A 139,355-nucleotide genomic window follows, 5' to 3' on the forward strand; every position below is an offset into this window, starting at 1 on the left:
GAAATCATCTTGGACATTTGCCTCAAAATTAAACCTTTTTCTAAAGAACGGTTATGTATATATTTTTGGTTTCGTGTCGTTATGTACAGTGGCAGAGTTGTGCAAAATTTTCCCAGAGGTTGGGTAATTCAAATGTACAGTTATGCAGGGACACTATTTTACAACCATATTTTCTTTAATATACATCCTCAGACATTTCAATCAAAGTTGGATTTGTTTTAATATGAACATAAGTATAACAAAAAATCACAATAAATATTATTTTGAAAATGTTCATGTACATATTATTTATTTAATTATTAATTTTTTTTAAAGATTAATTTTTGACATTTTTATTTCAATGTCAACATCGCTTTGTATTACATTCTAAAACAAGTAGGATTTGAAACTTTGCATGGTGGAAATACGATATTGAAAGGCTTGCAGTAACACCATGCACTGACTATCTACTGAATGAGTTGGGGTGGTTCTGAAAAGTAGGTTGAAGTAGGTTTCAAATTGACGTTTCGATCCAGTATGCTCTGATCGTCTTCTGGAGAAAGCTTCTCAAACAACTTCATTTCATTTATTCTGATTGTGAAGTCAAGGACTCTCTGAAAAGTAAACTAACTAACTGTACTGGCCATAAACCAAATGGAGCAGACGGGGAAGGAAGTGTCAGTTTTAGATGTGGGAGGAAAACCCCAACGAATTAGTCCAGGGGAAAACCCAGATGATCAGGTAGGAGCTGAAAACCCAATCCACAAGTGCCTCAGTGTGATTCAACCATGGTCCTAGAGGTGTTAGACGAGGAAAGATACCCCTATACTAACACCACCACCAATTAATATGATAACCCATCGCAGTTGATCAAAACCCAAGATATACAGGAGAACAGGACCAATTTTCATATAGCTTAGCACAATAACATTTTGCTTACCAGAATAAGGTTACCAGTCAAACTACTATGTCACATGTAACATTTGTGACCGGTAGCCTGGATGTTTCTGCTTAGCAGAAAATTGTTAGGACATTTTTTTTCTGCTTAAACAGCTCTATGAAATTGGCCCAAGGTGAGAGGAAAGTGAGGTAGGAGTGACGAGGTTGGAATAAATTAAGAGTTCAATTAAACTTTCCAGACTCAAAACTGTAAAGTAATGACAAGATGACGCAAGAGTGTTTGTGAGTTGTTGTTCACTTGGCATTATTCATTCACTTCAACCCACATGGACACAAGCCAACGCTATCATGAGTTGCTAAATAACAACATTACATCAACATAGTTGCTACTATCCAACCCTTGTTTTTCAAGCCAACAGACTCTCAGCATTTGACGTCATCATCTACCACTGCACCATTGGGGGTGTGGGGGAGGGGGTGGGGAGTTACTTCAGTGTCCTTCTGCATGCATTACATGCAATGCAGACACAGTTCAAGCCACTCAAGTACATACACACTCAATTAGTGTACTAAAAGGTTGAGGCCCAACCCCACTCTCCAATTCGAAAACATAATTTGCATAATTTGAGCCCCAACCATGCTCTTCTCCACTCCCTCCCCGCAAAAAAATAAAATAAAAAGAATGACAATCAAAATTAAAATGGTACACAGGGTTCATGTGATGTGTCTACAAGTGGTCGACATCTAAGCAGGTAATCCTGACTGACCAAAAACCCTTCCCAGTCAGTGTGCAAGTACAAAACTCTCAAACTCATCAAGCTTGATTCATACACGTGTGACGTTTCTTGCTGCATTTTCCTCTTTGAGTTTTCCTCTTTTTCTTGTTTTTTTAGTTGGGGGTTGAGTGATCAGGGTAGCCAGTGTGAGTTATGACGATGTCACGTCTGGTCGCATGGAGGTCCTGACATTGGCCATTATCTGATCCAACTCCTTCTCATAATCATCTACTGATGAAGACGACGTTGCTATAGCAACCAAAAAGAGAAAACAAAATATTACAATTAACATTCATTGTGGGCATAAATTAATAAAATTCTTATATTTCTTATCTGCTGTGGAATAACACAAGATCTCTGAGATGTTTATAAATTAAAACCTTACAGGTTAAATAACATGTGTCAGTAAAACATAAAAGCTGCTGAGTTTGTGCAATCAGCTTTTAATCGATTTCAGCTTTAATCAAGCTTTATCATAAAATAAAAAAAACACAACAATACTTCTTGCGGGCAATGCAGCATTTTTAATCTGTTGCCATGCCAACCTAATAATGGCTCAATGGCCACAACGACAATCAAAACATGCGGCCAATGACTACAAAAGAGAAATTATAGACATATCCTGACAATATGCAATGAGTTGGACATTTTGATCTGTTGTAGACAGTGTATGGTAATAGCAGTCAACAACTGTGTCCCCATCATATTGAACTGGTAAGCATGAATACCATGTCTTCTGCTAAATTTTGCATCGCATAAACAGGTTACCAGCGGTTACTATAGGCCGTTTGTGTTTTGTTTGTGTGACTGGTTCTCTGCTAAATCATGCTTAGAAAAACAGTTATGCTTAGTAAGAATTAGTACTATTTGTTCAAGTTTAGTTCCGCCTTAACACAGAAATTGTAAAGCATTCTCTGCAAATGCTTCTGAATCACATGACACAAGCAAACCTTGACCAAACTTCATGGAGATGCTTAAGCAGAAAATATTGCTTAACAATTTTCTACTAAGCAGAATAAGCAGAATACCAGTCACAAACGGTGTATGTGACATGGTGTTTCGAATGATAACCTTATTCTGGTAAGCAAATTTTGTTGGTGCTTAGCTACTTGTTGTGCTTAGGCAGTTACGCAAAATTGGGCCCTGAATGCAAACTTACTTTAACTGATATTCAAAATATGTGAAAATTTAAGAAAACTGTTTTAAAACTCTTCATTTTGTGATAAATTATTCTAGTTGTTCATATACATACCATCTTTTTCACTAACAGGTTCGGACAACACTTCACTCTCTGTGTTTGTCTGGTGCCCTGGCTCTACAGAGCCATTGAATAAGCCGGCAGTCTGACTGTCACCACTCCCAAGCACATTGAGTGGATCTGTGAGAAAACTTGCCTTCTCATTGGTGGATATTGTTGGTGGACTGAAGTCAGATTTCGTTGCGGTCGAGTCAACATCGAGACTCGACGATTCTGCCAGGGGTTCGTTATTTACACTTGGGATGTCAAGAGACTGCTCTGCAGCAGAGTTCAAGTCCGAGTCTACATTGGTTAATGGTGTGTTACTTGGGAAATCGGCAAAAGGTCCGTGTCCCATGACCATGGTGGCATGAGAGAGGATGAGAGGAGAGGCGGGCGCCATTGCAGCGTGCAAGGGATGAGTCAGAAGATGAATGCTGTTAGCTACAGGCAGGTCAGACGGGGAGTCAAGGTCATCCTTGTAGTCTCTCCTCAAGAAGTTATCGTTGCTTAAAGGATGAGGAGGGTGTTGCATAGCCTCCGTCTTTGTGCTGCTATCAGTATCATTCCTGGAAGACATTTGGGAGGTGGTTCTCACCGAGACATCCCCATCGAAACTCACCAAGTTCAGAGGGTCATTGTTTGCGGTAGTCGCCTCCGTCTCCACAGGCAGGGACGACGGATCAGCGACATATTTCACATTGAGAGTTCTAGGGTTCAATCTCGTTGTCGGACTCTGAGGTCCGTTATCTGGTACCTCAGACTCTTGAATGATGTCAGCGTCACCTTTCATTGTCCCATTGGTTTGCTGAGTGTTCGACGACTCGTCGCCCTCTTGCGGCGAGGAGTTGGTCGGCCGAGGTTTCAGCGGCTCACCTAAGCGATTGAGTTCTCGGTTCCGTTGAATATGTCCGCTGAGTTCACTGTGGAGGCTTTTCTGAAGATCCTCATACCCTCGCATCTAACAAAAAATTAATTGTCGGAGGAAAAAAAATTAGAATGATACCAGAGAAAATGTTTCTTATTTTATCGACAGTATTTTTTTAACAATCAAGTAAGGAAACTGACTGGGTAAATTTGTAAATAATCTTAGATTGACCAAACATTTTTTTTGGAGAACATAATAATGTAAGAGAGGTTTCAGCATGTTATACAGTCCAACCCAAACCCAAACCATAACCCAAACTCTAAGCCTAACCCTAACTCTGATCCAATCCCCAATCTTACCCGTAACCATCACTTTAACCCTACCCAGCATAATATATGTTAAACCCATACTAAAGAGGCAACCAACCAAAAGCAAGTTAACTCAAGTACAGAACATCAGCACTACAACCTCAACGTTGTGGCTTTTGAAATATGCATCAGTCAATGCGTTTACCACAAATTTGTTTTAAAAACTTAAACAACTCTTGAATGAGTTACTTTAAAATAACCTGAAACAAAAATACAGTGAACATGGAAAAATGTTATCACACACATCCCCCGGCAGTTCAGACATTCCGAACATATACAGGGGAAAAAACCCAAATCTGGTTATGCCCCACTCTCAGTCGGTTGGCAAAGGCTTCATGTGGAGTATGTAATCCACTCACTAGTGACATTCTAAATCTAATCGCATCATTTTTATCAAGCATCGGGGACGAGAAATGCAGCGCAGTAAAACAGAGCGAGAGCACAAGGGACCTTGAAACATTCAAGAATCAATTCCTTTTTTCCAACTCATTTTGTTGGTATACGTGTGGTTGTTGGATTCTGAATACACTTGTAGTATGATCCCTGCATTCACTAGTCATAGGTCTGTTTCCACAAGGTGTGTGGTCAGTGCTCACTCCATATGCATTCATTCAGCAGCTTCAACCCTTCATTTTTAACAGTATTCACTATTTACGTTAAGACGGTGTTAAAGATACTTATCTGAAAGCAATGTTCAAAAACAAATAGATTCACAATAGTTACTAAGTGGTCAACTAAATACAAAAAAGATCAAATTATAAATGAGATGTGACAAGAGAGGAGAGAAAATATATTTCAAGACAAATGTATTGTAAGGCCAAAGTTCATTGAGCTGCTTTAGCACAAAGTCAAGTTTAATAGATAGATTGAACAAAAGTTGTTATAAATCCTTCACTGGGGAAATAAAATGCATATGACAAAGAAACGTACTTATACAATACGGATCAGTAACGAAATTATACGCATTAAAAAAATGCACAATAATAAAATATCATTCAAATAACAGTTTACATCACACACACATTAAGTAAAATTAGCTAAATATTTGTTACAATTAATAAAATAACACATTACACTTTTGGTTTCCAGAACAATAAGGTTCACAGCCAAAATACTAGCTCATACCATTTGTTACTCATTTCCTGCAAAATTGTTGCTTCATTGAGAAATTTTCAGCAGTATTTCTGCTCAAGCAGCTTTATTGAAACTGAGTAAAATTTCTCACACATAAAAATACTACAAACCAGGTTTCTGCTAATTGGAATAAAATAACTACCCTGGAAAAAGTGATTTCTTTATTATGTTTAGATAATATTTGGTGCTTTAAATCAGCTCTTTGAATTGGGCTACAATTTCAAAGGAAATCCTCAAATTTCATCAAAATTGAAGCCCAATTTGGAAGTAATTGGAGCCCAACACGAACAAAAGACCAAGGGAAACCATTTGAGAACCATTTTTTAATTTGATTAGAAACAACATGAGTATGAGGATGTCCACTGTGACAACCAATTGGTTGTTGCCAGCTTGATATTTATATCCCCTTGTGGGAGTTTGCCGAGTTCCCTTGTTGGGAAGATCATCTAAACAAACAGACAGACAAACAAACCTGTTCTCGTTTGACCTCTCTATCCAGGTCAAGACGTAGCAGTACTTTATTGACCTTCATGGCGTAGGACAGCGCCATCAGACCGCCGGTTCGCACTTCATTCTCCCGCAGATCTAGCCTGACTAACTGCCAGTTGTCTGCGACGAATTCTGCCAGTGCGACTGTGCCTGAGTTAACAGAAAACATACAATTTCGGTTTCAATGTTTGACCTGTTTTGTGTGTTTTTTTTTGTTTTTAATTCTGGGAACAATGGGAGACAAATTTATTATTGGCCACAAAGCCCAAACAAGAAATAAACAAACCAATGTGAGATAGTTTCTATGTTGATACAAAAATGTTTGGCTCTCACAACATTCACAGCCACTGGATGTCGTCACAAGTGCCACAGCGCCCCCAATGAGGTAAACATAATTTACATCATTGGCTGACAATTGCGTTTCAACCCAAATAAACTTCCACCAGGGGCAAGTTGCCACCTACTTCTTGGGCTGAAACAGGGTTACCCCCTTCACAGTCTGTAAGAAAGCAGGCATGGGTATCGTCCACTAGGACCCTCGCTGGTCACTAGAGCAGAATTCTCTGCCTTCCCAACTTGTTATCAAGCCATTATGGTTAAGTGCCTTGCTATAGGGCTTAAGTGTCATGACCGGGTATTGAACCCACACTCTGCTGCTGACAACATCAGAGCTTGGGTTCAGTGAACTAGATCGCTCAGCTAAGACAGCCATTGATATGACACAATTTAAGTGAGTGAATTATTGAATATTGTATTCCCAAAGCGAAGAGTGGGGTGTACAGTTTCTTGTAAAGTAGCAGCTTCAGTGATCTGCAAATCTTGTTGATGATGATGATGATGATGACTCTCATTGAACAAATTACCTGTGGGATTATTGCTATGGTTATGAGTGAGAAGCAATCAAAGCAAGATCTCCCTTGATGCTTGGTATTATAAACACATTCTCACTGATTAAAAACCACAATTTTTGTTTTTCCCCCACTTTTTTTTTTTTATCTAATAAAATTGTTTAGAGAAAACCAACTTTCAAGGTGCATACTAGAACCATTTTTTTTCTGTGAAATATTTCCCTCTGAAATGCAATCATATTCAAGAAAACTGTATCTGAAATCCTAAAAAAAAATGCATCTGCTGATTTAAGTTCTTACAATCAAAACTAAGGACAGTGCATTTACAAGCTGAAAATTGAGCATGGTTTTTCACTATTTTCTGCTGGCTGGCGCAATGGCTTAAACACACATTCATAAATACCTCAGACAGTTTCGCTATTCCTATTGGTGGTGAGCGCGTCTTGTGGGTGTGTATAAACCTTTGTTTATGACCGGTAAAAAGTGTTAATTTATGGGCGTGACACGCGACCTTGCACCTGTTCTTATAAGACAGTTTTGTTCATTCCTATTGGTCGAGAGCAACGGCTGAAACAGTTGTGCCACATCACGCGATACGCGCGACGCGCATAGCATTCCCTTATAAGGAGTTGTTAACCCGAGGGCCTTGACTGGGCCTTACCATTTCATAGCTGGAGGGGTGTTGTGTTTAAAGAAATCATTTAACACTTATAATTTTTGCATTTATTTTACTTTTTGACCAAAAAGTGATGATGTTTTTGACCGAAAAGGTATTTATGAATGGGAATCAAAGTGTGTTGAATCGGTTTTCAACTAGTGGTTTACACCCGCCAAGGCCTGGTTCTTTATAATTTCGTCTCGGTAAAATTATCAAGAACCAGGCCTCGTTGGAATTAAACCACTAGTTGAAAACCTCTTCACCACACATTGATTCCCTTATTTTCAAAGGTTTGTCATTTCATGTCTACAGTTTTACACACAACTCCTGAACACTGTCTGCGACTATTTTGTAAGCTCTACCAATTCTGCATAATACATTCAGTATATACAGTAATCCATTAGCTAATGTAACATGGACTTATGCGACACATTTCAAGTTAACTTGACACCCCCCCGAGTGTCTCTACTTGCGTCAAACAATTATAAGTACGTCTTTCAGCTGAATGTAAGTCTAAACCAGCCAAGTTGATTTGAGTGGCTGTATGGATGGAAATCTGTGAATCCAATAAAAGAGTTAATGTTTTCCCGGATGGCGTCAACTGATGAATCCAGCCGCATGGTAACTGGAATCTTTTTAATTCATGTTTACTTTACCAGAGGTCTTCGTCACCATGTAGAATGGCAACAGACTACTCTCCCATTAAATTGTAGACTTACGTCTTGATTTAGTAGGATTCCCCACTGTATCAGAATGTCCAGATTAACACTGACATTCTACTGAATCTGGATAACGGGATTTTCAGTTTTTAAAAATTGTCGGGTGCACGCCAAAAAGGGCATGACAAATTGGGCATAAAACAAAATACTTAGAATTATATTCAACATAACAGGGGAAAACGGTTTTCATAGTCAGAGAGATTTCCAAATTTGTTCATCAGAATATGGAAGATTTGTTTATTTTAATAGAACTTTCTGTTGAATCAAGAAGAGTTTACAGCTGTGCAGGTCATTGCCTTGGTGCCCTTTGAAATATTTCTCTCCATCATAGAAGTGCCATTTGACAAAGGTAAAAAGATCAAAGTATTAGGAATTGCATGGTCTTATAATGAACTGCGTATGGCTGCATCTTACCTTGATCTCCAAATCTACATGCATACAGCCCCAGTCTGAGCAGCGAGCGGTTCTTCATCAGGGCATCTTTGAGGATGTGCACTCCATCATTGCCAAGATTATTTTGACCCAGATTTAATGTCTCCAGATTGTTTAGGATAGGCTGTGGAGGAGATAAACAAATTAAAATAAGGGCTTGAAGAAAGATCAAATAAAGAATAAGGAGGTAACAGAGATAAGGCAAGGTCGAAAATGGCAGGTATAGCTACAGCTACGACTACGGCTAGATTTCCCCGTCATCATGTGTTGAGGCATAGGACGTCCTTAGCAACAGCCGCAGCCGTAGCTGTAGCCGCCAATTCGGACTTGGCCTCAAAATAGATAGTTCCCACTTTACGCCTAACAGTGTTAAAGGAACACGTTGCCTTGGATCGAACGAATTGGTCTTTGAAAAGTGTTTGTAACCATTTGTTATAAAATGCATATGGGTAGAAAGATGTTTTAAAAGTAAAAAAATGATCCACACACATTTGGCTCAAAATTGCATGGTTTTCCTTTTACTTTGCGAACTAACACGGTCGGCCATTTATGGGAGTCAAAAATTTGACTCCCATAAATGGCCGATCGTGTTTGTAGACGAGGTAAAAGGAAAACCAGGTAATTTCGAGTGATACTTGTGTGGATCATTATATTATACTTTTAAAATATCTTTCTAATCATATGCATTTTATAACAAACGGTTACAAACGCTTTTCAAAGACCAACTCGACCGATCCAAGGCATTGTGTTCCTTTAAGTCTGCCATCAATACGAGCAATAATAAATAATTTGTTTCATACTCACAACTATGTGTTATGTATAAAATAAATATCTCCTGGGGTTTTAATTTCCATGAATTGGCTCTTTAATGTGAACAGCTGTCGATTTCACAAAACTCTTCCTAACTTAAGATTTATCTTAGGACTTAGGACGAGTCCCAACCCTGCACTGTAGCATGCAGACCTTAAGATTAATCCTAAGTTAGGGCGAGTTACTCGTCCTAACTCGAGATAAGACGAGTCCTAACTCTTTGTGAAATCGACGGCAGGGCTTTTGATAACGAAATCCAATTCACTTGCAAGATTCCTTATTCTCAGGATTCATCACCAATATATCCCCCCCCCCCCCAACGGTGACACTTATCTTTCAAGTCCAACGTAGGACACTTACTGCAAATCTCAGACAGATACAAATCTTTACTTACTTGACTTGGTTTTTAGCCAACCGGTATATTGGTTCAGGGAAGACTTACTTTAAAGGCAGTGGACACTATTGATAATTACTCAAAATAATTATCATCATAAAACCTTTCTTGATTACGAGTAATGTGGAGAGGTTGATAGTATAAAACAATGTGAGAAACAGCTCACTCTGAAGTGACATAGTTTTCGAGAAAGAAGTAATTTTCCACGAATTTGATTTCGAGACCTCAAGTTTAGAATTTGAGGTCTCGAAATCAAGCATTAGAAAGCACACAACTTCGTATGACATGGGTGTTTTTTCTTTCATTATTATCTCGCAGCTTCGACGACCGATTGAGCTCAAATTTTCACAGGTTAGTTATTTTATGCATATGTTGAGATACACTAACTGTGAAGACTAGTCTGTGACAATTACCAATAGTGTCCACTGCCTTTATAAAGGGTGGTAACACGATCATCACAATGTATGTTGACCATAGAAATAGAACCCGGAGAACGCATAGCTCGGCCACCCTCTGTGTCGTCTGTAGACGCAGCATATCGATACCGTGCGATACGCGCGTATGGCAAAGTTATCATCGCATGAGACGCGTGTATGGCAAGATGTCAGCGCACATAGACCGATTCTAGTGTGTTCATTGGTCAATGATGATGTCATTGTACGGCAAAATTGTATGGCAAAATATTTTGCCATACACGCGCAACAAAAATGGCGTATGTGTGTCCATAAAAATGATCTCACAACGAAACCGCACGCACAATGAGACACTCAGCGTTCTCCAGGTTCTATTTCTATGATGTTGACATATAGTGTGATAAAGCTCACTTTTGTTTTACTTGATCACAAGAGTATTTCACATTTTTTATAAAAAGTACTTATTACATGTTTGGGAATATTTTATGTCATTTTCATTGAATACAGCTGCAAGTTGTCAACTTATATCAAAACCAAAACAAAATCAAAATTGGAATAAGAATTATAATTAGAATCAGAATCAGAATCAGAATCAGAATCAGAATCAGAATCAAAACAAAAACAAAAAGGGCCATCGGAACAAAATCAAAACCATATTAAAATAAAAACTAATGAGTCAAGTAAAATTGGTCTCAGTCTTATCTTATCAAATCAAATGAACAAATTATTTTACGTATTTCTTTTTAAAATAAATTAAAATAAGGTTTGACATCCAACTTTCATGTGGGACTTTGGGCAGAATATTTTTTGAAAAAAAAAAAAAAAAGTGACATTGTTTGCTTCATTTTTTACTACATATTGACTTTATGTACTTGTACATTCATTTTCAGTAAATCAAATAGTGTGATATGTATTGATTAATTATTTGCGTTTTCTACAATGTATGTATCTCTTATTGCTGAGTCAGTATGAAATAAATGTTTCCTGTCTGTGATGACAGGGAGATATTTCCATTCAGAAAACTGTGAAAAAGCTTCTACCTCTGTGCAGTGGTTTTTTACTTGAACTTTTACAAATTCAACAAGAAGTCGTAACCTGTATAAACAGGGTCCAGCAAATTCATTTGCTGAGCAAAATGTGCAGGCAACCACCACAGACAATATCAATCCCATGGTATATTAGTTGGTAATCTGATTCCATTAAATTCTCAGCAACACAAATAACCATTCGTGACAATCATGAGTCGAACTCCGAACTACTTCCCGTTACTCTCCTGTGAGATTTCAAGACTTATTTACATCAAATAAAAGAAAACTAATCAAGATTGAACAGAGATGTGTTAAAGTTGTGTATGTTATTTGTTTTATTTTTCTTAAATTTTACTTTATAACCTTCATTGCACAAATACATAAAAACTGACATCATTGCAAAAGGGAAACCCTGAGCAGGTACACAGGCCCACTAAATGGGAACCCTTGATCACACACCAAAACTGAAAGACAAGGGACAAACACAGCTACAGGTAAACAGCCGAAGAAAACAAAGAAATACTATAAAAATTATATACCAAAGCTCTAGCAAGATGTGTCATTCCATTCTGGGTGAGTTGATTATTCCACAGTACCAGCGTCATTAACTGCCCTTCCATTTGATCAAGTAAACCGTCGCATAAATGGGACAATCCAGCATCCTGCAAAAAAAACAAAAAAAAAAAAAAACCATAAAAACCACTGTCCATAACAGTGATATCTGATCTGGTGGGTTATACCTCAGACATAATACCATCATGCTTGTGTAGTCAAAGACAAAGGAACATTACAGAATTGGCAAGAAAAACAAACTGTGAAGATCAAAGATTTACATAAAACTTACACCATCTAATGATGATGACAGTAGAAAACATCCCTTGAAATATTTCTGTCTGAAATGTCATATTTGATTTGGGGGGGGGGGGGGGGGGGGGGGATATATGGAAACTAAATGGCATCCGAATTAAACCAGCGGTAGGGCAAGGACAGTTGATAGATTTGTTAAAGGAGTATTTGACACTAGGTTAGACAGGATAGTTTATTTAATTGAAGCAAGGAGGGAGGGTCAGTTCCATGCTGAATTGACTGAGTGGAGAGTTCAATGTGAGTAGATTGTACAGAATTCTTCAGGGATGGGACTGAAGAAATGAAATTGCATACATCAAATGTTCTGTGATTCTCTTCTGAATAAGCCATCTACGAATTAGATTTGAATAATGCCTGGTACAATGACTTGCTCAGTCACAAGCTACTGCTTAATTTGAATTCCTGATAAGATTTGAATTCCTCAGACTACAGTAGCATGTCAAATGGTTTGGAGCAAGCCTTTGAATAGTTATCATAACAGACGGTGAACACCCATACACACAAATCTGAATGAGTGTGTAACGCACAATGGTACTAGGGTTTGCTCATCCGGAGGTTGCTATAAAAAAGCTTGCCCTAAACCATTTATCAACTGTCTCTACATAGTCTTTAAATTTATGCTGTTACTTATGACAGGCCTGATACTTTGTTCTTGTGAGGGGCAAGACAATTTATCCTTAAGCCCGGTTCATACTTCCTGCGAATGCGAAGCGAATTTGACGTAAATTTGATGTCACAACCCTCCATTCGCAGCGATATTCTCAAGTGAGTTGAGCAAAGTTGAACTGCTGCGAATTATTGGTTGTGAATTTGTGACGTCGACCTTCGTATCATCTTCGCATTCGCAGGAAGTATGAACCGGGCTTTAGCAAAGGAAACCTCTATGAAAACTTGTACTGGAACAATTCATAGGGCACCAAGGCAATGACCAGGGATCATGGAAGACAGTTACCCCTATTTAATGCCTTCATGTGTGTGTGTGTGTGTGTGTGTGTGTGAAATATAAGGCCTGAAGGGGGTCTATTCATATCTGATATCAGTATCCATTTGATGTCTTTCCTGTAAACCAGACTAATCTGATTCTGATAACATCACTGCCTGAATGCATATTAAGCTTATTGAGAAATAGAAACATGAAAAGGCAAATCACAACATATTTGATTGTTACATGTAGATGAAGCCATGCTTTTACTGACACTGCATATGTCATGATTTGTTTTGTTGTTGTTAGTTAAGTACAAACGCAGGAATTAAGTGACGTCTTTAACAAGCAAAAACAAGACAACACAAAAAAACAGAAACTCCTGAACTGGAAAGAACAAGTGTTATTGTTAATAATTTAGCCTGTAGGCTGAATCAATAACAACTTGGTGTAAATAGATTAGAACTTAATTTGATTTGAACATAACAACAAGCATGCCCATAAGCAGCACATCCTAAAGCTTCCTTTCAACCCATCACCCTCTGACTGTTCAGAATAGTTTGCACAGTTCATTTCCAGTTTCAGGTAAAATGTAAACTTAGAGAACGAGGTACAGACAAAAGACAAAAGGTTGTGGGCAGCAATTTGTTGTCTCAACAATACTAAAAACCACTGTCAACTTTAACAATAGGGTTTGGTGCAGAGATACTTTTTGGTGTCAACTCATCACAATTGTTTATCCTTTTCACACACTTCAAGTACGGAAATCCTTTCTACAATTAAATTCATAAAACTATGGACAATTAGAGTCTGCAAGATGTCTTTACCGCTATTTTAGGGCCTTGTCACACGAGGTAACTTCTACAGGCAACCTGGAGGCAACCTGGAGGCAACCAACTGCAGTGCATGCTACAGAACAACTTTGGTAGCACATGAGTCATTATTCAAACAATGTCTTTACGATCCCCAAAGAAAAATATGTGTGAACATTAAAAGGTGAATGCCTTCTCTTCTTTTAGATTGCCTGGACCTGTAAATTGCCTCATGTGACACAGCCCTTAGACATCTCTATTTACAGTCAAGATATAAATTTCACATTTACCTGTATGTGGTTATTTCTAAGGTCTAGCAGCTTGACACCTCTGTTGTGTTTGAGCATACTGCCAAGGTGTATTGCATCTGAGGGCACCAGTCTGTTCTCAGCAAGATAGAGGTCTCGTATAGAGGTATTCTGTTTCAATGCCATTACTGGGTAGAAACGAAAAATTCATCCGAAAAATTTAAACGAACAAATTCATGAAACTAAAAAAAATAAGTTCCACTGAGCATTGACTTAGTATTTCTGTATACATTTTTTAATCAATATTATGGCATTTGGAATTTTAAAAGCCATTTACATGGGAGAAATTAATAAGATAATTGCAAAGATAAATGATTCATTAAAGAGGGGCTCACAGGTCAAATTGAGTTTTGAGATGCATTATTTCCAAAAGATTAAATCCTCATGGAAATGAAGAAAAAGTAACAAGTCCCTGACCTCACATTACGATTGAGTACAACATCATTTTATTCAATACTTTTTCAGAGTGGTATAAAAGCATTCTGTCATCGGACAGCAATAACAAATGTCTCTGTACAACGATCAATCCAAAGAGGAATTTCTGCACCAGTCATCAGCTCAAATTCAATGCCGTTTTAATTGAATGTCATCATAATTCAAATTTGAATTGAAAGTTCTCTGTACATAAATGAACAGACCATGAAATGTGACACCATGAAAGTAAAAAAAAAAAAAAAAAAAAAAAATGGGAAAAAATGCACTTGAAGGGTTTAATATACAATTAGCATCAATGTAACGTTAGAGACCCAAGTACTTATTTCCCATTTTCATGAGTAGGAGAACGAGTTAATCATTTCGAATTTAACCTTGGATTCCCTCTTTAAAGGATTACCCAGTAATAGAATTCAGTCTGGAGGGATTTCATCTTTGATAGAAAAACAGAAATCATGAAACCTTTCCTAATACGGGCGAAGTGCACCAGCTAGAAATAGATGAATCATTTTCACATTCATGTCAGGCACTTCAAGGTCCCAAACTGCTCATGAGGCGGGTATGATTTGGTTTTTTTGGCAACGACGTTTGAAAAAATCAATAGGAAGCTGTATATTATAAATCACTAACATCAAAAATATACTAAAATTTGTCTTTGTATTCACATGGGTTTTACAGATCATTTTCTCAAGTTTTCTCATTTTTCTCAAATATTCACAGTACCCTTTACTCTCATTTTGTAGGGATTAACTCTTATCTTTTGTAAGGGTTGTCTTTAAGCTTAATATTGCCACATATTGTTGCAATCAAATTTTCACAGTACCCTCTACTCCCACACTGCAGGGATTAACTCTTTTCTGTTATAAAAATTGTCTTTCACCTAGTGTGTTTACTGAGTTAGAGAGAGTGGAAATGAATTTGCCCTTTCCAAAAAAAAACCAATGACCTCCCTTAAAAAGGGTATCAAAGGAGAAAGAATCAAAATTGAATGTAAAGGCATGTAAATCTTTCTTTTCCACTCCAACAACCAAGGCTGATACTCACATAGCAAGAAAAGAGGTCGCCCTGAAATATTGCACCCTTCCATGTGTAGTGCCGATAACGTGATGTCGGCACGTAGCGCCCTCGCTAGCATGGGCATGCTGTACTCGGTCCAATTGGTGTTGCGTATATCGAGACATTCTAATGACGAGACCTGACAAGAGGGAAGACGAATTGAGAGATTGGCGATAAGAAGATAGAGACTGAGATTAAGATTAGTTTTCAATTTCAATCAATTGTTATCATGTTGAAACCATCTTGTTTACCTCCCTTCCAGAAATAAACATTTGTTAATAAAACCGCGGTTTCGGCTGGGTCTAAATTGCAGCCTTAAAGGCAGTGGACACTATTGGTAATTACTCAAAATAATTATTAGCATAAAACCTTTCTTGGTGACGAGTAATGGGGAGAGGTTGATGGTATAAAACATTGTGGGAAACAGCTCCCTCTGAAGTGCCATAGTTTTCGAGAAAGAAGTAATTTGCCACGAATTTGATTTCGAGACCTCAGGTTTAGAACTTGAGGTCCCGAAATCAACCATCTAAATGCGCACAACTTCATGTGACAAGGGTGTTTTCTTCTTTCATTATTATCTCGCAACTTTGATGACAGATTGAGCTCAAATTTTCACAGGTTAGTTATTTTATGCATATGTTGAGATACACCAACTGTGAAGGCTAGTCTTTGACAATTACCAATAGTGTCCACTGCCTTTAAAGGCTACTACTGTGGCTGTTAGGGGACGTTGCTATGAAAATCCTATGCTTTAAACGCATTACAAAATGGTGACCCAAGCTGCAGTTGTTAATTCGGACATGGGTTAGAGGTCAACATGGACAGCACATGTTTTGGGCTAAATGAGTATTTCTTAAGATAACAAGCTAACCTTTTAGTCAATTCTAGACTCAAGGTATTGTGACAACTATATATTTCTTGACTTATTAAAGTAGAAAGAAGAAACGAAAAAGCCAGTTCCCAGAAGGTGCCAATATATTATGTTTAATCCTGATTATTATCATACAATTTATGGTGTGTCATGGCTGAGCGGATATTAACGTCAGATTCAAGCTATGGCGTTTCTGTTCACCAGAGTGTGGGTTCGATTTCCGCTCCTGACACTTGTGTCTTTAAGCAAGACACTTAACCATTATTGCTGCTCCCTTGGGATGGGACGTAAAGGTGTTGGTCCTGCGTGTTGTGTAATGCCTGGTCTGATCGGCAGCATGTTGCGCCACAGCACCTTGTAAACCATTACATGGTGTTATGTAAAGGAATAGGTCCCATACTTCAAAGCATAGCTCCACATACCTTCAAGGAAAAAATACTTAGTGCTTTAATACGCCCATCGGGTGTGATAAAGCACTATATAAGAACTCAGTACTATGAAGTGCCCATCCGGCCTTGTGATGTTAAATGATTTCTCATATAATTTTTTTTATTTTCTTATGAGATCATTCGATGAGAATTGTAAACGTGACCGGGTAGTACCTAGCGATTCCTCCAGATAGGTCTACAAGGTTGGTTGGGAATGTTTGTCACGACAGAACAGGGCCCAATTTCATATCGCTGCTTAACGGTATGCAAATTTGCATGCTTACTGTAGCAGACAAATTTGCTTAAGCCTCAGCGTATTTCACAGGTTAGCAGAAAAATTGGGCGGCCATATTGCGTGTTTACCATGGATTTGCATTGTTGTGATGTCATTTATTTTCGTGCGGTAAGCACTGGAAGGTTAGCATGCCTTTTCGTGTGCTTACGGTTAGCAGCGCTATGAAATAGAAATTGCACAGTAAGCACAAAATTGGCCGCTAAGCGGCGCTATGAAATTGGGCCCAGATGACAAGTGAGCCCCAAACATGTACAAAACCAGTCTGCTATGTTCATCACGATGAACACAGTGAACGACATTACAAGGTGCAGAGCTACTACTACAGATGGCTACAAATGCTTGGGGTTATTACAATCTGATTACAAACAAATATAATTTCATCATGGCAGCCGCACACACTTTAGCATGTATTGAACGTGGGGGGAAAATCGCAGTTTGAACACATACACGTACACAGAACTGTTACATTTCAAGGAACGTAACAGAATTGGTAAGAAAATAAATCATCTAAGATCGCAGATTTACATTGAACTTTCCTGGTCTAATGATGATGACACTAGAAAACATCCCTTGAAATATTTCGGTCTGAAATGTCATATTTGATGAGAAATAAATAAAACTAATTTCCTGTTCGGAGTCATGCAAAATGTTTTAAAGCGTTTTTCACTATTTTCTCGTGACCCAGATGGCCGATTGATCTCAAACTTCTTTAGGTTTGTCAGTTCATGTAAGTGGTGGATTACATAAAGTGCTTACACTGCCAGCAACTGTTACAGTGTTATTAAAAACAAAATCTGTAATGTTCCTTTAACTTTCTACTCTGCGGTTCTTATTAAATAATAATTAATTTCTGTGCATCTTAGGCACAACTTGCGTGATCGATTATTGGGTGTGAATATTTATGTGCAAACATGGCGCAACACGAATAGTGGACGGCCCGGTACAGAGTTACTGCTTAAATGTATTGATTTTTTGTGTGTATAATCTTGTTGCTATGTGACATCATGACTGTGCGTGCCCATTAACAATGTCATCGTAGACAATTATAGCACCAACCTCCTTGGCTTCAATGATAATAAAAAGCTAAATCATACCATGCCACCAGGGCCTAATTTCATAGAGCTGCTTAGCATAAACATTTGCTTAGCATGAAATTTCTTCCTTGATAAAAACAGGATTACAAACCAAATTTCCACATGATTTTCGGGATAAGCAAACAACAGCTGAATACAAGTAACAAGCAATATGCAAAAATGGAAATTTGGTTGGTAATCCTGTTTTTATCAAGGAAGAAATTTCATGCTATGGAAATTTTTGTGCTTAGCAACTCTATGAAATTTGGCCCAAAGTCGGGGAATCCATGACATTTCATGCGAAAAAAATATAAAAATCTGACTTTAAGATAAGTGTCAACAATGGAAAAAACGAACCATTTACATAAACTCCTGATTTGCGGCAAATAAATATTTTATTTATAGTATAATGGAAGGAGTCTAATAAATATTTTGTTTAGTATGTTTTTTTTTTTTTTAAGGAGTCATTATCAGGGCTGTTAACGGATACATCGTAAAAGGTTTGACATTTTGAAAAAGGGTAATCTGAGTAATATTTTTCTTGAAAGACAAAACCGCCAAGTGGTGACTCTGATATTGTGTTGAAAGCATATTAGGGAGTATCAAATGAAAATTAATATTGTGTCATTGTATCTTGGAAACCCTATTTCAGTCTGACCTAACCTTTCTGAATATAAACTGATCAAAATATCAGATATTGACAAGGCATGAAATTTTAGCCAACTGTTCATTATTTCGCTCGGTGTTCGGTACAGCAGCCATTCTACTGTAATTTAAAGCTTGAAATGATAAATAAAATAGTGAATGAAGATTACCATGACAGCCCTGCATCTTTTCTTATCTTTAATTCTTTACTCTGTCTGGATTAAATTCCAAGTAACTTTATTCATCGCAATGGTTCTGTGCAATCCTACAGGGACGGCAGTATTTAATCAAATATTCATCACTTCACATGTTGTGCATTAGGGGGTGGTTAAACTTTCATGTACGCTATGTCAAGTCAAGCTTTTCCATACATTAGAAAATAAATAAATAAATAAATAAATAAATGAATGAAACCCCCTAAGTAGCATCTAGGCAACTGTGCATCCCAAATGATGCAGGGTATGTTGTAATTTAAACAGCCAATAAAGGATGATCTTAAATATATAGATATTACAGTTTTCTAATACCTGCAGTCCATAGGAAACATTAAAAAAGTATAACGAGTCTCTTACCTCACGTTAAAACATGGTAAAAATGGGGTTTTCTCCAGAGCGCTCCAAGCCAAATTTAAAGCGGGGTCAAACAAACCCCCGCGACAAAGGAATCGTGACATCAGTGGCAGCTATTTGATGTGGAAAATAGCGCCCTCAGTTTGCAATAGCTGGAGAACTGTGTTCAAACCCAATTAGGGGAAAATCTTCACTGGCGTCAAGGGGTCATTATAATAGTTAAGCCGTTTTTGACTCTCGGCTGAAAAAGCCGCACGGCCGGGTGCATTTTTGACTTGATTTATTTATTACTAAATGCACATTTTTAGAGTAAAATGGTTATTAACCGGTATCTATGTACGATGTCTATTTGGCCATAAAAAGGTAATAGTTAAAATAATGAGATCATCCTTTATTGGCCGTTTAAAAGGATTTTACAAAAAGCTTTAGGGACCTGTACAGAAGTTATCTGTTGGTAACAGAGACTTTCGATGTCATTTCGAAAAGTATGTTTTTTCCTTTGAGAAGACAGTACAGTTGAAAACACTTGTGTGCACAGCTTTCAACAAAACAATTGTTTAATTCAATTTAAGCAAACAATATTTTCAAACATGCCCCCAGGGAGAAACAAGTAAAAACAAAATTCCCCTTTATTTAAAACTGCTCACGAACCTTCAGCAGTCAAAAGCATATTATTTTAATATAATAATTTGAACAAGAAATGTACCAGTAAATGGCCAAAATATTAGCCGAAACACGATCGAGCAGCATGAGACAACTATACAGAAGAATGAGCAATGGTTGTTGACGACCCTGCTCTATTGACTCAGGTCTGCTCCACACAGGATGTGAAGTAATAGAGACTAAGCCCAGCACCAAAGACTCGTCAAATAGCGAGTTGCAGTAAAGCCCTCATCGTTTTTCAACGCTCGTGCGAAGGGATCTGCCTCAAAAAAAAAACCCTGTAGACACGTAATCTTGCCGTAAGTATGCTCTGTAACAGGAGCGAGCCGGCAATTTATGAGATTAGTTTAGGAGATAGAGTGTGGGCTTAGGAGTAACTGGTTGTGTTTACATGAGAAATTTACCCACAGTCAAAATGAGTTCCAACAGTGAACTCATTTTCCACTGCTCCTACAGTAGTTCTTTTATATGTTTGCGTTAAAAACATGCCATTTCTTTATGCATTTATAAACATAAATGACTTATTAAGGAGAAAGTATGGAGAAATGACAACAAATCTAAGAACTTGTTGATGAAGTCCAACATACTTTCTTCATAATAATAACAGTGGCTTCTGATACAGCACGCATATATGTCACTCAGTGACGCTCAAGCCGCTTAAACATACAGTATTTTGCTGCAAGGTATTTGGGACTACGTTTGAATATAGCACTCCTTTTATATAGCATCATCAATGGTTTACAAGGTGCTGTGGCACAATATGCTGCAGTGGTGAGAGGAGATGGGGTGGGGAGTAAGGGACCAAGTCTTTGATTGAGGACAACACTCAACCAATCCACCAATTTTCTATTTTTAGAAGCCAAGTATCTCAAGAAGTATATCCGCTTCTTTCGAAAACAGACATCTCTTTTTGTTTTATTTTATCAGTACTCCTGACATACATAAAGGCTACAACAACAACCTATTTTGCAAAAACTACACAAAGTCAGCTCACGATACATACTAATGTGCCTGATATGCATTCATTGTACAGGATGTGTTACAAGTGATGCTTTCCAACCCTCAAACTGTAATGAAGGCTTAAAGTCTAGATCCCACACGATTACTCCTTGATTCCCATCTCAAGATTTCAGGTGTCAGATCGGTGGCACTAGAGTCTTTACTTTAATACTTCTGCTAACTCCTTATCGCAGTGGAGTACTATGTCTTACATCAGGATCAGCATGTCAAGGATGCCTCCCTTGTTACACCCTCTCAAGACCAGTCCTCACCGAGAAGCAGTCGCTAGAGAGAGGCTAGCATTAATTGTCCCTGATCCAAACACAATGTGTGCTGAAAACCGTAGAGCATGTTCAGACTTGTGCGGAGACTACATGTACGTGTCACTTTAATACATGTAAGTGTGCCAAGCAAACTGGGTGGAAAATACAGCGGAGTGCTTGTCTAACCACTGTTTGCACGACTATATGTCTTGTGAGGCTCATTTTTGGACAGTGCAAACAAGTTGATAAATGTCACTCGGAAGTGAAGACAAATGGGACTTTTGAAAGATGAGAGCAAAGGAAATATACTGTGAAAGTACACATGGGCCCGGGTCATACTTTATGTGAAAGCTAATACAAGGCAAAATTTTGTAACGCAGATAATCAGAACATCCAAAATACAATGTTTTGTGTGGTTTCATGAGTAGGATTCAGGTTTTTTTTTATTACAAAAACAAGGTGTTCATGAATGATGTAAACAAATATTGATTAAATGAAGTTGGTGACAAGATTTTTTTCAACCTTAAATTATGGCTTTTGAAAAGTTTTTCTTTTTTACTTCCAGTTTGCACCAAAGGTAAGGGGTTTGTTTGTGAGGGGATGTCTGCCAGGGGTGTCTTTTTTTAGGGTGTGGTATGGGTGTGTTTAGTGACAGAATAAAGGGTTAGGGATGTAATAGGGGGTGTATTTAATAGGGGTGTGTCTGTCAATAGTGGTGTCTTACAGGTGACCTAGGTAGGAGTGTGTCTCTGGTTATTTATTTTTTTTTTTTTACAGGGTTGTGTCCTACAGGAGTCAGTTATTTACCCTTTTGAGTAGCCGGGATGCAGCTTGCCAGCCCCTGGCACCGATGGACCTGTTGGATGCAATCACCAACCTGATGGCCGATTCATAGAATTCCATCATGTCAAATAGTGCAGCAGCAGCCTGCAAAACAGATAAAAAGATGGAACAATGTTGTCATTAGTATATTCCCAAACCAATAGCTTTAAACTGAACAATGGGTGCATTTCAGTAGCTTCACTGACACTTGTAAAGTGACAAATATGATGGGGGAGGGGTCGAAGGAGACCATGTCTGACTTTAAAAAAGATATGTTAAATGGTGTGACTTAAATAGTGTGCATCAACTATGAAAAACAAAGCATTCATAACAAGTACTACTTTGGGGTGAGAGGAGGTCTTCAAAAGCAGTACTCTCTCTACGACCAACAACTTTTTGAAAACCTTGAACAGTCTTCGAGATGCTACTTGAAACCTTAACATGACCCCAAACTCAAATCAAACAGTAAAGAGAGAACAATTTCTCAGGCACTAGGCCAGCGTGGGATGGACTAAAAGCCTAGTTGATGTCTAACCGTGAAGAGAGGGGATCAGTTGCAGGACAGGAGATTTCCTCCTTGTGACAAGCTCTCGATGTCTGAGTGAAGGAGGGGATTTCACACAGGTGGGGATGTCGTTTAAAGCTGCCGAGGGATACAAATCAAATCGAAGAAACAAATCTTTGCACAAGGTGAACAAGATAAAAATGCATTATGTATACAAAATTTTTAAAAAACTATTAATCAAATGTCAAACTCATTTCTTGTTGTAGAGGACAGACAGTAGTACGACTAGTTTCTAATTTATATCATAACCGATATAGTATTTAACAACTTGTGTTGAAACTAGTTCCCAGTGCAGTTCTTTTGTTGTAGTGTGCAGACAGTGTTATGACTAATTTCTAATTACATTAACCGCTACTCATTGTCATAACCGCCAAAAAAACTCTGTGCCAAAAAAATAATGATTCTGGTGTAGTTCTATTGTTGTAGTGTACAGACAGTGGTGCGACTGATTACTTGTTACCATTAACGCCATAAATGAGTGATGGGGGATTATCTGACATTATGTATGTTATTGATTGATAATGTACCATATCATACATTAGTTACTGAATGCAGTCAAATGTACTTGAAGTTAATGTACCTGAACCAGCTAGTTGTTGTATGGTTCACAGGGAGTTGAGAATGTTTGAGGAATTGTCTAAGCATGCCAGACAAACAGGGATAATGTTGTACCAAAACAGCTACTATGTACAGTGTGGGCTCGTATAAGAACCCGGTATTATTACTAAACACATAGGCCTACATGTACTCGTTACAAGCATCGAGAAGTCTCAATAGCAGTCTCAACAAGAACTGTATATAATATAAACACTTACATCAAGAAAGCCAAATCAATGAGAGTCTCGGTACAGAATGGATTGCAAGACCAAAATTGAATGGAAGAATTTAATCAAAGTGACACTTAGTGTCGGGGTTTGATTACTAAGCTGTCTGGAAGACAAAGTACCACCCTCATCTAGACACCAATGGCTGACTGCTATCCAGAGGCTTCCTGTTAAATGACGTTGGTTATGAACCAATCAATTCATTAATACAGGTGCAAATCAGCCAGACGACTCCACTGATACAAGAACTTCATTAACTCCGATCGTGGGAAATCTTGAGCCATTCATCTCTACATTATGAGGAAAAATGACAAGGTGGATTTGTGTAGGTTTTTACAAGCGTAGTTCTGAAAGAAATTTGAGTGATTGAGACTTTAAGTAGCTACGAACCTGAGACCCCACCCCCAATCGGATTATAAGCTTGTTAGGGTTTGATGAAAACTTACATGAATTAGGAAAGAAGCATCTTAAAGTAAAGTGCCTGTGCCAAGAGTTTATAATATTATATGTACACAATGATTTGGGATTGAACAAAGAAACAGATCATAATTATAACATTAACTTGATATTATTTATTTATAACGCTGATCAATAAGCCCTGAGTCAGAAAAAATATGCCATTTAAGCTGGTCGATTACAACTTATCAATAATAAATTAAATATTTTAATATTTCCAATAATAGTGTCATCGTAACAAAAATGTGTAGGCCCTACCCATGATGAGAACCATACACAGATGTTATTATTATTATTGGTTTATTAAAAAACATTCAAACTTGGCAGCCAAAGGCTGAATTGCGTTTAAAATTACATAGCATAAGAAAATATATATAATATTTTTAACATTACAGAAAAACATTATATAGACCCATTGCAATGGTGTCACAAGCATCTACTATCTGCCAATGGTCTACCATTTTGGGACCGACATTTTTTGTTCATTAATTTCTTACCCAAGAGCATGCCCGAACAGATATAATTGGTTCCCATTAGGCCCCTGCATACATTACTTTATATAAATAAAGAGTGTGTCGCTGAGCAAAAGTGGCATGTATTCACCTAGGTCACTGTCACTGGCTAGAGTATCCCTTGAACATTTATAATAGTATGGCCGATAGGCGATGTATTTGTGCATTTGAAGATAAAAGCATGGAAATTGGCACTCAGAGCTTGTCATGAGAACGAAATTTGCCTGTAGGGGACATCGTAGATTTGTCCATTGAAAAATTATAGGTAAAATAACGAGGTACATTGACAGCCATTTTTAAAATTTGAAAAGTGCTTGTGAGGTTAAGGCTGTATCCGAAACTTCGGCAACAGCTACATGTACGGCTAGATCAGGATGTCTGCCAGTGTTGAAGAATAGCCAGACCCGCGCAATCTAGCTGTAGCTCTAGTAGAAGTTGCAGTTTCGGACCTGGCCTAACTGCATTTTTTTCAATGGAGAATCATCTGCGATGGCCCAACAGCCAAATATTTGTCATGCTCTGACATGCTCTGTGTGCCAAATTCAATGGTTGCATTGTCAAAGAAACAATTATCATTAAATGTGTCTTAATACAAGGGCTCTAATTTTGCACAGATAATACCATGTAACATCTTGAACCCAAAATAATAAGTTTAAAAGTTGACTTTGAGTCCGATAAAATTCTTTTATATTCTACTGAGTATCGACAGAATGATTTATACTTAATACCCATAAAGACATGTTCTAGGTTTAGTCGCAGTGATGTTTGAGTTATAAAATCTCAATGTTGCGTGTCCGACCCTATGGTAATTTGAAATAGTCGGTCAGCTCATAACGCTTTAGTGGTTGACTTGTAAATTACGCACACATTTTGGATTGTTCTTGATATGACAACGAGACCGATCCCTCATGAAGAAATACCTACTTTAATTTGATTCGAGTATTACACAAGCCTGTGGGACCTTAAGATAACGTTGATTTCAATTATCATTCCTTCATGATTTTTCATTTAATAATAGTCGAGCAACATCACAAAGTAGCCTTGAAATTGTGCTTTTATAATATAAGGAGAATCTACACCACATGCATACTGGCAGGAGCATTAGATATTTAAAATTAAATATCAAAATACAATAAAATCATGCTCAATGGTCATATACGAATTACAAAATAATAGCCAATATTGGTCTATAACAACCCAAAAAGACCTATAGGTATAAATGCAAAAAAAATGTGTATAAATAATTTAACGCCTGACGTTTCGACCCTACATGTAAGCAGAGTCTTTTATGAACATACAATTATCTTTAAATCATATTTCTATCATGAAAACAGGGCAACTGCATCAATATTACGGAGAAAATCTTTGGATAAATATAGTGAAAATGCTTGAGTCTTCGATTGATTCAATGGATGAGCAAGCTGTCGTAAGGTAATGGGGAGAATGCACATTAAAGGCAGTGGACACTATTGGTAATTACTCAAAATAATTATCAGCATAAAACCTTACTTGGTAACGAGTAATGGGGAGAGGTTGATAGTATAGAACATTGTGAGAAACGGCTCCCTCTAAAGTGACGTAGTTTACGAGAAAGAAGTAATTTTCCACGAATTTGATTTCGAGACCTCAGATTTAGAATTTGAGGTCTCGAAATCAAGCATCTGAAAGCACACAACTTCGTGTGACAAGGGTGAATTTCCTTTAATTATTATCTCACAACTCTGACGGCCAATCGAGCTCAAATTTTCACAGGTTTGTTATTTTACGCATATGTTGAGATACACCAAGTGAAAAGACTGGTCATTGACAATTACCAATAGTGTCCAGTGTCTTTAACCATGACAGATAATCAGATAGACAGGGTTGAATTCCTAGAGGAGGTGTAGCATACATAAAGGAATGCAGAAGAATTCGATCAAGGCAATAATAAGAAGAGGCATCCTCCTTAATATACGGCTGATCAACATGTAGTCAGATACTGCGGGCATTGAAGTAATTACATGTATGTACAAAACCCACCGGTACACAGCACCAAGGAGTACTGAAAGCTCTCCCTAAGCGATCAATGCGCCGATGGGAATCCTTTTGTACTCGCCACACACTCGGGTCAGGAGAAATGATGAGATGTTTAAATAAGCGTAAACACCCCCAGAAAAGCTACATGTATACACCCAAAAATATACGTCTGGGCAGAGATGATAATGATTAAGAAACAGTTTGAAACTCATCTTGAATTTTGCATTATAGATGAACATTTTTGTTCCCATGAAATATTATCAAAAAAAATCAAAAAGGGAATTAGTGATTCATTGTTGTGTACTGCTTTTTTTTTTTTAATGAAGAGAAGGCATTTGATGTTATCAATAGTACGTCTTATTATCTGTACACGAACAGTACAGGTGTGTTAGGCGTGGAATGAGCTGCATGCTGGTCTAGCTAGCGATCAAGTTGATCGCCAGCTAGACCAGCCTGCACCTCATTCAACAGTTAGCACTTGCGCAATGGGTATTTGCGAAAAGTTCTATAGTATACTCTACATGTACATGTTGTTATGCCTAGTGCATACACCACATGTGCATGACATGTGATGGAAATGAAAATCAGTGTTTGACAAAATGCCTTGCAAATGTCACCCAATCCCAACAGATGTTTTATCATTAATTTAACTCATGTTGAGATCAACAGAGGTAGCCTTTTAGAATGTTCAATTCTGAATCTCAAATTGGCAATTCGGCGAATTGCCAATTTGTTCGCAGTATTTTCTGACCCCATGATGAGGGCGTGTGTGATCAAAATTGAACGCGATGAAAAACAACATTTATTTATTTTACACCATTGGTATTTTTTTTTATTATTGGTAATTGATGCAAGAAAACAACAAATAGACAGTCAAAATAAGATATAATACTGTAATTGTGATATAAGGAAATTTTCCATTGAAAGCGCCCTCATGTGGTCAAAATTCGGTCAATTATCAGGTCATGTTGTTGTAGCCTGAACGTCTGACGTCATTCTTCGAGGCTCGTGAACAACGCCAGAGAGCGGCCAAAAACCGACATGTAGTTTGACCTCTGACCTCTGTCGTTTCACATATAGATACGCAGTCAAATTCCATTGTGGACTTGAAAGCAGTGACTATTTGGGCATCTATGTCACTGCACGTGTATTGTATCCAACGGGAATCACTGGATCTAGCGGCAGCGACCTGTCTTGATTCTTGCGGATGAAGACAGGGGCCCAGTCTAATGTTGTTGGTGCCATTTAAAATTCTACACCGAGCTCTTCAAAATTTCTCAAGGAAGAGCTTTTCTCTGATGGTTTACAAGAGCTATTTACTGCCATTTCCTGCATATAGGGCACTTGGCATATATAAGGCGCAGAAAACAAACCTTGATTCAACTTTAATTTCGTCCGGGCAACTTTGGCTTGGAATCCTGCATAATCACACCATCAATTCTATTTCTCGTTCTTTTAATAATAATAATAATAATAATAATAATAATAATAACAACTGCATTTCTATAGCGCCTAACACCTCCAAAAGAAAGTCTCTAAGCGCTCAAATAGCGCTTTAATAGGAACCAGGCTTGTTTCTCTCCATCCAATCTCACTTTGGTAACATTGAGCTAAAGGGAAGGTATACTACGTTTTAGTAATCATTCTTAAAATTAGTGGCAATAAAAAACTTTTGGTTATAAGCCTACACTACAGCAGCTTTCTTTTAAAAAAATGTCTCAGTTTTTATGCCCCAAAATTTGAATCTGAGAAGCATTCACTGCCAGTTATAGCTCCATCCTGCCAGTAAAAAAAATTCCCAGAAAGTGTGGTCCTATTAGGGACTGTTTTTCCTGCATGGGCATATTTGCTAAGGATTTTTGGGCGATACATGTATCTCAAAAACATTTCACAGGTTACTTTGATGTATCTACATTTATATAGAAATAAAGCAATCAAACGGTTCCAAAAACTAGAGAGTATACTTTGCCTTTAACTACAATAACTGCACTGCAGTAATTCATCCTAGTACTATATCTAACGTGTCACAGGAGAGCTAGACAGTTCCACAACACCGTATTATGATGGGAATACAGTCTGCCTCACCTCCAGGGATGCATCTAGAGAAATATTTGGTTTGGATAACAAGAACAACAATGTTCTCAATGAGGTGGTTGATGGCGCTGCTGTGTGAGAAACGCTAGAACTAGAAGCGTCGTAATGAAAGAGACAACGTTTTAAGTAGAAATACGAAGACTTGCCCACCAAAAGGCAGATGACCGAAAGAAGAAATGGATACACAACAAGGGAGTGATTGAAATTGCTACTGGAGAGAGATGGCACCGTGAATGGGAAAAGACAGCATTTCGATCAATCGACACTGTATATAGTTCCTTAGAAGCACTTCAAAAATGGTGTTTTGAATGAAGTTTTTTTTTAGCACTGAAGTTGTAGGTCGTTCTTCATTTCAATTAAATGTCCTACTTGGGAGCATCTAATGAAAATGCACTTTACCATGTTCCTACATACATGCAGGTAAACAGTCATCTGTATAGATTACATTGAATGAGGTTGTATCAACGTTACTGTCATCGGGTTAAAGGCATGGCATACTTTTGGTAATTGTCACGGTTGGTTTATTCTTAGGGCCTTGTCACACGAGGCAACTTTTGCAGGCAACCAACTGCAGTGCATGCTACGGTACCACTTTGGTAGCACATGAGTCAATTTTAAAGTATTGTCTTACGATCTACAAAAGAATTTTTTTACAATCAAATGGTAATGCCTTTTCTTCTTGGAGATTGCCTGGAACTGGTTGCCCGTAAATTGGCTCCGACCTGTGACATGGCCCAAAATTGACCAACCTGTGAAAATGTTGGCTTCAACTTCAACTTCAATCAAACATTGGGTCTTCGAAATTGGAAGGAAAAAAATGAAGAAAAAACACCCTTGTTGCATAGAATTGTGTGCCTTAGGTGTGCCTGTGGTAAACAATTGTATGTGTACAGTGAAAGCCAGTCTGATGACAGTGTCAAATTTTGACCTACACGAGTGTAGGTCTTAATACTATAGCCTTTTCAGGCCTTTTAATTACCGTCACAAATCTCTGATTCTCTGATTTTCACCCAAGTAAAAACAAATTGGAAATCAGACTACAAAAAGAACAATATCATCTGTATAATTTCTTGAATCTATACAAATTGGCGAAAAATCGGACCTAGCATCTCTAAACAATCAGTGTCTTGGATGATGAGAAATGTCAATATTCATGACCCTGTTTGATGTGACCCACATCTTAAAGACAAGTATACCTTCCTATCAAACTTAATATAACACATTAATCATCTCCTCTCCGGCCAAACCAATTCCTAAAATCTACTTCTCCCTCCATCCCTCGCAGACAAGCCACGAAGACGAAATAAATATCGACAAAGCATCTGAGCGTATCAAGCTCTCTCATACAAACACTTAAAAGCTAGCCCAGGAGTCCAGACTCTGTCCTGTGGGTAATCCATGAGATGTACTTAAAACAAGCGTCTCCTTAGCTATGGATGCGACTCTGTATCTAACGCTGAGTGACCTAAGTTATAATGAGATATCATTAGGTCTCCAAGCTCAATTGAAAAATGGCGGATGGCACAGGTTAATTCTAATGTTCTTCTTTACTTTTTAATCATGCTAATACTTCATCACCCATTAGGTTTCAATTCATTTAGATGCATAATTTGGTGTTTGGATGGACATGCATCGACACTCGATAAGCAAAATAGATAAACCTTGGGATATAATGTTGAATACACGGTGAGCTCAAAGTATTATAAGGTCACCTTCAAACTTGTAAAACTATTTTAGGTCTCTGCTGTCATTTTGCTTTGTTGGTTTGTCCATTGCTCAATGTCCTGTCTATTATAAAAGGAAAAAGACAAAGCATCGTGCTTCTTTCTTTTTCCTACTTGCTGACATCATTAAAGTAATAACCACAAGGGAAAATGACTGAATAAATTTGTAACAAATTTTGTGCTGAACAAAGCAAAAGTTTACTCTAGTGGAATTTTAACCTGCGACACCACCTACATTACATGTATGATAAAATCAGGAAGACAAGGTTCAAATTCCGCTCCAATCACATCATGTTTGTCATGGTAAAAAGTTTGTACAGCATACAAATAGCATAAAATAGTCACGAGGTAGTTATAAAAGTAACATCCCCCTCCCAACCCACAGGACATGAAATGAAGACTGGGCTAATTCCATACAGCATCTTATTGAGTCAGTACATGTACTTCACTGTAAAATGAAACAGAACTATCAAGAAACTGTTAACTTCTTGTATAGTAAATAAAACATTAACAAACTTTACCAAACACCCCTTAAAATAAAATCAATTAGTATTAAAAACAATTATATGGTTTTACATTAACTGTCTCCACCCGGTACATAAATTATGATTGAAGTCACTGTGGCATGAGCATTTGGTCCAAATGCCAAGTAAAGCCCGGCAGCCTGAAGCCCGGTTCATACTTCCTGCAAATGCGATACAAATTTTGACGTCACAAATCGCAATGAATAATTCGCAACAGTACAGTTCAACTTCTGCGAAACATTTGTTTGAAACACCCCGTGCCACGTCAAAATTTGCTTCTCATTCACAGGAAGTATAGACCGGACTTAACAGGGGATTCCCCCTGGGTAACAAAACGAAGACGAGACGATTGGGGACACAAGTTTCCCCCCAAAACACCTGCCTTTTAAAATGTCTCCGCCATCCTTTATTTTCACTGGATGTATCTTATTTTATTTAGGTGGCTTTATCTTGCAAAATCAGGCATTTCAACCACCTGTTCTTAATCTAAAGAATGTTTTGAAAAATGCTAATAAAACCATGCATTATTCATGAAGTATGTCATCTAAAGTGTTGTTCCCTGAATGCAAAGGCTAAGATATGCCTTCAACCTCGTTGGTGCGTGGGACGCATAATTTCTTCAGTGAAGAGTGTGCGTGTGCACCCAATTATTGTGGATTTGGTTCTCAGTCCCTACCTATACTTAGTATGAGCATCTTGACGTTGACGTAAGCGCATATTTTTTGCTTAGGGTAAGCAAAGCCATGAAGTTGGGCTCAGATCAACTTGCCCCACTGGCTAGTTAAAGGCAGCGAACACTATTGGTATTCACTCAAAATAATTGTAAGCATAAGAATTTACTAATTTTTGGTAAGAAGCAATAGAGAGCTGTTGATAGTATAAAACATTGTGAGAAACAGCTCCCTCTGAAGTAACGTAGTTTTCGAGAAAGAAGTAATTTTTCCACAAATTTTATTTTGAGACCTCAGAATTAGATTTTGAGGTCCCGAAATCAAGCATCTGAAAGCACACAACTTTGTGAGACAAGCGTGTTTTTTCTTCCATTATTATCTCGCAACTTCGACGACCAATTGAGTTCAATTTTTCAAAGGTTTGTTATTTTGTGCATACAATCATGTATGTGGAGACATCAAGTGAGCAGACTGGTCTTTGACAATTACCAATAGTGGACACTGCCTTTAAAGGGCAAACCCTGATAAGGTAAACAATTAAACATTTATCTTGCCATCCTGATAATAGTACAATGTAACCCGATTCACCTCATTGAACCCTGATGCATGGCGGCTGGCACATGACTAGACAGTTTGCAATTGCTACTATACGCCTCTCGTAATATTTATGCATGAGGTACGTCACAATGCTAACTCAAAAAACGAGGTGATGGGCGCAGCCACTGCAAGTGATGGGAAACGTGCGCCCATAGCCTCATTTTGGGTAAGAATTATGACGTCATGCATAAGTATTAAGAGAGGCGTATGTAGATTAATCCCTTGTTGGTGTGCTATTTTTATCACTTTTAGAGACAAACACAACTATTTCAATCCCAAAAGCCATTGCACCACAGTTGTTTCCCTTTAGAAGAGTCCTTTTGAAGTTTGAGATAAATTGTGGTACATGAACATGTACTATCAATTTTTAAACGTACAATTTTTATTGTACATTGTATTATTCTAGTAGTTTGACCTGTGTGCCACGAGTGGAATAGGAATAAACCAATGGGCCCTTTTCATGAAACAAATTGCACATAGCCCATGTGCACTAACACTTTGGTTGGCAAAAATGAGGGAACATCGTGCTGTTTTGTACATGGATAACGGGTGCATGACGCAGACGCGATTGTGTGTCTGCTTAGTGCACAACTCTATGGTGTTTGCCAACCAATAGGGTCTGTATGCATGCGTGAATGTAATTAGGATATTTTATGAAAAGGGTTCATTCCAATACCAGTACAGTCGCATACGCACTTGGTACAACCATAGAGCAAAGACAGCCAATAAAGACAAGCATATAATCACCCTTACATTATGACCTGCATATTTATCAACACATTGACGAAACCTACAGGGATTTACAGTGTATACAGTATTGGGAGACTTTGACGTTTAATTATTTTCACCTTCAGTGACAACATAATGTTTGCAAAAGAGCAACAGCTGTTGAGACTTCATGCGGGCACAAATTGTACTATAATGATCTTCCATATGTGCATTTTATGGAGACTTTAACAAATCATGTAAAACAATCTTTGTTTTGCAAAATAAAAATAAAATGGACTGATGTTTTGACCCTTGCACAGTTTTTCTAAGAGGATGTTGTTTTAAATTTTCATTTAATAAAGAAAAGGAAAAGAAGAAAAAAAGGTAAGCACATCAATGCATTCCCGTAACACCTCCATGTACAAGGGGACGGGGTACTAGACGAAGGAGACATGACTTGTAATTAATGATACACCTGTTCATGCCCAAGGACTCCTGGAAAGGGCGCAAATTGTCTCATCTCTAAACCTGCAGTAATTGCCCCGCAGATATTCTGTATGTAGATGCTTCTGTGTCTCTGTGTAATCTATGGCTGTATCGGGTTGCCGTTTTTGAGGGGAATTTTATTTGTAATTACACAGTATGGGTGCCTGTAATTCAGGGAGAGATTGCAAAGGGTCGTGCTGTGTGATTGCCGCTTCTTCTTCGGCTTTACATCTTCAAGATTCACAATGTGAGAATTGTTATTTGCATGGGGCCTATTTGCAGGTGGAACTATGTTAGATGCTCAATAGAGAACAATTACTTCATCACCAAGATGTTGAGGCTTTTTCTTTAGTAGATTTTCTACAATGCAAATGAAATTCAACTCATATTTTTTCCATATTTTTACCTGATTTAAGAAGCTGAAATTTCATGTATAAAATAATTCTTCATGTCTTTATACACTTTTGATGGGTCCAGCAAGATCAAATATATCCATGGCGGGTGACATTGTTCCACAAAATAAATCACAGACCCGCATTTCAGTAATTAAGATTGATATATATGCACTTTAAGATCAATCTTAGAGCCCTTTGTGCATTTCAGCCCCTGGGCTCTGTTGCGATGCATGCAATGAAGGAGTCCAATCTGGGCTGGCTGGAAATAGATATTGCTGTAATTATTTTGTGTGCGCCACGTTTTTAATCCTTTGCATAAAGAAGCATTAGATTTGAAAAGAGACAGGTTGTTTTTTATGCCCCCTCAAGGTTTCAACAAGTGTGCTCTACATGTACATGTAGGTCACCAGTTTCCCGATGACAACAATTAGTGCACCAAGCTTCTGTAGCATGAAATTATATGTAATCAAGAAATGTTAACGAACTACAGTGCAAGGAGTGGAGGAAGACTGTTGAAGATGATCATGATAGTGTTGTGATGATGTTATTGATGATGTTATTGATTGAGCAATAAACCAGTCGGGCGTGACCGGTGGCTGGGCAGCACCCCGTGGCCTGGCCATCGGCAGTCCGTTGCCCACCAGTCATCCTGTGTAGTAGTCTATATTCTAGCTCTCCAGTATAACGACAGGCCCAACGGGACTCGGCCTGAGATTTAGGTAAGATCCAATACTACCGACCTTACAACAATAATAATAATTACGGCACTGGTGATGGTACCAGTGATGGGGAGCATATGCTGCACACCGCAGGGCAAGAGGGAGGTCTGACATTACATTGGGGGTCACGGAGGCCAGTCTGTTGCCCCTGGTCTTGGCCTTGGTACCCCCCTTAAAAATGTGTTCACATAGACTTGAAGACTTTCCAACGTAAGTGCCCTTTGGAAAATGGAAATGTCCTTGCCCTCTCATAGATGAAATACCGGCCTGTAAAGATGCAAATGAAGAAAGCACTGCCATGGCCTCTGTTGCCCCATGGCTTGGTACTCCTTAAAAAAAGTTTGTAAATAGACTCAACAATTTTCCAACGGAAGTGCCCTTTGGAAAATAAAAATTGCCCTTGCCCTCTCAAAGATGAAACTCCATGCCTGTAAAAGATGCCGATGAAGAAATCACTGCAGTTGAAACCGCAGTTATCTATTAGTATCACTAATCACAAGTATGCTGCGCAGGTTTTCCAACACACACATATCACTGTAACCCACGCCAAATACAACCAGTTAACATTTCAGCAGAACAAGAAAAGGAATTCTGCTGAACGTAAGTGAAGGATAACAGATTCAACTACATATGCGAACTTCCACGTGGATGGATGGAATTCCAGCTTTCCCACACCACCCACACAACCAATATTGAAGAAAACGGGTCAAGAATCATGGTTTTATGATGTAATCCTAACTTCTCTAGCCAGATAACAGTTTCATTCATCTCAAAAAGATCCTAATAACTCGTCCCTGCAAGAAATACTTGAAATCCTTTCCAATTTAAGCCGAGAATTTCCCAGACATGTTTTTCCACACTTAAAAATTATCCACTGGCACTCGGCGAGCCTGGTGTAATTCTAGACACGGAACCTTTAAAGAGACCAAGTAAAGGATTGCTACATTTTGCAAAAGGTTATTCTGTGGATTTGTTTGTTCGGTAAAGAGATCATATAGGACTGGCAATTACATGAATTGTTGGTTCCAATGCATGCAGATCATCATGCAGTGATTAATAAACAAAAATATATGTGCTTTCTTTCAGTTGGGCGGGTTCTGAAATGAACCGGTAAAGAAGAACCATTTTATGTTTTTTCTGCAAATATTACTAGATTGTATTTTCACAATGGAAAGTTTCAATTTTTTCATTAATATTTACTTTTGAATCCAGTCTCACTTAATTATTTGTCAAGGGAATTAAAACAGATCAATGTAGCATGCACGGTTGGCCATTGTATGGAGTCAAAATTTTGTTTTGTAACTCCACAAATGGCCAACCGTGTTTGTTCACAACGTCAAAGGAAAACCGTGCAATTTTGAGGCAATTTTGTGTGGATCATTGTTTTCTACTTTTAAATTGTCTATCTAACCATATACATTTCGTAACAAATGGTTTCAAACGATTTTCAAAGACCAACTCGACCGATCCAAGGCAACGTGTTCCCTTAAGACTTAACCCATTTACTCTCAAAATGTGAACACACATTTGAATCAAGTTTCACATCACGTATCATCGGACATCAAAAACAAATACGTCAGTATATTTCAAAGAAGAATGTTTGCCCCAGTCAAAAGGTCAAACTCATTGCTGCATGAGAAGAAAATGTTTTGCATCGATTCTCCAAAGATGCCGAAATCAATGCAAAGCTTATTTGTCTCACAAACGAACCAAGAGAGTCTTTCATGTCCCTACAAACAGCTTCAACCATCCCTTTTAAAGGCACTGGACACCATTGGTAATTACTCCAAATCAGTTTAAGCATGAAAACTTACTTGGTAACAAGCAATGGAGATCTATTGACAGTATATAAAACACTGTGAGAAACAGCTCTCTGAAATAGCGTAGTTTTTGAGAAAGAGGTTATTTCTCACTCAAATATTTAAAAGACTTCAGGCCTGAAGCCTTTTTAAAAATCCTGAAAGAACACAAATTTGTGCAACAAGGGTGTATTTTCTGTCATCATTCTCTTGCAATTTCAATGACCAATCGAGTCAGATTTTATGCATGTTGGGATACACCAACTAGTGAGAATACTGGTCTACAAAAGGTGTCCAGTGCCTTTAAGTCTGGTCCAAAGTACTGCTCATCCTAGTGGAACTTACAGCACACATCATCATGCATGCAGAATGACTGCATCGTTTTGTGACCTGTATGATGTAAGGGAGTGATTATGTTACCTCATCGTCTAAGCTCGCTGCCTCCATGTCCACGGTGTTGAACTGGACTCGCTTGAACACTTCCTCCAGGGTTTCTACAACTCGAATATCCACTTTGTCACCTGGAGGAATAACCGGGAAAATCGGGAACGTTTATGACATGGCATTAAATGAAGATTAATAATTGTCTGCAAGTAGAGGGGAACTCATCATCAGGGCCAAAAAGAACTGCTTATAAAAGCAACAACAAGTAGCTAAGCACAACAAAATTATGCTCACCAGCCAAAATACCACCTCACATGTACTGTATGTGGTTGGTAACCTGTCATCTTTGCTTTAATTTCTTTTTGCTTAAGCAGCTCTATGAAATGGGGCCCATGTATCTAAGTATACCTCAGTTTTTAAGTTACAAATTGCAGCAATCTGTCAAATTGCAGGTAAACTTCAGCTAAAAAAGGGTTTCTATTATAAATGATGTCAAATCCTCTAATTAAAAAACTCACTTTGGGAGTAATAAAATAAATGAGTAAGTCATCTGATGATTAAATTAATTTATAATGACAGACAGTTGTTGATATTTATGGTGAAAATTATACTTCAAATATACTTTAAGTATCAGGTTATAAACCACAAGGGAAACTGGTTGAATAAAGAAAAACGCGATCTTTATTCAACCCCAAATTACAACAAATTATACCTTTTTATACAGCTACAATCCCTTGAAAAAGTGGGGGAAAACAAACACACGGTGAAAATTAGATTGACATGTTCTGTACATTTTTTTCAGTGCTGTGAGGCTATTAGCCAGCCAGAGTCTATTGACAGGTCTAATTTGGAGTGGAAATAAAATGAATAAAGTCTTCAAATTCCCCCTTCAATTTGACACGCGCGCACTGTATTTACAGAGGTCCACTACACTTCCGATTGTCTGTCAATTTATCTGATATGTTGGAAGATAAATTGATAAGAGCGTGTGTCGCCCATTAAGCGCTGTGCTTTTTGTTTTCGCCTGACTCATGTTTTCCCATGGGTCCTTTCAGGCAGTCCTACAGGAAACATATCAGGAACATTGAGCAGCATTGAGCTGATACTGGCAGTAAGAAATTACACAATATTTTGTTGTGTGCGTAGAAAAAGGACGTAACGAAAAGCTACCAGACAATGGGGCTAAGAAATTAATATGCAAAACTGCGTTTCCTGAAAACTAGAAGTGAAAGTTTGAAAGTCATCATAAGAAAGTAAAATTCTGCATGGGAATGGGAAAACATTTCTTTGGGGCAATTCTAGCAACAGAAATGTAACAGCAATGCCACATTTTTTTTTTTTCAGGAGCCATTTTATTACTCCTTTATTACTGGATAAAAGGGTACTTTTTGTGCCTGTAAGGGTGTAGTGCCTCCACGCTCGTCTTTTGGGCACACAAGGATGTGTTTGTTTGTACACCAAGATAAGCTATCACTTATGAGTATAATTTTCTAAAGTGCTCCTTTGAGTAGAAAAAAAGATAATCAACCCATGAGGTATGATATGTTTTTGTAGTACAGACAGTTCACACTTGATTGACATCACACAGTGCAACGTCAGCCATCTTTACAGACAGTGATGGGTATATTTGTGAACGCACAAATGCACAGCGCAACCAAGTCCAAAATGTTTTGTTTTTTTTCTTTTCTTTTTTTCTTATCAGAGTTTAATCAAATTCCTTATATAAATGGTCCGGAAAACATTATTTTTTTTGGTGGTAAATTTCTTATCAAATTCCTTGTATAAATGGTCGGTAAAACGTTGTTTTTTTTATTATTATTTATTATCAGAGTTTTTAAATCAAATTCCTTGCATAAATAGTGGGTGAAGAACTTGGATGCCCACACAAAATTTGAACGCTTAATGTAGCTCAAAGCAAAAACCCATGTTGCCCGTAAAAAATTGCCACTATGGGAACTACACGCATATCTAGTGAACACTATGATTGTGTCCTCGATCCAGTGATTTATTTTTGACACATGTATCAATTGGGAATATGCAACTTGTGGTGTACATGTACATCATTTCTGAAGGCCAAATAAAATCCATTAAAGTCACCTGGAAATAGAATTTGTTTTCTTTCAAACATAAGAGTATATGCTTACGAACAATAAAACAATTTTTTTAGTAATTGTTTGTCACGATTTATATGTTAAAAAAATATGTAAAGTTGTTTGGGGGGCTGACTCCGCCTACCCCTTTTGTGACGTCAATTTTTTTTTGAAACGTACAAACTCACGACTTGGTCCGTTCATGTACTATGCAATTGTGTTTACTCTACGCATTACAGGCAAAGTCTGCCTCGATTGACATCACGAACAGCGCCCTCTCGGGTAGGGGTCTACTCTTAAATTTGTAAATAACACAAGAACTGATTTTTTAAAACGTTAGTTAACTGTTTATTCACATTCCCCTCATCAAAACACATATTAGTGACAAAAGCTTTATTTTGAAAAAATACCACTTCCAGGTGACTTTAATCAATCTATGTAATTACAGTTGCACACCCATGTTCCGACACCCCTAGTTCTCACACCCATAAGTTCTGACACCCCTATGTTCCATCACCCCAATGTTCCGACACCCAAATGTTCTGTCACCCGAATGTGCCGACGCCCCAATGTTCCGAAGCCCCAATGTTCCGAAGCCCCAATGTTCCGGATATGTTTTGACACAATGAGTGAAGCAATTTTCAATATTGAACATATTGAACACGCACACCGGTTGTCAATCAATCTTTCGTTTCTGACTTTTAATTACACACAAATTTGTCTTTCAATGCAAGTATAACATTTTTATACCTGCACACAAGCTGTAAAATCTTCTTCATCATTTACACAAAACAATTCGCTTGCACACAATTCTTTCTGCAAAAGCAGGCACAAAAGTTTTCTCAGCAGTTAACAGCTTCATGAATTCAACTTAACTTCCTAAGCCGCAGGCTAGTAACTTCCAAGCAAGCCAGCATTAAATATTGCCTCATTTACCAAATTTCATCTGCACAGCAATCATTTAGAGAGAGCTTTACCATACAGACATGTGCATTGAATGTCCGAATGCATTTGGATTTACACATGGCAGACCAATTATTACACACATGGCAACCACAGCACCAAGTATCTATCATTCATGACAACATGTACCTTATGGTTGGGGACATCAGTATATAATAACTTGCCTAGCAATGGCTTCGCATGGAAAAGATCGCCCAAGTCTCGTACCGTGTTCAAAACATTTTGGGAACCTTGGTGGTCCACTGTAACAGTGTTGCTTTAAACAGGTAAAAATAACAAAATCATGGGTCCCAATTTTGGAATGTCTGCGAGACTCGAACATTGCCATTTTGTGGTGAACCCTTGCTCTATGGCTGATCTAATGAGTAGTTATGAATGCATGAGTTGAGGTTTGATTTCACAAAACAGTAAGTTTCATCTTTAAAGATGAGTTGTCAATATTATCATGGTGCTTTGTGTTGTGACATCACACTTTGTTTTGAAATTAAGACAGAAAAAACATCATAAAATTAATCTTAGGTCTTTTGTGACATTGAGCCCTAGATTGTTAAATGGGTTTTAAAATAACAGAAGGAACACTATCTGAGCATGTTATCTCTAATTATCAAGTTTCCCCTATTCTATTTTTCTTCAAGGTTTAATTTAATGACAGTATAATGAATCAAATCAGAACCACAGTTCTCAATACTGATGAATGCCAGGGGACCATCAAAAATATCATTCAATAAACCATAAAGACATTTAAAGGAACACGTTGCCTTGGAGCGGTCGAGTTGGTCTTTGAAAAGCGTTTGGAACTATTTGTTATAAAATGCATATGGGTAGAAAGATGCTGTAAAAGTAGAATACAATGATCCACACAAACTTGCCACGAAATTGCACAGTTTTCCTTTTACCTCGTCGACTAACACGGTCGGCCATTTATGGGAGTAAACTTTTTGACTCCCATAAATGGCCGACCATGTTAGTTCGCAAAGTAAAAGGAAAACCACGCAAATTCGAGGCAAACTGGTGTGGATCAATGTATTCTACTTTTAAAACATCTTTTCAACCATACACCTTTTATAAAAAACAGTTACAAACGTTTTTTATAGACCAACTCGCCCGATCCAAGGCAACGTGTTTCTTTTTATGTCGGGGAAACTAGTTCACAGAAACTCATTCACACAATGACTTACCTTTGAGACTGAAGCATTCTGTTCTTTTGGAGAAATCTTTTATATTCTGAAGAAAAATAACATAATAAATATGCATTATTAGATTTTTTTAGGAAGGAAATTAGAATTTGAAATAATTGTTTTTATTTTGTCCTCTTGATGGACATAGAGCAATAGGTGTTGTGTAATGCATGAAAAAAATGCAGTACACTTATTATTAAGAGAAGAGGTTTGCCCCAGTGTTTTCTGGTATTGTTTGTTGCAGATTACGCCATGGCACCCTTTTAAAGGCACTGGACACTATTACTCAAAATAATTATTAGCATAAAGCCTTTCTTGGTGACAAGTAATGGGGAGAGGTTGATGGTAGGTATAAAACATTGTGAGAAATGGCTTCTGGCTGGCACCCCCGAACAAAGATATTGACAAAATAGGGACACCGCCAATATAGGGCTAGATAGCTCAGTTGGTAGAGCGCCGGCACGTTAATCCGGAGGTCGTTGGTTCGAATCCCACTCTAGTCAATTCTTTGTTCAACCCCCAAAATCCTATGTAATCTCATGTAAATCTCATGTAAAGCGCTCTGTTCTCCGTAGAGCGCTATATAAATGTTTCATATTATTACTATTACTATTACTATTACTATTACTATTACTATTACTATTACTATTACTATTACTATTACTATTACTATTACTATTACTATTACTATTACTATTACTATTACTATTACTATTACTATTACTATTACTATTACTATTACTATTACTATTACTATTACTATTACTATTACTATTACTATTACTATTACTATTACTATTACTATTACTATTACTATTACTATTACTATTACTATTACTATTACTATTACTATTACTATTACTATTACTATTACTATTACTATTACTATTACTATTACTATTACTATTACTATTACTATTACTATTACTATTACTATTACTATTACTATTACTATTACTATTACTATTACTATTACTATTACTATTACTATTACTATTACTATTACTATTACTATTACTATTACTATTACTATTACTATTACTATTACTATTACTATTACTATTACTATTACTATTACTATTACTATTACTATTACTATTACTATTATTATTATTATTATTATTATTATTATTATTATTATTATTATTATTATTATTATTATTATTATTATTATTATTATTATTATTATCCTGACATGAAAGTTTGATAGGTTTTCTGTCTTTCATAAGTCATTCAAGGACGGTGAACGTTTCTATGGAAATTGTAAAACATGTCTTTGGGGTTATTCTAGCAACAAAAATGTAACAATAATGCATTTTTTTTTGTTCATGAGTATTGCTTACAGCCTTTTGTTACTAGAATAGGGGTACTTGGAAGTTCGGGTATAGAGCCTTACACCCTTCTTCCAGGCAAATTACGCCATGTAATTTACAAGCTCTACTCATACAAAAGAGTGTTGAAAAAAGAACAGGTTGCCATCCCATATTCTCGCTACAGCCCTACAAAGGGCCTGGTAGTTCCATGCCAAGTCTCATTGACTATTTTATAACTCACATCTATAAATTCTTGCCATTTTGATTGATAAAATATTACACATCATTCATTTTGCTGAGTGGTACACTGCCGGCCTCCGCAGGTAATATAATTGAACGTGTACAAATTAATTTCTATTGCACGCTTGCGTCAGATGCAATCATCCGACCCCCCAATTACGATTTTTTGCATTTGTGTCTCTTTTTTTTAACCCTTATTTTAAAGTATCATTTTTATCAAGCATTGTTTGGAAGACAACTACCAAAAACCAAGATGGCTGCATCTAATGACTGCATAAGATCAATCAAAGCCATGGATCTCACAAAAGTGTTCTTTTATCACGTCAGAATTCCTTCATTTTGTGTGAAAGGGAAAAAACCCAAACAAACCAAGATGGCTGCTGCATCTCCATGTCATTTTTATGGCTGCATTTTAACAAGTTCAATGAAAGCCAAGGTCCTTAAAAAAGGCGTTCTTTTCTCATGTCAGAGTTCCTTCACTTTGTGTGGAAGCACTGGAAGGAAGACAAATACCGCAACCAAACCAAGATGGCCGCATCTCATGACTGCGTTAGATTAATCAAAGCCATGGTCCTTCTGCTATAACTGATCATATCATTGGAATGAGACAAAGCTCACCAAGGTCATTGGTGTATTAAAATTGATGATATATTATAATTTTGCCGTGTTGGCATCTGTCACTCTCTTCATTTGCGTCAGGTACGGTGCAGGAATGTTGTTTTTTTTTTTAACATGCACGTTTGATAATCTTGCACAAACTGGAGGGGGATGCTCACTGTGGCGGAAAATGCCATTATTTTATGGCTTAGCAGGCACGGTACAAAATGTACACACGTAATAGACTGTGCAAGTCTTGTGCATATCCAAATCCAGAAACAAGTCAACGAAGAAATGTGTGTGTGAAACAAAATTTTCATTTTAAATTCCACTCATGCAAAAATCTTAAATATAAAAATGCTCAAAGAATAACAATTTGAAGTACAATTCACATTTTTATATAAAACAAATTATTTGTTAAATTAATATTGAGACAAAATTAAGACCTGGCAAAATTAAGACCAGAGACAAGGATGATTATTTTTTAGAAACCAAATTTGCAAACCATGCCCTAATTTGTGCAATTATAACGCATAGACATCAATTGGGTAAAACTCTTAATTGTTCACAAGTAACCAGAAATGAAGGTCAAGTCTTACTCGTGGTTTGCTTCGCTGATTTGTTAAACTTATTTTATAAACATATATTTAATTTTTAAAATAATTTTTGAAATTAAATTTGATTTACGCCTCTGATAAAGCACGCACTTTTAATATATTATTAGCAACATCTATTGTCTTCTGCTATGTTAGTAACAGATTAAGTGTGTTTTATATTCAACATGAAGCTCTGCAGCAAACAGTGAAAAACAAAACTATTGATATTATTCCCTAGTTACAAGCTGGCTTTCAAGACAATTTCTTGAAAGAGAAACTAGTTGTCTTCATTTCTGCTGACAAAAGTCTCTCAGAGTCATGCGAGATGGAAAAGAAGCATTGTGCAAAGATCAAGTTCAACTTATATTAGAATTTGTTTTTAATTACAATTTGCAGGTCCAATGCACTCTTCATCTGAAGCATATTCAATTTCACTGCCATGTTTGTTTTAGAAAGTATTATATTACATGTTATGGTTTGTTTGAGTCAGAGGGTATTTCCTTTAGTTGTTTACTTTCATTATGTCCCTTTTGTTATGAAGTTGTATACCTTGGAAAGTTTATGCAATCAACTTGGGTGCGTTTTTGCGGTAAAAACCAATAAAGTTTCTTAGCAAAGACCGAAACAGTTGTTGGTTTCAGCCACGAAACCACCCATGATTGTTCAATGGTCATGAGTAAGTAGTAAGAGGATGTGTTTTAACATATGTGACAAAAACAAATGGTCTCTGAACCAGCATATTGTTGTTCAAATATTGTGTATGTACTGTGACGGGGACTGTCGAAACTACGGTTTTCTTTGAGCCTATTTTTGCTTTATTGCAGCAAAGATTATTGGTGTAAAGCATGGACGGGTGCACTCATTTCAAAAGGTACATAGCCATGCACATAAAACCGACATAATGCAAAGCAAAGCTAAACACCAACCGAAAAATTAGATAGACTGTTTGTTTTTAATGATATGCACCAACATTGAATTGTTTGTGTGAGATTAGATAACAATCAAAATTTGAACAGCCTCAAAAAAAGCCCTTAAACATCACTAGAACAATTGTCATTTCAGCAAAAGAAAAAAACACATTCTGATAATTTCTCTCTTTTTCATTGAAGGTATTTATTAATGGGAATAACAGTATGAGGACCAGGTATTCACTGCGAAGTAATGACCTTGGTGAGTGGCTTGCTGCTCTGCTTATAGACCTTGCTCTCGGCTTGATCAAATAAAAGTGGCCAGCCACCAACGCGGTCAAAATAAAGAGAGAAAAAAACTGATAAAAGATCCAAATCATTTTTCAAGGCATGTAATCACCATCCTACATGTATGGTCGTACGTGTGCAGACACTCACTAAAACGATTTGGGTCCATTAGGCCGATAAGTTTAAAACTCCGCTAGTGTATTTTTCCATTGTTTATTTTGGTTCATGGTTGAACAGTGAGAATGCAAAAATGTAGATTCCAAATTCAAAAACCTCCCTTGACATTTAAGTTTTACAGCAGATAATGGTAGCATTAAACAGCCGAGACACATGGGAACATTGCTCTTGCACCAAAATTGAATCAATCAAATTACATAATGACGTAGACTATGTGACCATGACAACTCTCTCAATGCCCCTAAAGGTTGCTGTACAAGATTAGAATTTCCCCAAAGGAGGGAATTCAATCGAGACCTTCAGGAGATTTGATTTTGTTTTTAGTTACTTTTTAGGAAATCACAAAAAAATTACTTAATAAGTGAGTGCACTTTGGAAAATACTTTGTAATGCAATCACATTTTTTTTCTTCAAAATGACCAATATACTGGGGGGGATGTTAAAAGTTTGTAAAAACAAATTTTTTAGCTAAAAACAGTTACTTATTAACCCAGGTAAAATGCTTTTGGTCAAAATGATTGAAATTTGATGATTGAGTTTGGCATCTTTTCCCTGAAAATTCAAAATATCTGCAGCTAGCATTAGTAAGTTATCAAAATGATAAAAACATATTGGCTATTAATTATTTTAAAAGATAAAGGCCAACTTGGCATAGACATGGTACTGGTTTTAATTATTTGTTTGTCAGAAACACCATTCCAGGCAATGTCATCGATGACGCATTTTTACAAATTTGTATCTTTTAAAAATAAAACTTTTAAAAGCATAGCCACTCAACTCATTTTTTAATAAACAACCATGAAAACCTAGATCAACAAAATTCAGCCAAACTTTCACAGGTTATGTTTCAATATTAAATATAAAATTTGTTTTTGTTTTAAGTTCTTTGATACAAGGGCCCAACTTGATGGCTCTGCTTACCGTTGGCAAAAAATCGTCCTTTGCGAAAGCCAGGAATTCTGCACTTACGTCAAGCGTATACCAGTACTAGGCATTCTGCGCTTGAACATAAGCGGAGAATGGTGATGGTAAGCGCAATTCGGTGGTAAGCAGGGGATCTGATCCGATAAAGTCATTTTCACATAAACAATTTATTTACAGGTAGATTTTATAGGCCTAACTTATACGCTGTATACTAACGCCAAATTTGCATCATTGATTTTTAATGACAACGCTGTTTACAGCAAATGTTGCAGTGTTTCTTTCCAAGTATGACATTTGCAAAATCAATATATGTCCAGAGCATTCATTGGTTACTGAGGCAGAAACTGGAGTCGCATAAAGCTTTCATGAAACAATCTGAATATAATGTTTGCGAGTTTGTGGTCATACGGCCGTATTTAAGACCAGTTTAAACAGTTGATGCAGATCAGGTGCAACTGGAGCTGTGAACGCGCATCCGGCATTCCTAGACATACGCATATAATCTTTAAAAAAATGACGAGGATCTAAAAAAACAATTCTTGCTGTCTCACTTTACTAATCATGACGCAATCCTCACTGGTGAAGCTGTAAGCTTGCATCTTTATGCTTAGCGCTTTAGATTTACCCTGATTTACGTCATGGTGCTTACTAACAGCCAAGGCTAGAGGAGGTGCCCCCTGTATCAGGTCAAGCAGTTGATTCAAGGGGAGTGCCTTGCATTAGACTTGATTGAGTCAACCAGCCTTACTGTTGTTTGTATACCTACTACAAGGTTCACCATTGTCAAATACTCAAGCAAAGAAATCAAAATGTTCTCATTCATTGTATCCAAGTGTACCATAACATACTATACATGTATCTCTACCTACTGCATATTGTCCCCAGTTTAGCAATTTCAGGTTTTAAGAAATATCACTGACGGACATGTTTGCGATAAAAAATATACAAAGATATGTTACTGCTTACAGACCAACTATACAATGTGTAAATTATGTTCAGTTTGAAAAGAATAATGTGCATTGTAAAATTAAGCATTTTTTAAACAAGTTTTAAATCTTTATGTAGGTAAAAGGGTGTGCACACAGAACATGACATTTTTACTGAAAGTGTTCACTCCAGGCAATAAATACAAGATACTCTCTCTGTTGGAGAAACAACACTTGGATGAGTGGTTTGTGAATCACTGTTATTGGGAACTGGATAAGTCTAGTGTACAGAATAAACAGCCAGACACAGTAATTTAATGGACTCAGAGTCTCAGGGAGCATGCAGAGAGGAAGGGTGAGAAGGGAGATGTAGAAATCAATAAGAAGTCTTTTACTCATGACAGCCAGATATGCAGGTACTGGATGTGTTCTATGTACAGCGTCAACGCGACTGGAACTGTGTGGCCCAATTTTTTAGTGCTGCTTAGCAGAAAAAATTGCTTGGCATGAAATTTCTTCCCTGATAAACACAGGATTACCAACCAATTTTTCATTTGTTGCATATTGCTTGTTACAGGTATTCAGCTGTTGTTTGCTTATTCCAGAAAATCATGTGGAAGTTTGGTTGGTAATCCTGTTTTTATCAAGGCAAAAAAAATGTCATGCTAAGTAAATTGTTGTGCTTAGCAGCTCTATGAAATTGGGCCCTGGTCTTGAAGTTTTCAAGAACTGGCCTAGCCAGAAGCCAGAGAATCTGGCCAAAATGAGACACAACATCGGGTCTGCAGGGCATGTAGCTCTGCAGGGCATGTAGCTCAAACTATTTTAGTGGAACAGAAGTTTTTATGCAAGACCAAATGAGTTCAATAAGCGCGAAGAGAAGATCTCATTTGTCTTTGTAAATACGAAGATACTCAACAGAATTGAAAGAGATTTATCAGCTTCAATAGCCAACGTTTTTTTTTTTTCTTGACAAAGATAGTATACATTGAGGTATTTTTATTCCATATATCACAAGGGAAACTGACTGGGTAAATTTTGAAATGATTTTGGGGTTGTTAACAGTTGTATGGCCTCTGACTGGCACCCCCGAACAAAGATATTGACAAAATAGGGACACCGCCAATATAGGGCTAAATAGCTCAGTTGGTAGAGCGCCGGCACGTTTCCGGAGGCCATTGGTTCGAATCCCACTCTAGTCAATTTATTTTTCTTATTTTTATTCCATTGACAAATTCAAAACCGCTGGACTTATCCGGTTTTGAGCCCAACTCTTAAATCCACTGGCCTGGGGCCTCCGGTCCAGCTCTGAACATCTTGCAGTATTTGTGAACACACATTCATTGTCAATGTTATGTCAATAGATCTCAATGCTGCTCAAATATGGGGAAAAGTGAACTGTGACAAAGGCCCTGTATTATTTGCATGTATTTCAAGCAACATACACAAATTTGACTTTCAATTTGCTTTAGCTAAAAACTATAAAATATATTGCTTTAAAATACGGTAAAGCTAAACAATTGTTTCAACCATGAGGACATATAATGCATACAAATAATACAAACAGATTAACTTATTTATAGAGTACCAAAAACAATTCAATAGATATAAACATCCCATGGGATGTAAACACTATTGCTTGGCAGGGTAGTGGAAAACAGAGCCAGAATTGCTCAAGAAATAGATGAAGAAGCTTTACTGTGAGCTCCGACTTCGATAACACACCATAGGACCCTAGAGATTCGACGACGAACAATGCGCGTTGAGTCCTTGAAGACATCGCGATGGCGAGAAGGCATGATACTGGGAACGATGATGCGATTATCTTGAGATAAGTCATCAGAATTCTGCATCTTTGAACCCAAGGGGCTTTTGCTTTCATCCTACATAGTGCTGTGGTAAATTGCCAACGGTCGCTCCATCAGAGCCTCGGGGGATGTTCTTTAAAGAGCAGAAGCCGATATAAAAACCATCTTGAAATAGATCACTAATATTCAAATGTTCCTCTCCTGGATTAAAATGAGGGAATTGGGAATATTCATTCCTTTACATGACTAAGATGTTGACGCTCTCAGATACCCATCTACATTGTACATATTACATAAAATATTACAATTAAAATTGTCCACTCTTGAAGTGACAATTGATGCAGTTCTCCCTTGGTAACAGACTTAACTCATGAGAACATCTCAATGGTCATTGCTTACTCAGACCATCAGACTGACAGATGGACTTTGTTAAAAAGATCTTTATGATGACGTAATCATTTTTTCCCCTCATTTTTGTCAGCACACAACACTGGTTAAAGCCTGGGCATATCAGGCATGGAATTTCATCTTTGAGAGGGCAAGGCTATTTTCATTTTGCAAAGGGCACTTCGGTTGGAAAGAAACAACTGAAGGATCCTGAGGCCAATACAAGGGGCAACAAAGGCCTGGCATTAACAATATTTTGGACTATTTATGCTTTTAAAGACTTCTTACAGCTCATAGTAGTCAAGTCCGGTGTTGTGAAAAGTTTTGTGCCTCTATTGCATAGAACAATAAAATACAAGGGTTGTACCAGAATCAAACGGTAGAGAAATATACTCCATGTACTTTAGCTAGGAATAAAACACCTGTATAGATAATGGGATCTTATCTACTGCAGCCCTGGAAGTTCACTAAGGCAAGAGAGAAGATTCGGGAGGCAGTTTACTTTTTTCCCCACTGGTGTTTGACTTAGGGTATCCCTTGAAAACATGTCTTGATTAGTAGATTCTGTACTGGAATTGCTCTTTACAGAGTATGGAAGAAAAATATATCTGCCATTTGAGAGAAAAGTAATTATGCATAACTTTAAATAACTAATCAAGCTTAAGTTATATAAGCAGTAACAGCCTTGAATGAAACAAATTAATGTTTTTTCCCTGTAGTTTCCACTGTGCTGGATGTATGAAGTCCGTTAGCCCAATGCTAGCAGATCGAGTATCACACTAAGTAGGGTAATTCATTGCCACTTACATGAAATAGGTGTCTGGATAATGTTTCTACTGGTTTTTGGAACCGGCCAATTTCTTTTAAAATTCTATATAAATGTAGATTTATACAACTTAACTAACCTTTATAATAATCATTTCAAAAGGTAGAGTGTTTGAGAATCGCCGAAAATCTGGAGCGGTTATGTACATCAACTACATGTACATGTATGTACCTCAGAAAGAATAATCCGTATTTGTAATACCATGGAGGTAGAATATACACAGTCTGAGAAGGAGGCCCCACCCCCTCCCACCTCAATCCCACGCTCTATGACACTTTTACCCTCATGTAAAGAGGTATCCCTCCTCTGCACCGAAAAATGGTACTTCATGCCAAAAATGGAGATACCATGAAGGAACTGTCAGACAAGAACAAACCAAAGTGGCCATTTTGAGGAAAAATAGCAGCGACTCCGCCGAAGCCAAAGTCAACATTCCAACTCAGAGAAGAGAGACTTCAAAATCTCATTCTGATCTATTCACAAGACACGAATTCAGAACCACTTTGGGGATGACTCAGTCAATAATGCCAGGCATAATTCACATTGCGTTATATAGGACACCAGTACACCACAAATTACAATGGGCAATTCATTTTACATATTTGTAGATGGTGGAGAACCAAGGTACCAGCAAAATGCAGTACACATTTTGATTGGTTTGACTGTTAATCTGAAGAAGGAAAAAAGTCAAGTAAAAATTTTAATTTAATTTATTATTTTAAATTAAATCTTCAAATTGATTTAAAAATAAATTCTTTCAAAGGAATCTGCAATTTGCCAGCAGGTACTCCACATTGTTCATCAAACAGCGCGAGCAGTGAACAAGTAACTAAAATTGTTACCTTGGTAATTTACATATAAATCAATTACCATATAAATCAAATTCTGCTTTCTAGCGAATTGTTCGTCTGGCGATCTTCACAATTGGCTTTATAGATTGGATCCATGCACGCAACGTTGCACACTGTCATGGCTGCCCCACCGCACCATCGCTGTTTGGTACACGAAGACATGGACAAATCATTTTTGTTTTAGCGTTTTAATCAAATTTTGTATCTTTCTCATCGATTTACACATTTTTTTTCCCTGACAGCAGAACATAATGATGTATAGAATCACCGATTATGAATATTTGCAACTTTACAGAAACAGAATCCTGAAAACGCGCGCAGACAATGCAATAGGTGAATTTAACCTTTTGACCCTTTCTGCTGCTGGTCATTTTGCTGTATATTTACCAATAAATAAATAATAAAATAAAATAAATAAATGTACAATAGACATGGTAATTGCACGATTGGGTTAAAATTGTATTACATCTGCAAGGTTTTTTTTAAGACAGAGTTTCAGTGTTCACCTTCTGTCTACATTACTTTCAATTATACTTTGTAATGTTAATTCTGTGTGCTCTCCTTTCAGGGTCCCTTCAAGGATTGTGTGTACAAATCATTGAAGACACTTCATTCGCATTAAAAGTAAACAGATTTTCCGTGTCTCTGTGTAGAAATGTGCGCTGCCAAGTGCCAGCAATGGCAGAACTTGTACACATGGCTTGCTAAAAAAGATTGGTTTATGTACGTGCTCATTCAACAAAAATTTAAATTAAAAAAAAGAGACTCTGAATACCACAACATTTCCACTGAGAGTTAATGATTAAATCTTTGAGGGTAGATTGTTTGATTAATGTAGCCAGATGAAGTCTGTGAATAAACCGCATTGACCCCTAGATGGCTGGCACACAGGCTGGGCTGAATTAATACAGCAGAATAATAATCTGCTAAATTTGTAGCACGGACATGGAGACCACAGATCTAAAGCAGTAAATAGATTTTGGGAACAAACCAATGTACTTCTGTTCTAAAATGAATACTTTGGTAATTACTCAACATTTTGTTTTTACATCAACGACAAATAGTTGATTTTACTTGTTACTTGTCATCTTTAGAGAGCACGGTACATCATAAATACTCCATACTTGGTAGCAGCACTACAGCAATTGATAATTTACAGTGTATAACATTTTGAGAAACAATTCCCTTTTAAGGAGTGTTTAGGAGAAAGGGATTCAAAAACATTTCAGTCTAAGAAACGTTTCATCATGAAATGTTTCTCAGACTGTGTATTCCAACTGTTCTTCTTGCATGGACATAACTGATCCACCTTTTGAAATGAAATTTTCACAATAGCTTATAATGAATATGATCTACAAATACAATAGAATTGTTCCAAAAACCAAGGGTATGCTTTGCCTTTAAAAGACAAATTTATCTTTAAGTAAATGATGTGGGATTTATTGTGAAACATCACAAAACATATATTCAATAAATTCATGTGATGATTACAAATGAGCCATCCATCTTCCTTCTACTTTTTCAGCGTCCGAGCCATTATTTTCCCGAGATGACATTTGCCTAGTCAGTGAACTTTACATGACTTGCTTCTAGTAGGTTGGGTTTGTTTTAATAGCTTGACTAGCCATCTCCCTGGAAGCGCTTTATGCGTGACCCACTGACTGACCTGTATTACTAGAGCTCCCAATCTTTAATCAAAGAAATGGAAAGGCCCTTTTTGCCTTGGGGAGTTTTGTCTTTTCTCTCATTGAAGATACAGGGAAATTGTTTGCATCATTGATTGTTCAGCTTTTGCTAAATGTTCACTATACACACTACACCTTGATTTCTCCTCAAATGTGTGCTTGTAAACAACATAATTAATGTGTTCGACACACAATTTTATGTCATTCAAATGTTGTTTGAACACATTACAAAAATAACGTGAAATACTAATTCAGTGAACGATTTTCCTAATAAAAGCTTCGGAAAATGCTCATTGAAATGTCTCAGTTTCTTTTCAAAATTCACCAATTTGCTACTCATATCATTCAATGTGCGCAAACAAGTTCAGTCTAATTATTTTGCAATGCGAAACTTCTGGAAAAGTCATTCCCTATAATGACATGTAAGTTGCATTTCTATTTCTATCACAAATTTTTTATCAAAGTCCTCACTCTATCATTACCTAAACTTTGTTTATTTAAAAGTATCATTAGTTATACATCAGTAACAGGATGGATGGCTTCTTGGCACCCTGAATAAAGAAGTTTTTAATGAGGTATAGCAACAATTGAAGTACATACTTGTAAGAGCAAAAATACCTATAGTGAATTATGCAGTTAATTTATGTAAACATTTTCAAAATTTTAAAATAAATCTCAAGCTTGTCCTCAGCCAATTTAAGATGATTGGCGGATCAGACAGATATCACAGTTGCTTTTCTTAATTACATCCAAGTACCCTCACATAGATGCTAGATATTGCCACACTCTAAATACTCATCCATCATTCCACAACGTTGCATTCATTTGTTTGTTTTGTTGCCCTGTGCTTGTCTACCTGTCATATTTGTCAGTGTTACTAGCTAGTCACAGAAAAACTTCTTGTTTGTTATTAGTCAATTTAGAAAAAGAATTCTGATAGATTTATGTCTTGCCCAGACAGGATTGTTCTTTTTTCCTTCCATGTTGGAGAAGGGGTAACCTTTAAAGAGGATCTTAAAAGTAAAGTGAATTTTCTATTTTACAGGCATGATATATTGTAATTGTAAGACTTATCTCTATATTGTTTTTTTACTAATGTATTTGGGTTAACTGTCTTAATGTTTTGCAATTTTTACTTGTCGGGCTGTTTTGTAAGTTCCATGTATTTCATTTGTTTGGATTGCTGTATATTTTCCTGTTGTAAAATTAGTTTTATAATTATTTTTATAATTATTTTGTTATTGTGTACATTTTATGGAATGGGCACAATATAAATAAATAAATTATTAATATTACTATGGTCCTTGGGAAAAAAGTGGGACAATTTCATCGAGTAGAAGGGTTGAACACTTTTACACATGATGTTGGCCTTAAAAGTCTTTTCAGGTCAGTTTTTAAAATTTCCCATGGAACAACTATTGAAAACCAGACTAAAATAGGAAGAGCCCCATGACTGTTTTTTAACTGCAATACAGGGAACACTTTCACTTTACAAATTTGCCAAGTCTTTAAATCATATTTTTTTAATAGAATTTGTTGTGTACACGAAAATACATTAACTTTGGAAAAACTCACTACATTTGGACTAGGAAATTATCTGTAGATGTACATATATATGTGGACACAAATCAGTAGAAACAATTACAATTTACACAGAATAGACTTACTGTAAACATTCAAATCTGGCATTACTTTAATTTAGTAATTTCTTCCATTTTGTTTACGGAATTAAATTACATCAAGAGTATCACATGAGCCTAGAGCGAGCAGCGAAACAATCAGTTCGAAGCCAAAATAGGTCATGCATTCCCCTTTATTAGATCAAAGAAGATCCATTGCCGGCGATTCTCGAATGTAACACAGAGAGGTTGATGCCGTCATTCCCCCCCCCCCCCCACCACCCACCTCCAAGGGAGGAATGATTGTATATGATACAGGAAGCAATGAGTTTAAGCTAGCTGCGGTAGATGATGATGTATTGAACATGATGATGGTAGCAGGTTTATGATAAGTAGATGGTTGGGGAAGAGACTCGGTAGAGATGGGTTTCTTGTTTGACTTTGAGGCATACAAATATGTGAAATCAATATGAGGGCCAGGTCTGATACTTCACAGAGGCAACATAGGTGGTTGCCTCCATGCCCCCTGGTCATTGCCTGGGTGCCCTTGAAATGCTCCAGTAGAAATTTACAGTTCCCTCATAGGGTGCCCTTTACCAAGGATAAAATGCCATGGTGCCCTTGCCCTTTCAAAAAAAACGAAGCATACATGCACAGGCCTGTTAGGCAGATGAAATTGGTCAGCATCCCTTTTTCAACAACATGAAATTTGGTAGTCATTACAGGTATTGGAGTTTGGGGATGTGACAGCTTCAACAAGCTTTATTCAGAGAAAAGGCTTCACATACATGTATGGTTTTCTACATGTATAGTTCAATCATGAGAATATTAAATGATTATGTTGCCTTGGGAACAGTTTGCATTATCTGATGTCATGTAAACATGTAAAATTTCAATAAAGAGAAAAAAAATATCCTTTATCGATTGAAATTTGTCTACAATCTCAATAACAGCAACATCACACTGTCAAAATGATAATTAGGAAAAAGAGATTAATAATTGAGGTTCTGTTTCAACCTGTAGTGTTAGATTATTTATCATATTTGTAAGTGTGACGAAATTCCACGTTAATAAAGCCACGCCCACTTCACACAAACAGACTCCAACCATTACAAGAAGCCCAAAAGAAATGCACAAACACTGTCTTTGTTTTTCCTCAAGGATTCATATGAAAAGAAAAAAAACATAGTTTATGTCTTTGCTTTTCAATGATTGAAATGGTCTTCTCAGAATTATCAGTTTCTGAGTTTAAAAGAGAAATGTTTATTTCTACTTAGGGAAGGTTTACAAATATTAACGAGCATTGGAGAGCTGTTGATATTATAAAACGTCGTGAGAAACTGCTCCCTCTGAAGTAGCGCAGATTTTGAGAAAGAGGTAATTTCTCACTGAGATAATAAAAGACTTCTGGCTAGAAGTCTTTTATTCATCTGAAAGCACACAAATTTGTCCAACAATGTGTTTTTTCTTTCTACATGTTCTCACAACTCCGATGACCAATTGAGCTCAAATTTTCAGGCTTGTTATTTTATGCTTATGTTTGGATACACCATGTAGGTGAAAAGAAGCAACTATAGTGTTTAAGTGTCCTTTTCAAGGATACAAGTGTCATGACCAGGATTTGAACCAACACTCTCTGATGACTCAGCCACCAAAGCGTGAATTATGTGCTCTAGACTATGCACAGAAACTTCCATCAAAAATACTAAAATACGCCCCTTTTTTTGTTTTGTTTTAACATTGGTAGGCTATTGCCGATGTCACTTTATAAACATATCGAAATATCAAAAACTTTGATAGGCCCTATTTCAACAATTTTTGATGTTATCACAAATTTTGATGTAGCAAAAATCAGGCATGCAACTCTTCAGCGGACAAAACGCCGAAAGTAATTTTCACATTGACAGCGTTTAGGCCTACTAAAGCTAAAAGCCGGGTATTGTTCTTTTCTTCGTTTTTGCTAAACCATGACACACATCAGAGATCCTGGAAGCAGCAAAAATGTTGGGACCGAGGCAGACACGCAGGCATGTGGCCTAATGACTTAGCAACAGGATAGCCATTAAATCAATTATGACACCCTAATCGTATCTCAATTTCAGAAATTGGATCTGCTCCTGAAGATGGAAAACCCCAGTTAGAATTCCAGAATATCCTTTGAGAATAGTTCTTATGGGCACCAAAGCAACGAAGGCAATGACCTTTGTGACCCGGATGGATTATAGTAGTATTAATCGATGTATTTATTATGCGCCCTTTCAAGCCCAGTAGATGAGGCTCTAAAATCAAATTACTGCAACATGATTTTTAGTCCTTGAAAAAGAAAAAAAAGCATATTTTATGAGGTTAGTACGGGGGATGACAAACATTACACAGTACACACAGTGTAGGCTTTAATAAACATTTCAGCCTGTATTTAATCACATTTTTTAAGTTTTCCATGGGCAAACAAAAACAGACTCAATTTGGAAATGTATCCTTCCTGACACTGGTTACCTCTTTTCATAAGGTCGTAAGCAGTGAAGCTAAATCGGAGCAACAGCAGCCAAATGGGCACACAGATTGCTAATCATTCATACTCAGACAAAACACCCAAAACTCCCTGGTGATGAGAACAAAGTTTATTGTCTTTCTCTGGGATACAGGTGTCACAACCAGGATTTGAACCTACTACACTCTCCGTTGAAAATCAGACTAAACTGACACTATTATTAAAACCTTTTTTTCATCAGGTCCTAAACATACTCCCTATACACCTGGTGATGAGAAGCAACCAAAGTTTAGTGTCCTTCTCAAGGATACAAGTGTCACGACCAGGATTTGAACCTACTACACTCTCCGTTGAAAATCAGACTAAACTGACACTGTTATTAAAACCTTTTTTTCATCAGGTCCTAAACATACTCCCTATACACCTGGTGATGAGAAGCAACCAAAGTTTAGTGTCCTTCTCAAGGATACAGGTGTCACGACCAGGATTTGAACCTACTACACTCTCTGTTGGAAATCAGACTAAACTGGCACTATTATTAAAACCTTTTTTTCATCGGGTCCTAAACATACTCCCTATACACCTGGTGATGAGAAGCAACCAAAGTTTAGTGTCCTTCTCAAGGATACAGGTGTCACGACCAGGATTTGAACCTACTACACTCTCCGTTGGAAATCAGACTAAACTGGCACTATTATTAAAACCTTTTTTTCATCGGGTCCTAAACATACTCCCTATACACCTGGTGATGAGAAGCAACCAAAGTTTAGGGTCCTTCTCAAGGATACAGGTGTCACAACCAGGATTTGAACCTACTACATTCTCAAATGACTCAGCCACTAGAGCGTGCTCTAGAACGCTCGGCCATGACATGCTACACATGTGTGTTCTGGATTAAACTAGTTCAGCCAAGAAACACAGAAGAGTTGAGACAATCCTTTTAAGAAAGCTTTCAATGACTTGGAATGTTTCCTGTTTAAATCATTATCCATTTAATCTCATTAAGCGCAAGCTTTTAGCTAACAAAGAATAAGTATATGTACTTTATCACAAGTATGTGTATTTACTTCTTTTTTGCCTCTCTGTCTATTCATGTATTTCCACTTGACTGCTTCTGTTACACTTGTATGTGTTTTATGTGTGGTGTTATAGACCTTCATCAGGGTGTGGCCATCTTGATTTTACTCCATTCCAAGTCATTGTAACCAAACTGAGGCTGGACGAAATATTAGTCTGGTGCCATGTTTGCGCAATGAATGTTAGCATTCATTACTGTTATTGAATCAGATGGTGACCAAGATGGTGACCAAGATGGTGACCAAGATGGTGACCAAGATGGTGAACAAGATGGTGACCAAGATGGTGACAGCGTGATAAAGGTGTATCGTCTTTGAGAAAAACTCTGCTAGGGTTGATTGAACTGTCAGGCCATTTACCAGGCCTGGAATAACTAGGAGGCCTCGGAACCCAGCGCCTCCAGTGCCCTGGTCTTCGCCTTAGTGCCCCTTTAAAACTATCACATACTTTAAGATTTTACAATGGAAGCTTGCCCTTTTAAAAATGAACTGTCTTGCTTTCTCAAAGATGAAATTTGTTTAGGCCTAATTGTCTGGGGTTTTTTTTTCATTTATACCAGGTCCTTTTGGTTGGTTGCAGTTTGCAGTTCAGTCACTTCTATTTTCTCGTTTAATTCTTTTGTGTTCAATCCAGCTCATAATATATCAGCTGTGAATTTTTCGTTTTTACTTTAACGGCTATAATATCCTTATTTTTTATTTATGCAAACAACCTTTGTGTGGAGATTATAGGCGTTACTACATGTAGTACATGTACCAGTGTCTCCACAGGTTTTTACACCCTGGAACTAAATTATAAATTTACTAAAAATATCTGCCATCTCTGTGCTGCTGCTGCTGTGTTATAATGTTTAGGTAACAGTGCAATCTGTATACCAGCATGATACCATTTATCGTGATACAATCTGGAGAGCCAAGTGCATTTATGTATGTTATTGTAATTAATATTCAACTGATCATAGTTCACCAGGGTAAGCTGTTCTAAAACACACCATGTGAACAGTCACTGCATCTACAGTGGAACTGACAAAAATCCAACCTTGTAAACTTGACGTATAAAACCCTCCTTTTCGAAATTTAAATGGAATTAAAAAAGAAAAATTGAAGTTTCTGGCCTGTAAAAGAAGAAAGGTACTAACTGCCACTTAGAATCCTGATGTGTAGGATTGGAACCTTTGCGTGGTGGAGATACAATCTAGTGAGGTTTGCGATTACAACTTGTACTTGAGTAGGAGGATTTTTGCATAGTGAATACAACCTATATGTTAAATTTGCATCGAGGATAAACATTTTGGTTTTTACCAATTATATACACCGATGTGTGTTAGCACTGTATACTCAGTACTTTCCAGAGTTCTGTGAAAAAAAATCACAGGCATTACTCGGGCGGGATCCAAACCCCACCCTTTGCAGTTCTGAATACAACCTGGTGAAATTTTGAGTAACAGCATCTAGGCCTACATGAGTAGGATTGGATACTTGACACGAGTCGATTGGAAACTAGGCATGGTGGAGATACAATCTAGTGAAGAAAAGTGATACGCAGAAAATGTCTCTAAATGAGTGATTCTGTAATAGAATCAATGGTGTAACGACTCAATGTTTCAATAAAATAAGCCCAAATGCTCTGATCAAAATAACACAAATAAATGTTTGGAATTTTACAGCATTGAATCAAGATTGATTTGAGACGGGGACTTACCTGTAGTTGTTGAACTATCTTGGTATTTGGTTTGAGCTTCATTGTATAGCATGCCGCCTGATACGCTGCCTGAAGTTCCTCGGAACTGATATCTTTGGCTGAAACAAGATTTTAAGTTATTATTATTATTATTTTATTTGCCACAACAGTACAAAACATAATACATTGACAATATACCCCGAGATGGGCAAGGGACAACAAAAGCAAATACATACATAGATCTGTTGCCCCACATCTGGGGTACACAATAAAATTAATATAGATTTAACATAATATACATGTAGTACACAAAGCATTAAAAAACAGAAAATTATACAACCAATAGCAAATAATAAATATATAATAAGAATACAAAATAAATTAAAATAAATAAGTAGAAATAACGATAAGGTAAGGATACACAATAACAGATTTTAAGTTGAAAACCACATTGTTTAATCTCGCCTATGTGTAATTGGTCTATTTGTCCTATTTTCCTTGCTGTGTGTGGTTTCCCCTCCTGTGCGCCTTGAGCACCTCATTTTGGCGCATTTTGGTGGCGCCCTAAAAATATTCTTTATTATTATTATTATTATATTATTAAACAAAGACACAAAATCAAACATTAGTGGCAAATGTTCTGAAATTCTACCTAAGACTACAGAGTCTTTGTATAATCCTTACTTGACAGAATCCAGCAGTGAGTTGTTATTTGATAGGAGTTGCCTCTAACTCTCTAAGCTAGCCCTGGAAGGACACAGCGTTGTATGCAACGGATGAGTCCAACCTGGGCTATCTCTAAGCTTGCTTTATAGGTGGTGTGTGCTTCCTTGCTCTATGGTTTATGTGCTCAGAGGGACTCTATCACTATGTGTTTCAGCCTCATCATCTCAATCACATCCCTCCAATTTGCAGCACTTTGGAACTCCCTACCTGTGTAGGCTGTGTACTTGTTTAATCCGGCCTTAAAATGTATCGCTATTCATAGAAACAGGAATACTTTCCTATAACTTCTTTTTCTATATTTTCCACTATTTTGTAGCCTCCTCCTTGGAATGCTCAATGGTCCCCCTGTCAGGCAGTCACTATGTGACTGTCTATGATTAAGTTTTGGTAATGTAAAATTACACTCAACAAGAATGATTGATAGGCCTACAATTTGTTTTTGTGTTTCGGTCACTGGGATCAGAATCAGATGATATTATTATTCATTAAAGTAGGCAAAACATAAAGAACATTTTCCTGGGTTTGTACATTATAATCAGGTACAAAAAATGGGAACCTAACAAAAACCTACACAACCATGATTTTATAAAGAAACACAAACAGTGGTTTGGCTATCTCGGATATTTCTATCTAGAAATCAAAATGGGAACAAGGTCAAGGTTAGGTTTTGCCCCGCCCCTTTAAAAATCATACTTTGTTTCCCTGAAACGTTACAGAGTTTTCGTTAAAAATTATTATTAATTTTGCTCTAGTCTTACCACGCTTGCCTTTACATGTGGAAATGGGTAAAAAAAAAACAATGTTTTGTTTTGAAACAATTAATTAATATTAATTGGTAGGCATGGTTGGTAGGTGTAGGTGCCTAGTAGTATAGTATATTATAGTAGGTGCATATGGAAAAACAAATTAATTTCCTACAAGTTACAACTAAAAAACCCTACCATGTCTCCATGGGTTTGGAGGGTCGAGTTTTTTTGAAACAATAGTTTCGTCTTCAGCAAACATCACATGTCGTCCGGGAAGTTTATTTTTCTTGGAGGGCGACACGTTGGGTGACTTGCCGTCCTCACTCGCCGCCGTCGGCTTGATGATCGGCCCAGGCATTACGCTCGGCTGGTTTTCCATTATTTCTTTCGCCTCGTTTTTAGACTCCCAAAACGCATTCCTAAGCAGTCAATTTGAAATCACTGTCCGAATGCTAGCTGCGTGATAATCTCAATAGAATTACATCCTGGCCTGAGTCATGTAATCTGAACATGAATGGATTAATAAACTCGAGAAACTGATTCACAAAATTCCCCTTACGTGGTGAACGCCATGTTTACATTCCCAATTTTTATCTCTGTGTGTGTGGAGCATGCAGCTGGCGTTTTATTGTAGACAGAGGGCGCTCTCTCATTCAAACAGGGGAGAAGTCAGAAAAGTAAAATTTTGTTCATTTTCAATAAAGCGCGAGATTCGTAAACTGAAGAAAAGGGGTTTCCCTGAATTTAATTTCAAGGTTTGGTTGAGGTTTGTTCTTGTATTCTTTCTGTAGTTTAAATAAACTGAAGTGGTTATAATTATAGAAGGACTGTTGGATTTACGGCGATATGGCAGTCACTCTTCATAGTTTTCAATGTGCATGATGTTTTGAGGGTGATTGTTGTTGAGGGAGTGTTGAGAGCCCATAGTCAGCAGAAACCTGCACACAAGTTCATAAATTTTACGCGCAAGCCTAAAAAGACGTTTGCACTATCCGGACAAGTTTGAAAATGCGCGGGTTTCTACTTTGCGCTCAAACACCAGTATCAAATTCAAGAAAGTGTGGGGATGCCATGGGGATGGTTACTTAGCTGCACCAAATTGATGTTGTCATTTTGATTTGTCTGTGTGCTCTAGGTTATTTAGAAAGTATCCTCATCACAAGTACAGACATCATGCCTAGGAAGGCTGCTGCCAAGGAAGAACCCAAGAAAGGTTAGAAAAATGTTCCCCTACGGGACGGCTACGCTACGTACTAAAACTACTAGAAAAATAGAGTAGTGCTACACTAGCTAGCTAGATTAGAAAAATAGAAGTAGAACTATTTATTTATATGATTTTTTTTATGAGGTTTGTTCCGCCATGGAGGTTCCGCTATCGTCTCTACGTGGAGGTCTATACTATATAGCGGAACGAACCGTCATAGTTCTATTTCTAATTCTAGGTAGTAGTAGGAGTAGCCCACCTTGTTGAGCTGTTAATAATGGCTCCGCTTTTAACATCGGTCTCATCAATGGTGACAGTGATGAGACCGATGTTAAAAGCGGAGCCATTAACAGCTCAACAAGGTGGGCTATAGTAGGAGTAAGTAAATTGTTCAATAACTTAATTTCAATAGAATGCTTGCTGCACTGTGCTGTGCTGTGCTGTCAATCAATAAATTAAACATTTTCCAACAATTTAATGATTGTTGTTTTCAGATTCCAAGTCAAGCTTGTAACTGATAACTTTTTGTATTTTTGGACAGGTCCAAAATGCTGTCACAATTTTAGTTGTGACAATCGTGAGCCATGATCCTCATCAAGAGGTTTGCATTGAGCTACAAACATACAAAATTAAAATATAATGAATCACAAGCATTCCCATGATTACATTTTACATATATTGATTTAGTATTTGATGTATTGCATCTGTTCTGTATTTGAATTGACCTGAAGTTTGATAACCTCAGTTGATCCTTCTCCTTAGTCCTCCTTGATCCTGGACATGCTAAAGGTATAATTCTGCTAATTTGAACATGGCCTTGGATTTATAAATTATAACTGAAAAAAGATGGCCGAGCAATGATTGCTGCTTTAAAGTAGCTGTATGAAATTGGGCTCTGTGCTGTGTACGTATATATGAACATAACTTAGCTCAGGAGATCTTTATTGAAACCAAAGTTATGTACAAATCAGAACCAGTAACTGGTCACTGACAAAATTTCGAAAAAAAAGGAGTACAGTATGTATAAATAATCGTTTTGTCTGGTTTTTCTTTAGCGGCACCAAAGAAGAGAGGTCCCAGGGCGTACAAGCTGCCGGAGAGTATTCCAGCTGGAGAGATTCTGAAAGATCTTTATAAGAAAGAATGGAAGCTTGGACCAACGGTCGGGAAAGGAGGCTTTGGGGAACTTTACCTTGGTGAGAAAATATTGGAAAACTTGGCAGATTCGGCCGTCAGTGTTTTAAGGTCTTTGATGAGTGTTGGACTTTTGTTCCCTGTTGTTTGGTTGATCCTCTTTGAGAGCAACTGGTAGTTGCTAAAAAATCAACATTTATTTCATACTACTCTTCTCAAAATGAAAAGTAGAATGATACCTACAGGGGAAATAATAGCACATCAAATGGAGGGGAAAGAATAGTTGCAATAACGTGACCCTCCTTCGCCGCCGGGAGGAGGGTTATATTATCGCAACTAGGGAAAGAAGACAGAAATAAAAGAGAGTATGAGTCTGTCAGATTAAGCCAAGGCTTGTAGAAGACAGCCTAGATGGACAAACTGCAAACAAGAAGACAAGACAAACAGGTGATGCTAAACAAAACCAGAAAACAGACTGTGGATGAAATGAGAGAAATATATCTAAAGTAGTGGGTGCTAAATGGCTGATGATAGGAGCTGGACTGACTAAAGAATGAACACCAAATCACTACCACTATCCTTGTCAGACTTCCAACTCTCAGAGGCTTTAGGGAGAGCAGTAAAATCACTGACGGATTTCCTGAATGAATGAGACCAAGACAATAATCATCTTCTCCATCTTCATCATTACCACCAAGCAACTTGATCAAATCTCATATCCTTTTTTATCATAAACCATTTTTTTTTCTTTCTTGAAGCTGACGAGGCCACGACTGGCTCAGTTGGTTCAGATGCCAAATATGTTGTAAAAATAGTAAGTTGTGTTTCCTTTCATCATTATTATAAATATTAAGTTTTATTATTGCAACTACACTTCTTCATTTTAACAAAGGTTCACTTCAGAGTTAAAACACATCATATCATTATTATTCATTAAATAAGTTCATCTAGATTGTTGATAATCATGAATTAAAAGATCTGTTTTTACAAATCAAAAATTATGTAATAATAATAACCAGTTTTTATATAGCCCTTTTCACATCCGAAGAACGTCTCAAAGCGCTTCCAACATTACTACTCCTGATCACTGGGCCTTAATTCTCGACTAAATCAATCACAAGAACCATCTCTGCCCTCACAGGTACCTGTTTACCTGTGGGTGGAGAGAAGCAATTATAGTTACGTGTCTTGCTCAGGGACATAAGTGTCATGACCGGGACTCGAACCCACTCTCTGCTGAACAGAATTCCATAGCTTGAGTTCGGTGCTCTTATCCCCGTTAGGCCACTACACCCTACATCTGTTACATAGTTTCACTCCTTAGCTAGGAGCTTCTTCAGACCTGTGACTGTGTTCATCATAGCATCTTGAAACAAGACTAATGAGATACATTTTCTTTTCAGGAACCACGCGATAACGGTCCGTTATTTGTGGAGCAGGCTTTCTACCAGAGAGGTGCTAAACCAGATCTAGGTATGTGTTCATGTATCTCCTTATTTAACATCTTTCTGGTAACTGGAACTCTCTACCACTTATCTAAGATCTTGTCTTTGTACCACAAATCTCAAACCTTCTCAAAACTTATCTTATGTCAAAGGTTTTCAAGGACTAATTTTGTTGTGTCTGTTTTGTTTTGTTTGGTTTTACTGCGCGTTGAACACCCAGCAGGGTGGATATTTGCACATTACAAGTCTATATAATTAATATGATTATTAATAGAAGTTGCCGAAACGTCCTGTGTTGGGTTCCACCCATGTCGCTTGTGGATTTTCTTCTTTGGTCCTAAGTCATAATGGAAAGAAACACTCTGTTAATCAAGTTTTCTTCTTTGAATGAATAACTTTTTTTGTTTTGTATTTTTATCAGTTGAGGAGTGGAAACAGAAACACAAATTATCCCACCTGGGAGTGCCGAAGTTCATCGGTTCGGGGATGCACACAAGAGGCAAGAAAGATTTCCGCTTCCTGGTCATGGAACGATTTGGTGAAGACATCTGGAAGAAGTACCTTGCAAGTAACAAACAGTTTACTCCAAAGACTGCGTTTACTTTGTCCATTCAAATAGTAAGTTTTTCCCCATGTAGCTCCTCAAATCCAATTTAGATCTTGTCACTGTTATAAAAAACTAGAGTGTAGGAATTAATTTAGTCTCCAAAAAATGATGGTTTACCTTTCCTTTTAAAGTTGTGACCTCACTGTTATTTTCTTGACTAGCTATGCCTCAAACTCTAACCTTTGACAGGTTTTGGCTCGAAATAGTAAAAGCAAATATGATCAACCAGTTCACTTTTTTTGAGAACAAATAAATCAGAAAAATTGAGATTAAATAGCCTGAAAAGTATAGTAAACCTAGAACTATCGCTCTCGTACTCAAAAAGCCTTTCCCTACTCTTTCCAGGACCCAAATATCATGCCTACACTGTGTATACTCTGCTTATCACATGAGTGTATGGTTAAACCAAACACTAACGAGAAAGTAACTTTATTGTTAATGTTGTGAGTGTGAATTGTTCCATTGTTTATAGCTGGACAGCCTGGAGTATTTACACAGTACGGGATACGCTCATGCAGACATCAAGAGTGCTAATATCCTACTTGGGTTTGAAGCAAAGGACCAGAACAAGGTATGGTCAATCTAAGACACAATTTTGAGATAATGCTTGCTGGGCCACGAGCAATTCTGTTAGTAACGGTAAGTCATTGCGTCACACACATCCGTATTTGCTGCATGCCTAAAGTTTTTGCTACTTTCGGCTCCTAAGCTGGCATACGCTTGTGTGTTACTTCACAAAATTTCCTGTGTTTCATCATTCAAAAGCATTTTTTATAACAGAATTTCTTGATTCTGAGTAAACTTAGAGCGTTTAATCCAAATAAAATTGTATACAATTTTCTTGCATAAACCATCAAATAAAAACCAACCCAATTTGCCTATAAGAACTACATAATTATTCTAAAGCAGAGAATGTTTACCAGAGGTGTAAACAAATCACGAGGCTAAAAATGTCTAAAGCTTTTAAGAATATCAAATCCAATTTCTGGTTTGATTATTTCAAGAGTTAATTAAGATATCTCTTGTGAAGTCTATTAGAATTATATTGAAAATAATATCAGCAAAGACTTTTTGTTTCTACGGCGGAACTATTTCTACATGCACTCCCGCCCTGACATACATACTCCAATTTCATATTTTGTTCCTTTATCATTCTTGAGTAGGTATTTTTAGTTGACTATGGTCTGGCATCGAGATTCAGCATAAATGGAGAACATAGAGAGTACAAGGCTGACCCTAAGAAGGCCCACGATGGAACGCCAGAATTCACGAGCAGAGACGCTCATAACGGAGTCAGTAAGTGGCAATAGTATTTAGTTGTTCTACGCCCCATAGTGAAATATGAAGCAACGAGGCAAAAGTGGTATAACAATAATAATAATTATAATCATTTTTTATACAGCGCTTTCCACAACCAAGGGCTCCTTAAAGCGCTTCCAACATTATTACCCCCTGCAGCCGATTTCACGCTAGGGTTAATCCTAACTCGAGTTAGGACGAGTGACCCGTCCTAACATAAGATGGGTTAAATTCGTCCTACGTATTTGGATACGGAACTGAACCCGTCCTAAGTCCTAAGATTAATTCTAAGTTAGGAAGAAGTTGGTGAAATCGACGGCTGGTCACTGGGCCTGAAATCATTCCTTAAACCATCTCAGCTCCCTGGGGAGTATACAGCCTGTGCAACATTAATTATGCTCTACTCGACTAAACCAATCACAAGAACCATCTGTGCCCTCACAGGTACCCATTTAACCCTGGGTGGAGAGAAGCAATTATAGTTAAGTGTCTTGCTCAGGGACACAAGTGTCACGCACTGCTGAACAGAACGATCAGAGCTTGAGTTCAGTGCTCTTATCTGCTTGGCCACAACACCCTATTACAGCAAACTAGGAAGATTGTTCTTTCCTCTCTTTTGTAAAAACTAATTGAGTCCATTGAAAATTTGTTAAGTACAAGACCTTTGGGCTTCCCCCAAGACCCACAGGAGTAAAGGTTTGACTGAAGGTTGTGTTTGTACAATTTAAGTACTCTGAATGTTCCACAAAGTGGCTCGTGTTTAAAGCGCTCGCCTCTCACCACTGTGGCCCTGGTTCGATTCCCGGCAAAGACCATGTGAATATTTGGTTCTCTCCAATGCCACAAGGGTTTTCTCCAAGCCCTCAGCTTTTTCCTTCCTCAAGAGGAAATCAAACACATTCGATCTCAGGCTGTGCTCCTTGTTCATTTATGGGTCCATGTGGCTGGGTCAATGGTCAATTTGCAATTCAGCTTTTCAGCTGCATGGAACATGAAAACTATTAAAATCATAATAAAGTCTGCATCCTACATAATATTAATTCCTCAATCCTCACAAGTCATTTGTCTTCTTTGTAGATTTTACATCACTTCTTTCTTATCTTTTCCGTCTGGTCTCAGCCCCCTCTAGGCGTGGTGATATGGAGATACTTGGTTACGTCATCTTACAGTGGCTGACTGGTTGCTTACCATGGGAACACAAGATATCACTAAACAACACAGACTTCACATACCTCACCAATGAAAAGACAAAGTTAGTTTTTTCTATTTATTATGGAACTTTTAGTAGTACCAGATTAGGCAAGAGAAAACTCAAATCAGTCGGAAAATATTCAGTGTGGGATTTGTCCAGATTTCAGGATTTTTTCAAACTTTCCTTGCATTAAAATTTCTGTGAAAGAAGTCTAGCAATAACTAAAGGGGGAGAGAAATAGTTCACATTGTGCCCAAACAGGGTGTTGTATTTCTGGTGATGGGTCAAGTCTGAAAACCTGAAACCATTTGGGAGGTTCAGGGTGTAACACAAGGTGGAACCAAGGGACGCAAGCCATTTTCAGGAATGCTTCATTTTCACGAATGTATATCCCTGTGTAAATAGTTAGTTACCAATTATTTTAGGCTGAACAAGGTGGAGTTAGATATGAAGTATTCTTTCGACTACTTCATGCAATGTCTTCAGTGGAGTGTTGGCTTTAAAAGGATTCAGTTGGTTGTCTAATATAAACACTTAGGACATTTGGCAAGCGTCATTTGTAAAGAACATTTCTTAGATAATACCATTACTAGACCATGCTTTTATAAATCTTTTGGTTGAATTTTTTTCTCTCTAGATTTATGTCCAATGTCACCTCTTTGATGAAAGCTTGTTTCCCAAAAGGAGGCCACCCAGGTGAGTGTTGGTAATAATATCAAAGTCTTATATAGCGCACTTATCTACCAAACACGGTACTCAAGGCGCTGAGTATATCCAAACTTTCAGAAAGATAGGTTATTGCAGTGATGAATTCTGAGACTCAATTAATAGCACCTTATAAGAGTTTACAAGGTACTACTGCACATACAGCAGCCACAGCCAGGAACACCGGGGCGAACCCCTTCTCTTTTCAATAAGTGCACTGGGTTCTTTTACATGCAATACACAACACATGGGACCAATAGTTTTATGTCCCATCCGAAGGATGAAGCAATGGTTAAGTGTCTTGCTTAAGGAAACAAGTGTCACGGCTGGGAATTCGAACCCACACTCTGCTGATCGGAAACTCCAGAGTTTGAATTCGTTGCTCTTAACTGCTCGGCCTAGACATTTCCACAATGCAGTCTGTCCCAATTCTTACATCCAAGTTTGAGTGCGTTTCCATTTTAAAAATTTGATGGATTTCTCTCTCTCTCTCTTTGTCAGCTGAGCTGCAAAAATATATGGAGTATGTGAGCAAGCTAGAGTATGAACAGGTACCCAACTACAAACAGATGAAAGAGCTCTTCACAAAGGCCATCACGCGTTCAGGAGGTCGAGCAGATGGGAAACTAGACTTTGTCTCTCCAGTCGTTGTCAACAAAACCGCTAACAAACGCAAAAATGACAGTGATGAGGCAGACTCGCCCCAAAAAGTTGCAAAAAGGGGAAGGGGGAGAAAGGCAGCCCTCTCAAGCAGTTCATCAAACTCGGACTCCCCAAGAGCCAAGAGCCCCAAAGCAAAACCTGTTGCAGCCAGCAGGAAACCAGTTACTAAGACAACAGGGAGGTCAACTGAGAGGTCTCCGGGGAGGTCAACACCGAGGTCACCAGGGAGGTCACCATCAGCTAAAACTGCTTCAGGTGCGGCCAAGAAGGGTCCTGCTGCTAAGAGGGGTCCAGCCCCCAAGCCCAAAGTCCAACCTTATGCAACCAAGAAATCTCCTGTGAGATCAAAAGGTGTGTACAGTTTTTTTAAACTCAGGAGAGAAATACACTGACAATAATAATAGTGTTTTCTTATAGCGCGCATATCCGTCACCCAGTGATGTTCAATGCGCTTAAACATGCAGGATTTCCTGCAAGGTATGTGGGACTACGTTTAAATTATGAGATCTACTCCTTTTACATAGCACCAAGGTGCTGTGGCGCAATATGCTGCCAGTCTAACCAGGAACACTGGGGTGAACCCCTTCTCTTTTCGATAAGTGCACTGGGTTCTTTTACGTACGTTACACAACACATGGGACCAAGGGCTTTTCATGGTTAAATGTCTTGCTTAAGGACACAGGTGTCACGGCTGGGATTCGAACCCACACTCTGCTGATCAGAAACGCCAGAGTTTGAATCCGGAGCTCTTAACCGCTAGGCCACGACACTGTCAGTAACTGGCTCACTTGCAATACCATAAAACAATCTAGTTAGATTTTTGAAAAGTGCCAGATGATTGACCCTCTAATGTTATCCTATCACTGCCTCTATCAAGAAGATGTACTACATCAATTGTGTATTGACCCAATTCACCTGACGTCATCATCAGAATAATCTTGGATGCGCCATACTGGTGGGCAATGTCACTCTGTGCACTATTTTAGTGCGACGCGGCGTATACACGTAACCCTATTGACCACCAAAATGGTGAGCGTGGCACAGTCGCAGCGTGAGACGTGCATGCAAGGGGTCAACTGGAAGATTTTGTTTTTACACACTACTTTTTGCACTCAAACCTGTATCTTGATCTTTGTTTTTTACGCAGTAGTGAAGAGTAAAGCTGAAACAACCCCCTCACCTGCAACAGGAGAAACCTTCACCAAAAGGAAGCGCAAATTCCCTGTATCTGTGGCAACCTCGTCTACACAAACGTCTCCTGGAGTCAAACAGACCCCCAAGATAAAGAGGAAACGCTGAGCGGAAATAGACAATGGGTGACAAAAAGAGTTGAGCAACACATTGCTTCACATAAAGCAGTGTATTTTATTGTAGCCATTTGATACTAGAGACCCCTTCACAGTGGACATTCAAGCCTCTTATTTCTTTCTTGGAAGGGGCACAGCAATTTTCCTCTGGCAAGGGGCACTTCTATGAGGAAAATGTAAATTTGAATTGAAACCTTGCAAAGGGCACCACAGCAAAAGCACAGGGCACCTAGGCAATTGCTGTGGGTGCGGTTGGCTAAGACTGTGCCTGGACCTCAATGCCTACTGAGATGCACCATTTGGTGGGAGTTGGACCATGATGAGCAACAAGTTTATGCAACGCTGTCTGGTTGTGTTTTGGACACAAATTTTTAAGTAATACATGTACACAGTCTGCCTGCTTGAGTCTGATTTCCGTTTTCTTTTTTGCCTTTTGAAAAATCAGAAAATGTGATTGATTAGCCTGAAAAGTCTCTAACAACCTGCCTCAGGTGGACATGTAGGTTATCCCTTGTACTTATTTAAAGACACTGGACACTATTGGTCATTGTCAAAGACCCGTCTTCACACTTGCTGTATCTCAACATATGCATAAAATAACAAACCTGTGAAAATTTGAGCTCAATTGGTCGTCTAGATAATAATGAAAGAAAAAATCACCCTTGTCACACGAAGTTGTGTGCGTTCAGATGCTTGATTTCGAGACCTCAAGTTCTAAATCTGAGGTCTCGAAATCAAATTCGTGGAAAATTACTAATTTTTTGAAAACTACTCCACTTCAAAGGGAGCCATTTCTCACAATGTTTTATACTACCAACCTCTCCCCATTACTCGTTACCAAGTAAGGTTTTATGCTAATAAATATTTTGAGTAATTACCAATAGTGTCCACTGCCTTTAAAAATGTTTTCTATGGACCGAATAGGCCTGTCTAGCACTACTTTTTATATTTTAAAACCAATCTAGCCACTGTCATAAACCAATTATCTTGTTGCAATTTTCGGTTTTCACCTTGACACCGTCGTGGTGATTCGTGAGTGCTTTGAGGAAAACATTTCAAATGGTACTCGGGTGGGCTTCGAACCACACGCATTCTGGAGCAGATGTTTCAAATGCAAGAATTATCAAGCATGCCAGGGCCCAATTTCATAGAGCTGCTTAACAGAAAGTATTTCTTTACAATTCCCGGCTTAGAAGAAATGAGCAGGTTACCAGTCACAAATTGTACTTTGTTACAGGGTTGTTTGAATGGTGTTTAGGTTTTGTGATCAACCATACATGAAATAAACCTGTGAAAGTAGTGAGATTTGCATTTTTTTTTTTTAGGTTTTCAGGTACAGATATTTTGAATATGACTTCATTTCTGAGGGAAATATTTCACAGAGAAAGTTATTACAGAATAATCTTAATAACCAGTCCTTACCAATCCTGTATAATATGTATAATACCTTTCATTGTGCCTATAGTAGAACTTAGATCACATTAAAGAAATATCTTTCAGTGCCTTGTTAATGTGCATTTTGCCATTATCGCGCATTTAGTAAAACTACTTTGACAGCATTTACTTGTCTGGTTTCAGGTTACCTAAAGAGCAATACAGGGACATCACATCTTGAACAATATACAATTGTTGCACGCTGTGACAGGGTCCATGGCGTTTTGTACACCCGAAGCCGAGATTATCAGCCGAGGGTGTACAAAACCCATGGACCCAAAATCACAGCGTGCAACAATTGTTTTGTTATACATTGGTAACATGATTATTCCTCTTCTCTGAGTTATGTTGTTATCTTTAAACATGATAACGATGGAGTATGCATAGTTTAATAAGCGGTTGAACAGTTGTTCAAACCAGAAACCATTCTTCACTGTTCCCTCGGTTAACATCACTCATGTTACCCGCCGTGACGGCAGCCGTGGTACATGCGTATTTGTTGCACGGCACGTGATTGGTTCTCGACCAATCAAACTTCACAATTTGTTACCGAGGTATTACAAGACTAATTGATAAACCTTCCACAAGAAGAGGGCTCAAATCAAAGATACTGAAATCATACTATGAAGAAAAAAAGTCTTCCTTTTTTAATTCTTTTTCTGACAAAAGTGTAAAAAACAAAACTTTGCTGAAATTTTTATTTTGAACCAATTCTCCTTTAATTGGGTAGATTAACAGATGTCAAAGATGTAGCGGTCACTTTCTCTGTAAATATATAGCCAAGTATTTTCAAGTACTTCAGTTTTTCTTCTACTTTCTAAAGAAACTCACTTGTCGTGTGTAATTAAAACGATACGACTAGTTGAATAAATTTGACTTGTTAAGATTGCAAAACACACGTGTTTTAGAAGCCTCCCTCAGTTGTAAATTTATCTGCTGCTTTGCACGCTTTTTATAGTGTCTAATATTGATTCAGACTATAGTGAACATAAGAATAGACCCCCTGCATCTGTCGTAATACTCTCTCTCTGAGACCAAACGAAGCAAATCATTGGACGATAGCTGTTCTTTCTGCGTTTAAGTGTGCACGTTACCTGCACCCTAAGTGTCCCTGTAGCTTTCTACGTAAAAGCGTGCACGTGACCTGCACCCTTAGTGTCTCTGTAGCTTTCTGCGTAAAAGCGTGCACGTGACCTGCACCCTTAGTGTCCCTGTAGCTTTCTGCGTAAAAGCGTGCACGTGACCTGCACCCTTAGTGTCTCTGTAGCATTTTGTATTATGCAAGGGGTCTATTGAGAAACTCTCCAAACTTTTTGTCAACAAAATGCTGAATTACAGGCAAAATTATCCAGAAAAATACAACAAAAGTTACAGCTGAATAAAGTTCCTGCATAAAGAGAAAACGGTAAAAAACCTTGACATGGTATTTATCAAGAACATCAAATACATCTTCATTTAGCAAGGCAACTGTGGGTAGCAACTGCATCTCTTGCCAAGATTGTGCTAAGACTATCCTTGACCATAGTTTGATGACTTAGTTATCTCGTAAAACTGTCTAGTATAATTCGACTACGCTAGTGGACTATTTGGAACCAGCCTACCAGGCATGGTAGTGGATCAAAGTAGATAAGTTATCAGAAAATGTTTTGTCAATGATAGTTGGAGTAAGCTAGTCGACTATATGGAACCAGCCTACCAGGCATGGTGGCATTGCTGAGCATTGTTATCAACCGCCCTATTCATAGCATAGTTCAAAGTCAACAAGTTATCAGAAAATGTTAAGTCGATGATGGACTATGCTAGTCGACTACATGTATTTGGAACCTGCCTACCAGGCATAGTTGCGTCGCATCGCTGGTTCTGTCGCATCGCTGGTTACCAACAGCTGTATTCATAGCACAGTGTAGAGTGGACCAGTTATCAGAAACTACAACGTCCGTGTGCATGCCCTTCATACGTGATTTAACAACCACTCGTTAAACATTGGTCCTTAAGCGAACTTTGCCCGTAATGTCAACGGCATTAAAAAGGACACCAAAGAAACTTCCAAAAGTTGCATGTAGATTCAAATTTTGTAATGTCTTTATTTCAGAGTGCTATTCCATATAACATTTGGAGAACTCAAACATTCCTCTAGTATCACCTGCTGTCATTTCTCTTGATTGTGATTGGCTTACTGCAGTATGGACACTCTCCAAATATGGTATTTGTTTGGTGGCTTGACGAAGAAGAGCGCAACCACTGACAATAAAATAAAATAATCAAAACAATTATTACTACGATCATTTTACATATATTGCCATCCGTATTAACTTTACAAAAGATATGGAGGTAAAATTTGTGACAATTATAAAAAGTACAGCTTTAAAAATAATCCACTAAGATAAAAAAATATTCTTACCTTTTAATATTTGTGCCTGGATATTTGAACTACATCTAAAGGACATTAATAGAACATGATCTTTGTTAAATATTACCTCATACAAACAGTTGTAATGAAAGGGTTTGTTGCACTGAGGACTGTCGCACGCCCGTTCTGGTATAGCGCCCTCCAGGTGGTACGACAAGCAGATGGCGCATTCTTCACTGAAGTCCTGTAATCAATCAGTAGAAAAGGGTACATGAAATATACACAATGGTGACATTATACATTAATAATAACAACTAGTTCTTATATTGACCCAATTCACACAACGTCTCCATGCGCTTTACAATAGTGCCCTGGTCATTGAGCCAATAACATTCAAGTAATCTGTTTCAGTTCCCTGGGCAGTATACAGCCCATGGCTGCCATGGCGCTCAAAAGGTCTTTTCATGCATACACAATATCAACATCTACCTTAGCAGGTACCCATTTTATTTATACCCCTGAGTGAAGAGAAGCTTGTAGTAAAGCATCTTTCTCAAAAACACAATTGTCACTACCAGGATTCAAGCCCACACTCCACTGATTTAACCACCAGAACTTGAATTTGATGCTCCAAACCAATCGCCAGTGACATTAATAGTACAATAATACCATATGAGGGATTTGTCCTACCTCTTTACGACTAGATGAGGGTGATGGAAACTCAACGTTCAGTACTGACTTCAGGTTGCTGAGTAGACTTCTACTTGTGTTCCAGTCGTTGAGATTGCTATTCAACTTCTCACGTAATGGATTGATGACTAGTAATAAATAAAACAAAAATAAGGTTTGTATTTATGAGACCCCAGTGTTCTCCTTTAACAGTAGTCCACTGGCTGAATGCCTGTTACAAAACCTGAGGACCAGTCAAAATTCACTCTAAGTGGTTCGGCTGGCAAGTCCAGTGATGAAAAGCATGCCTATTTAAAGACACTGGACACTATTGGTAATTGTCAAAGACCAGTCGTCTGACTTGGTGTATCTCAACATATGCATACAATAACAAACCTGTGAAAATTTGAGCTCAATCGGTCATCAAAGTTGCAAGATAATAATGAAAGAAGAAACACCCTTGTCACACGAAGTTGTGTGCTTTCAGATGCTTGATTTCGAGACCTCATATTCTAAATCTGAGGTCTTGAAATTAAATTTGTGGAAAATTACTTCTTTCTCAAAAACTATGGCACTTCAGAGTGAGCCGTTTCTCACAATGTTTTATACCATCAACCTGTCCCCATTACTCGTTACCAAGTAAGGTTTTATGCTAATAATTATTGTGAGTAATATTACCAATAGTGTCCACTGCCTTTAATATGGAATATTGAATATGGACTAATGAAGAAACTGACAAACCAGTGGAATGAAAAACTAACTGGTCCTGCTTGCTAGTCACTGACTAATTTTGGGGTATATTTGTTCTATTTAATTAAACAAGTCTTCAGTTAAAAATTTATATTCTCCAGTATTCAAAACTAAAATTGATGTTCTGAATTAGTGCTAAATATTACTGTGAATACACAACTCTGTGGGGAAATAAAACAAAAGAAGTGCATCCAAGATAGTTTAATATTTAAATAAAGCTCTTTTTCTTCTAACCAAGTATAATCACAGCTTTTACCTCCAAATGTATGCCTTACCACAAGCTTCAAGAAATAATTAAGCAGTGTTTCAATTACCTCATTTTGCATGTTTTTTTTGTATCAGAATACATGACAATAAATCACCAACCTTTGTGAAGATTGTGTTCAGTTTTCATTAATCAGTCGCCCCTATAATTTTTAGCCCAATTCCACCGATGGTTTTAAGACTTATCAAATGATTGAGAAAATTAACCCTGAGCAAAGTTATGCGATTTTATTAGATTTAACTTAAATGAGCGATTACAGGCTATCTATAAGCGTATTGGTTCGGTTAGTACATAAATCTAAAGCAGGCCCGGCCACTTTATGCAAAGCTACTGTAACACGCAAAACAAATATGACATTATACCTTTTGGGCTTCTAGCAAATAATGAAGGAACAGGGAGTGTTGTTGACTTGTCCCTCTTAATGTATTTCTTCCTCCTAGAAGGTAGATTGAACTGTAAGTTTTTGTAACATAAATTTTTCCACCACAAGAAACACAAACGATAGCCCAACTCCTCATTCTCTGGTCACATCCACATTTTGTGAAATCTTAATTTAAATGGAAAACGAATCATATTTGCTGTAAGCAGTAGGCCTAGTCATTAGCAGACTGACTCTTCCACTTGTTGAAAAAATGCTTCTCTCTTAAGAAATTACAGATTGCTCGGTGATGAGCCAGTTATTGGCGGATGTGTGGAGCGCCCGCATTTTGCTTCCTCGTCTTGCTTGATCATCTAGTTACAGGCGCGTCAATTTAAACAGCGCCCTCTTTCGACTTTGCCTTTTCTTTGACTAGTGTTAGTTTTACTAAGCCGCATAATATTATACAGTAACATCGAACCATGGCCATGATCAACATCAAGCCTTCCGGCAACAATCATTACAATCTTTAAATTTCAATGAAGTCAGAAACCGCGAATACTTTTTGCAGTAAAGCAAAAAGGGCTGTGAACTTGTTTTCAAGGGCGTGCAACATAACTTGCCCTTCTAGCTGGGAGCATACTTTCATCCCTTTCATTGAATATAATTTAACAATCTTTGATTTTCATTAAACTACATTTCATAAGATTTTGTATTCAGATTTTTATTACTATTTTACTACCTTTATTGCCCCAAAATCAAAACACATTTTTGTGCAAAAGGGCCACTAAATTTGGTCCCTTGATCACATATTAGAATAAAACAAAGAAGCAAAGACAACATAAAAAATGTATATACATAGATAAATCATGGAAATATATAATGAGTAGGGTAGATGGCCTTAGCTTTTGATCCAAACCGGACCTTCTTCAGAGGCATAAAACAAGTACAAACAAACACATATCCATTTATAGAAAAAGAGAGGGGAAAGGGATTAACGGAAGGATTCAGAAAGAATCATGGAAATATATATACAAGTCATAAAATCAAAGAAACAAATTTATACATATGATTAACAATAAGATAGCAAAATGTTTGTTTTGACTGTACAGTTTACAAACATTTTTGAATAAAAACAAAAATATTGGGAATTTCTTACCATGGTCAGCGCCAAGAAATCTGAATTTGGGAAGCATCTTTGGGTAGAGCGGATCCAGTGTTACTTGTATGGATGAGTTATTACCTGCAAACAATTGACAAATGGAAGTATTGTTTGAAATGTCAAGACCACACTGGCTCTTCTCATCAGTACCAACGTCGCACAAAAGAGATTTACACATGGTTGTTACCGCAAGTTTACTATTTATTTACAATTTCTTCCTAATTGACAAATGATTCGGATTAAAAGTAAATACTGTGCCAGCCATTGCATAAAAAAAAAATAAGTATCAAATGGAACGTACAAGATAAATCGACTGGTCTTAGAAATTTACCCATGAACCTACCTGGGCCCAATTTCATAGCGCTGCTTAACGGTAAGCAAATTTTCGTGCTTACTGTAGCAGAACATTTTGCTAAGGTGCAAGCGTATTTCATAAGTGAGCAGAAACATTTGCATTAATGTGATGTCAATTATTTTAGTGCGGTAAGCACCAGAAGGTTAGCATGCCTTTTTGTGTGCTTACGGTTAGCAGCAGTATGAAATGGAAATCACACAGTAAGCACAAAATTGGCTGCTAAGCAGAGTAATTTGCCTGTTGATTGTTTTCACAGATCTCAGGAACGTACTGAGGATACAGTGCTTAACACGTGCAGTGTGAAGGCCGGTTTATAGTGGATGGTCGTGTGATGGTCGCCAAATTAACCAAATTAAACAAATAATTAAATTGAAAATATCACACTGGACAAAAGATAACATAGACAAGGCTGATTGATAAAGAAGACTGCCTACCAAGAGCAATTCTCCTGGCTGTGTCTGAAGGACGAGGCTTCTCCGGTTCTAGAACCCAGGTCTGCTCGTCAATCTCGCTCACAGTATCCCAGAAATCCTTGTACTTCTCCAAGCACCCCTCAAACTGCTTATAAATATCCGCTAACGAACTCTGAAAATCAGAACACAAATAAAGAACAAGTAATCATTGCTTTAGTTCTTCGTAATCATTTTATTGTAAGGTGCTTTTGTTAATTTTTAGTATGGAAAATGCGGGGTATAAATTTCATTAACACTATTATTATTATTATAACCTGTTGGATAAAAGAAATTACTTTTTGAAATCATAAAACAAACATCCATGATGTGTTGTGCATTCAGAGCAAACTTTATGTACATTTGTAAATTTGTAAAGTTAAGCAGTTTAGGAGAAAATTGTGGTCTAAACTTCTCTCTTTTTGTTGCTTTGCAATGCAAGAGAAATAGTTCAACCTCATGACCATGACTAAGTGTGAGACAAGCAAGGGAGTCAGGTTACTTTGTACCTAGACAACTTCGTACCTTTACAAGTTTGTTCCTTGACCACTTTGGACCTTGAAACTTCAAATTTCACTGCAGTTTGTTCAGGTGAGAAAAGAAAACACTCTGCCAACCGACTGCCCTAAAGTACTGAATGATTGAAATAAAAACTAACTTTCCGCGTCCAGTGTAGTTCAAATGCATCTCCAGGTAGATCTGTTGTGCAGGTTGGAGCCACAACTGGATGCTAAGAGAGGGGGAAAGGAAATCATTACTTAATAATTAATCCCACTCTTTTTCATAACATTTGCTGGTGAATTTATCAACCACTTCAAACCATTAAACGTTTTGGTTTATTTATGGTACATGTAAATACAACAGTGCAAAGAACTGTCTGTACTAAGCATAAACAACAAGAACAGCCTGGCCAGGATTTGAACCCATACTCTCACACCACCATGATTTGTGTTGATACTACCCACTTGACAATACACAATTTTCAGCCATCTTTGGGGGAAAATTGTTTGAATGCACAACGTATTATGTGTAAATAATGTGTGCGACACTCATGAGTTTTAAGCATATCAATGTCCTTGCACAATTGGACGATGAATCACTTGGTCGGGTAGAAAAGTTAGGACAGCAGATCGCAGCCAAAACCCAAGTTGCCCGTAAAGATGGCCTCCATCGTGCACTATCGATAGATATACCTTAAATATAGATATATTAACTACCAGTTAATCTCCTAGGCAGTGTTTAAGCATCATCTAGCAACAGTATCCAGCATTCTCCTGAAGACAATCAGGGCATACTGATTAAATCGTTGAGTTGTTGACCATTTTTTTTCCCGCACCAGCTCTACTCAAAGAGATTTACAAATGGTGCTACTACAAACCTCACCTAATAATAACAATAAAAGATTTACCTGAGGATCCATATGTACTGTGATACAATGATCTCGGCCATTATCCCCCCTGGAAGTTAACTCTAAACGTCTGAATGATGGATCCACATAGGACAGCTTCTCCCATCCTAATTGGTTGATGTCTTGCATCACTTGGGAGCACTGTGTCGACATGGTCATGCTAGTCCGTTCTTTCTGTCCGTCATAACGATGCTGCATTGTGAGCTCCTAAAATTTGAACATTTTGTTCAAAAAGTGATTCCACTTTCAAAATTCAAAAAATTGAAGGCAATACCTTTTGTTTTTGCTTTATTTCGAGCACCATCTTATTTCTTTTTTATACTTAAAAAAAAATAAAATATGTATTTCTATTTATTTCAAACCTGCATCTTTACAAAGTCTACACCATCCGTCGGTTGACTGATCATTTGGGTCCCTCGAGTATAAATAGTTTTGTTAATACAAGAAACAAAAGGCAACTCATCTCAACCAAGCAATAAACAACCACCCATAGCTCCAAAACCAGCAAGGTATAGTAGACTACACAACCAACAGTTTATAGAACAAACTGCTAGAACAAATACTTTCCTACAGTTCGTCATACCCAGAATAGTTAGGACATTGAATAAAATCCCACAGATGCCCCAGGAACGATGCCATTAGGAAGTTGACTTAAAGGCACTGGACACTATTGGTAATCACTGTTAGCATTAAAAACTTACTTATTAAATAGAGCTCAGCTGTTGATTGTGAGAAACCCTCTGAAGTAACGTAGTTTTGGAGTAAGAAGTAATTTTCCACGCAAATATTTTAATTTGATTTTGGATGAGACCTCGTGTGACAAGGGTTTCTTCTTTCTTCCATTATTGTCTCGCAACTTTGACGACCAATTGAGTCTAAATTTTCACAGGTTTATTATTTTGTGCGATGAGATCAACCAAGTAAGAAGACTGGTCTTTGACAATTACCAAAGGTGTCCAGTGTCTTTAAGTTCAGTTCTATCTCACTTAGGGCCTTCTTGAGAAACATCCTCGCAGATTATTTAGAACCAACATCAAGATCAAAATTAAATGTTAATGAAAATTATGAGACCAAAATAATACTTACCATAATATGTTTAAGTTCACTTAAAAATGTAGCCAGGTCTGGAGTATTCTTCAATCTCTTACTAATCTGATGAGAATGGAGATACTGGTTGAGTTGCCAATCACCGAGCAACTTGGCCCTCGTGTGATCACCGTCTTCAGGAATTTCAATTCTTAGATGCATATCAAGACCCTTTTAAAAAAAATCAAGAATACAAATTACTAGGGTTCATTTATCAACTATTTCAAGATTGAATGAGCAGAATTTATTTGTCCTTTTTCCGGATGAATTAGAAGAACAAAGTTTGTGGATGGAAAAGTTATTATTAAAAAAAAACAATTATCATTATTTATTCGACAAAGATTCAAAGAGTTAGACAATTAAATTCACAACAATACAGTATATACGAGTAAACAGAATCGTGCATTATAGAAAATATAAATCAAAATTATTAAAATCAAATAATTCTAAAAGCCAGCAAGCTTGTAGTCTGGCTTTTTCCTCCTTCGGGGAAAAAAAGAGGAAGAAAGAAGAGCCCCTATCCTCCTCTTTAATTTTCTGCCGTCGATTTCACCAAACTCTTCCTAACTTAGGATTAATCTTTGGACTTAGTAGGATGAGTTAAGTTCTGTACCCATAGACGTAAGGACGCATTGAATGCGTCCTAAGTTAGGACGGGTTACTTGTCCTAACTCGAACTCGCCCCGTCTCTACATGTAGATAGGATTAATCCTAGCGTTTCGTGAAGTCAGCTGCAGGGCGTTAAACTTATACTTTTTTCTTACTGGGCCCAACAGGCTACACCAAGAGCAGTCAAGATAATCAAACCAAGAGCAGTTAAGTATGATCAAGTTAATCCTACAATGGTCTAGATAATTTTAAGAAGGCTGTATCCGAATTGGCGGCTACAGTTACAGCTCTGACTGTTGCATTTTGGGTGGTGCTCTGGACGTCCCTAGGCTTCTAAGCATGATGGAGCAGAAATCTAGCCGTAGCTGTAGCCGATAATTCGGGCACGACCTAAATAATTAGTTACCTTGATAGTTATGAAACCTTCCCAGCAGGTCTGCTGTTTGTTCAGAGGTATCAGACTTGGACATATCTCAAACACCTTCTGATTCTGCTTGGTCGCCATTCTGATCGAAGAACAAGCAATTGGATCAATAAGTATGAATACATGTTAAATTTGCATCTGGGATATTTTTTTAAAGTTCAATTGAGTTCAAATTTTTACAGAATTGTTATTTTATGCATTAAAGCCATTAGACCCTTTTGGTAAACAGTATTTTCCAAGGCCCACACATTGTGTATCACAACTTTATATATAAATAACAAACCTGTGGAAATTTAGGCTCAATCGGTTATCGGAGTCGGGAGAAAATAACAGGAAAACCCATCCTTGTATCCGCACGTTTCGCCGTGTCATGACATGTGTTTAAAATAAATCTGTAATTCTCGCTATCGAAAATTGATATTGTTTTACTGTTTTCTCAAAAAGTTAAGCATTTCATGGACTAATATTTCAAGAGAAGTATTTCACCACTACCTTCTGTAAACCCTGTAAGTTATTTGTAAATCTGTGAACTTTTTTTAAAGCCAAAGGCGCCGGGATGGGCAAACGTATCATGCACTGTCATTGGTTTAATATAATGCGCAGTTCCATCATTCATACATCACACTCACACTGCACGCACTGTACGCATGACGTACTTCCTGAACAAGAATCTGTGCAAGCGATTAGCCCATCCCAGCGGTCCTGGATAGACTGGCCGCTGGGGCCGAGCGAAGCCTTTCCGCTTGCTTACGGTTAGCAGCGCTATGAAATAGAAATTGCACAGTAAGCACAAAATCAGCCGCCAAGCCGCACTATGAAATTGGGCCCTGGCTGTTGACTTCACTTTCCCATCATCCCAGTTTAGCCCAAATGGGGCTGTAATTTAATCCATTTGCAGTGTAAATGGATTAATTAACCAAGTAACAAGTACTTTTATTTATAAGGACTTAAGTACAAGGCTAGGTAGTAAAAGTAAATGCAGGTTTTTATTTATACGGCCCAATCATTAACCATTATTAAGGGCCTACCACTAGTTAGTGACACTACACCAGACAATCCGAATGAGTGATGACTAAATAAATTGTCAAAAACTTCGAATAAAAATTAAGTAAGGATCCTGCCAAACAAAGAGGGCGTTGCCGACTTAAGTTTTAAACAGCATTTAAACATCATTAGGATGCCCAGCATCACAAGGAATAAGAAAGTTAGCTAAATAAAAGCATACTTACTTCCCACAAGGAGGTAGAAATGCTTCCCAGGTAAACAGTTCATGACCACTTCACTTGCATTTCTTGCTTGTCACACACACACAGCTGCAAGACCAGGCTGAACTCAGCACTAAATTTAGTGCTAGCACCAAATTTGGTGCTGGCGAGAAATTTGGTGCTGGCACCAAATTTCAAAACAACCTGTCAACACACCGTCATGACGAAGCAACGGCGGCGCGATAATAACCGTTACAGGCAGTAAGAGGTACTACGGTATGTTAAATGTTTTCAAAGTAAAATCAATAAACCTTCAAATTTTTCTTGCGCGCTTTTTCGTATGTAGAATGTGCGTTATACGGGCTGTACTATGCAAATGTTTAATTAGTTGGGCTGAGCTAATTAGCCAATCTATTCATTAGGGGCGCCTAGGTATGATGGTTTGGAATCTAGGAAAGACATCTGCGAAGAAAAATCTTAAGATTTATCGATTTTACTTTGAAAACATTTGAAATTAAAATTAGTATTATTAGATACTTGCGCTTTTTTCGTATATAGAATGTGCGTTATACGGGCTATATTATGCAAATGTTTAATTAGTTGGGCTGAGCTAATTAGCCAAAGTATTCATTAGGGGCGCCTAGGTATGATGGTTTGGGATCTAAGGAAGACATCTGTGAAAAAATCTTAAGATTTATCGATTTTACTTTGAAAACATTTCAAATTAAAATTGGTACTATTCGATACTTGCGCTTTTTTCGTATATAGAATGTGCGTACAGGCTATATTATGCAAATGTTTAATTAGTTGGGCTGAGCTAATTAGCCAATCTATTCATTAGGGGCGCCTAGGTATGATGGTTTGGGATCTAAGGAAGACATCTGTGAAAAAAAATCTTAAGATTTATTGATTTTACTTTGAAAACATTTGAAATTAAAATTAGTATTATTAGATACTTGCGCTTTTTTCGTATATAGAATGTGCGTTATACGGGCTATATTATGCAAATGTTTAATTAGTTGGGCTGAGCTAATTAGCCAAAGTATTCATTAGGGGCGCCTAGGTATGATGGTTTGGGATCTAGGGAAGACATCTGTGAAGAAAAATCTGAAGATTTATTGATTTTACTTTGAAAACATTTCAAATTAAAATTGGTACTATTCGATACTAGCGCTTTTTCGTATATAGTATGTGCGTACAGGCTATATTATGCAAATGTTTAATTAGTTGGGCTGAGCTAATTAGCCAATCTATTCATTAGGGGCGCCTAGGTATGATGGTTTGGGATCTAGGGAAGACATCTGTGAAGAAAAATCTGAAGATTTATTGATTTTACTTTGAAAACATTTCAAATTATAATTGGTACTATTCGATACTTGCGCGCTTTTTCGTATATAGTATGTGCGTACAGGCTATATTATGCAAATGTTTAATTAGTTGGGCTGAGCTAATTAGCCAATCTATTCATTAGGGGCGCCTAGGTGTGATGGTTTGGGATCTAAGGAAGACATCTGTGAAGAAAAATCTTAAGATTTATCGATTTTACTTAGAAAACATTTAACATACCATATTACCTCTTACTGCCTGTAACGTTTGTTGTCGCGCCGCCGTTGCTTCGTCATGACGGTGTGTTGACAGGTTGTTTTGAAATTTGGTGCCAGCACCAAATTTCTCGCCAGCAACAAATTTGGTGCTAGCACTAAATTTAGTGCTGAGTTCAGCCTGGTGCAGCAAGTCCGTGTTTTCATCATAAAATTAGTAGCGCCCTCTTCCATCAGAAAATAGGCATGTCAAAAATGACCGTACGCACCTTTCAAAGCGGCCGCCGTTGTTGAAACTATGGGGCGCCGTTTGTCCATTAATTGTTTGACACTATTAAGGCATGTTTTTACCATGGTTTACAGCAATTAGATGTAAACCATAGAAACTGTTGCCAAATCCTGTTATGGTTTACATACCAGTAAAGTATTTGTTGTGTATAAGTTTATGGTTTACAAACCATGAACATACAAAAAACATTTACAAATCGTGGTTCATAAACCAAGAAAATTTACGCATCTTAAAAACATGGTTAATAAACCATAAAAACTGAAGCATCAAATTCATGGTTTACAAATCATGGTTTATAAACCATGAAAATTGAGACATCTAAAAAACATGGTTTATAAACCATGAAAATTGAAGAATAAAAATCGTGGTTTACAAATCATGGTTTATAAACCATAACAAATGAACCATAAAATCATGGTTTGTGACCATGGTTTATAAACCATGAAAATCGAGACTTCTTAAAAAACATGGTTTATAAACCATAAAAATCGAGACTTCTTAAAAAAATATGGTTTATAAACCATGAAAATTTACACATCTCAAAAACGTTGTTTGTAAACCATAAAAAAAAAAAAAATGTGCTCTTACAAATCATGGTTTACAAACCATAAAAATGTGCACTCACAAATCATGGTTTACAAATCATAAAAAATGTGCACTCACAAATCATGGTTTACAAACCATAAAAAATGTGCACTCACAAATCATGGTTTACAAACCATAAAAAATGTGCACTCAGAAATCATGGTTTACAAACCATCTGACCCGACATCAAACATGAATTATGCATACTATGTTTTATTCACACGACACCAAAGTCTATGACGTACGTCCTATACTAGGTCTCCTTTTCCGTCTACCGCGCAATATTAAAATATTTTAAGTGACAATGACAACAATTTTTTTATTTTATTTATTGTATAACTGTTATAAATTTCGATAAGCGTAATAAATATTAAGTCTACATTTAAGAGAAAATATCATAGATTGGTTTCTTATCTCCTGAAACCAAACATTACTGGTCTGAAATGGGGAAAACAGGATTGTTATGAAGTGTGAGTGCATCAAGGGGGGGTGGGGTGTTTTACTTTCATGCCTTATGATATCTCTGGATTCTAATATAGTAGCCATAATGCATTAGGACAAAAATGTAATTAAATTTGTTAAGTACTAATTGAATAATATTTTTGATTTACTTTGCCCGCCATACTAGCTTCTGAAAATTCAATAAAATACCAACCAATAAAAGGGGTGAAAACATATGACGTTGCTCCAATGTCGTGCATGCACAAGCACTGTCAATGGCGGACTGTCTTTTGCAACGTAAAACCAGAACTTTAAAAATTTCAACACACCATGAAGTGAAAGTGTTATTGTTAAAAAATTGGATAGATGATTTGAAAAAAAAAAATTAGTTTTTTAATGTGAACATTTTTCCTGTTATCCTACTGAAAACACATGACACCAGGATATACCAAGGATCTTTGGGGAACTTAAAATAATAAAAGCTTTCAGTCTAGGTAGTAGGTAGAGGCTAGGCGGGAACTCGGCCTGATGAGTATGTCGAGCGCCATTTCCCATAATTATGGGAAAACTCGTTTTCATAATTTTCACTGGAACAGCAAAGTTTCACGAGCTTAACTGTAATTATAGGTAGAGTAAAGTTTCCCATAACTAAGTTGCTTATCAAATTTGCCAATCGTTTTTTTAGGGCCCTCACCGTCATAGAATGATCCGAGATGCAGCGTATTCCCGCACCGCTCCACGTGGGTAGATGATCTGCTCGCCCAAAATAACCTATCCGTTATCTAATTATCACGTTCTTGCATAACGTTGGTGATAAATGCATATCTGTTCTATTTAATATCAGGGAGTCGGGCTTCGGGTAAAGCCTTCACCCTCGTTATTTTGTGATTTAACCATGAAGGAAGACAAATTCATAACCCAAGGATCCGCCGGTATATAACCGTTGATTGAAAGGACCACACTAACAAGTCAAATAGCTAATCACAGACGGCTTGCATATTCTCCATGGGTAGGCCTACCCTCATCATTCTGTGGACATAATAACCCAATGGATCAACAAGATATTTCGTTAATCCCACACAATGATTAAAAGGACACACTTCATAGGCCTACACAGAAAATAACAAGTAAAATAGATACCATGTTTCTTATGACCATCAGCTAGTAACAAATAATAACGTATACTTGCATGTTGATGATTAATGCATATATGCTTATGATATGTTACCAACCATGATGAACAGTGGAGACGATGTCAGATGCAATTGTGTACACCATGCAATACTGTCCGCATATGCAATCGTGTCCAGGACTATACAAAAACCGTATGTATGTGTGCCCGGTAAGCGAGCGTGCATGCATTGAACCTGCTTATATGCAGCATGAATATTCATGTATTTTATGATTGCAGCGGCCTAGTTTCAGAGATATTGGAGAGAACTCATTTTTCTGCTATGGCTGCCACTAATTTGCATATTGTTAAAATTACTTACCACTAATAATAACTTCATAAATTTTTTAATCCTTTTATGAGACCTTCAAAACATGGGTATAGCACTTCAATTGTCATCTTTGCTTTCCTAGTTACCGAGATATTGAAGAAAAATCATTTTTCTTCAATGGCTGCACTAATTTGCATATTTATGATGATTAATTACCACTTATTTCTTTGGAAATGTTATAATCCTATTCTGTGACCTTCAACATCTAGGTATAGACTCATCACTTGTCATTTTTACTTGCCTGGTTACAGGGGTTTGCTTAAAATGGTTCAAAAAGGTCAAAAATATGATTATGCAAATTAGATGGTCAAAAATTCAAAAGTTCGCTTGGGAACCATTTTTTTTCGGATTCAGCACACCAAAATTGTGTTAAAAATCTAGTTCCGCACTTTTACCCCAAAATGCCTCAATCAGTCAGTTTTTCCAGAAATCCGTGTAGACTATAAGGCATGGTATCTGTTTTACTTTTTCTTTTCTGTGTAGGCCTATACATTGTAATCATTGTGTGGGATTAACGAAAGATCTTCCTGATCCAGTGGGTTTTATGTCACCACAGAATGATGAGGGTAGGCCTACCTTTTCTGAAGGCCGTTGTCGCATGCAATTATGTCCTCTATGCAATACTATCCGGAGGACATTATTGCATATGCAAAAATGTCCGCCGGACGGTTTTGCATATGCAATCATGACTGCCTGGACGCTGCTGCATAATGCAATTGTGTCCGCCCGGACACATTTGCATATGCAGTTGTGTCTGCCCCCATGCAAAACCGTCCTTGCAGTAAATTAAACGCCCTTGGTCGACGATGGTCGACGGCACACGTTTGCCATTTTTTAACAAGCCAAGTGTGCATGTCATGAATGGGTATAGCCATGACAAAGAAATGTTTTTACCTATGTTCTGAGGGTCAGGCAATGCATGTAGTGCGTTCATTGGCAAATCAGATGCTTATGCAAATGAGTTGGTATAGCTACACGTACTTATTTATGCAAATCAGCTAGTCTGACTACCAATACATTTCATAATTCATCACTTTTTGTTCAATCGATGCATTCCTACAATAGAGTTTTTGCAAAACATTTGCATCTCTGATGCAGTTTTAGCAACGACAGTAAAGACAAACCCAGGAGAACTATCCTCTTTAATTCTTAACAAACTCCTGCTGCTTGGCTTCATGCGCCAAACCCTGTTTTTGAAACTGATTGGCAGAGGTGTAAAAGGCAATTTTAAATGTTGCCGAAAAACCAGATCATTCCGAGCAGGTTAGGCTCGTCAGCTATGGTAGACAGGCCACCTAGGAGAAGAAAAACTCTGATCACACTTCCAGGTAGGTAGAATTCCTAAGCCTAGATTGGTAATCTACCTAGGAGAAGGACCTCTCTGATCACCATCCAGGGTAGGTAGAACTCCTCAGCCGAGATTGGTAGTATATATACCTAGGAGAAGGACCTCTCTGAACTAACGTACGTTCACATCCTAGTGCGAACGAGGGCAGCAACCAGGGTAGTCCTGAGAGGAGTGGTACCCCAAAGTCTTATTATAGCCTTTAAAGGAAGCTAATGGTAAATCGTATGGCAAAGCATTTACTTCAGGTCCCGAGAGTGGCCAGGATCGATGCTGCGGACAGGTGTGCTGGCCAGGTCTTGGCCTGACAGAATGGCATTGCCTCCCCCCCCTTCCCGGAGGAGGTTATCCGACGACAGCCCAAAGTCCAATGCGATCTGCGATACAGGAGGCCGCTCATTATGGCTACCTTCAACAAACACAGTGAGGAAGGATGCGAGGGTCAGAGAGATGGACCATTGTGAAGTGATCTTGGCAGGAGTCATGAAGGGGATACCCTCCCCTTAATTCATTTTCATCAGTGACTTCCCCCTCAGACGTGCTATCGGCAGACACAAGGTGGATCTTGGATTCACATTGATGCCAAAGAGATCGAGCCTATCCCGTAGTATCCATGCCCGACCTTGACTTTGCTGATGACATCAGTCTCTTCTTTAACACCACCGCCCAGGCACAAGAACTTCCACTCAATGCTAGAAAGACAGGTGATTACATACAACATCTAAGACCATGCACCTCTGACCACATTAGAGGTTGAGCTTTGTCAGTGTCCTGATGAGAGATGCTGAGGCAGAGACCACAGCAGAGTTGGCTGCCTGCATAAATGGGCAGGGAGGCTGAGAGACGCCGCCGGAGATTCCGCCTGCCCGCGACATGATGATAGAGAGCAGGTCGTCCAGTTCACTTGCCGGACGTCCTAAAGCATGGGCTTCTGCCAAGTCCACTTCACTTGCTGAAAAGTTTGAATAAGGAGATGATCTAACAAACTTTAAGACAAACTTTGCTGAACCTACCAAAATGTCCTCCTGGAAAATGTCAATGAGCAAAACAAATTGCTTAAGTCGGAGAGTGCCAGCAATGGGTATCACTGACCTCGACTGCACTGATGGCATTCTCTTCTACATGGCGGACTTGGCACGAGAATTACCTGCAGCTCCAATTTAGCAGAGTACTTCATAATAAGAGAAGTTAAGATGTTAAATATGACTTCAGTTAAACTTAAGGAAGACCAAGACCATTTGTAACCGTTTGTTATAAAATGCATATGGTTAGAAAGATGTTTAAAAGTAGAATACAATGATCCACACAACATTGCCTCGAAAATGCGTGGTTTTCCTTTCCTTTGCGAACTAACACGGTCGGCCATTTATGGGAGTCAAAAGTTGACTCCCATAAATGGCTGACCGTGTTAGTCGACGAGGTAAAAGGAAAACCGCGCAATTTCGAGGAATGTTTGTGTGGATTATTGTATTCTACTTTTACAACATCTTTCCACCCAAATGCATTTCGTAACAAACGGTTACAAATGCTTTTTATAGACCAACTCGTCCGATCCAAGGCAACGTGTTCCTTTAAGCAAATCTCTGTAACATGACAATCAAAAATTACAAGTGATGCATCAGTACCTCGATGTTGAAGGTCACAGAGTAGGATTAAAACATGTTTGAAGTAATTAGTACTAATTAATACTCATGAATATGCAAATTAGTGGCCGCCATTACAAAAACATGATTTCTCTTCAATATCTCTGTAGCTAGGCAAGCAAACATGATAAACGAAGTGTTTTTCCTATGTTCTGAGGCTGAACCAATGTGATCAATGATAAGCAAGATGCTTTTTATGCAAACGAGCTAGCAAAATAGCTTTAAATGCTTATTTATGCAAATCAGCTAGTATGGCTACAAATGAATTTCATAACAGTTCATGAATGAATGCTTCATGTTAAGGCCCCTTAACTTTACACCGAAATACTACTTGATGCTAATACAGGCCGAAAGAGCAATTGGTGTCACTCACCAATCCCTCATAAGTTGGGTATAGAATGAACTGCTGTTGCCTAGGAACATGTAGTCATACAGCGAGTTTCATCACCAATCTGTTGCTGAAATGCACGCATTGCTGTGCATTGAAACCCATGCTTCTGGCATGAACACAAAGTATCTTCCAGCAGGTAACTTTTAATGACATCAGTATGGGCTGTGGTTCTGAGTCACCATGTTCCCATCCATTGTACATGGGCTCAGAAAGCTCAGGTATAGAGCAGTGAACATTCCACCAAATAATGATTGATAGGAAGTACGCATCAAATTGAAACCTGGAGCATCAATCTTGCATAGTTCACACCTTGATCGACCAACTCGACCGATCCAAGGCAACGTGTTCCTTTAAAATGGTTCAAAAAGGTCAAAATATGATTATGCAAATTAGATGGTCACAAACTCAAAATTTCGCTTGGGAACCATTTTTTTCTGAGTCAGCACGCCTGAAATGTATTAAAAAGTCTGGTTCCCTGCTTTTACCCCAAAATGCCTCAATCACCTTAATTAGAGCTCTTTTTCAGAAATCCGCCTAGACTATTATCCTAAACAATCATCAGCTAATACAAAATAACCACTTAATCTTGCATAATGTTGATGGTAAATGCATAATCTGTTCTATTCGCTGATATTTTTGTTCGCTGATGAATGATGCAAAGGACTGTGAGGAGCACCAAAATTATAAGTATCATCAGATAAAGTGTACTATTGTATGAAAATCATATTTGGTGCTAATGAATTGGTCCCTACGGGTCCTAAAACCCTTTGACGATGGATCCTGCCCACAAAATTTGTCAAAAGCGACTTTGCAGTTTGAGGTACCCTATTTTAGTTCTGGGGAGCATATTCTCACAGCTGAGTAGTTATCTACACATGGTGTTCCCGCAAACTGAATACACATAGGCCTAGTCTAGAAATGGTAGTTCATTCCTCCAAAGATTTGAGACACTAAACTTTTGCATTGTACAAGTTTTTTTTTTTTTTAAGTTCTTTGCAAAGGGGAAAATTAAATAAAAAAATCTGAAATAAATTAAAACAATATAAACCACTATTACAGCAACATCACATTCTACAAAATAAACAACACATTTTTTTAAATAGACATAATAACATAATATGTTTATTTATATCGCACCATAAACTAATAATTTACATCACACAAAACAATTAAAGTATCTGACAAACATAAAAGTAAACTATTTACCATGAAGGTGGATTTTATCAATATTTATTGCCCTCTGATGTTATTGCTCTTAAATAATTAGAAAATTTAAGACTGAGATTCTTTCTACATGATAAAACTTATTTCTTAGAAAGTCACGATTTAAAAAATAACTTGTTTCAAAAGACATGTTTTAAACTGTGCCTAATTTCTTTGAATTGTCAAGCACATCTGCACAGCTGAATTTCGCGAGCAACTACTCAGAAATATTTTAAAATGCTGATCCACAAGCTTTGCAAAAAAAACGCACTGGTTCTAGTTTTAGGCAGAGTACACAATAATCCAAAGGCTTTGCAACACAGCAGCCCTGTTTCCTAGTTTTGAAAAGTACACATGCCCGGCTGCAAAGGCTTTGCAAAACACTGGAAGTTTTGGCCAGTTTTGGCCAGTACAAAATGCATAGCTGCAGCAAAGGCTTTGCGAAAAAACAGCCTTTGGTGTAGTTTTGGCCAAAACACAATGCTGAAAAGGCTTTGCAATGCAGTAGTAGCCCTGATTAATAGTTTTGGCCAGTACACACTGCTCCAAAGGCTTTTTCATAACAGCAGCCCTGTCTCTAGTTTTGGCCAGTGCACACTGCTCCAAAGGCTTTTCCATAGCAGCAGCCCTGTCTCTAGTTTTGGCCAGTGCACACTGCTCCAAAGGCTTTTTCATAACAGCAGCCCTGTCTCTAGTTTTGGCCAGTACACACTGCTCCAAAGGCTTTTTCATAACAGCAGCCCTGTCTCTAGTTTTGGCCAGTACACACTGCTCCAAAGGCTTTTTCATAACAGCAGCCCTGTCTCTAGTTTTGGCCAGTGCACACAGATGAACTTGGCTTTGTACAACACCAGTACTTGGCAAGTATAAAAACAGCTTCAAAGGAAGTGCAAAACAGAAGCCCTGGCTGCAATTTTCCCCAGTACAAAGTGCTCCAAATACTTCAGCACTAGCTCCAGCTTTTAGCCAAGTGTTCAAATCGTGACTTTTCAGCTTTTTTTTTTTTAGCAAGGCCATTTGAAACCATTACGTGAGGGAGTAACCCCAGAAATTACACATCTATGCAGGAAGGTTACACTAGCTACTATACTGACAGGGAAGTTCAACAAGTTACTGGCTCCCCAGAAAGCCAAAAGGTTTGATTGGCAGGGGGAGAAATAATGGTAACCTCATGGTCAGTAAGACTTCTGGAAGCCTGCTGCAATGAACAAACTACTCTATAAAAAACACTACACAATGTTTCTGATCCCCTCTTAGACATGTTGAATGGTCCAGTCTACTTACAAAATTCTGAGTAAACACCCCCTACATAAAATAAGACTAAGTATACAGTGTATGTAACTACAGTTGCAATTATTATGTAAAACTCTTTTCACCACAAACTTTTTACTCTAATAGTCAATCGAATTCCCCCAAAAATACTTCTGGGGCTAATTCTTTTTTTTTAAACACAGCCTGATCTGATTATTAATTCATGAAAAGTCTAGTCAATCATGAAGTGAAGGTGTACATGTAGCTCTACGACACCACCAAATCAAACACAAAACTGGGGGAAAACTGTGAAGAAGATGAATCTTTGTCTTTATACAGCCATGTCTATTGCATGCAGCAAAACAATATGACAGGGTTTCCAGAAGGCCCCGTTTTTGCCCCAGTTTTGTGTTTGATTTGTACAATCTCCACTTCATGATTGACTAGACATTTCATTAATAAATAATCGGATCAGTCTGTGTTTGAGAAAGGAACTAGCCCCAAAAGTGTAACATGAGCGACATGATTCATATGTACAGTATGTTACACAAGTGACATGATTGTTACAAAGACTTCATTGCAATTTTTGGAGTCCTTAAAAGTTTATGTTGAATGGCGAAACACGGTAATCTAAGCATATGTATCTAGAGTTTTGACTCAATGTCTTTATCGACAGCTTACCTCAGACTATTTTGATCATAACTCAAACCATTTTTGGTCCCTATTGTCACCATTATGTCAGTAACAAACAGATAATAATACTCTTACAATTTGAAAGACCATGAATTTAGAAGACAAAACCTAATAATCATCACTTTGATTAATAACAAGTTAGGCACGATTTGTTCTTATTTTATACAGTTAATATCAAAGAATGCCAATATTGTCACACATCTTTTAATTTGTGGCGAGGTGCAGGAGTTTAGTGCACTAAGATGCAGCTGGTACCCAATTTTGTAGGGGAGGACGGAACAACAAAAAACCTACACAGTTTTAGCTTCAATAAATGTACATTTTACATTACTTTTTGCACTATAAGAATCCCTCTTAGAGAAGTTTTGGTGACTCAAACAATATAGAACTGGTTTTTTTTTTTGCCAACAATGGCAGACAAACTTGATTTCTTTAAGTGAAAATAGAGGTACATGTATCAAGGTCATGAGTGTAACATTGGCTGTATCTGAATGAGCATCAAATCAAAATTATGTGACCCACTCTGTGAAAATGAGTCACATGTCGTCCCCAATGCAATATTAAGTTATGGACAGTTTAATAAGGAAATGTAAAAAAAAAAATCTTTCTATTCTTTTTAAGATCTTTAGTTGCATGGTTAACCTTTAGAACACTTACTTTTTTGGCAATAAAGCTATGAATACAACAATTTTGTGATCATACTTTAAATGGCTAATTTGTATCCTTTTGCACACATTGGTAGTTTAAAATATCATTTTACTTGTAATTCGTTTTTCACAAAAAATGGTGTAGTGGCTAATTTCAAACGGGAGTAACTCAGCAACGCGATACACCCCCAAAGCTTAGACACATACCAAATTACTGCTGCTGATGTGTTCTTTCCAGCCATGCATATAACTCAATTCCTGAAATTGCATACATCCGACTCATTTTCACAGAGCGGGTCACTTATGTTGGAAGTTGCTGTATATAGTTCTAAACTGTGGAGATTACTAACAACCAATATTAAATGAACAAAAGTGTCCAGAAGTCTTCCAACATCAGTTCAATACAGCAATATCAATTACAAGTTGTGTGTTTTACTTGAAGCCATAATAATTAAGTGTCTTTAATAAGGAAACAAGTGTCCTGACTGGGCCTCAAAACCACACTCTGCTGATCAGAAACACCAGAGCTTAAGTCCAGTGCGCTTGACCACTCAGCCACGCCACATGTACTCGGTCGTTCAGCTGGTTTCCATCATAAGCCGTGTTAAACTAGAAGCAATAATGATGGTTTGTTTTCTCCAAGGATCACACAACAACCCAACAGAGGTTTAAAATACTAAACTGTTGAACACACAGGACCCATACAAAATATCAACGTCTCAGTTGCTGATGGTATAATAGAGTTTTTTTGGAAGACAACATGGAGGGAAACAATTGTTCAAGTGGCTAATTTTTATTTTTATACGGCATGAAGGAAATGTGGAGCTGGTTGGGGGGGGTCTTTCAAGGCATTTTCTCATTATCAAAACATGCAAATGACAAACTTGAATCCTTCTTGCAAACACAAGCCCCGATGCTTTGTTCTTGAAAGGGCAAGGGCACCAGCCCTTTTTTCTCTAGTGTAAACAGATAAATTTTGTGTGTTTAGTCTCTGGCAAATTCTGAAAAGATATTTGCTTAATATACAGATTACGAGTAGGCTATACTCCACGTCTGTACTTTTTGTTGAAAAGTGGGGGGCTTCATTCAATTTTGTTGTTGTAAAGTTCCTCTTCAAGGAAATTTGGACTTTGTATTGGAATGCTTAAGGGGGCACCAATGCAAAGATAAGGGGGCAATGGTGGCAATTGCCTCCATAAAGCATTAGGCCTGTAAATGGCAGATAAACACACAATCACTATAATACAGTACAACTGACTGACACATCCCTTTGTCTCGCTATGCCAACAAACCAAAGTCCCTTTTTAGTCAATATTGATCGATTGGCAAGTATTAATTGTAGATGTTTAAATATTACTGGTCAAGATAGAAAAAAAAGTATTTGACCCCTTGCAGACATGGAAAGCACCTCAACCAAGTGCACTATTTTGGAGGTCAATGATCTTTGTGAACTTTTTGACTCCCAAATAGGGGCAATGAATGGTGCGCCGTGTTAGCAGTTGAATGGGGCAGCATATAGTTTTTCTCCAAAACCTCATTAAACAGAAACCAATGTGGTTTACAAAAAGGGAGTGACTGCTTCTCTTTTGAAACAATCGTCCCTGGTTTTTAGTCCGAACATTGATTTCCAAATCACAATAGAGTGATTTTATTTTTCATAACAATCCATAAACCATGTAACTAGTCTCTATTTGCTTTATATACAGATTATTAGTAGACTAATAATACTTCTGTTGAAAACATATGACACTTCTGTTGAAAAGGAGGGACCACAATCAAAACTTTAAAACATCGGACAATTCCACATTCTCTTTAATTTCAACGTTTCCCCACAACTCTTCCCTCGCACCCAAAGAGAGAATAAAAAAAAAGAGAAACAAAGATCAAGAAGACTCGGTGGAAGAAGTGCTCCCCATGTCAGTGAACCAGCGACAAGAACTCCTCCCTCGTCTTAGGATCATCTCTGAACACTCCAAGCATTGTACTGGTGATGGTCTTACTATTCAGTTTCTGCACACCTCGCATTACCATACACATGTGACTGTCAAAGAAAAAGGATGAGAGGGAGAAATTAACGTGAAGGTTGGCGGTTGACCAGTAGTATTACAATGTCAACAAACATATAAGAGCAATTTCTAAGCTTACTCATGTTACGCTATAACATAAATAGTAAATAAAACTTGTGTATGCCATCTATCTAAGACTAAACTTATTCCGGAGAGCATAAAAACCGAACAAAAAAACAGAGAGAGTAACAAAACAGATTTTAAAAAAATGTAGCTCAGAAAGAAATATGAGTACATCGAATAAAACAGATTTACATAAACGTGAAGGCAAAAATAAATGATAAAAAAAAAACCCCAGAAAGTCAGTCATAAGAAATATTGAATAGGTGGGTTTTTAGCAATGTTTTGAAAATGTACATAGACTTTGTACCTTGGGTATGTAAAGAAAGAGAGTTCCAGAGAGTGTGTGCAGATACAGAAAAGGCACGATCTCCATTGGAAGTGGTTGTTTAAGGGACAGTTAAAAGAAGTTGGTTGGAGAGCGAAGAGTGCGCAGGCCTGATACTTCACGGAGGCAACGGAGGCGATTGATTGCCTTCGTTGCCCCTTGTCATTGCCTTGGTGCCCTTGAAATGTTACAGTAGAAACTAACAATTTCCTCATAGGGTGCCCTTTGCCAAAGAGAAAATGCCTTGGTGCCCTTGCCCTTTCAAAAACGAAGCATACAGCCCTTTTTGAGGGAGGAGCTCTACCATTCATACATTGTTGATTTCTTTTATGAAATTCTTGGCTGTAATTACCTTACTGAAAAGTTTTAATAAATGCTATCCCCATAGAAGTTAGAGCAGACCAAGATCCACTTCAGAAAAACAAGTGTCATGCATTATATACAACACACACAAATTTAGTTTATCACGTTACGTTTTCTGACATTTGCATACTATTGAGTAACCAATTTTGCTAACATGTGATGTATACACTCATTTGAAATTGATAAAACGCCCTCAGTTTACCCAGAGTTCTTTTCATAAAAGAAACCAACATTTTTTAGTTGGGCTGTACTGCACCACAGGGTGGTTTGAACAAACAACTTTGTATAAAAGCATGGAGGTTTGTCATTTATTCAATGGTTTATTCAAAGGTTTATTAAAAATCTATTCAATTCGCTGCCAGCAGCAGAACTACATGAACAGTTACACAGTTAAAAATTTGGAGTAAAACATTACATTACTTTTTAAAATGGCCTAAATCTTACATAGAAAAACTGAGAGGGAGAAGTACTGTACACTCTTAGAGGGAGGAGAACAGCTACTTCAAATTAATTAATTAAACATCTGAGTAAAACATTACAATCATAATTTAAATGTTTTCTGACATTTGCATAATACGTGTAACCAATTTTGATAATACATGATATATACACATCCATAATACATTAGTTTGAACCTTTGACATGGATAAAATGCCTTCAATTTACCCAGAATTTATCTTGTACAAGAATCCAACATCTTTGGGTTAGGCTGTACTGAAGGGCAGTACTACACCTATGACCACAGGGAGGTTTAAACAAACAACTTTGTATACAAGCATGGAGGTAGAAATTTCTACATCCATAATCCAAGTAACTTACGTGGCTTCTATGACCACAGCAACACCGGCAGGAGCAATGGCTTCAACCATGGCTAAAGCTATCTGTTTGGTCAGTCGCTCTTGAACTGTGAAGAGACAAAGAGTATAACCATAGAGTTATAGAACCCTAAGGGCAAATTAAACATGAAATGAAAGTGAAATAAACTAACAAGTCAAACAAAAACTGATGGCAAAATAAAACACAAAGGTCATGACACAAACCATTTATTAACAGACAAAAATCCTTTAAGATGGGCCTGTGGTATGTTTTAGTATGCCCTCTACTTCTTACATAAATCTATTTGTACAACAAAATCCCAATTGCAACAAAAACAGAAATTGATTCTATATTACTTCATCCCGAGCAAATTATGTATGATTACATGCTACATTTCAGACAGCAATAAAAGGGGGTCATACTATTATGGCTTATTGGGTTTTTCTTTCAATAGGTCAAATGCGATATGAATGAACAGTGACCAGTTTCCCAAGGGTTTTTTTTTAACAAAAGAAGGCATTTGGTATAAATTACCTTGTAACCTTCTGCTGTAAATCTCAACAATCCTGCAAGAAAAGGCAAAGCAGTACAAAATGTCAGAATTATATACTGTGGCAACAAGGCATTGTAATATGTACAAAAAGGGATAGGCCTGTATTCTTCATTTTTAAAAGGGTAAGGATATTTTCCTCCTGACAAAGGGCACCCTATTGTAAATTTCTACTGTAGCATTTCAAGGGCACCAAGGCATAAGCTTGGGGCATTGATGCAATCGCCTTCAATGCCTCCTTAAAGTATAAGGCCTGAAGGAATGTAGTGACATGAGTTGAGGTTATTTAATGAATGCTTTCTCGTCTTATACTGACGTAAGATTCCTCAAAATTGATTGCTCATGTTGTTTTGGTTTTCTCCCCTTGTTTTCCCCCCTTTTTTTTGGGGGGGGGAGGGGAGCTGTAGGTTGACCTTTTAGAAAATTCAGAGGATTGATGTTCAGTTGGTAAATCTGAAATAACTCTTCAAGTTGACAAATGTGACGGGCATGTTTAAATGAGGAAAATCTGCAAAAACAGGCATGATATTAGGTTCATGAAAACAGAAAGTGGGAAGTTCGCATTTTATCAAGTACAACAATGACAAATGTTTTCTGAATTTTCCCACAGGGCAAACATTTCGGAAAGTCAGACTGAAGTAGGAAGAAAGACATGCCTGAACATGCTGCCAGTAGATGAACAAAATCAATGATTTGGTACCGAGAAACGAGGGATACCTCACGCCAAAAATCAGTTCTCAAAAGTAAAGGGAAAATAGAAACAATAATGATGACAGTAGAAACATCCCTTGCTTAAAATCAACTCTAGTCTAGACAAAATACTATGTTTTGACACCCTCAGATTCTTCAGACACCCCCTGTGTATTTTCCTAATCTTAACCCTAACCCTAGCCCTAACCCTAGCATCAAGTGGGGGGGGATTTTCAGAACATATGGCTGTAGGAAAATAGAGGTGTCTAAACCTAATCTTAACCCTAACCCTAGCCTGTAAATCATCAGGGGGTTGTCGCAATGTTTTCCTTCTGTATATCAAAATTGCCACTGTCATAGTGCTTTTCAATTGGGAATTTTGTTGGACACATGTAGGATACATTAGCCCATAGTGCCATCCATCGCCAAAGTTTTAGACAGAATTTGGTAAATACAAGGGTGTTAAAATTTGCTGGAAACAAAATCCTGGTGTATATAAAGTAGTTTTTTTACATTAGATTTTGATTTTGTATGACAGATAAAACAAGACATCAAAATTTAAAACAGGGTGTTCAGAAGACACCCAGACACTCCTCTGGCCACTGCTACGTCCATCACTGCAATTTTTGTAACAATTGTTTCAGGTCTGGGGGGTCCTGCCTTTGTTGTCTGTTTAGTCCCTTTTCTTAAGAATTTCTCTATAGCGGGGTCCAAATTAAAACATTAGATGAGTCCATTGCTCCATTGTTTAAAAGATCCCACGAGAGCCCTTCCGTATGCCCAGTTTAAAAAAAAAAATGTTCTTCTTTTTTTTATGCCCATGCAACGAATGTGCATGACATGCTCCTGTTATAGCGAGAGATAAAATACTGATGTCTTCTAAGAAAGGGTCAATATTCAAATCAAGAAATCTTACCTTGCTAGTTTACTGAGGCCTAAAAGACGTTTATTTGGGAGGTATCCAATTGAAACCTGAAAAGGGGAAGGTAAGGAAACATTATTGTCAGTGAAAATTTAATTCAAACTTATGTATGTATGGCAGCAGTTAAAATAGCAATACTACAAAGCATTTAAAATTAACCAATGAAGTCTTTAGGGGAAACTAATATGAAAACCAAATATAATAATAATAATTATAGGTATTTAAACAAATTACTAATAAGTCTTAAATTATTTCCATGAAATAAAAAAATAATAAAAAAATCAAAATACAGCAGCAACAAATTTAGTTATTAAAATGCAATAAAATAAACAATAAAATATAATGAAGTTTGTTTCAGAGTCAAATGAAAATAAATTTAAAAAATAACAATGGGTTAGGTCAAAGGAAGGTTAGTGTACAAATGAACATTGTTGTTGTATATAGCTAATCTATTTTACAAAATAGTGAGGCAGGCCTGGAATTTCAAAGGGTTCTTCCATTGGAAAATCTTAAAGCCACAGGGAAACTTTTGAAGGGGCACCAAGGCCAAGACCAGGAGCAACCGAGGCCATGTCCCCTGTGGCCTGTGTGTAATTCCACGCCTGGTGATGATTAAAGCAGAGACAATTCTCCACTTTTGGAATGGAAAACATCATTTTATAGAACGCAGTTTTTTTTTTAACATAATCACACTGCAGATTTTGTATCTCTATGTTACAACATTTACAGGCAAAATAAGAGCAAATTGGCTTCCGGTCAAAGAGAGAGTAACTTTCAAAGTTTAAGTTACTGTATTTAAATGTCTTCTAGGAACAGCACTTGCCTTGCTCTCTACCAACCGCCATGCTCAAGCTTCCGATTAGCTTCCGACACCACGCGCCTAACCGAGCACTCAACCATCAGACCAATCTCATCTGCCCACAACTGGACTTTCTACTTTGTTGCTCCCCGAATATGGAACAACCTCCCAGTACGCATCAGATATTGTAACTCTTTGACATTGTTTAAAAAAATCTCTTAAAACTCATTTGTACCAGATATAGTTCGTTGTAGTTATAGTTCCATTGGTTTTGCACTTTTCAGCGCTTTAATCTCGATGAAAAGGGGCTTTACAAATGCTGTTGTATGTATGTATGTATGTAGAGTATCTTACCTTGCCGATAAAAGGAACGAGATGATGCTCACACAACGAGAACATCTCAATATCTTTGACCACTACCATCTCGTCGTGATCTTCATCAAATATCGCATCGTTGATCACATCTGTGGAAGAGGAAATGGAAGAATACAAACAAAGGTTGATTATTAAATAAGTCTATTGTGTTATTCTGTGAGTGACAGATGAGAAGTGGAGGCAGGAAGACACTGCAACAAAGATACTTTCTTAGTCGTCTTAACAAATTAGCCCTTGAGGCCAAATAAATAAAACACGTTCAACGTCTTGCCTTTTTTTTAAAGGAAGGAAGAAAGCCCTTTTTTCAGTCATGATTTACAAATGGGACTTCCAAAAAATTAAGCACCCTGGTCCAAAGTCTTAATTTTGTTTGAGTGTCATTATTATTTGTATATAATACAAATAACAAAAATTAAATTGACAACAAATTTGATATTTTGATTTCATAGAAAAGAGTCATCATTCAAATTTTCTCATTTACAGCACCAGCAAGCCATACACAGTCTATTGTTGTGATTAGATTATACCAGCCAAATAGTCACTCATGTCTCAACCATCTGACGCCTGTTTGTTTCTATTGTCAACTTGGTCCACATCGTCATAATGAGTACACTAACGAAGTCTATTATTCTGTTGTGATTACTAACCACAATAGATACACAGAACCCGACGAGACAACATGGCCGAATGCCTCAAAATTGTATTCATGTTCTTTAATGAATCGGTTCTAATCTAACATTGTGGCTGGTTGTGCCAGCAGGGCTTCATGTCACAAAGTACCAAAATACATCTCAGAAAAATGGGTTGACAAACTGTATTGTGACGTCAAACTTAATTGCTTAGCAATTAAGATTGATGCATCTTAAGATCAATCTTAGTTCTTTGTGCAACCAAATCCAGGATAATTTTAGTTTGAAAATTTGCTCAATGTGAAATGCCTGAAATCTTCATTCAAGGGAATGTATCTAACTTGACAACGCAATCAACTGTTCACTAATAAAAAATGCGAAACTTGTGACGGAAATGCATAGTACAGCACTATGTATGTAACATGGAATAGTTTTTTTCAATAATAAGCATCAATACTATTATTATTACACGGAATGATTTTCAATAATAACAATAAATACTCTTATTATTACAATACCTATATATACCTAAATTGACCAAACAGATGAACTCTGATTAACACAAGTTATCTTGAGTTTGAGTAATTTCAGTAGCATTTGTGCAGATGGTGAATGGTGAGAGAAGAAAAGGGATGTTTATAAGTTATACGCACTTGCCAATTAAAATTCAAAAGATGATTAGTCTGGAGTCAAACTAAGGAAAACACCCAGCACCAAGGGTTTCTTTTGAAAACTGCGAACAGATGGTGCTGGTGAAAGAGGATGAGGGCCGCTGGTTCTTGGGCTCAAATTCATGAAGCTTTTTTAAAGGTAGAAAATCCTGCATGACAAATTTCTTTGCAAAGCAAAAATTGAGTCAGGTACCGGCCACAACAAAGCAAACTTAAGATAATTTGGGCTGGTAAACTGTTTCTGCTAAACAATAGTATAATGTGCTTAGCAAGATTTTGTGCTTACAGGCTTTATGAAATTGGGCCCTCATGGGTTCTACAATGTAATGCCCTTTCATACAAGACAATTCTTAACAAAAGAGCTTGACTAAAATCACATCGATGTTAAAAATCCAATAAAAATCCAATTGTGTGAAAGCTATGTTTTTAAATAATAACCAGGAGAGGAAAAAGCTCAATTGGTGGAGCACTTGCACGTTAATCCAGAGGTCGTTGGTTCAAACCCCACTCTAGTAATTTTTTTTTTTTCAACCCAAAATCATATACAAATTTACTAAGTCAATTTTCCTTGTTGTTTACGATTTGATAAAATAATAACCTAGGAGACTTGTTATTTTTAACAGAGATCACCCAAAAATAGCAAACAGGTTAAAATCACTATGATATGTAAAATTATTGCTAAAAGGGATGTTTGTAAATTTATGTTTTAAGAAGTATTGTGAAAGCCTTGTAAACCTCATATCAGGAGACTGCCGTACAGGAGACTGTTGCAGTTATCTAATAGAGATGAGACAAAGCCGTGAATCAAGGTTTCAGTAGTAGTTTTGTTTAAGAAGGAGCGAATCTTTCCAATCCTTCTCAGAGCAAGAGAGGCGTTTCGGCAGACTATGTTGATGTGGCGACGCATGTTCAGATTCTTGTCAATGATGACACCCAGGTCACGCACTGATGTTGAAGATGTGACCTGACCACTATCTATATTGATCGGGGAGAGCTCTTGACATGGTCTGAATTGGGAAGCTACATGAAGAACTTCCATCTTGTTGTCATTAAGGACCTTGTTGTCTAGCATCCCTCATAGCATCACTCATAGTTGGGAAGATCAGTTGGAAGCACTCCGATGTCCCTGGCATTGGCAAATACACTTGTATAGCTGAGCTTTTATCTTCCCCTAGTATAGGCCTAAAGTTATAAAACATGTTGCCATTTTATGCCTCTTTTTTCCCTCTAATCGTTTTGGGTTGTGGTTTTCTGTTTGAGTGGGCAGGGAAGAAGCAGCTTCATTCACCCCTGAGGGGAAGAGGGGAAGATACAAGCCTTTGATATATTTTTTTTCGTGTGAATGAAGCGACGTACGCAAAAGCCACATACTAGCTCTCTCTCACTCTCTCTCTCTCTCTCTCTCTCGAGCCTGTTGGCTATACAGCAATCTGTGCAAGGCTCTCTTTTATCCCCCACGATCAATATCCTCGTCACAGCCAGTCAATTTCCAGCAACCTGTTGAGCCTCCTCAATTGATATCTGATACTAGGTAAAACACAACTGCCAACCTAAAATAGACCAACACATCTGCCTGGTATCGAGCGAGCGGCCAAAGGAATGGCCTGGTGGGGGAGTTTACTTGTTTCTGATGACCCACAACTATAGTTTGCAATGCACTTGACATGTTATAGACAAGTGTCCCTCAACAAAACAACCAGTTGAAGCTGCTTTCCTTCAGTTAACTATGCACGACACATTTATCTTCTCATTTGTTACCCTTCTTTTTTGCAATCAGTTGCAGATCTAGTGTATGATTATAGCATAGTACATGGTAGAACCATGGAGGAAGGAAGAGAAGGGACTTCAAAAGCCAAACCCGTGGTACCGCGGTCGTTTAACGACACCTCGTAATCACCCACATACCTTACACAAACAATGGGCAACCTGGCATATATGAGTTTGCACGTGCGCACTTGGTTTTTCACGCAACTACGGCGTTGTACGTCGTATGGATATAAAAAAGAAAAAAATACTTTTTTGAGACCTGATCAATTTTGTGTATGCTTTCGCCAAAACAAAAAACACAGTTGATACTGACCACCCAAAGTAGGAAGAATAACATGCCTTAATATTGCATATAATGGCAATTTTAAAACTGTTTTCCTTTTAAGACTTACAAGCAGTCTAGAATTGGTCAACGTTTAAAAAAGATTTTGTTTGTACTTCTGCTTATGCTTTTTTTCCCCTTTGACACATGGCAACGTCTGCATTGTACGTAGCTTGTTCTACGCCCCTGTCTTCTAATTAAACCTCATCCTTCAATAGGCTTGATTGAATCCAGGATATGAAATATCCTGTACGAGTCAATAACCGCCAAATGCTACATTGTAGTCTTGTACACACAATAAAAGACCCGTCTAATTACAGAGTTAATGAGTTGCAGTCACTCGCCGGTTTCACAAATGCTTGAACAGCACTGCACTATGTACCAGAATTATAGCTTGAAATGCATAAAACTACGTTCACATGTAAAGGGCCATCATTCAGAATAGTCAAAAATAAAAAAACAAATTTCCTTATTAATTGTGGGCGGTTCAAAAGAAACAACTGGAAATGCCCCCCCCCCACCCCAACCACTCTTGAACTTTGTGTACATTGCAAATAGATGCCTTTAGGAACGAGAGACCAAGTGCAAATTTAATCATTTAATATGTACACATCCAATGTAAATCAAGAGAATCTCACACTTTGCTGGATCCATAAAAATTCATCAATTTGATCATCTTTAGTCAAATTGTTTTACACTCGGCACACAACTCAATTCACCCCAATGCACCACACTGAGTCAATAAACACCTCACAGGTGTGTTTTCATAACCATTATCATGACTATTATCAGAAGACAATCAGAGCATACTGATCGCAATGAGTTAAAACAATGGTTCTTTTCAGAACCACCCTTAACTCATTGAGAGATTACCATTACATGGTGTTACCGAAAACCTTCCTATGCCATTATCATACGTCTAACTTTTGTTGGGCTTACTAAATCTACATTTTGATGTACTTGCTTATTCATGCTTAAAGACACTACTGGTAACTGTCAAACTAATCTCCACAGTTGGTGTATCTCAACATATGCATTAAATAACAAACCTGTGGAAACTGGAGCTCAAACTACATTACTTCAGAGGGAGCTGTTTCTCACAATGTTTTATACTATCAACCTCTCCCCATTACTCGTTACCAAGAAAGGTTTTATATGCTAATATTTATTTTGAGTAATTACCAATAGTGTCCACAGCCTTTAATTATTGGGCCATCAGTGCTGAAGTTTCAGGCATGATGCCAGGTTTCCAAACTGTGAATGTTATGGGGCCATGTAGTAAATTGAACCGCCTTTTGACTGTGTTCTTTCAATACTTCTTATCATTAGCTATGTCTCAGATCAAAGCACAGTGGATACTAATTAGCAATTGTAGGATGCTGGGAATTACAATGCATTAATATTTACTAAGCTCATAAAAACGATTTAAAAATTTGTTTGTAAAAAAATCCTTCTATGTAAGATTGAGGACTTAAAGCCCTGTTAGTCCGATTAACATTAATGCTATAGACCATGGGAACCTTGTTTACAATAAGTGTGACCTTGTACATTCTTTCGGTATTCTGGCAGGCAAGATACTACACTGGTCCTATGGGAAAGTTGACATTTTGTGTCATAATTTCCACATAAAACCAAGAGTTATGAAAGTAAAAGCTGGTCAAGTTTTGAGATGTGCCCCCTTTCATCTTATCAAAAGTCGATAAGAATTAGACAGTGCAATCTCCATAAAATATAAGATTTTATGTTTTCTTCCATTGAGCTGTGTACAAATCATGCCTGCAGGAAGTCCAGACTCTGTGGCTCTTTTGTAAACATGTGATGTCACGGGTCACATCGTCTATAGTACGGGAGTATAATGCAATTACACATGGCAAAAAATTTAATAAATTATGTACAGCATTATAAAACAATACATGTACTGTAACCAGCCAAAATTGCATTAAGTTCACATTATTTCAACTGGTGCCCTGCTGAAATGAGTTCTTGCTTCAAGAGAAAACAACACATAATTTTACACGTTCGGAATCTGGGTTCCTTTTTGGCCAACTTGACAGTAAGCTGATACAGTATTCAATCAGATTCAGTTTCAGAAAAACTTTCCAAAATGCGGTCTGTCCACCCAGAGGGTTGGCAGGCCCAATTTCATGGTATTACTTGACAAGTTTTTTTTCCAGACCTATGGGCACAATCCTGGCTACTTGAATCACAGTGCAGGGAACTTTAGTGCAATGTTTTGAGTTCGTGCAGAAACTAAATTACTGATGAAACCACCCAGTGGCAAACAGACTCTTTTTGTAACACTGCACTTGAGATCCTCTTGTGATGTTTGGGGAAGGAAAATTTATCTCGACTGGGGTACTTGGGACTGTACTTTGGAGTGTATTCAACACCCATACAGAACGAAGTAGTGCAATTCTTAACAAAGTAAACTCATCGTTTTCAAATCACTTACTGTATGCCGCTGAAAAGTTTAAATATTAACACAGAATGACAGAAAAGCAACATTTATTTGCATTTGTATTTTTTCAATATTTACCACTGACGCTTTTTGTTAAAGCATAGTACACTACTTTGGAGTGATGGTGTAATTATATGAAGTGCATGTGGGTCAACGTGATACAAAGTAGACTCATCTGCTTAAGAATTCACATTTTAAGGTTCGATCCCACGGGGGGGGGGGGGGGGGGGGGGGGGGCCCTGCACATCCCTAACCTCAAACCTTTTGCACTCAATATTTTCAATCAACCCTGCTGGGCTCCCAGACTATATCTTGTTTAAAGGCAAGATGAACTTTTGGTAATGTCAAAGAACAGTATCCTCACTTTGTGTATCTCGACATACACATAAAATAACAAACCTGTCAAACTTTGGGCTCAATCGATCATTAAAGTTGTAAGAAAATAATGAAAGAAAGGGACACTCTTGCTGTATAGTATTGTGTGCTTTCAAAAGTCAGCAAAATACCTTTAATATCTATTGAAAATAAAGTATACTAACTGTTAACCCACACAAACAGATGACACTTGTGCATTTAAATGCATGATGTCAGGACATTTTTTTCCAACTCTGGTCTTGTATTGTACAAGTACATTTGAACATTTCTGGCCCAGTAAACATTTGCAGCTACATTGTACTGAGTTTGTTTCTATAACTTAGCTGAAACAAATGACTTATAAAAATCCCTCTGAATTTAAACATGCATTGTATATTTGTACACCATACAAAAAAAAACCTAAATAAATACAGCACACCACCGTCGTCATCATTCCTATTCAATCGCAGAACATATTAAAATTCAAATCACTCTTTTGTTGATTTTGTCACAGTTCCATCAAGTGTACAAATATCCTTGTACACCTCTGCTTAAGACTCCAATCAGTCCTTAGAACACACCGAAATGTGTGACGACGACTGCAAACAATCATTTACGTCATCCAAACTGGACCCAATCACTCTATGCAAAGCAGGTGTTTTTATTACATTTTTTTTTTTAACGAGGACAGATTCTGATAACAGAGGTTGGGAAAGGTTCGCAATTAGTTTGCTTTTTTTCGTTTTCCGTTTGTTTTTTAATCAGTGTTTTTAATTACTTGTTATTTACCCGGCACCGTTTTCTGTTAAATGAGAGCAATTTCGAGACGGCCTCAAGCATCTATTGATTGTTCATGGGATATGGTGAAAATGTCAAAGTTGACGCATGCTGAATTTCATCAACAGATTGCTGAGCTTCAAAGTGGAAATCTTTCTTTACGTCAGGCACTTGGGCACAACATCGCATAGAGGATTTCCTTCTTTAATGAACACATTGGCTTGGATAGGTCGGGTTGGTCTTTGAAAAGCGTTTGTAACCATTTGTTATAAAATGCATAGGGGGCCTACATGTATGATTAGAAAGATGTTTTAGAAGTAGAATATAATGATCCACACAAGTATCACTAGAAATTGCGTGGTTTTCCTTTTACCTCGTCGACTAACACGGTCGGCCATTTATGGGAGTCAAATTGTTGACTGTAAAAGGAAAACCACGCAATTTCGAGGCAAATTTGTGTGGATAATTTTATTCTACTTTTAAAACATCTTTGTAACCATGCATTTTATAACAAACGGTTTTAAACGGTTTTCAAAGACCAACTCGACCGATCCAAGGCAATGTGTTCCTTTAATTGTTTTTACTTCAATGCAGATTTGTTAAAACCTTGATCATTTCCAAATAATATCTCTGACACAGGATTGAGTGAAATACTTGTACACACAAAAACATGTATCTGGACTGAAGTTATTTGAGCAAGTGCCCAAAGAATATGCCAAATTTTTAATTTATTACGGCCTATTTATTTATTTATTTATTTTATTGTTTTATTTTTTCGTGGGGGGGGGGGTTCTCATTTGTTCCTTAATCCTTTCTCAATTTCAGAGTTTAATTTAAAAATATTTTACAAGTTTCTTCATGGCGATAAACTGCAAAAAGAGAAGGAGAAAGGTTACTCTGTTACATTGTAACTCAGTGCAGGGTCTAATTCCTGTGTTGAAGTAAAGAAATGTCCAAACCCTACTTTGTGATTTCTGAGTTAAGACCGTTCAAATTTTAATTCATGGATCAACTGAACACATCTGCCGACCAATTTCTAAGTAGCTGCTTTTAAGCCGAGAGAATTATGCGTAGCAACTTCGCAAAATTAAGCAGGACACCAAAATAGCTTGGCAAAACAAATTGTGCTTACCTACAAATGTACTGTAAAAAGTTGGACCAGCCAAAATGCCACCTGTAACATGTCCTGTGACTGTTTCTTTCTAATTTTCTAGTTAAAACAGAATTTTTGTTTAAAGCATTATTTTGGGCTGAAGCAGCTTTATGAAATTTGGCCAGCTGATCTTTTTTAAATCTCAACACAGAACAATCAACACAGACTCCCTGGCTCCAAAATTATTCAATAAATAAATACTATTGATTCAAAATCAATACGGTATACAATCATAGGTCATTGTTTTGAGAAAGGGTCATTTATTAGAGCAATTTTCCCATGATTAATTCCAATAAAAAGGTGAGAACATGTTGGTTAAAGACACTGGACACTATTGGTAATTGTCAAAGACCATTCTTCTCACTTGGTGTATCTCAGCAAATATGCATAAAATAACAAACCTGTGGAAATTTGAGCTCAACTGGTTGTTGAAGTTGGAAGATAATAATGAAAGAACAAACTCCCTTGTCACACGAAGTTGTTTGCTTTTTCAGATGCTTGATTTCGAGACCAAAATCTTATTCTGAGGTCTCAAAATCAAATTCGTGGAAAATTACTGTTTTCTCAAAAACTACCTTATTTCAGAGGGAACCGTTTCTCACAATGTTTTATTCTACCACCAGCTCTCCATTACTTGTTACCAAGTAAGGCTTTAGGCTAATAATTATTTTGAGTAATTACCAACACCACTGCCATTAAGATGGAGATTGAACCTAAACTTCTAAGGAAGCACACTTGTTAGATTCTGCATTCAATGTATGTTGTGCAGGATAGTGATACACACACTTACATTGCACACATTTAACACGAAGCAGGGCCTGAGTTACTAGATAATCTCTACTATGAGCTCACATTGTGTAGCTTAGTTTTTTTTTCCCACTTCATTTTGGGTATTATTTTAATACTTACAATATTACGTTACACTACCAGGGCTTAAAATGTACACTACTTAATGTACACTGGACTGCGGGCCAAAGGCCAAGGATTTTAGCATTGGGACTCACGAATGGAGTCCGGTGTTTTGGGACAAATGTATTGTTGACTCTCAGCTATGTAGGTTTTTTTTTTTGCTCAGTTAAACTCTGGTCTTGTAAAAGAAATTCTGACTACCCTAATAACCCTATTCACTGGACAACCAAAAGTTTTTACAAAACCTGAAATAAATACAAAATATTTTTGATATTTGCTTAACTTTTAGGATAAGTTTTCAAAGTGACAAGCCATCATAACAAACCATTGCAGGACTTGCTCAGTTTTGGGGTTTAAAGGCACAGGACACTTTTGGTAATTACTCAAAATAATTATTAGCACAAAATCTTACTTGGTATCGAGTAATAGGGAGCTGTTGATCGGAATGTCAGTCATCTCGCCCCCTACAAAGTCGCCTCCTAGCAAGCTCGCCCCCTCGGTGTACAAACTCGCCCCCTCACAATGTCGCCCCCGACAAAGTCGCCCCCTATGCATTTTTGGCTATTGTTTCAAGGTTTTTTGAAGGGGAATTTTTTATTGTTTTTATATAGTGAGTGGGTGGATAAATAATAGTTAAAATATTTTGTATTAATTTTTGTTTTCTATGAACCTCTCTACGAACGTTTTTTTTTTTTTTTTTACATGTTAAAATTGGTTATTCTAATGCTTCAACAATAATTATTGGATAAATAATAGTTAAAATATTTTGCATTAATTTTTGTTTTCTATGAACCTCTTTACAAACATTTTTTATTTTTTTAATTGCTTTAGGGGGTTGGGGTTTGGGGTTGGGGTTGGGGTTGCAATTAATTAATTAAAACAAATGTAGCCCTTCTTATTATCCCATCATATGAATTAAGCCCTTGAAAAAGTAACTTTGTATCTTATTTAATTAAAACAAATGTAGCCCTTCTTATTATCCCATCACTGTAATAGGCCCTTGACAAAGTAATTTTGTATCTAAGGGTTGTTTACATCGTGCGCAATGACACACAAGACCGCCCAACGATAACAGGTCAGAACGGATACAGGAACACAAATTTATACAGTTAGCATTACTTTGAATAAATATTCAGGAATTATATTAAAGAAGCTATAACAGATTTTTGGCCCCAAACATTAAAAAATAGATTTTTTTGAGTGAATGGTATTTCAAAGAGTATCACCCGCTCTAACGAAAAAAAGTTTAACTTTTACTTTTAATGGTCAGGAACCATGACAAAAATTTTAAACGTTTCTTATAAAACACATAATAATTGGTCACGTGATATAATTGTCGGGATCCCAACAAAAACAAATTTTGAGCACTTTATTTCACTGCTACTAATAATTGACAGACTTTTTTGAGCAATGGCTCAAATGAAAGCTTGTAACTTTCTCGGCCCCCATCAAAATACCTATTGAATTTTAAATCAAAATTTTTGGGTCAAATCGGCCAAAAATCTGACATAGTATCTTTAATGCCGTGTCCCAAACGGCGACACAGCGCGCATCTGCCTATACTTCAACACAAAGTCTGACAGATGCACATCTAGCTTGTAGCTAGCCGTTGCAAGTCGCCGTTTTGGACACGGCATAATCTTCTAACTGCTGCTAACTCTTGTTCATAAACCAAGCAACTTTGTTGGGGGGCGACTGTGTCGGGGGGCGACCGTGTCGGGGCGACTTTGTAGGGGGAGACATTGTGAGGGGGCGAGTTTGTACACGGAGGGGGCGAGCTAGCTAGGGGGCGACTTTGTAGGGGGCGACTTTGCAGGGGGCGACTTTGCCGGGGGGTGAGATGACTGGTTTCCGTTGAAAGTATGAAACATTGTGAGAAACGGCTGAAGTAACATAACTTTAGAGAAAGAAGTAATTTTCCACAAATTTGATTTCAGGACCTCAGAACTAGATTTTGAGGACTCGAAATCAAGCATCTGAAAGCACACAACTTTGTGTGAAAAGGATGTTTATTCTTCCAATTTTCACAGGTTTGTTATTTCATGCATGTGTTGAGATACATTTGTGTTTAACCAATTGAAAAGACTAATCTTTGACATTTACCAATAGTGTCCAGTGCAGTGTCTTTCACTTTCATTATCAGTGTTCAATAGTTTGGGTGTTTTTTAAGTTACCAAAAAAGTGTTGAATTGTGTTATAATAGAGTGTGGAAGGATCCTAGAAGTTCACTCTTATTGGAGTTCAGCTTAACTTTTTCAGTGACTAGCCAGCAGGACCAGGGCCCAATTTCATAGAGCTGCAAAGCACAAACATTTGCATAGCGTGAAATTTTAACCGTGATAAAAAACAGGATTGCCAAACAAATTTTCACATGATTTTCAGAAAATAACAGCTGAATACCAGTAGCCTAACGAGCAATATGCAACAAATGAAGATTTGGTTGGTAATCCTGTTTTTATCTAGCCTTGCTCAAGGCAGTCGAATTATTCACTCCGAAAAAAGACCGCCGCTGTATAAAAACCCACCCGTATTCACTGTGCGTAACATCGCACGACACGATGCCCCCGAACACTATCCTCATGCGGAGGCCGTCAGGCCGACAGCCTTGTAGGGTCTGTGTTGAAGCCACTGACCTCATTACTATAATAAGCGAAGAGTTCACGGTCAGCTCATTACCATAATGCCCGCGAAAGACGAGACATGTCTACATCACACACCACCACCACGGACGCTCAGCGAGCATGATAGGCGTGCGTGATTGGGCGTCAAAATGAATAATTCATTTGCCTCACATCCTGTGTTGTCTGATAGGTCTGACGAAAGATATACATATTCATGGCTGCATACTAGCATATCTGAGAGCCCCCCCAATTTTTTCCACAAGTGGAAATTTTTCAATACAACACATTAAACCCGGAAGTTACAGACCCGACAAGGCTGTCGGCCTGACGGCCTCCGCATGTGGTTAGTAAGTACGAGTGCGGATGACTTGTGTGCACAGTATTCGTACGATTTGACAGTGTGTATACGGGTGGGTCATGCGGTGTGATCGCACCGCCACCCACAGGGTATACGGGTGGGTTTACAGCAGCGCCTTTTCGGAGCGAATAATGCGACTGCCTTGAGCAAGGCTAGTTTTTATCAAGGGAAGAAATTTCATGCTAGCAAATCTTATATGCTTAGCATCCTGTATGAAATTGGGCCCAGTTAAGGTGAGATTTGACTGGTCCTCATGTGTTTTAACTGGCATTTGGCCAGCAGACCACTGATAAGGGAGAATGCTGGTTAAGTGTGGGGAATGATCCTACATATTAAGTAAACCAGTTAGTCTTGGTGATATCTATGTAAATCACTCTATATACTACTAGTAAATGCTGGCAAAACCTCCTTGTCTTAATCAAGGTAAGAAGACTCTCTCTCTCTCTATTCATGTATTTCCACGTCACTGCTTATCAGGAATTTTGTATAGCTTTTTGTCGCCAATTTTGAATGTTTAAACTGTAGCTAAAAACAAGAGGAAAGCAGCTGATCCGAGGAAAAGTTGCATGGGATGCCTGGCTTATGTCACACTTGGTTGTAAACCTGTTTATGTTTGTTGTGTTTTCATTTAGCTTTCGAGGAAGACTCTGCTGGGGAGAAACGTCAGGCCACTAACTATTTTTAGCATTGAACTTTATTATAACTCACTTGCCTTTGTTCCCTGGTAAGTCACTAGATTCTTCATAGACGTTGCCCATTCCCCCCCCCCCCAATCCCAAACAAAAACCATAAAATATCCTTTGCACTTTCAATAAAGGTACACTATCTTCTTTTCTCTCTCCATTTTTGGAGGTTTTGAGGAAAACAAAATAAATAAATAAATAAATAAAAAATAATCAAGGTTTACAATGATCATGAGGTTTTAGTTTTGAAAGGCCTACTGCAGGCCTGATGCTTTACAGGCAACAACGGCAATTGCCTCCATGCCCCTTGGTCATTGCCTTGGTGCCCTTGAAATGCTCAAATCAAAAATTTACAAAATTTCCTCTAAGAGTGCCCTTTACCAAGGAGAAAATGTCTTGGTGACCTTGCCCTTTCAAAAACAAAGCATACAGACCTGCTACTGTAAGGCCGAGACACACTGCAATGATAACAAAAGCTAGAAGGCATTCTATTGGTTGAATGAGCGTGAGCGTATTCTGTGTTGAGCAATTCAACCAAAAGAATGCGTTCTCTTTGTGACGTTAACACTATCGTTTTCGCTGCAGTGTGACTCCGTCTTACCAATTAATTTTCCTGAAAAAAAAGAGGGAAAACAACTGTTTTGCTAACCTTGAATTTTCTGTTCATACCCTTTGGTGAAGAACATCAGAGCCTTGGCAGCTCTCTCAGGTGTCCGCTTCAATCCTTGTCTGTCAGGATCCTCCCCAATGCTTGTGATGAGTGACTTATACGCTTGACTCATGCCAGGTAGCATTGACTGTGCTTCTAAAGGGTCTCGATACAGGGGCGTCTTCTCAGCAGTTGTGGATGAGCCGCTGGTAGAGGGCTGCTGCTTCGCTGTCACCAGCGTCATACCATCACCCTCGCCTCCCCCGCTGCTGTGATGACTCGCATATGGACTAGTACCAACCAATTTGAGTTTTTCATCCTCATTCAGGAACCCATTGTTTTTCATACTTGGTGTCTGTGAGTTTGACAACTTGGTCGCAATAAAGCTTCTCCGTAAATTTTTTAGTAGGAATAACTGCTGTTGAAAAAAAAGAAAAAATGGAATCAAAATCAATCACAAAAGTGTTCAAACAAATAGGGATGCCTTTAATTTTTAAAACACAAAATGTGTCAAATAAACCAATCTAAATCTAAGACCTGACTAAACAAATGTGCCAGTTTGCAGTAACACCATGTGTAACTACTTTGCTTTGTCACTTTGTTCATTGAGAAATGTCTTGCTACATCATGTATCTATGCTATTGCCGCTGAGTAGATTGAGTAATCGGGGACTCTTAACTTCAATGCTGCGAAGTGAGTTATTATCGGCCGGTCCAGTAGGCTCCGCCCACGACGCGTGAGCAAGAACACAGGCTCTCCAATGCCTTTCTGTACAACTCTGCCGCGCGCGCCAAGATACGCGCACGCATGTCGGACCTTATTTTTTCGGACCTTCGTTGCGTTGTGATCGGTCAATACGCTATATGGGGCGGAGCTTAATGGATCGGTCTATTGTTCTCAACATTTTTATTAACACTGAAGAGTATTTTAGATGCTGGTGCATCTTTATAGCCCCCAATTATAGAGATTAAGAGGTTTCAGTGTAGAGTCAGAGTTCTTCTGATTGGTTTTTTCCAATTGTTTGCTTAAAAAAATCAAATACCTGGGCACTTAATATTTGGCTAACATCTGTTTTATTCAGATTTACGTAAATTGTAGGTGAAAAATAGGTGAAACCATCCTAACAACGTACAATGAATCTAGTTGCGATAACGTAACCCTCCTCCCGCCGTCGGGAGGAGGGTTACGTTATCGCAACTAATAAGAATTATGAATGACTGCTCTATAGACTATATTTCGACCACTCTATTTTCTGATAACCCCTTGTAATCTGGAGGTTAGGAAAATACATAGTAACATAGGTCACACTTTTAATTGATAGAGAAATATAAGACCCATTATGGCGCTGTACTTGTTTTTTCCCAATTTTTTTTTATGACATCAATTAATTTGACAAAACTGTCAAAATTCTGAAAAACGGTGTACAGTGCCCCAGTTGTACTTAGTTATAATGTTAGTAGGCAATAGTTCCCGTGGTATATGTATAGTAGTACTAGTACGTAGGTCAGTCCATGGATAGAGCAAGGACTTCTGACCTCCTCGGATAGAATCAGCATTTTGCCGAAGATACATACATGCTTGTGTGGATGTGGATGGCGTTGTGAAGGTTAGGTGGTCTGGCTGGATGATGGTGTCTTCCTATCAAATCAGCAGAAACGTCTCCAGACTCCTGTTCTTCAGATCATGTACCAGAGGCAGAGCGATTCAACAGGGCGAGCAAGAAGGCCAACTTGCGAACGACCAAAACAACAGTCAGTAGTTACACCACACAAAGTGCACACCGACCGTACCACGGGAGGTTTTAGAAGTTAAATGGGGAGAGTGGGATAGGTATTGTACCGTGTAAGCAGCCCAAGGTAAAGGGGGGGGGGGGGGGGTTCGTACACGTAGTAGGACGTGGTGTAGTCTCCGTTGTGTTTTTCCCCGGTATAAACGTGCACGGAGGACTGCACTGCCGATTACTACTACAATGTCACTGTAGTGTTAGAGTTTTAGGCATTCAGATTTACAAGTTGATTAAACATTGAATATTTTAAGTTTTAACACGACACAAAGGTATTTTCTCGACCAGTGAATGAACGGCAGTGACTTCACGCTCTGCATGGTACCAATGACATAACCAAAAACATAGATGATATCAGCAGTGAAAGTGAAATTAACCGCATTACACTATATCTCGCTCGATGACCGTGTTTTGCACCGTTTTGTTGCATGAATGGTTGTGCCGCCCTCTGTCGCGCGCTCTGAGTAAAGGCCGGTGTTTCAGACAGAGTCTGACAGTGCAAATAATTTAATGTGACAATTATATCAAATTATATAACACCAAGCTCTGCTGGTACTATTTCCGCAAAACGCGCGCGCGCGATCACTAGCCTATATTATAACACACCTCTTGCTCGTTCTGTATTCTGATTGGCTGAAACACGGTCACGTGGGATGAACTAATAATTATACCCTCGAGCGGGCACTAGTCTTTGCAAATAGTGCCGCGGTAACAGCGCCCTCTCTTGACTTGAACCGTGAACAAACTACAAAATTCCTTTTTCTGTTCTTATTTGACATTTTAAGACCGAGCTGTGTTATAAAACACATATTGACTAGCATAATTCGGTAACTAGTGTACGTCTATTCCCCCTCTGGCCTGTGAGTGACCAGAAGAGGGGCCTATTTCCCTCGGCCTTGGGCCTCGGGAAATAGGTCGCTCTTATGGTCACTCAAAGTCCCTCGTGGGAATAGACGTATACCAGTTACCTCATTGCCAGTCAATATGTGTGTATTAGTTCATCCCACGTGACCGTGTATCAGCCAACCAGAATACAGAAAAAGCAAGAGGTGTGTTATAATGGGTTCTGGATTATACCAGTGGGTCCTGGGGATAGACCAGTGGGTCCTGGATGAGACCAGTGGGTCTTGGAAGAGACGGCAGTTAATTGGTCTTGGATGAGACCAGTGGGTCTTGGGCAAGACCGTTGAATCTGGGTTAGGTGAGACATATAACTTTGTACAAACAAAATATACATGCTTGTACAAAGACGCGATTCCCACAATCATTGCCCCTATCTGGCCATGGGGACACAAGGGTTCTGTTACGCCGTTGATTCACGACACTTACTGAACAAAAAGCCGAATATTAAACACTCCGCAAAAGTTTTACATTAATATGTACAATCGATACATGATTAATTTTTTTTAATACAGCAGGGATGTCAATATCCACAGCTTAGAAGTCAAGGCAAGTAATAACTTATATTATTTACATTAAATCCATTATTCAGAGAGAAAAAGTTTGTGACCGAAATTGTAACTACAGCTCATGTTATTAATTGTCAAAAGGCCTTTTTATTTAATACACAAACGCGGGTGAGTAAAATTATCGCGCCTTGTTGCAATGGACTGTTGGCAAACCCAATGTATCAAACTCAATCGAACAATAAAGAGTCTAGTTTCTCAATTGGTATTGTCTATAAAAAAAAAGGTGCCCCGACTTATGGTTCGCTGAATGAAAGGAGATTGTGGAGGAGGATTGTTTTTCGGGAGTGTCAACTTCCTTCTTCCAGTTACGTGCCTAAGTTTTAACACAATTTCGTCATGCGAATCAATGTTTTTGTCTCACATAAACAAAGGGATTTTTGAACACAATCTTGCTTACAGCTTACAGATAAACAACTTACAGTGACAACTTATACAACATGAGCATCAATGTTTTGCTGTTAGGTACTGCACCCCTGCGTGTTACCTTGGGTTACCTCGACCCCATGTCGACCTTTACTTCTGTTCAAGAACTTACACAGCCAAATTTCAAAGGTAGAACGGGGATACCCTGACCCCATGTTGACCTTTACTTCCGGCTCAACTGGAATCGGGACTATTCAAGAACTACACAGCCATTTTTTTAATTTCTTTTTGGTTTTATATAGACCTTTCTTTTGTTGATAAACAAACCGCCTTGGTTGGCATGGTCGGCCGAATGTTAGGCCGTGTCCGAAACGACGACTTCGGCTACAGCTACGTCTAGATCAGCGCGTCTACCAGTGTTGAAGAATAGGCAGACGCGCGCGATCTAGCCGTAGCTGTAGCCGAAGTCGTCGTTTCGGACACGGCCTGAGTAAAGCATTCAATCGTATTAACAGATGTTTTAACAAAATTCAACCATTTCTGCTAACTTTCGATTAAACAAAATATCTCTTATAATTAGTTGTTTTATTTTAAACAAAATCAACAAATTTGGTTACATTGTTACCAAAAATAGCGATCTTTTCTTGATTTGCACTTACGGCTTTCCATAGGTTTCCAATCTGGGTTGGCAAAAACTCGGGCTGTGACGTTGCAAAAGAAAGGTCTATAGTTCCTTTGAGCTGTAAAGATTGAACTTGAGTTATTGTGACCCCATGTTGACCTTTACTTTCGGAGTCAACCGGAAGTGGGACCATTTCTCAAGAACAACACAACTGATTTTCAAACCCTTTTTGAGACCCCATATTGACCTTTACTTCTTGGATAACCGGAATTGGGAACATATCTCAAAAAAGCTGTCATCACGAAAAGAACATTTAACGACTATCATTCACAGAGAAAGGTCACAGTGAAAGTCATGTCCAGAATGTACATTTTTTAATGTTTCTCATGTTTACATATTATTTATATTTGTTTAAAATAAAAAAAAACTTTATTTCAGTTTCATATTTGTTTTTTTAGGCATTTTTATTGAAACAAAAATCAACAATAGTGCTCCATGTATGGGCGTATTGAGATGATTAAACAGAAGAGAACGATCTCTAACGGGTTAATGTATAAAGAGCTGCATACTTGCATGCTGGACTGAGTCATTTTGACCAAGATCATTTGGAAAGGAATGAGATGATGTATGGCCTCGACTAGATTGGTGTAGGAACTTCATTGAAATAGCTGTTCCAGTGCAATTATTCTTAAGAACATATAATGTCATTTGTCAATCATTTGATGGTTTATTTTCTGCATCCTCTATTGTATTAGGCCCATGTCACACGAGGCAATTTACAGGCAACCAGTTCCAGGCAGTCTCTAAGAAGAAAAGGCATTCAGATTTGAGTTTTCACATATTTTTCTTGGGGATCGTAAACATTGTTTGAAAAATTACTCATGTGTTGTCAAAGTAGTCCGTTAGCATGCTCTGCAGTTGGTTGCCTCAAAGTTCCCTGTGAAAGTTGCTTTGTGTGACAAGGCCCTTAAGCAGCACGGCCACATAAAATACAGTAAAATTAAACACATTTTTCAATGAATATTATCAATATAGCAACACTATTGACTTTTTACACCACTTCAAGCAACAAATTTGATGTTATGTACACAAAAATTTAACAATTTTATACAAAATAAATGTTAATCTATTGACAATCCATTTACAGCTATCTCTATTAATATTTCATTGTTGATCCACAGAAATATCAGCAAACATATATCAGCCACATTTACAACTTTCGTTTTGACATTTGAAATGAATAAATCAAAATTCTGAACTTTTTGCTGCAAAATGTTTGCTCGACTATAAAATGTGGTACCTCATCACAGTATCTGCACTTTCTATAAAATCTGAAATATATGGGGGAAGTATACTTCCCCAGAATCTCTACCATCAATAAAAAGATATATTAAAATCCTCTGGAAGACCATATCATTGTTGAATTTTTTATAAAATCTTTGACTTATGGCAAAACATTTGAGTTTCAACCGATGAACAAACAACAGTCTAACTAAATACAATGAGGAAAATATATAAAAAAAAAAAATAATAATAATAATTACAGACACACAATGACTGTGTCAAACTATTTTACAAAGTTATTTCATATATAGATTAATATAAATAAAAAAAATGAGGAATAGTTCACCCCTTACTTGAAATACAACTGAGTTATAAACCACAAGCAAAACTGACTGGGTAAGTTTTGAATAATTTGGGTGTGATCCCTGGCCACACGGCAGCCAACAGTTAAACAAAGACATTGACTAATAGGGAGACCACCAACATAGGGCTGGTCAGCTCAGTTGGTGTTTGGTACAGCTCTTGTACGCTAATTCGGAGGTTGTTGGTTCAAAAGTCCCGCTCCAGTCATCTTTTCTTACACCAAACCCAAACCATTTGAAATACAATTGGTGAAATAATCTGACACAACGAAGAGGAAGATTGTAGGTGACAGCTATTCACACAACCCACACATGGAGTAAAGTTATTCACAATACAGTGTGTACAACTTAAGTGAACAATTCACAGTGTGCATGGTTGCTTGCAAGTGAACTGTGCTAACACTTGCTTGGTTTGTTTACTCAATACCAGCACCCACTATGAGGTGCCGGACTCCTGTCCCCAGTTGAAAGCATCAAACCTTAATTCCTTCCGAATCCGGTAATTTAAGTGATGTTTGAAAGCTTTGCATGGTCTGGATACTAAGACAAAACTATTTCTAGTCATGCTTGCAGATACAACAGTGTGAAATTGTTGCGCTCTCATAAGAGCTGTTTAATTTCGACATTTCAAACAGTGAACTCTGTTTGTCTCCAGTCTAGTTATGTCACGGAAGAAGTAAAGTAATGGAAAAAGTGAATGGATAGAATGTAGATGTTGCTGGTTCCAATTTATGCTACTAATGGATAATTGAATGATGAGAAGGGCTTCTGTGATTATTTGATCTAAAATGTCATACTTTCACATACACAGGCCAGTCTTTTTCTTAAACTCGGCTTAGGTTCTGTTGCTGGCTCTGTTTGGTGTGGGAAATACCCTGCAACAAATTGACCACAGAGCCAAAGCCGGAGCTCGGGCCCAAGCTGGAGCCAGAGCCCAAGCCAGAACTGGAGCCTGAGCCAGAGTCCAACCTGGAGCTGGAGCCTGAGCCAGAGCCCAAGCCAGGGCAACAAGCTGGAGCCAGAGCCCAAGACTGAACCTGAACTCATGAGGGTGCCAGAGCCTAAGCTGGAGCTAGAGCTCAAGCTGGAGTCCAGGCCCAAGTCGGAGCCAGAGCCCAAGACTAAACCAGAGCCCAAGAGGGCGCCAGAGCCTAGGGCCCAAGTCAGAGCCTGCATCAAAGCCCAAGCCAGAGCTGAGGTTTGGAAAAGGCCCCATGATCCTCCACAGAGCTATTGGAGCCGAATGCCAACTGAAACCCCCCTGTAGGTATTCAAATTTTCCCCATAGAGATGCCTGTTACCACAGCAGGCCTGATAAACAGGTTGTCCCCCCAAAAACCTCAAAAGTGGATGTCAGGTGAGACCCAGATCAGACTACCTCATTGGGTGACACTGTGATGAAAAGAGTATAACTAGACTTTGGATGGTTCAACATAATAAATCTACCTGGGGTTTAACGGAATTCCCCTGCTCTTATATGAGTTCATTATACCCATCATCAGACCAAATCAAAAATGGAGGAATCACACCTTTGATTGCTAACTATCTGTACAGAGAATAAGGCACACAAATAACCGGACACACAAACTGGTGTAGAGGAAACTCACAACACACAGCATTTTTCTCTGGTGGGATTCGAACCCAGGACCTTTTGCAACTCTAGAGCAGTGTCTTACCAACTGACAGATGTTCATACCCTGTGCAGGGTCACAGTACAATGAGTAGAATCAATAGAAATCCATGAGATCAAGGTCAACAAGGACTCCCTTGTATTTGTCAATCAATCATGATCTAAATCTCTTCATTATATCACAATCATCAGTGACTGCTCCTGGCTAACCCTCCATGCGTACAAGATGTGCGTTCTCAACATAGAGTTATAAAAAAGAACTAGAGGGCGCACTGGCCTATATACGCGACCTGGCATGCGCGCAGGCAGCCATTTTCTAAGTTGACAAAACAGACACCGCACAGCGTGTGTTTGTGCGACCATTTTGTAAGTTGACAAAACAGCATCGCGTAGAGTTCAATAAACACGAACTCCAACATGTGTTTCATATTCAACGCGTGCTAAGAATGGCGCGCGCATGTCTCCTTGCGGTCCCGTCGCGTTTGTGCAAGAAGCATCACCAGTGCGCCCTCTAGTTCTTATATATAACTCTATGGTTTTTCATCACTTCATCATAGTGTGGCGTGATTATGTTTTGATCGCATTCAACGAATTTGATCTTGGATTAAAAAAAATTCTTCCTCGACTTGATGCGAAGACTCTCTATGGGATCAGTGTCTCGTAATAAATTTGTAAAAAGTTTAGTACTCATAGATAATGCCTTAGTTTGGAACACTTAGGTCCGAGCGTCATATTTGTGTAAAAAATAACAAGAAGAAACTCTGCCGATTAAAATGTTACCGATGTTTAGTTGGCGGAGGCAGAAGAAACTGGCGACTGTTGAGAGCTTTCAGCTCCCCGGGTGAGGAAAGGTGCTTTCTTTCTCCTCCTTGACTTAGGTTCTAAAATAGTGAGAGAAAAAAGAAAATAATCAAAATCATTAAATATAAGTTCATCTGTATATTGAAGATGACGATTTAAAAGATTCGTCTTTACAAAATCCAAAATTTTGCAGATGTTACTTACATTTAATTGTAGTTACGTTTCACTCCTTAGCTCGGAGCTACGTTAGAAGTAACTACTTAATTATATGCAAGTAACATCTACATAATTTTGGATTTGTAAAAACGAATCTTTTTATTAACAATAATCAAATTTAAACCCAACTATTGTTCACTTGTTTGTTTTATATTACATGCTACTAGCTAGTTCCTGATCAAGTGTTTAAACTTTATTTGAAGCCAAGTGGTTCACCGACAATCATTGCAAGATTATTTATAAAGCTACTGCATACTGCACACAGCATTTACACAGGATGCGCGCACAAAATTACTGATTTGCCTGTAAACATGGCCGAATTTACACTGTGTGACGTCAAACAGTAACTATCTTTGTGCGCTTTGGTGATGCCATGGAAGAGTCAGTACAGTCCTTCGTATCCGGCTTGTGTAGAGTATCCTTCACTTGCCTTCACTCAGGCAGCACTAATACATTCTTTGCAGGCTTCATGCAATAACAGACTGTGCATTTATTTTATTGATATATTGATTCTAAATTATGAAAAACACTGACTGGCAGACAGTTGGCTTTCAAGCTTCCCTTACAAGTAGGTTTGCACATGGATGTTTCCATTATGCTTCAAGGGAAAGTTCATATTGTTTTTGCTATTACTACTTACATGTAGTATTTATATCACTACCTGTTAATTTTTTTCCCATTTCATTACATAACTTTCAATTGTCGATGTGGGAAGAAACTCCAGGTAAAACCAACAGGCCTTCGAATAACCCACGGCACCAACAGCATTTGCTGTGGTGTCTACCTTTGTTTTTGCTGTGACGCCCTTTGCAAAAGCTCCAAAACAAATTTACATTTTCCTGGATGCAAGTGCCCCTTACAGGAGCAAAACTGCTGTGTCCTTCAAGAACAAAACTTAAGGCTTGAACTAATGGTAGGGACTGAAAACGAATTCACTAAGCACCCCCCCCCCCCATTGGGATCTGAACCGGGGTCCAAGAGGAGGAAGGCAAGAAAAGATGCCATTATGCCAAAGCCAGTAGGACTTGATTTCTGGGCCATAAAGTTTAGGACTGCATCTGAGACGTCCAAGTCTGCACTTGATAGCCAGTTAACAGATAGTTGTCTTTCAAGCCTCCCTTGAGGCAATCACAATCGTAAGGATGCATCCAAAAGGCTTCAAGAAATAGTTTATACTTCTTTGTTTTTAGGTCTCAGGCATCATGGATTCAGACCACCAAAGGCATTGGTTTCTAGACCCCAACACTTTGGACTCCCTTCCAGACACCAAAGATCTAGACTTGTCGCCATGCACTTACAGCTTACCTGTTTGCTGTCCAGACCAGCCTTGGAGATTGTCATTGGTACAATGGCATGTGTAGTAGCCTGGCCAGTAGATACAGGAATGAGACCTATGTTCACATTACCTATGAAAAGAAGTAAAGCCATAGTATTAGCATTTAAACTCAGTAGTAGTGTGTCACTCTAGTAGCAAGGCGGACTGTTAGCTAATGTTCCTTACAACTGTGTGTTCACATGCCTTGGCTAAAACATTTTGCTATCAACCGAAGAGCAACTTTTAAAAACTAACTACGTACGGTACAACTACACTTTTTTTTTCTTTTGTTGAAACAAAGTTACCACAGAATGGAAAAACCTTGAGGATGATTAGAATGTTCACCAATCATGAATAATAATTTAGTTTATGAACATGACAAAATGAACTGTTTACTGCCAAACAGTCACCAGGACAATTAATAAATTCATTTCAACCATCTCATCTCCCTAGGATACAGCCTGTGCTGCCAAGTAAGTAGTACTAACCATCTCTGCCCTATGGTATCCATTTAACCCTAGGTGAAAAGAAGCAATTATACTTAAGCACCTGGGTCAAGGACACCAAGTGTCGTGACCAGGATTCCAACTCACACCCTGGTCTGACTTGGCCACAAGAACTTGAGTCCTTTACACTTGACTGCTCGGCCATGACACGCTAAGTATTTTAAACTAGGATTTGAAACTTTACGTGGTGGAAAAATAACTAAAAGAGGTTTGCGGTAACCAACACAATGCGAATATCTCTTTTGATTAGTGTTGGCTCTGAAACGAACCGGTGGTTAACGACTCAACATTTCAATCTATTTGCTCCTGAAGACGATCTTAGCATACGCCTCTCTTAATATTTATGCATGGTGTCACAATTCTTACCCAAAATGAGGCTATGGGCGCACGTCCCCCATCACTTGCAGTGGCTACGCCCATCGCTTCGTTTTGAGTTAGCATCGTGACGTACCTCATGCATAAATATTAAAAGAGGCGTGAACTGGTCGAAGTGTTGAGTCGTTAACCACCTAAGTGGGCCCAAAGTCCATAAAACCTGTAAACACAAAGTTTACATTGTTCTGGCTGGTGCCCCACGCATTTTTTTCTTAGCATAGCAGCTTTATGAAACTGGGCCCTGTTCTTTTTAGAACCAACACTACTCAAAAGAGATATTCACATGGCGTTACCCCAACCCTGTCTTATAGGTGCATAAAACTGTTACCTCTGTCATGAGCATGACTACCAGACATTGACGCTTGATATGAAGGAAGCAGAAGATTCTCTGGGATAGATCCTGGTGATGTAGCGTACACGATACCTGACTGGGTATGGTACATAAGGGGTGAAGCAGCAGCTGCACTGGATGTACTGGATACTGTTGACACTGAACAATTAACCAATCCAAAATAAGTAACTAAGTCATGTCTAGTGGTAAAGTTTAGTATGCGTTTTGAATCTAAAATGCATTTTTTTTGGTTTAAGTTTTTGAAATTCTGTATAAATTATTTTGAAAAATCTTCCCCACCAAACAAAACTTATCTTGCTTAATTATGTTGCCTTGGACATCCGAAAGACCATAGTATTTCTTGAGGATAGTGCCCTCTTGTGAGAGTACACAAAATAGATTGTACATTTATGACTTTGGTACTGCAAAAGTTTTTAAAAGAAAGAAAGCCTGACTGCAACAACTAGAGGAGAAAGATGGACTGAATTAGCAGTAGACACAGCAATAGATGGCCACAGAAAAATGTTGAGAATATGAGAGACCGAGTTTCATAAAAAAAAAGGGGGTCAACAAAATAACAGGAGGTCAAGAATTGTGATAACAACAGGTACTAAATAAAAAGCTTTGCAGTGCACTATTTTTACATTGGACCAAAAGCCTGAGGCCTGTTTATAAGTAAAAAAATCTGGTGCAGTAAACATTTTGATCTGCAAGCCCAATGGTTTTGTGGATCCCCCCCCCCCCCCAAATTCGAGCCCCGCTATGGGAAATTGCTGAAATCATTTCTCGTGTGAGGGTCAGAGGGCGTCTACCCGTAGACACCAAGGACTTGGCAAAAGGGATCCTTGTGTTTTGATCGAACAAGACCATCTTTGATTCGCGTCTTTTGTACCTACCTAAGGAAGGCGGGACACTCATATTAACAATGGATTCTTGAGCTGACGATGACGTGATGGATTGACTTGGGGCTGTGGCGGAGGTTACGGAGGTGACTGTTGGGGAGAGGACGAGGGGACTCATCGGTCCTCCTGGCTGCTGTAACCTATCATGGAAATATGCACAAGATTCGTCACAATATGCAGGAATTGGTAAAAATGGACAGCGCAGCGTGGTTGTAAAATAATCATTCATGGCAGGCCTGGAATTTCATCTTGGAAAGGGCAAGACCATTTTCGTTTTTCCAAAGGGCATGTCCACTGCAAAATCTTAAAGTCTATGAGAAAATTTTGAAGTGGCACCAAGGCCAATACTAGGTGCAACAGGCAATGGCCTCCGTGGCTTTGTATAAGTCCAGACCTGTCATTGTTTTTGTTTTTGTTTTGTTTTTAGGCCACTACCTATGAATTAAAATAGTAATATACAATTGTTTCAGCTGTTAAATCACAACAAAAACATTCATACTGAACAACAATTACCAGTAACACTGCAGTAAAATTATGTTCCAAAAATAAAATCACCACAAAAAACAATGATTGGATGAATTAACTCACGGGGACAAACAGAGATCTTGGTTCTAACAATGCATTTGCATCAAGACTGATCAATTTGTTATCCACAATGTGGCAGGTGATAAAAGAAACGAAAGTGTGCTACTTTAAAAAGCAAGAAGAAAAAAAAAGAAAAAAAAAACCTGCAGCTTTGCTGTATGAACTTTACAAAGAAATCCCGGCAATCCCGAGGCAGCCTGGCTGCTTTGTATTGATGAGACACTCAGATAGCATCCCTGTCTGTATCTCACTGTGGACACACAGGACGACTGTCAACAACCTCATGCCCAGGGTACCTGCTCCATATAACTCTTCTGAGATTTGCAAATTTTCATCTCTCTCAAGTACATCGAGGGGTTAAGATGATGAACATAGTGCAACCCTGATGCTCAGGCTTTAGGTTTTACAAAGAGGGGGGGGGGGGAGGGTACCTGCTTGCCATGATTAGATATTCACGCCGATGCTTCCCCAGATTCTCCTACAAGCACGTTTTGTTAAGTGGCCCATCTCCATGGCAAAAGATGGATTTTTCACTGCCACGGGGGCGGCCATTCACACGGAGTGGAGACTCCGACAAGAGTTGGGAATGGAAGAATAGATGGATGTAGCATGATACACAACAAATCAATGTATGGGTGCAACCAAATACAAGTACATTGTTGTCACAAAACTCCCCAAAAAAGGGATTTCAGTAACTTGATCCATGACCTTTAGATAGGCCTACTGTATGTTTAGTATTTCATGTTTATGGAATACAAACACAAAGATTGTTTTTCACTTGTAAAGCAGAAGTTAAACATCTTAGAGTAAATAGTCAATGGTCTGTTTTATTGTCACACATAATATCAGTAAAATTCACTTTGGTTTGCGATTCTCAAAAACATTAAAATTACAAAAAATCAGCAATTTCTTTGCACAAAAATGCAAATATGTAGATCTTTCTGAACCTCTTGAGTTTACACAGGAGCCTAAATGGATATCAAATATCCTCATGAATTCATTACCATCATATGCTGGAAAGCCTGATTTGTATCTTAATTGTATCTTACCTGTATAATAATTGTGGCGGATGCATTGTTTGATTGGCAGTGGATGATGGGGATTGCTGGCCCTGGCTGTGACTGTGAGGCAGTTGTAACACTCCGGCTGGTATGGACGCCCCGGCCGGTAGGGTGGTACCTACAAAGTATGAGCATAAATTAATCATAATTGCTTTAATTAGCCTTTCTTTTATTTTTCAATTCATTCATGAGATGGTAGCTATATGCCTCTCTTAATATTCATGCATGACGTCACCATTCTAACCCCAAAACAAGGCCATGTCTGTATTCTTTGTGTACACTTTGAGCCGGCCAGTAAAGGAGGAGCAAATGTCAACACATTTTCCATGATTAAAAACAGAATGCTACATGCCCAGTCTTGAAAGTCACAATATCACAGTGTGGGGACACATCCCTTGTGCACTTCATGCCTGTTTTTTCGATGTACAAAGCATTGTATTACGATCATATAAATCGCCTTCTAGACCATCAAAAGGGAGATACTTCTCAATAGGCAAGATGAAAGGAAATTTTGTTTACTGTCAGTTTCGCTTAAATGTTTAAGAAACATATTCCACTGGTTTTCTATGTAACATCTAACAACCCAACCTTAAGTTTCACACAGTTAGGAGGGTATTCCATAGCACTGTCAAGAAATATCCCCTCAAGGTACTTTCAAATCTATAAATGCACTGCATAAGAGCCACAAGCAGTCTCCAGCACATCTGATCAGAAGAGATATTGTTCATAATGCAACCAAAAACAACCACCCTCAGATTCCCAATAATGTAAATAAACACAATTGGATCAACCCACGGGCGTAATCTAAGAAGCTCAAAGAGTCGTATTCGAGACGTACCTTGCGGTAAGACCGCAGTCGTAAATCCCCCTTGTGCTAACATATCACTGGCAGTCATTCCCCCTAGTGCCTTATTCCCATTACTGCCGCCTACCGTGGAGCCACCAGATGACGAGCCTGTAGGCAGGTACGTTGTCATGGGATAGGTGTGCCCTGCACCTGTGATGGATATACCTGCGCAAACAAATATCAACATTCAAATGTTTGAGAATAAAATAAAGGTACCATGTATTAAAGGTTTTCAAAACAATACAAAAAGGCAAACAAGTTCAATTTTCCTAATGGTTTAATGAGGTTAAATTAAACACCTCAAAAGTAAACAATATCAATTTTAATAGGTCAACAAATTGTTTTTAATGCGTTTAAATTTGTTTAATTTAAAAAAAATATTTTATCTGACATTTGGGTTGGGGACAAACAATTCAAAATTTGTGGCTACCTATGGGTGTGTTAGTTTTAATCCATATATGAGCTGTTTCAATCGCATCCATGTATTTCTTTAGTAATTCTCAATTCTCACCCCAGCTTGCCCATTTTGAAATGGCTATACTGATTATATGATCTATGGTATTTCAAATGTATCGTTCAATGAGTTACATACGGTTCAACTGAGTGACGGACATGTGCGCTCTACAAGGAGCCACAATTATTATTATTGTTATTCCACACACCTGACTGAGAAGAGGCTAAGCCTGGTGATGATACATCTACACCTGCACCAGGGACGTTGGTGACTGTAAACATTTGTGTCTTTCCCTCCTGCAAGCAATGTTAAAAACAAACAACAATCAGAATTAAACGAGCTTCACATTGTTTGGTTAGAGCATTTGATCAGTATTCCATTGCCAAAAAATGTTTTCAGTTCTGAGCTGGAATCACAGTCTCGACAGGGAAAGGTCCCTCAGTGATGCAGTGGCCTCTCCTGTGGCCTCTCCTGTGGCCTCCCTGAAGTTTCAGCACTGAAGTTTTTCCCAGCATTTATTGATTGTAATGTGCTGGGGTCTTGATCAATGTTTGGTCTGCAGGCAAATCCACAAAAATCAAGACAGCAGGATTGTAGCTCAAACTTTTTACTGGACCAGAATGCAATTTACATGATCAGAATCTGATGAGAAGAACTTTCTATGCGTTTTAACATGTGTGTAAATTGTTTTACTTGAACAAGGAATAAAACAAGATTGATCTCATATGTCATAATGGTACCAAGTGTACTTGGAAGAAACAATTGGAAGATATTCACCAGACTCAAAGTCAACAATTATAATTTTAAAATGTTTTCAATAGAGATTTTTGTCACACAGTGAAGTACTGTTAATTAATTGGTTAACACAAGACCACTGGACTTGCCAAATCCTGAGTTTAATGGCCAGAGGCTTCAATCAATGGCCTTGGATCCAGGGTAAATATTTGAGCCCTGTGTGTATTTTTCATCTCCCAGTGAAGCTGTGTAAAGCCCGGTTCATACTTCCTGCGGATGCGGATGCGATACGAATGTCGACGTCACAAATTCGCAACAAAAAATTTGCAGCAGTTCAACTCTGCTCAACTCACTTGCGAATATCGCTGCGAAAGGAGGGTTGTGACGTCAAATTCACATCAAATTCGCTTCGCATTCGCAGGAAGTGTGAACCGGGCTTAAAGCTCCAGAACTTGTTGTAAAGCTCTCGTTCAAATGAGTGTCAGCAGGAAGAGGAAAATTATTTAAAATACTATAAGTTGCCATTAGCTAATTTTCAATAAGGGAAAGGAATAAGACTGTCAAATAAATTACCAATTAAACTAAAATAAAAACATATTTGTTTATAGATTACCACTAAAACAAAAAAGTTTGTTAACCACTTAAAGGCAGTGGACACTACTGGTAACTACTCAAAATAATTATTAGCATAAAACCTTACTTGGTAACGAGTAATGGGGAGAGGTTGATGGTATAAAACATTGTGAGAAACGGCTCCCTCTGAAGTGACGTAGTTTTTGAGAAAAAAGTAATTTTTCACGAATTCAATTTCGAGACCTCAAGTTAAGAATTTGAGATCTCGAAATCAAGCATCTGAAAGCACACAACGTCATGTGACAATGGTGTTTTTTCTTTTGTTATTATCTCGCAACTTCGATGACCGATTGAGCTCAAATTTTCACAGGTTTCTTATTTTATGCAGATGTTGAGATACAGCAAGTGATAAGACTGGTCTTTGACAATTACCAATAGTGTCCATTGTCTTTAAGCTGGGTGTTGTGTTAAATGCAAGATTTCCTCTTTACAATGGATACTTGAATTCACCCTTGAAATCACCATTTTTCCCAAGGGTAAATGTGTAATTCCCGATTCCAGACCTTAGTCCTTTTGTTGTTAAACTAGGATAACGAGACCGATAAGCTGTAACCATTAAAATTTGATTCCGTATTGGAATGCCCTTACAGCCAAGGTTTATGCCTATTCACAGCAAAACATTCCATAATTTCTCATAAGACAAAACAATTTTTTTTCTAAAAACAACGTGAAGGGGTTTAAAACATAACTTTTTTAATCAACTACAGAGCATTGGTTTCAAGTTTTAGTGACTGAAATACGCAAACGTCATTCACAAGGGAAGGCCCTTTTTATGATGATTATCTTAAAGACTGTACTACGTATAATTTATAAAGGAAAGTGACTTTTAAGCAGAATTCTAATTTATTCACAAGTTGTCATTAGCTTAGAGTTTCATAACATTGGTGCTGAATCACTGGTATGTTGAATCTTTATTGTTCAAATAGTTAAACTTTAAAATATTTCTTATGGAAGCAAGCCAAAAACCCCAAAGAATGTTAATACAAACAATACTTGAAAAACTAATTACATTACTGAGATTAATAAGAAGAAATTATATCAAAGTGATCTGTAACTAATGGCTCACATACGTATTGTAGCGTCAACTTGTCGACCAATGACGGATGGTAAAATCCGTGCACCAGTGATGGCATAAAGAAGCGATGACGGACTGATGAAGACAACAATGCGCATTTTCATTCACGTTGGAATGCACCACACTACTCCATAAATGGCAACAATCTTCCATACTTGGACAACGAGTACAAATAACTGGCATATTTGGCAGCGTCACTAGCAAAAATGGCCAATGCTCATCAGCATAACGTATTAGAAAGCACTGAGCGGTTCAATTAGAAGGCTAAGAAGTCAGGCTGTTTTTAGCTGTGCCAGTCCATACACTACGCCAGTTATGCTGCCAATGCTGGTTGGTTCCTTTGATTGGTTGCCTGCTTGACGTCAATCGCTTCAGTTTGGTCAAACAAGAATACCACGCATTCCATACTCAGTTGGCCAGTTTACACATGAAGTTGACCTATTTATAGCGCATTACATCATCTTTATAGATTAGATTGGTTCACATGGACAGGATCACATGCTCTTGTTAATTTGGAATTCAAAAATCTCCTGGCTAGCATCCAAAATATAAAAACCCAGGACCTCCCCTCTCAACATAATGGGATAAACCAGTTAAGCCCAACTTGAAAATTGTCAACCTGGGTAGCCAGCAGAATACTTTTGTTATAGCCTCTTATAACTTTTTTTGCATTTGACAAACAGTATTTCCTCATATTGAATTCAGAAATATTAAATTGGTACAATTTCTGTTTACTGGAAGTGTGATGAAACTTAAATGCAACTGATGTAATACTTTATTAGTTTAAAATAACATCAAACTCCCATTTAGAGAGCAGGCTTATTTCGGGGAAATTATTGCATTAAAAAATTTCTTTGAAACCACACTCAGATGCTTTGACACAATGAAATACACACCATATACTGAAACAACACGTCAAACAAATGTGACTTCACAAAATTGGAAGTTTTCCAAGATACACGAGTTACGGGGTACCAGCTCAGTGCAGTGGTTGCAAATAATTCAATCGGAAGCCAAGATTCCTAGTCACTTCCCTTTGGTTGCACTTCCTGTGTGGTGTCTGCACTGTTTGTCTACTACACGCGTCTGCCAGCTACAAGTGCATGTCATGGTCAAAAAGCCAGCCCATGTATTTTTTTCATATGATGCTTTCAGAATCTCACAACATTCGCATGGTTGGTGTATGAACTTCGCACTTTGAGGGCTGAAGTGTTATCGTGTTTGGGTCATTACTTGCTATTTTGAACGATTGACACGGCCACCTAATGGGTAATGATGTAAGAACAAAAGTGGTACATTTATACAGAATTTGTCAAATACTAAGCTGTGACAATACCATTACCAAACAGCTAGTGTTTTTGAAAGGAAAAGGAAGTTGAGTACTACAGAAATAACAACGATGACATCATGCATTTTGGTGTAACTTTTGTGGTTTCATACATTGTTTTTTTCTGAACATTTTATTTAAAGGGGAAATGAAGAATGATTTTATTTCTTTTACAGTGTGATGCACAACAAAGTAAACAAACTAAGTATCATGGATGAGTATACAAAAAAGTGGTACACATACAAAATATATTTTGTATCTTGTAATTTTCTATGACAAAGGAAAACTATCTCCAACATTCAAGAATTTATTAGGTATCTACTTTTAAAGCATCAAACCACCAAAAATTGTTGTGGCAAAACTCTTTGTAAAGAAGCACTTATCGATTTCTCCTGATGTAGGCCTAATTGTAAACAACAACCAGGTCATTTTTTTGTGTTTCTCTTAAAAAAAAAAAAAAAAGAACACTAAAAATAACACTGGACTCTTGCTCAGGTCCAAATTCCATAGAGTTACAAGCACTCATGCAAAGTACTGTTCTTAAAACAAACAAAAATTACGTGAACTTTCACGCTGGATATTCGACAACAGATTTATAACAACAACTCAAGAATGGTCAAGTTCAATATTTATTTTTTGTGTTTAAAACTTAGCAGTCTACATGAAATAACATTAAAACGACAACATTGTTTTGAAGTTGTTAACTTGAAATAACAACGGTTTTTGACCAATATGCACCAGTGCCCAATAAACCCTAACAGGTGTAGAAATGGTAAACATCCAATTAACACCTAGGTGAAGGACTTGTGCCAGAGACCATCAGAGACTTGTGGTCAGAATATGCTCCTTGTGTGGTTTTAATATTCTTGCACTGCAACAAGGCACGTGTGCCTTCAGCCTCCAACAACCAAGGCCTGATGACAACTGCCAACAGCTGTGTTACCAATACACCTTGTCAAGAAACCCAACACCAGCGTGCTGCCAAGTACTTTCCATATAAGGAAGTGTTTTACCCTTTAAGAAATCCAGCGCGTGCCATACTCGCAGCACCCATGCTGGACCAAGGGCCCAGGAATCTTATATGGAATGTCTGAGTCTAAACATGGCAGGTCAAGAGGTTGAGCTGGCCCAAATATGGACGGGGAAACCAATCAAGTTTCTGAATGGAAGTCTAGCTGAGGGTATGCATGTAGTGTGTATACATATACTTTTATTACACACGTGTTGCAGTAATCGACCTGATCCTCAGGCCTTGTGTATGGGGGTATGCATTGCAATTGTTTCAAGTCATAGAGCAAGTTTCTTTTTTCTTTTTACACAATTAAAACAACTCTGTACTAAATTACTTTACTGATACATAATGAAATTTTTATAATTTGTAGCAATTGTTTAAAACTTTGCCGAAAGACTTCAGTTTCAAGAATTCTTCTCTGAACAAGAACCAAATTTCGACAGATGAAGCAGCTATTAGCATAAAAAAACATATAAAGCTTTTGCATACATTTTTGATATCATCGGTACATTAGCGTCTTTAACACTTGGGGAGTCTTAAATGCACGTATACCAATAAGGTTCTCAAGAAGGGGCTTGAAGAACAGAGAGAATGGCCTTTAGCAAATAGGCCTTTAGCAATGATTGAAATTAAAACAAAAGCAAACCTTTGCGAGTTCTTCCTCGGTGACCTGATAGGTGAGTTCTGTCTCCTCAAACCCTGTTGCACTCATTCTCTGGTCTGGGTTATGATGGTGCGCAGCCGTGGCTGGGTCTGGTGAATTTAAACACGTCTGGATGAGTGCTTTGCCACTCTCACTTGTGATCATTGGCTGAAGCTTGCGAGTCGCAAAGGTGTACACGTGTCCAGTCTCACTGGCCACTAACAGCATTACTTGGGTGCCAGTCAATGTTGATAATTCATAAGCCTGAATTTAACATGGAAATTGTTCTTATTGTTATGTTTTTCACCAAAAAGAGGTACTTTTAAAAACAAATAGGGGCCTAAAGATGCAGCAATTCTTTAGGCTATTTTTTTTAGTTTAAGTGTATTTGAATCGGTAATAACTGATTGTGAATCCATATTAGAGGGACTTACTCCTAGAAACTATGGGGAGCCTTATAATTTCTATAAGTAAGAGGGAATGTGAATGCGTAACATATTATAACAAAACAATTCTGTGGGCAATAAATTATAATGGGCTTTTGGAGTTATCCAACGTTTGTGTAATAAGTTTTAGAGAAAAGATTTACAAATGGGACAGAACTATTTATTAACAAAAAACAACAACACAATTGTTGACTTTTGCACACATTTATTGAATGATATTGTGTCGCTAGTTGCTGTTTGTCACAATCTGGATGTTAATCCTGAATTCTTGGTCTTGGACGCAATCAGTTTTTTAGTTTTTTTTTAGGCTCAACACTAATGTAATAGTATCAATACAACTATCCCAACTCTAAACAGTAGACACTATTAATTAAACCGAACAACTATTGTTTCAAATCAAAAGAAAAGAAGAATATCAACTAGCAATTAATTAAGATAAAAGAAACTTTTCATAAGAAACCTTACACTAGTAACAACAGACAGTAAGTAATAATTAATAATATAATATTAATAATAAAGACTTGTAATGCATTGTAAAATTGAACTTAATGAAGAGGTTTTTCCGTTGTTAACATGGTTAATACAAAATGATAAAGGATGGAACAATTACCCATTGTTTTAAACTTTACACCTAGATTGCTAGTACTAGTAGAAGTAGAACTTCGTACAGCTGAAATAGAAACTATTTTTGTTGTTTACCAGACAGGAAACATAACAAATGGCAGAATCAGCAAACCAACGTTAAACGCATGTTATTTATAAATACCTTTTTCATGATGCCAGTTTTTCTCTTGCTGAATGTAGTGTATCTACGAAGCTTGTTCTCGATGAACTCCATCTTGATTTTGACTCTTCCTTTGGTCTTTTTGGACTTCTTGGCACCGGGGCCGCCGTGTGGATCGTCGTCGTCGTCGTCACTCAAGTCGCCGTGTTCTTCGTCGATTTCCAGGTGCTGTGGGTTAAACTGCGTAAATGTACACTCTTCCATCTCGCCTGCTGGCCGTTTTTCACCGTTGACAAGATGATGTACACCCGATCCATTGTTTGAGACTGCTTGCTGGTTTAGGAAGCTTGCGACATTCATTGTCCCTCCGATGGAACTTTGTGCTCCTCTTTTCATACTTGAAAATGATTTTGAGAATTCCCGGGATGAAGCCTTTTACCAAATGTAGATTTCTTAGCGCTCTAAAAGGTAATGCCGACGCACGCTCTTTTGTGTACTTCCGCAAAAATAAATAAATCCGTAAGTCAATTTTCTTCACTAGTTTGACTCAATTTGTACCCAAAGAAGTGTAAAATATATTATTATTGCATGGAATAATAATTTCATGAAAAATATGGCACATTGTGTCACAAATTTAGTATTTTAGCTGCACTTTTCACGACGGCGGATTAAATTTAAAGGCCACAACGTGTGAGTCGGTTCTGCCTGGCTGTAAAGGAAGTAAAATTCCCAAATATGGCCGCGCCTGTATTTTGGGCTATACCATTCTTATGGAAGGGGTATTCAATATAAGAGTGCGTAATCTAATGAGGGGATAACAAATTGGCTACAGATGGATTAACATTAATTGGCAGTTTGGCAGTTTGTATAATGTTGTTTTTAATTACTTATTCCCAATGATAACCTTATTTTAAAAGAATATCTGGAGAAGTTTAATATCTAAACTTATATTACCCTTAGTATTTGTAATGTATGTGTTGTGTTCATGTAGACGTTTTAATTCTAGTTTTGTTTTTCTCCTCTATGTTTAATTAAGAATTTTCCTCAACCGTAAATTATTACCGTTGTTTTTCCAAACCTTATTTATAATTTTATTACCATATTTCAAGAGTTGTGGACATTCTTTTTCCAAATAAAAGTTGGGGCGAAAATGTAATTTTTTTTTTCTTTTCCCATCCCAGTGACTGAAGAAAAAACAAATCATAAAAATTCCCAATTAAGAGCCCCAACATACCCATAACAAATACCCAGACAGTTTGCAATTCAACAAACTCCATTATATCTCTTATAATTTAACAAAATTATACGCTCTCTGCATTTGCAGAATATTTCGTTACTGAGTATACAGAACGAAGTTTCGCAAAAATGCAGCAACAATGTTCGAGAGAATTCCATCAAGAAATACAGTGAAGATTACTAGTTGTACTGTGTATGTGAAGATCGCAGTAGTGCAAAGTTGCATCAATGGAATGCCGTTGGTGTGATGATGCTCAGAGTTATGGAATAATTAATGTCGAAGAATAAAAATTCCATTCGGTCGACTTAATCCGTGTATGGGAATCTGGGATTTGGGGTATGAGATATGGTTTTACGTGGTACACCCACCTATAGTCCTTTAGCCTTTTTGAGATATGGAGGAAGAAGACTGTTTGGTTTGTAGACAAATTTAACCAAATGTGTCTTAGTGTTGCCTACAACATATTTCAGTAAGTATCTTGAAAAACACAATGGCTGTAACTTGTATTCCTGCGCACGTGTAACCTGATGCCATTTTCTTGCGATTCAATAAGTTTTAAAAAAATGCATCTTTGGTTCAGGTAATTTGTTTATCTAATTAATAGACTTGGATCTAAAATGCTGATTTTCTTCATGCTCGCACGTTAATATTGCCTCTAAAACTAGCTGTCAAGTAGAATTTTCTATGCAAGTTTTTTTTTCTTTTTTTTTTTTTTCTTTTCAGTTTTTTTCTTGGGGGGGGGGGTCGGTATTTTGTAAGTAGGTATTTTTGCTGCCTCCCCGACCAAAGATACTATGTTTGTCCCTAAAATATTAATCTACAAATCTGCGCAGAGGTGTAAAGGACCCATGAAAGTTGTTTTCTGATGAAGCAGCAGTGCTCCCCCTGAATTCGTTGGGTTACCTGCGTCTAAATACCAGTCAAACAATACCAGTCAAATTAACAATGTTGTGACTGGGATGGTGCCCATCTCAACTTTTGCCGGTGTCGCATGCAATTATGTCCTCTATGCAATACTATCCGCAGGACATTATTGCATATGTAATAATGTCCGCCGGACGGTTTTGCATATGCAATCGTGTCCGCCCGGACGCTGCTGCATAATGCAATTGTGTCCGCCCGGACAGATTTGCATATGCAGTTGTGTCCGCCCCGTGCAAAACCGTCCTTGCGGTAAATTAAACGCCCTTGGTCGACGGAACACGTTCGCCATTTTTTACAAGCTAAGTGCATGCCATGAATGACATGGAAAATGTTCGGCCGTTGGGTATTCGCTGCAATCATAAAATACGTGAATATTCATGATGCATAATACAAAGATAGGTACAGTGCATGCACGCTCGCTTACGCGCGCACATGCAGTCATGTACATGTCCACCGGACGGTTTTTGCATCGCCCCGGACACGATTGCATATGCCAAAGTGTCCGGAGCGGACGGTATTGCATGGCGGACACAACTGCATCTGACACACCGGCAAAAGAAATTCTCCGAGTTCAATGACCATTGTTTGTTTGTTTGTTTAGATGATCTTCCCATCAAGGGAACCCGGCAAACTCCCACAAGGGGATTTAAACACAAAGCTGGCAACAGCCAACCTCTTTCAAACATTGGTTTGACGTCCATGGTTATGAATTGCACAAATCAAGAAATTGTGATTCAGTAACTAGACGACAATAATATTTATTCTAGTCATTGTGAAAATCAGAGGTTAGCTGAGGGTTAAGAGGAAAAACTTTATTAAAACAAAAACTACTCTAGTAAATTCTTTGTTCAACCCCAAAATCATTTCAAAAATTTACCCAGTCAGTTTCCCTTGTGGTTTATATTGATATCTGAAACAAAAAGTCACATCCCCTTAAGGTGATCCCCTGGCTGCCGCTTCCCAGCTTGTATCGTAATTTGGGTGTGATCCCCTGGCTACACGGCAGTTGGCGGTTGTATGGCTTCTGACTGGCACCCCCGAACAAAGATATTGACAAAATAGGGACACCGCCAATATAGGGCTAGATAGCTCAGTTGGTAGAGCGCCGGCACGT

At 37.9% G+C, this 139,355-nt stretch overlaps 5 protein-coding genes across 10 annotated transcripts; 1 reads left to right on the plus strand and 4 right to left on the minus strand.

Annotated features, from left to right (window-relative positions):
- Positions 1–277: 277 nt before the first annotated feature.
- LOC117296238 (protein phosphatase 1 regulatory subunit 37-like) lies at positions 278–61,221 on the minus strand. Its single transcript, XM_033779096.1, has 12 exons — positions 60,844–61,221; positions 59,198–59,295; positions 40,784–40,829; positions 36,589–36,689; positions 22,064–22,183; positions 15,439–15,589; positions 13,945–14,090; positions 11,593–11,715; positions 8,391–8,532; positions 5,735–5,901; positions 2,908–3,853; positions 278–1,904 (listed from the first exon to the last, which is right to left on the minus strand). Exons 1-12 carry the CDS (start codon positions 61,025–61,027, stop codon positions 1,807–1,809), a joined length of 2,322 nt encoding a protein of 773 aa, XP_033634987.1. The 5' UTR covers positions 61,028–61,221; the 3' UTR covers positions 278–1,806.
- Positions 61,222–61,302: 81 nt separating this feature from the next.
- Positions 61,303–70,791, plus strand: LOC117296254 (serine/threonine-protein kinase VRK1-like). 5 transcript variants are annotated; one of them, XM_033779128.1, is made up of 13 exons: positions 61,303–61,414; positions 61,784–61,861; positions 62,908–63,048; positions 63,745–63,800; positions 64,390–64,459; positions 64,853–65,049; positions 65,511–65,609; positions 66,202–66,334; positions 67,457–67,589; positions 68,167–68,225; positions 68,736–69,078; positions 69,115–69,248; positions 70,045–70,791. In XM_033779128.1, exons 2-13 carry the CDS (start codon positions 61,822–61,824, stop codon positions 70,194–70,196), a joined length of 1,557 nt encoding a protein of 518 aa, XP_033635019.1. In that variant the 5' UTR covers positions 61,303–61,414; positions 61,784–61,821; the 3' UTR covers positions 70,197–70,791. The 5 variants fall into 5 exon arrangements, with proteins under 5 accessions (XP_033635019.1, XP_033634992.1, XP_033635010.1 ...); XM_033779101.1 differs by having other exon boundaries at positions 68,736–69,248; XM_033779119.1 differs by having other exon boundaries at positions 68,736–69,248; positions 70,048–70,791.
- Positions 70,792–72,338: 1,547 nt separating this feature from the next.
- On the minus strand, positions 72,339–82,853 carry LOC117296288 (E3 ubiquitin-protein ligase FANCL-like). Its single transcript, XM_033779140.1, has 10 exons — positions 82,753–82,853; positions 81,506–81,605; positions 80,491–80,661; positions 79,405–79,611; positions 78,655–78,726; positions 77,982–78,132; positions 77,190–77,273; positions 74,679–74,806; positions 74,116–74,232; positions 72,339–73,879 (listed from the first exon to the last, which is right to left on the minus strand). Exons 2-10 carry the CDS (start codon positions 81,602–81,604, stop codon positions 73,778–73,780), a joined length of 1,131 nt encoding a protein of 376 aa, XP_033635031.1. The 5' UTR covers position 81,605; positions 82,753–82,853; the 3' UTR covers positions 72,339–73,777.
- An 11,630-nt stretch (positions 82,854–94,483) lies between these two features.
- Positions 94,484–116,822, minus strand: LOC117299009 (GTP cyclohydrolase 1-like). 2 transcript variants are annotated; one of them, XM_033782431.1, is made up of 7 exons: positions 116,154–116,822; positions 114,580–114,994; positions 101,208–101,317; positions 100,049–100,104; positions 98,427–98,458; positions 97,896–97,980; positions 94,484–96,300 (listed from the first exon to the last, which is right to left on the minus strand). In XM_033782431.1, the coding sequence occupies exons 2-7, from the start codon at positions 114,923–114,925 to the stop codon at positions 96,177–96,179; spliced, it is 753 nt and encodes a 250-aa protein (XP_033638322.1). In that variant the 5' UTR covers positions 114,926–114,994; positions 116,154–116,822; the 3' UTR covers positions 94,484–96,176. The 2 variants fall into 2 exon arrangements, with proteins under 2 accessions (XP_033638322.1, XP_033638313.1); XM_033782422.1 differs by having other exon boundaries at positions 114,580–114,997.
- A 2,039-nt stretch (positions 116,823–118,861) lies between these two features.
- LOC117292018 (serum response factor-like) lies at positions 118,862–136,529 on the minus strand. Its single transcript, XM_033773993.1, has 9 exons — positions 136,123–136,529; positions 134,914–135,174; positions 129,694–129,781; positions 129,023–129,196; positions 128,173–128,302; positions 126,533–126,678; positions 125,634–125,795; positions 124,415–124,515; positions 118,862–122,973 (listed from the first exon to the last, which is right to left on the minus strand). The coding sequence occupies exons 1-9, from the start codon at positions 136,474–136,476 to the stop codon at positions 122,869–122,871; spliced, it is 1,521 nt and encodes a 506-aa protein (XP_033629884.1). The 5' UTR covers positions 136,477–136,529; the 3' UTR covers positions 118,862–122,868.
- Between the last annotated feature and the right edge of the window lie 2,826 nt (positions 136,530–139,355).

This window comes from Asterias rubens, chromosome 1 (assembly GCF_902459465.1).
Source record: "Asterias rubens chromosome 1, eAstRub1.3, whole genome shotgun sequence".
NCBI classification, from domain to species: Eukaryota; Metazoa; Echinodermata; class Asteroidea; order Forcipulatida; family Asteriidae; genus Asterias; species Asterias rubens.

Bases quoted from the DNA above. Each gene is read 5' to 3' on its own strand.
- LOC117296254 (XM_033779101.1), top strand. From the start codon at position 61,822: ATGCCTAGGAAGGCTGCTGCCAAGGAAGAACCCAAGAAAG. The intron at 66,335-67,456 runs GTAAGTGGCAAT...GTCTGGTCTCAG, and splicing joins AGACGCTCATAACGGAGTCA to CCCCCTCTAGGCGTGGTGAT. The intron at 69,249-70,044 runs GTGTGTACAGTT...TTTTTTACGCAG, and splicing joins ATCTCCTGTGAGATCAAAAG to TAGTGAAGAGTAAAGCTGAA.
- LOC117296238 (XM_033779096.1), bottom strand. From the start codon at position 61,027: ATGGAAAACCAGCCGAGCGTAATGCCTGGGCCGATCATCAAGCCGACG. The intron at 22,184-36,588 runs GTAACATAATCA...TCTGTTTTGCAG, and splicing joins CAGCGAGCTTAGACGATGAG to GCTGCTGCTGCACTATTTGA. The intron at 8,533-11,592 runs GTATATAATTTT...TCTCCTCCACAG, and splicing joins CACATCTTGCTAGAGCTTTG to CCTATCCTAAACAATCTGGA.
- LOC117292018 (XM_033773993.1), bottom strand. From the start codon at position 136,476: ATGAAAAGAGGAGCACAAAGTTCCATCGGAGGGACAATGAATGTCGCA. The intron at 129,782-134,913 runs GTTTGCTTTTGT...CATTGCTTGCAG, and splicing joins CCGAGGAAGAACTCGCAAAG to GAGGGAAAGACACAAATGTT. The intron at 125,796-126,532 runs GTAGGTACAAAA...TTAATTGTTCAG, and splicing joins GAGTGTCCCGCCTTCCTTAG to TGTCAACAGTATCCAGTACA.
- LOC117296288 (XM_033779140.1), bottom strand. From the start codon at position 81,604: ATGGCGACCAAGCAGAATCAGAAGGTGTTTGAGATATGTCCAAGTCTG. The intron at 80,662-81,505 runs GTAACTAATTAT...TTTTTTTAAAAG, and splicing joins AAGGTTTCATAACTATCAAG to GGTCTTGATATGCATCTAAG. The intron at 74,807-77,189 runs GTAAGAAATTCC...ATTTATTACTAG, and splicing joins ATTTCTTGGCGCTGACCATG to TCATCAATCCATTACGTGAG.
- LOC117299009 (XM_033782431.1), bottom strand. From the start codon at position 114,925: ATGAAAAACAATGGGTTCCTGAATGAGGATGAAAAACTCAAATTGGTT. The intron at 101,318-114,579 runs GTTAGCAAAACA...CCTCTTCCACAG, and splicing joins GTATGAACAGAAAATTCAAG to ATGTGATCAACGATGCGATA. The intron at 98,459-100,048 runs GTAAGATTTCTT...CTTTTCTTGCAG, and splicing joins GGCCTCAGTAAACTAGCAAG to GATTGTTGAGATTTACAGCA.